Source organism: Aythya marila (genome assembly GCF_965140915.1).
Source record: "Aythya marila genome assembly, contig: HAP1_HAP1_SCAFFOLD_227, whole genome shotgun sequence".
NCBI classification, from domain to species: Eukaryota; Metazoa; Chordata; class Aves; order Anseriformes; family Anatidae; genus Aythya; species Aythya marila.
This window is the reverse complement of record NW_028136689.1, coordinates 137,608-265,000: the sequence shown is the minus strand read 5'-3', so window position 1 is coordinate 265,000 and position 127,393 is coordinate 137,608. Positions and strand designations below refer to the sequence as shown.

At 47.9% G+C, this 127,393-nt stretch overlaps 5 protein-coding genes across 5 annotated transcripts; 1 reads left to right on the top strand and 4 right to left on the bottom strand.

The window, feature by feature from the left end:
* Positions 1-17,507: 17,507 nt before the first annotated feature.
* Positions 17,508-19,545, bottom strand: LOC309891518 (uncharacterized protein; the record flags this gene model as incomplete). The annotated part of the gene is made up of 2 exons (XM_082785878.1): positions 17,508-18,132; positions 19,532-19,545. The coding sequence occupies 2 exons, from the start codon at positions 19,543-19,545 to the stop codon at positions 17,508-17,510; spliced, it is 639 nt and encodes a 212-aa protein (XP_082642004.1).
* A 30-nt stretch (positions 19,546-19,575) lies between these two features.
* On the bottom strand, positions 19,576-26,209 carry LOC309891517 (ubiquitin carboxyl-terminal hydrolase 42-like; the record flags this gene model as incomplete). The annotated part of the gene is made up of 12 exons (XM_082785877.1): positions 19,576-20,292; positions 20,500-20,641; positions 21,105-21,205; positions 21,400-21,540; positions 21,918-22,029; positions 22,948-23,030; positions 23,562-23,632; positions 23,789-23,856; positions 24,061-24,163; positions 24,323-24,433; positions 25,030-25,230; positions 25,981-26,209. The coding sequence occupies 12 exons, from the start codon at positions 26,207-26,209 to the stop codon at positions 19,576-19,578; spliced, it is 2,079 nt and encodes a 692-aa protein (XP_082642003.1).
* Positions 26,210-27,670: 1,461 nt separating this feature from the next.
* Positions 27,671-104,323, bottom strand: LOC309891516 (ATPase family AAA domain-containing protein 2-like; the record flags this gene model as incomplete). Its single annotated transcript, XM_082785876.1, has 10 exons — positions 27,671-27,682; positions 44,892-45,130; positions 46,422-46,512; positions 47,375-47,534; positions 47,883-47,971; positions 48,345-48,519; positions 49,474-49,589; positions 49,810-49,912; positions 50,142-50,264; positions 104,124-104,323. The coding sequence occupies 10 exons, from the start codon at positions 104,321-104,323 to the stop codon at positions 27,671-27,673; spliced, it is 1,308 nt and encodes a 435-aa protein (XP_082642002.1).
* A 1,576-nt stretch (positions 104,324-105,899) lies between these two features.
* LOC309891515 (olfactory receptor 14C36-like) lies at positions 105,900-106,583 on the bottom strand (the record flags this gene model as incomplete). The annotated part of the gene is made up of 1 exon (XM_082785875.1): positions 105,900-106,583. One exon carries the CDS (start codon positions 106,581-106,583, stop codon positions 105,900-105,902), a length of 684 nt encoding a protein of 227 aa, XP_082642001.1.
* A 10,261-nt stretch (positions 106,584-116,844) lies between these two features.
* On the top strand, positions 116,845-117,687 carry LOC309891514 (olfactory receptor 14A16-like; the record flags this gene model as incomplete). The annotated part of the gene is made up of 1 exon (XM_082785874.1): positions 116,845-117,687. A coding segment is annotated over one exon (843 nt), but the record flags the coding sequence as incomplete, so codon positions are not given.
* Positions 117,688-127,393: the final 9,706 nt, after the last annotated feature.

Below are 127,393 nucleotides of genomic sequence, written 5' to 3'. Positions count from 1 at the left end.
GGAGAGTACTAATGAACAGGAGCATGCTCAGCTCAGCCACCACGAAGGAGGCTGCCCGCTCCTCAGCACCTCTAAGCAGCAGCACCTTCAAGTCTCCTCCTGCAGCAGCAGCACATCAGTGTCTCTTGTCCCACCAGCAGGACAGTGGCGTCTCCCATTGCACCATACCGACCTCCACGCCTCGAGTGCCAGCACCAGTCCTCATTGCGAGCTGGACGCTCAGGGCACTTGCGGCCACCCACCTTTGTGAGCTCCAAGGCTGACAGTGACTCTCTGCTGAGCTGCCACGGCTCTCGGGCGTCCCGGTGACAGAGCTTTCGGCGCTAAGCTGACTGCCAGGAGAAAAGGCTGCCGTGAAATGGCTGCACCACAATGCCAGGAGCAAGGTCTGCTGGGCTGGGGGTTCGCAGGGGAGCTCGGCCTTGGGCCTGGCAACTGCGCCTGGAAGCCAGGGACGGCCTTGGTGTGCAGCTGGACACCTGGGCCTGAGAAAGCAAGGTCTCTTTCCAGACACTTGGCACCATCGTCACCCAGTGGCTGTCTGAGGGGGACGAGAGAAATGCACAGCATCTCTTGCTGCCCTGCAGTGCTGCTGTCCTACGCCCTTGGGGGTCTCCGGGATAGAAAAAGGGACGGATTTTGACCCAAAACCCAGCTCCTTTCTCTCGGAAGCATCACGTCCTCCTGTCTTTCTTGTATTTGGCTATGACTTTAGGAATCCCTGCAATCCCTGCAGCTGTGTCCCCTGCCAGCTTCTTGTGTGCCCCAAGCATCCTCGCTTGCAGGGCAGTAGAAGATGCAGAAAAGGCCTTGCCTTAGTGGAAGCACTGCCCTGCAGGAGCTCCAACATCCCTCTCAGCAGCACGCTGTAGCCCCCAAATGCCCCCGAAAGGGCACATTTCAGCTACTGGGAAGGAAATGAGCTCGCTCAAGGTGAGCTACCCGCTCAAGGCCCAGGTGTCTGTGAGGCGGTGTTGGCAAGGAGTCCTGTTGTGTGAGTCCGTTCTTTGTGGGTGCTCCGTCCCCACAAGGCTTGCTTTTCAAGGCCCAGGAGAGTCTTGTGGGCACTGGCCTGGGGTCCCAGGCTGAGCCAGCTGCTGGCTGGCAATCAGGGAGGCTCGCTCGGTGTCTTGGCTTGGGTTTGCGTGGCCAGGCTGTGGGAGCGGGGGGCTGCAGGGGTGTCCTCTGTGAGGAGAATGCAGCAGCTGCCCCATGGGAGCTCAGGGCCGCTGCCAGGAGGCTCCTTCCAGGAGGGACCCACCCGCTGCTGCCCAGAACGCAGAGCAAAAGGATGATGTTTGCGCCTGGGGGAGAGCTCTTCCTCTTGTTTGCCACTTCATCATCAAACCAAATGAAAACTAATTGTCTTTAACCTCTTTATTTCAGGCCTTCTTTCCTAGTGGTCATTCAAAACTGGGAAAAAAATAGTCTACCAAGTCGGGGTTTTTTTGATTTGATAACAAATCTGCAGACTTGTACTGCCTGGTACAAGCTAAGGTTCTTTACAACTTGGTCACAAGCAAGAATCCGTTTCTGTTTCAGTCTTACCAATGCATTTCTCAGCTAGTTCATCAGGCAACATATCCGGTGGCTGAGGGGTCCAGTCACGAGTGTGAATCTTGACAATTTCTTTTCTAGCCTGGAAGCAAAATCATTGCATTTTAGCTTGTCCCAAGTTTTCCTCAAAAATACCAACAAGAAACAAACAAACCAAAAGGCAAACAAACAAACAACAAAAAAACAAAACAGTCCTCCCTCAAAACCCCTCATCTACTAATACACTTTTCTTACTTGCTCAACTTTCAAGTATTTTACAGTTATTTAATATACACTCTGCATTGTCAACCAGGAAATTGAATAGTTCTTATTTGTTATACTGAACTTTTTCTAGGAACCTACAGTGAAAGAAAAGGCATTTATAGCTTCAATAACAAGTTTCCAAACTACGAGACCTAAGGACCCAGAGGAAAATACTGTAATGAAAAATTTATCCAGAAGCATTTCTTTGCTGTCCAAAAAACTTCTCTAAAACTTAGCAAGCTTTCATTGGGACAGTCTCATTACTTCATCACATTTGCTTTCCAGTCAGTAAATTCACAGAAAGCACTTCTGGCACAATGCTTCCAATTGCTACAATTACTATAAAGAAGAAAAGAATTATGACTCAAACTACTACCACCGAGCAGGGGCACAATCAAATGCAAACACGTCCCCTATTCATTCATAAGTGAAGGACTGAGACCAAAAACACAACTTCATGATGAAAACACCCAAGTGGACTAAATAATTAAGCAAACAGGTACAACTTTGGGAATGAAAGGTTTGATTATAGAACTAACTACTTGGTGGTATCATCCTGACCATATATATCCAGTACCAGATTTGTCCTCCATGGAACAACGCAGTGTCTCCACGTATCACTCTTTTGTTCAAGTTGTCATTTTTTTTTTTTCCTATAAAGTTGGACTTTGCCATGGTAGCACTAACGTTGAATTTAAGTTCTCACCTCTTTATCTGGCAAGCTGAAGAGGAAGTGTCTGCCAAAGCGTCCTGGTCTTCGTAAAGCAGGATCTATAGAATCCAGTCTGTTAGTAGCTCCGATTACCACGATCTCCCCTCTGTTATCTATGCCGTCCATAAGCGTCAGAAGAGTTGAAACAATGGAACAAATAGAAAAATATAAGTTTTACTTACTGGTTCAGTACATTTTGTTACATTCCACATGACTTTCTTGATGCCGGAATAACCTTCTTCCTAGTGGTCATTCAAAACTGGGAAAAAAATAGTCTACCAAGTCGGGGTTTTTTTGATTTGATAATAAATCTGCAGACTGTTAAGTCATCAAGCACTTCAAGACTGTTTGAAATAATCTCTACGTTAATATAAAAGGAGTACCGCACACTTCTGCTCAGGAAGAAAATCACGGAAAATGTCAACTTTGATTTTAGATGTTGAATTTGTTGCAGTGAGATCTTCCTCATCGCACGATTCTATTTGGATTTAAACCATATTATCTATGGAGAGACCAAGATTAGGACAAGAACAGCACAGAGTTCAGCATGAAGCCAATCAGGAGCTCAAGTTTGTATTCTTTGTATTCCACTTTATCCTTCTCTTGCTGGAAGGACCTGCTTTTTGAGTCTCCTTCTCTTCACTAGGAGCATGTTCCCTCTTGCTTTGGTAATGCTCTTTCTCAGTGGTTTTAGTCTTGTCCTTTGTATCTTGGCATCTCTCTGTAACAGCTGAGGAGGAAAGGTTTTTAGAGCTACATTCAGTGTCAGACTCGAGAGAGGAAGTATGCCGCAATTTCTCACCAGGCTCACAAGACTCTTTGCCGGACAAAACGGTTTCTTTTGAAATGAGGTCACGTTCTTTTGATCTTCTTGGTTTCTCCTTGTCTCCATGGTCATCACATTGGTACTATGCGAGGTATTCATCGTTCCCAGGAGATTTCGGAGGGTCCACGACACTGCACAAAATAAAATCACATTTCTCACTTCTGCTGAAGGACGTGAATATTAAGAGTAAAACCTTCCAACGTCAAACAAACAAACAAAAACCTCCGGACTACAGGAACCCTCGCAAAGATATGCCACTTAGAAACCTCTCCTGTGATTAGGACACCTTCTTCAGCTCCCAGAGAAAGTGCTTTTTCCCCTCTTGCTTCTGAAGCCATTGCACTAAAAAAGCAAACGCATCTGTCTCCCTCCACATGCTGCTCTGATTAAGAGGCAGAATATTCAAAGCCACTCTATTTGTTCTCCCCACATAGCCGAAAAAACACCAGTTGAAAGAGTTTTCTACCTCTCTCCACGAATTTACATTCACATATCCTATGACTGCAAAAATAGAAGGCGGGGCTCAGGAGGAACAGCCAGTGCTGGAAATGAAAAAAAGCAGCCTGTTTCTTCAGAGTCTTAAGCCTATGCTACTAGGAACAAAACAAAACAAAACAAAACAAAACAAGAGGAGAGGAGAACAACAGCGGGAAATTTACCTATTCTCCAGGTGTTCAATTGCAAAGCCTCCTCTGGAGGATCAACAGTTGTGAATTCAGTGTGCTTAGGAGAAATCAGATCTACATCTGAACCACAACTATTTCAGTAGTATCACGAACTTCTGTTACTCTGAAGAAGCAGTCAGCACCGTTTCTATGTTAGGAAAGAGCTGAACAGAGTCTGTTATTCACATCAAGTAGTCAGGCAGGTTTCTTTAGGAAGGCAGGGTTTCACTAGAACATGACTAGCCTGTAAGCCTCATGGCATCACCTTCCATCTTGACTGCTGAACCTCCTTGCTCCCTACTATCTTCTTTGCCAAGATACAGCTGTCCACATTTACTTTTCCTACTTGGCTGGACTGAATTTAAGAAGATCTTGCATCTAAGAAAGGGAACAAAAGCTGCTGCCCAGCAGCGTCTGGCTCAGGGAGGAGTGAGAAAGCTCTGTGCAGCCCCCAAGGTCCGTGCAGCAGGAGGCAGGAGGTGCTCCAGGCTCACAGCAGCAGTTCCCCTGCGGCCTGTGCAGGGAGAGGCCCCTGGTGGAGCAGGCTGTCCCCCTGCAGCCCATGGGTCCCCCGTGGAGCAGATCTCCACGCTGCAGCCCCCCTGCGGGTGGAGGAGCCCCCGGTGGAGCAGGTGGCTGTGGCCTGGAGGAGGCCGCGGCCTGTGGAGAGCCCCCGCAGGAGCAGGCCCCGGGCTGGACTGGAACAGGCTGTGCTGAGCCTGCTTTGCCCGTGACGCTCCTTGTGGAGTGATCTCCCTGTCCTTCTGGCAGCCCTTGAGCCCTTGCCAGCCTCTTTTCTCCCCTTGGCGTTGGAGGAGGGGCAGGGAGAGAGCGCTTGTGCTGGAGCTCAGCTGCCCAGCTGAGGAAAACCACCACGGCTCTGTCTTGCCGCTGCTGCAGCACGCTGGTAGCAGCCAGCACCGTCTGTTCTTCGAGCCTCAGCAAGCCCACAGCATCTTCCCAGAAGGGATCCCTTTCCTTCACGCCTCCAGAGGCTGAGGGCTTGTGCCCTGTTTTCAAGCGCTTTCTCAGTGCCCCCTTCCCCAGAGAAGGATCCCAGCTGCTTGGCTTCCCTGCCCTCTGCTGCCAGGCTCCCGCAGCTGCTATCCCAGCAGCGCAGCAGCCAGCTGACAATGTGCTCGCCTGGAGGACAGCTGCAATCTTGTCCCATGGCTCGCAGCTCGCCCAGGGATGGGGATCACCTGCTTCCTGCTGCTTTTCTATCTAATCTCCTTTCCAACAGCCTCCTGTGCCCTGGGATGGCCCTACCTTGGGGTAGGCCGCCTCGCCTTCCTATTGCTCCTTCCCCTTCTTGGGAGGACTTTCTGCCCTTCCGAAACGAGATGACTTCTGCATGCATTCCTTCCCCTTGTGTGTATTGGTGCCTGAGACAGCAGCGGGGTCGTTCCTGGAGCCAGCTGTAGGGCCTGTGCCAGGCTTGGAGGGGCTGGAGTGGCTGGATGTGAAGTACTATCAGTAAAGAATTTCTTCCTAACATATATCAGAAATCTAACTTTTCAGTGTAAAGCTATTACTCCATGTCCTGTCACTCCAGGCCCTGATAAAGACCTCCTCCCCAGCTTTCCTATAGGTTGCCTTTAAGTACAGGAAGGCTCTCAGCCTGGCACACAATAAAAACGATGGCAGATCCTTCACAATATTATTTGAATTTCACGTAAATAGAACAGACTATCAACTTACTTAGGAGAAGTAATACAATTTCAGAACTATTCAAAACCAAAGGCATTCCAAACTAAGTTTAAGTTCAGAGGAAATCCAAAGAAAAAACTAATTTTGAAACTAATAATCAGAGACAATAATCTTCTTCAAATGATAGATTTTTCTCCTGTACTGGGTAATATTGGTCTGTCTTTAATGCTCATCCAGACATGGCTTTGACACCGAGTATCTTGCTTTGCCTCTGCATTAAGTCTTCTTCTCATGTGAGGTAAATGTCCTGCTCTTATGGGATGGGCCTAGGAGACACACGCGCTGTGTCTCATGATGCTTGGATATCATCTTAATTCTGGGTGAAGATGAAAGGTCTCACTGCTTCCTGAACAGGGAAGTGGATGTCTGCAGTTAAGAACCCTCTGTCTAATCTAGAAACATGAAGGAAGGAGTTTGCTGGATTGCAAGTGACAGTGAAGAAAGCCACAGGTGACATATCAAACTGATTAAAATGTTATTTAGCTCAGGGCATGGCTAATGAAGTGGAACTGGAATAGTTTGATGACTGTAATTACACTCACTATCATTGTGACTTGTTTATAGGATGGTAATGCCTAAAGGTCCCACTGGAGCCTGAAACAAGGTTGTGCTGGGTGCTGCACGTGCGTATCTCAGTAGCGCTTTGATAGCTAGTGATACAAACAGACAAAACAGAGATTGAAAGGAGAAACGGGGGGACAGAGATAAGAAGATCTTCCTGCAGGTCATTTAGGGTATGAGCCAGGAGTTCAGTGCATCCAGCTCTCTAGTGCTCTGCTGGCCCAGTGAGATGAATGGAAAACATTGCAGCCTTGGAAAAATAGTGCTTCTTCTAATTCTTTGGCCAGTTTTGATGATTTAGGACTGCTCTATTTATTTATTTATTTATTTTACTTTCCCCATTTGTGCTGGAGAAGGTGAACTTTTTAAATACCTATTCTGAATTCAAATATCATTTTCATTGTTATGTTTCTGTTTTGTTGGCACTATTCATAATGACTTCTACCCTTCAGTGGAAGCAAAAGCTTATCATACCATAAAACTGATAAAACAAAACATAAAACAAAACCAGGCTTAGAATGAAATTTTTGAGGCTTACAAATCAAATGCAAACTTTGAAATCTAAGGAAATGAATAATTGAGTCTGACTAAGCATCTCTGGGACTGGAGTGCAGAGAAGGCAGAGTTAAAATTCAAAATTCAGATGGGAAAAAAGCAATGAGAGAAGGTACATTTCAGAGGTTAAAAACTGCAAAAATAAAGTACGAATGACCCAAAACCTCCTTCACATAGGAAATTAAACAATAATAGTAAATGATACTTAAGCCACAGAACCCAGGGGGAACAAAGAGAACAAATTAGGACAGTTGCATACTCGAGGCAAAAATAGATCAAAAGTTAATGATGTCTCAAATGCTGCAAATCTTATTTCCTGCATCTAACAGCAACAACAATGTGATATTAAGGGCAGTGACAGGATTCCCATTGCAAATGAGGGTAGGGCACTAGGCACAACATCATCTGAGGTGAAATAAAAATCTACAGTGATTCAAGTGAAAAATGACAAGCTGATATCTACCTAGCCTATTAACAGCATTGGCACACAGAACAACAAGTCAAGTAGGAAAAATACATCACAGTTGTGCCAATCAGGGATAGTCCCCAGAATGGGAGAGTAACAAATATACTTCTGTCCAGGAGAATGTAAAGAGTGATCCAGACAAGTGCAGGCCTGTTAGTTTGACATCAACGCTGGGCAAAGTTTTGTAGCAAGAAGAGATAAGACTAGGGAAGTAGCGGGTAATGTGGAATTTACAAGATAATTTATTAAAGCTAATTTGTTTCCAGAGAATTTAGTAGCTTGCCTTTGTAGGACCAGTGCTCCCCTACACAGGGGATGAACTACATCTATTTCACTTTCTGTGAGCTTCTGATACATTATCTATGGATTTGGGCTTTGGGGCTGCAAGTGAATCAAGGGAGTTTGCAATTGTTCACACTGTCCGAAGAGGGAATTACCGGCAAAGGAGAGGCTACCTGTAGTGATTCTCAAAGACAGTTCTGAAACTGCAGCTGCTAAGGAGGCAAAGACTCATGGAGAAATGTAGGCTGGAAGGGACCTCTGAAAACCCAACCTCCTATTCAGAGCAGAGATGACTTCAAATTTAGGTATGTTCATATGGACATGGTGGCCGAAGACTAAAAATTACATATGAGCTTTGAGATTTCCAGGTGACATAAAGTTGGGAAGTCCTACCGAGCCTGACAGAAGGATATCCCTTGTGATTGAAATGGTTCAGGTGAAGTGACATTTGATAATACAAAGTAGAGCCATGCTTAGAGATTCTCAACCAAGGGTGTTTTTTTTTGTTTTTCTTTTTTTTTTTTTTTTTTTTTGTCATGTTTGCTATATGGCAGTCAGGAGTTTAAAACAAACAATAAAACAACAAAACCCCATGTTCATGCACTGTTAACAGAAGAACTGAAAAAGTTAAGTGGTTATATGGTGTGTATGGCTATTCTTTTTTTTTTTTTCTCCAGTATAAATACACCTGACAGGGCAGCCCTGCCACACATTTAAGACATGAGGCAAAATTCTGCAACTTGTATTCACATTGAACTTAGGAGGAAGTGTTCAGAAGACAGAAGGAACAAGTTGCCTATTGTGTGGAAGGGAATTAAAGGACATCATTCTGCTCAGCCAGATGCCAGCTGAGAGAAAAATATGATGTCTCTGTGAAAATGCATTTCTTGAGTAAATATCAAGGAGAATTAGGAAATGTGTACGTTGGGAGATACATCTGAAATGATGATTGCAGTTGGCTTATGAGGAACTTTGGACAGGAAATTGGTAGAAACTTCCCATTTTAAGAATAAAGTGCACCATAGATATGAAGTCAGCATTCACCTAAAGAGTAGAGGCCAACTCAAAGCCCCCACAACAAAGCAGTGGACAAACCAGAACACTAACATGTTGTGGTCTAGAGTCACACAGATATACATAAGTTTACTATACCTAAACATCTGAGGGGTTCCTTTGAGAGGCGGAGGGCTTGTGCCCCATTTCCATTTCCACTCTCAGTGTCCCCTGCCTCAGAGAAGGATCCCAGCTGCTTGGCTTCCCTGGCCTCTGATGCCAGGCTACCAGAGCAGGTATCCCACCATTGCAGCAAACAGGTGACAATTTGAGTGCCACAGCAGTCCTCAATGCTAGCTGGACACTCAGGGCACTTGCGGCCACCCACCTTTCTGAGCTCCAAGGCTGACAGTGACTCTCTGCTGAGCTGCCACAGCTCTCAGGCGTCCCGGTGACAGAGCTTTCGGCGCTAAGCTGACTGCCAGGAGAAAAGGCTGCCATGAAATGGCTGCTCCACAATGCCAGGAGCAAGGTCTGCTGGGCTGGGGGTTCGCAGGGGAGCTCAGCCTTGGGCCTGGCAACTGCGCCTGGAAGCCAGGGATGGCCTTGGTGTGCAGCTGGACACCTGGGCCTGAGAAAGCAAGGTCTCTTTCCAGACACTTGGCACTATCGTCACCCAGTGGCTGTCTCAGGGGGATGAGAGAAATGCACAGAATCTCTTGCTTTCCTGAAAAAGGGATGCATTTTGACCCCAAAGCGAGCTCCTTTCTCTCGGAAGCATCACGTCCTCCTGTCTTTCTTGTATTTGGCTATGACTTTAGGAATCCCTGCAATCCCTGCAGCTGTGTCCCCTGCCAGCTTCTTGTGTGCCCCGAGCATCTTCGCTTGCAGGGCAGTAGAAGATGCAGAAAAGGCCTTGCCTTAGTGGAAGCACTGCCCTGCAGGAGCTCCAACATCCCTCTCAGCAGCACGCTGTAGCCCCCAAATGCCCCCGAAAGGGCACATTTCAGCTACTGGGAAGGAAATGAGCTCGCTCAAGGTGAGCTACCCGCTCAAGGCCCAGGTGTCTGTGAGGCAGTGTTGGCAAGGAGTCCTGTTGTGTGAGTCCGTTCTTTGTGGGTGCTCCGTCCCCACAAGGCTTGCTTTTCAAGGCCCAGGAGAGTCTTGTGGGCACTGGCCTGGGGTCCCAGGCTGAGCCAGCTGCTGGCTGGCAATCAGGGAGGCTCGCTCGGTGTCTTGGCTTCGGTTTGCGTGGCCAGGCTGTGGGAGCGGGGGGCTGCAGGGGTGTCCTCTGTGAGGAGAATGCAGCAGCTGCCCCATGGGAGCTCAGGGCCACTGCCAGGAGGCTCCTTCCAGGAGGGACCCACCTGCTGCTGCCAAGAACACAGAGCAAAAGGATGATGTTTGCGCCTGGGGGAGAGCCCGTCTAAGAAAGGGAACAAAAGCTGCTGCCCAGCAGCGTCTGGCTCAGGGAGGAGTGAGAAAGCTCTGTGCAGCCCCCAAGGTCCGTGCAGCAGGAGGCAGGAGGTGCTCCAGGCTCACAGCAGCAGTTCCCCTGCGGCCTGTGCAGGGAGAGGCCCCTGGTGGAGCAGGCTGTCCCCCTGCAGCCCATGGGTCCCCCGTGGAGCAGATCTCCACGCTGCAGCCCCCCTGCGGGTGGAGGAGCCCCCGGTGGAGCAGGTGGCTGTGGCCTGGAGGAGGCCGCGGCCTGTGGAGAGCCCCCGCAGGAGCAGGCCCCGGGCTGGACTGGAACAGGCTGTGCTGAGCCTGCTTTGCCCGTGACGCTCCTTGTGGAGTGATCTCCCTGTCCTTCTGGCAGCCCTTGAGCCCTTGCCAGCCTCTTTTCTCCCCTTGGCGTTGGAGGAGGGGCAGGGAGAGAGCGCTTGTGCTGGAGCTCAGCTGCCCAGCTGAGGAAAACCACCACGGCTCTGTCTTGCCGCTGCTGCAGCACGCTGGTAGCAGCCAGCACCGTCTGTTCTTTGAGCCTCAGCAAGCCCACAGCATCTTCCCAGAAGGGATCCCTTTCCTTCACGCCTGACAGGCGCCGCCTCCAGAGGCTGAGGGCTTGTGCCCCGTTTGCAAGCGCTTTCTCAGTGCCCCCTTCCCCAGAGAAGGATCCCAGCTGCTTGGCTTCCCTGCCCTCTGCTGCCAGGCTCCCGCAGCTGCTATCCCAGCAGCGCAGCAGCCAGCTGACAATGTGCTCGCCTGGAGGACAGCTGCAATCTTGTCCCATGGCTCGCAGCTCACCCAGGGATGGGGATCACCTGCTTCCTGCTGCTTTTCTATCTAATCTCCTTTCCAACAGCCTCCTGTGCCCTGGGATGGCCCTACCTTGGGGTAGGCTGCCTCGCCTTCCTCTTGCTCCTTCCTCTTCTTGGGAGGACTTTCTGCCCTTCCGAAACGAGATGACTTCTGCATGCATTCCTTCCCCTTGTGTGTATTGGTGCCTGAGACAGCAGCGGGGTCGTCCCCGGAGCCAGCTGTAGGGCCTGTGCCAGGCTTGGAGGTGCTGCAGGGAACATGCCAGGGGCTGGAGGGGCTGCAGGGAACATGCCAGGGGCTCGAGGGGCCGCAGGGTGTGTGACAAGGCTTCGAGGGGCCTCAGGTCCTGCCGCAGTGTTTGAAGTCGATGCAGGGAACATCAGAGTTGTTGGAGGGGCTGCAGGTAAAATGCCAGGGCTTGCAGCAGCTGCAGGCTGCGTCACAGCTTTGCATCAGGTCAAGACGCATTTTCCTAGAACCATACATTTCCTCCTGAAGGGGCTGAAGAGCATGGAATGGTCTTCAAAATGCACAGAGCAGACCCCAGCAAACGTAGAGCTGCTGCTAGCAAGTAGGTAACTTTATTGTTCCTGTTGTTAATTTTGTTTCACAACAACAGATGCAAATATGTATCTTGAATGAGGGCAAAGGTGACCTTGGATCTGAAGCACACAGGCGTTCGCTAGTGTCCCCCCATCCGGAGTGAATCCAGAATGACTCGGAAGGAAAAATAAAGTCCAAACCAGTGCGTTGTGACAAAGAGAGTTTAATAGGGTAGAAAAGGAATAAAAACCAACAAAATAATAAATAATGATACTTACAGTTTATAAGATATTAATATATAAAAATATTTAATACTATTAAATACTTATAATTTTATAATAATAAAACAATGCCATACCGTACAACACAGTCAATAAGGTGGATTTAATTAAATAAATAAGAAAACCAATAAATTAAATGAAAATTAAAAAAATTAAATTTAATACAAATAAAACCCATTTGTCCCATTCCAATGAATTGCTATCCCCATCATCACTTCCCATCCCACTGATCATTTGCTATCCCAAAGACCTCCCAGTTCTTATCCCCTCGGCATGCCAGTGCAAGAAGAGCTGCAGGCAGAGGCCTTGCTGAGTGACCACCTAAGGAGAGGAATTTAATCCAGAAGGCAGGAAAGAAGAGCAATGCCCCGAAAGAAGAAGCAAGTCTTGTCTCTCAGCCCTTTGGTGTCCCAAGCAGCAGTTGCCATGGCCAAGCTTTCCCAGCCCAGCTGCTGCCAGCATCTCCCCAGCTTGCCATTGCCACCTTCCTGGGTGAGGCGTGCGCGCATTTGCCATTGGCGCTGTTGCCATCCCTGTGAGTGGCAAGCCCATCCCCTAGCTCCAGCACGAGAGAGGGGAGAGGGCAAGCGAGAGGGGCAAGGGCTGAGGAGCGTGGCTGAAGCTGGAGCACGTGCTTCACGCGGCTGGCAGGCCCAGCGCTCTGGGCGCCGGCTCTATGGCAGCGTCCCCTGTTCATGCTGTGCTGCCTGGTGGTGCTGGCACCTCCTTTTCCTTGCTGCCAGCTGGGGGCCGGGGGGCAGCGGGCACAGCGCTGGAGCCTGGCACTGTCGGCGGGGCGCTGGGCATGCTGCTGGGGCTGCTGGAGGTGGGCTGCGGCTGCACACAGGCCAGCTGGCACGCTGGCCCCAGCGCCTTGGCCCTGGCCCCCAGCGGCTGCAAAGTCTCGCTGGGGGTCTTTGTCCCCGGCTGCTGGCGCTGCAGCGTCTTGGCCCCGCTGGCCTGGGGACAGAGCCTGTCCTGGGGCCGCACGGCACGGGGCTCCCCACTCGGAGTCTCCGGCAGCAGCCGCGCTCTGCGGGGAGGTGGCGCCGCTGCTCCTTGCCCCCCTGCAGCCCCCGGGCTTCGCGCTCTCTTGCTGGGTGCCGTGGTGCTGTTGATCGCCAGCTGCTGCCCGCTGCTGCCTGCTTCCCTGCTGCTGCCAGCCACCGTGCTGCTGCCAGCCGTCTTCCCCTGGCACGGTCTCTTGCGGCCTTGGCCAGCCTGGCCCAGCAGCGTCTTCCTCTCCTTGCCGGGGGGGTTCTCTGTCGTCGGCCTCCTGTGCTGGCAGCTCTGCGCTGTCCCGGGGGTGCTGCTGGGCGCAGGGCGCTTGGCCCCCCGCTTGGTGCCGGTGGACGCAGGGGCAGGCGGGGGGCTCTTGAGGGGACCCAGGGGGCGTTTGGGCAGGGGTCTCCTATGGTCAGTGCGGCCCTTGGGGTTGGGGCGTTTCTTGGGGGAACTCGGGGGGGATTTGGGCTGGGGTCTACTAAGGGCACTGGGGACCTTGGGGTTGGGGCGGGTCTTGAGGGAACGCTGGGGGGGTTGGGGCAGGGGTCTACTAAGGGCACTGAGGAGCTGGGTGTCAGGGAGGCTCCTGGGGGGACTCAGGGGTGGACTGGGTAGGGGGCTCCTAAGCGCACTGGGCAGGGGACTGGCTGCAGGGCTGAGCGGGGGGCTCACTGCTGGCACGACGGGGGACTGCAGCGACAGCCCACCCTCAAGCTTCTCGGGGCGCAGCCCAGGGGTTGAGGGGACCTCACCGAGGGCTCCTGTGGCTTCCAGTCCCTGCGTGCTCGGCTCCTCGATGTCCTCGCAGAGGTCGGGCAGCTGCGAGAGGAAGCGCCTGAGGGCAGGACTGCTGGGCAAATCGGGGAAGGCGTCCTGGGGCTCCACGGCATCGAGCCAGCTGAGCAGCTCCTCCATGCCGGGGATGGGGATGTCCAGGTCGGCCAGGAGCTCGTCCTGCATGTGCTGCAGCTGCTGGCTGTCCCCTGCCAGCTCTGGAAAGGCCTCGGCAAAGGCATCAGGGCCCAGCTCGGGCAGCTGCGGGGGCTCCTCAGGCACCTGCGGGGCTGTCGCCGCTGAGGACGAAGCAAGAAAATCCCCCAAGACGGGCGATGTCAGCTTTCCCATGGCCCCTGGGTGTGGGGCGCCCAGCGGCCGGCTGTGCCAGCCCCAAACTCACCGTCAGGCGTCGCCGTCTGGGTGCTGGCGGTCCTTGGAGCCTGGGCAGGCTTGGGGGCAGTGGGGCCGGGCAGCGGGGGCCCCGGTCCTCGCTGAGCCCCACGGCGTGCAAGCAGGGCTCCGGCAGCTGCCCCCGGCTGCTGCTCAGGGTGCGGGGCGTGGGGAGCGCCTGCCCCCGCAGCGGAGGCCCCGGGACGAGGGGTGGCGGGGGGTTGCGCTGGGCGGGGGCCTGCAACAGGCAGGTGCCTGCGGGGTGCAGGAGCTCCCCATGGAGCACGGCCCTGGGCCCCAGCCCCAGCGCATGGTGGGGTACCAGTGTCCCCGTCACCATGGGCTGTCCCCACTGATGGACGGGGGCACAGGGAGGAGCGGTGTGGGGGAGCTGCCCCCCGGCGGGGAGCTGCACCAGCTGCAGCTGGTGCCCCATGGTTTGGAGCTGCACCAGCTGCAGGTTTTGCCCCACAGCGGGGAGCTGCACCAGCTGCAGCTGGTGCCCCACGGCGGGGAGCTGCCCCACAGCAGGGAGCTGCCCCCCGGCGGGGAGCTGCCCAAGCTGCAGGTGGTGCCCCTGGGCTGGGAGGTGCCCCCCAGGTGGCAGCTGCACCCCGGCGGGGAGCTGCAGCACCTGCCCCTGGACCCCCGGCACCACGTGCCAGACGGTGGCCTGGGGCAGCACGGAGGGGAGGGTGGGTACCTGCGGGGGCTGCAAGGGCAGCGCCGTCGCTCCGGGGAGGGAGGGCAGCAGCCAGGCAGCCACCGTTGGCGGCACGGCTGGGACGACGAAGGGGGAGTTTTGCGTCTGCGCAAGCCGCGGAAGCCGTCTGGGGAAACCCTCTGTGGGAAAAAGGGCGCTGGGCTGAGCTCTGGGGCGCTGGGCTCGCCAGCAGGGCCGCAGCCCCGGGAGGAGCGGGAGCCGGCTGCTGGACTTGCCATGGTGGCTGGAGAGTGGGGCGGTTGCTTGGGGAACCCGGGCAACGGGGGTTCCGTCCCAGCGGCTCACCAGCCCCTCACCGACATCTGAACTGACTGGAGAAGGCAGCTTCCAAAGTCCTCCCATTAAACGGACTACATTTGAATTCTATGCTAAAATTGGTGAGCTGTACAGAATATTAGGACCAAGCTACCTGCTTTGATAGCAAACGGTTGACCTTAGGTAAGTTACAGTCATATGAAGGTTTGACTGGACGGCATCCTTGGTTTACTAGTGATCAAAGCTGACCAAATCCTAGCCACAGAACAGAAGCGTTCACTAACTTGCTAGAGAGAGCACTTAGGAATGCAGGAATTTAACTGCTTTAATGCTGCTCTTTCTCTCACGTATCTGCAATTTCCTTAAATCACAAATTGTCACTAGCTATCCTTGTTCATTTATTCAAGGGAACATGATTCCGGTTGAAAAGGCACTCTAACAAGTCCTCCGTTGCTCCTAGTCTGTCCCTAGCTTCTTTAAGAGGTTCAATACAGTAGAAAATTAAAAATAATAAACTAGCAAATAATTAACGTGTGGAAGTGGTCTTTTTTTCAGATTAGATTCCACCATTCAGAAAATCCTGCTTAAGAGACATTTTTTCTTTGCTTTGAAAGACTGACCTTCCCCAAAAGGAAACTAATTAGTATCTTCAGGCTTGACGAAATACTTGAATTCCTCAATTTAACAGAATTGCTTTGCACAGCCCTCCTATCCTGCTTACCTTGCAAGCAGTGTATCCAAGTGGGGTGGGTACTGCTGTATTTATCAACGAACATCTCTTTCACGTATATAGCCCAGGGATCCCCATGCCCCGCACTTGTGTAATGCATGCAAGACGTTGACTTTCTTCCTCTACTTTGGACTGGTTTAGAGAGAACGAGTTCGCCATCTGCTGGCCACAGAATTCACTGAAGCCCGAAGAGCAGTAGAGCAGAGGCATTTTCTTCTGTGCTCTTCCTGATTTTTCAGCTAGAAGAGATACTTCCAGTCTAGTACAATCAGGATTCTTTTGACATTAGTATCGTAAAAAGTCCATTTTTGCAACACTGGAATTTGAAAGACCTCCGTTCAGTCCCTAATTTTGTTCTTGATAAGGGGACAGATTGCATGAATGTTGGCAAGAATGTGTGAACAACCAGCCTCCCCTCCATGTCGTATTTTAAGATGACAACTTCTGGTGCTCCCTGTCTCAGAAAAGAAAAATGCTTGGAAACAATTGCACTCGCTCTTAAGCTTGAAGAAACTTGTCAGTGCCAGAATCTACTGACTCTGGCAATTTACTTCATCATCCAAACTGGGCAAAAGATATGAAAACCTCTTCCGAGATTTTACTTCTCCAAACATTACGTAAAAGGCATTCAGCTGTACAGCAAGAAGCTGAAATAGCTGAAGGTAGTATGTTATTCACGTGAATTGTTCAGGCAGGTTTTTTTTAGGAAGGCTGTGATTCATTAGAACATTACTAGCCTCTAAGCCTCATGGCATCACCTTCCATCTTGACTGCTAAACCTCCTTGCTCCCTACTATCTTCTTTGCCAAGATACAGCTGTCCACATTTACTTTTCCTACTTGGCTGGACTGAATTTAAGAAGGTATCTTGCAACTCTTCCTCTTGTTTGCCACTTCATCATCAAACCAAATGAAAACCATTTGCCTTTAATCTCTTTATTTCAGGCCTTCTTTCCTAGTGGCCATTCAAAACTGGGAAAAAAATAGTCTACCAAGTGGGGTTTTTTTTTGATTTGATAATAAATCTGCAGACTCTTAAGTCATCAAGCACTTCAAGACTGTTTGAAATAATCTCGAGATTAATATAAAAGGAATTCCTCACACACGCTGCGGCCCCTTACCTTTAGTATAGTCGTTGGATGCGATGGAGCAGTATTTCTTGCTTTCGCCTGCACTGGAAGTCTTCCCTTCCTTGTAAGGTTGTTTACTGCTCTCACTTCTGCATTATTCACATGAAGAGCCATCTGGAGGATGGGATTCTTCCTTCTTCTCCCGCGTTATCTTCTGGAAACGAGGATCTAAGTGTTCCAAGGAACCTTTCGCTTTCCTGGTGTTTCTCCTTTTTCTTCTTTTTCTTCTCCTTTTTCTTCTTTTTCTTACGCTTGCGATTGGCATTGTCAAAGCGGAGCGCACAGAAACACAAATCATGAAGTCTGAAAGAAACATGCAAGTTAAAAAGGGAAAAAAAGATGTGGCACTTGTTGCCTATATGAAACCTGATTTATTTTACCACAGGTGATGATTTGCAGCATGTCAGCTATTTTGTGGTGCTTTGTGCACACGCAACTTACTTTAGATGCAGCAAACTTAAGCCGTCAGATTGAAGGAACATAGGTCCTGGTTTGTACACAGATCATTAACAACGGCTAGCTCTGGAATACGTGCAAGCAGAAAAAATCTTTTAACCTAATCTGGAATGGTGTACGGATGTGATTCGAACTATGTGGTCCAAAGCTAGTGCTCTGACACAATTCAGCAAGAGCTTTCCTGTCTTCACTGATCAACCTAACAACATGATCCCCAGCCAGCTGGTGCTATCTAAATAACTTAGAAACCACCAGGAAAAAAAAAAAAAAAAAAAAAAAAAAAAAAAAGGAAGACATGAGAAGCACCCAGAAAAGAATTAGGATAAAAAATGCGGAGGATGCTGGAATCCTTGCTTACTTGGAATCCTTCTCTCCATCTTTATCCTTAGACTTCTGTTTCTTCCAGAACTTGTGATATTTTTGCATTTTTTTCACCACCTACAAGCTCCTTTTCTATCTTTCTGTCTTTCCTTTCTATTTCACTTTCACTACCTTCTGCACGGGTATATTTTCTTTTTCTGTTTCCTTCTGTTTCAGTTTTCTGGCGACAGTTCTCCAAATGAGCTGACACAGGTGGAAGCGCATGTCTTTCACGAGAATGTCTTCTGGAATGTTGCTGAGGTACCGAGCAACGATGCAAGTCTGCTCGGGGTGTGCTAAAGCGACGTACATCTTCCTCTCTCAAGAGGGAACCGTGAGGCCATCCGCTTTTGTAATGATAATGCTTATGTGACCTGCTGTAGTAAGTTGCAGTCAATCTGTCAAAGGCTGAATCGCCGTGAGAGAACTTTCTCTCTCTACTGTCTCCTGTCGCATGAGGTGAATAGTAATCCTTGTAATAGCCACATCTTTCCCATCTCCGTGCTTCATCTCGATAGTATCTTTCTCTGCTCCAACTTCTTTCCCCTTTGGATCGGTAGTACCTATTGCTACCTTGTTCTGATCTTCCTCCGCTGCCAGATCTGTACTTTGAATATTTGACTGCTCTTCTGCCATTCTCAGGGCTGTTTCTTTCACGAGGGAAAGATCTGTACCTGCTTCCCTCCCAGTACTCCTGCTTGTGACTCTTTTGCTCAACAAATTCCACGCTCTGAGAACACCTCCTCTTGCTGGAAGGACCTGCTTTTTGACTCTCCTTCTCTTCACTAGGAGCATGTTCCCTCTTGCTTCGGTAATGCTCTTTCTCAGTGGTTTTAGTCTTGTCCTTTGTATCTTGGCGTCTATCTGCAATAGCTAAGGAAGAAAGATTGTTAGAGCTACATTCAGTGTCAGACTTGAGAGAGGAAGTTTGCCGCAATTTCTCACCAGGCTCACAAGACTCTTTGCCGGACAAAACGGTTTCTTTTGAAATGAGGTCACGTTCTTTTGATCTTCTTGCTTTCTCCTTGTCTCCACGGTCATCACATTGGTACTGGGCGAGGTATTCATCATTCCTAGGAGATTTCGGAGGTTCCGCAACACTGCATAAAATAAAAACCCATTTCTCACTTCTGCTGAAGGATGTGAATATTAAGAGTAAAACCTTCACACGTCAAACAAACAAACAAAAACCTCCGGACTACAGGAACCCTTGCAAAGATATGCCATTTAGAAACCTCTCCTGTGATTAGGACACCTTCTTCAGCTCCCAGAGAAAGTGCTTTTTCCCCTCTTGCTTCTGAAGCCATTGCACTAAAAAAGCAAACGCATCTGTCTCCTTCCACCTGCTGCTCTGAGAAAAAAGGCATAGGGGCGAGCGGGGAACAGCCAGTGTTTCTCCAGACAGTGGAGAAAAATGGAAAAACATTCTATAAAGGAACACAAGTTCTCCTTGAGGCACCAACCTGCATCAGAGTGATATGCTCAGTGCTGTTCATTAGTTCTGTTCGTGACACTGGACACACAGTATGGAATTGTACTAATTTAAATCCTTCCATTAAATACTATTAGTAGACAGATAAAACTGTAACGAACTTCCATAAAGTCTTGTCTTAATCAGACTGTGCTCATTTTACCTCATTTCCTCTGACAAGCTGTTCAGCTGGCTGGCTCTGAAGGACTCCGTGATGACTTCTCGATTGACTGAAGGCATAGCTCCAGGCATCTGCAATTAAAACGCACAAGTCAGCAGACAAAAAAATACTATTTGTAGTAGTACTGAGGACTAGTCTTGTCAGAATGTCTCCATTAAATGGTAAGCAAGACCGCTGTGAGTTGTATGCATTATCTACACTTCAAAGATAACCCCAACTCACCCCCCAAAATCTACTTTAGGAAACTTAGGAATTTTTATCTCAGCTGAGCTTAAGTTGACAAGTTCTAATGTAAGCTCAGGTCTGCAAATTCTAAGGGGATAATACCACAAAGCCTTACGATCACATGTGTGCTGTGTTTTCTCAGTATTTCACCTGAATTAGGAACACAATAAACACTCCCGAATACATCGTAGGTGAGAAATTCTCGATGGAGCAAATCTATGTTTCAAGCGATCCATTTGTTTTAGAAAAGAACATCTCAGAAGGTTTAACAGGTTCAACTCGGCAAGTGGAATCATCAAGTTTCAGTCCGTTTTCTTTAGATTCAGTAACTAACCTAATAGCACCATTTAGTGAATCTGTTTTTGGCAGCTCATGCTGGGATCTTCCTTTGTCAGCATTCTGACAGGAAGAATTGGAATGCTGCAATGTACGGACTACCTTTCCAACCAAAATTCCATTAGAGGACATTGCATTGCATTTCAAATTCCTTTGAAATAAGCCCTTTGACTCCTCCTCAGATTTTCCTGAAGATTCTGCACCATAAGGGACTGTGTTATCAGAGCTGAGTTTAGGATTTTCATTCACTGTTGGCTCCACAAAAATTTCATCAGAAACTTTTTTGTTTGTTTGCATTTGCTTCATTTGCATTACCGAATTTGTAATTGTGGATGAAGGAACAGCCTGGTAGAGATCTTCATCCTCCACAGCACTGCTAAGAAAGTCAGGCTGTGACACAGTCTGACGAGCAGGCAATTTATTGTGAATACTGATGGTGATCTTCTGTTTTCCTGACGTATCAGTAATTGAAGGCCTGGTAATTGCCTGGTTTTGAACACAGGCCATTGGTGGTGCTGAAGATGGCCTTTTTAGGGTGACACCAGTGGTCTTTGCGTCCTCTTTTATGGATCCATTTCCATTTAAACGGCTTGAATTCTGTATTTAAAAAGAAGAAATTGCAAGATGGATTAACGCAAACACTGCATGTAACATTTTGAAACACAAAACTCTCCTACTGAGTGTTTCTACAAATGGTCTTAACACCTAAAAAGATGCTTAAAACCAAACAAAAAACCCCACACCAAACCCCAAACCCACTAGCAGTTTGGTGCCGTTATCTGCCCTCCCGCTTCCCTGAATTACCTTAATCATATGAGGAAGAAGTCGTGGTCCCAGAAATCCAGCCTGCTTACTATTAGCCCCCTGCTGACCAGGAGGGAATGAACAGGGATAAGATGGTGCTGGCAAGTAAAACGCACGTTCTCCAAGTGTCAAATCATAGCGCCTTCAGAAAAGAGCAGTGATCGTAGTTTAGTTTTTCTTTCAGCCTACTCTTGGATTAAATCCCATCCTATCATTTTAGAGGAACAGCTCATACGATATGGAAGCCTTCTCTACAGAAGGCTTCGCCAAGACTACAGACTGAAAAGTAGAGAACAGTCTTCCTACTAAGACTATCACTTGCAGAGCAATAATTCATTCTTACACCACAGATGACCTTCATTTCTCTCCTTCTCTAAAGTAGCCAGCTACAGATAACACATAGATAGCAATTTACACAAGTGCTGCAGTTTAAGGCCAAGCAACAAAAGATAATAAACGACACAGAGAATTTCAGGTTAGACAGAACTGAATTAGACAAATAATAATCTTCTCCCGGGATAGCAAGAAAAACACTTGCAAAACAGAAAAATATCAATAACAGGAAAGTAAATCTCTTCTGAACACAATTTAAGATTTGTTATTACCTGATATAAAAAAGTATGTAAGCTTGCTGACCAAGAACTCTTTTAATGTCAGTACGCACTACTTTAGCATCATTCATCTGATACCAAAGTCCATTACCAGCCTGCAAATAAAGACAACGATTTCTTTAGGTGAATTGCACGTTTTCCAATTGAAATCACGGATAGGAACAAAATACACACATGTCAAATAAAAATATAATGAAATCTTTTTCCCTAGAAACAGTAGCTGCTAGTCATGCTTTAATTGGTTTGCCAGCACAACCTTTACCCTGTTAGAAATGCTGTTGACTTCTACCTTTACATAGCATATATAGTGTCCTGAGTGACAGCTGACACTGTGATGTACCAGCACCGCGTATAAGGCATAGAGCAGTGGTTCTCCCATTGACTGCGACATGTAGGCTCTCAGGTCCAAATACTCCGGATATTTCACCTCCTAAAGAGACATCAAGAAGATAGAAAAATTATCCCAGAGTACTTCGTGGACTAGCCAGAGAAAAACACTTCCAAAAAACACAGACTAGAATTGATTTCTAGAATATATTTCTAGAATATATTTCTTGATGCACTACAAATAAGTCTTCCCATAAACAACGGTTAAGACTAGAAGTTGCAGAGAACTGTTTCCTGATGAATCAGCCTTCTCAGAGGAAAGCATATGCTTCTTGTCAAGCGGGAACTTTATTGATATTAAGAGAAAGAATAAGCCATAGTCGTTAGTCTACAATTATTGTCTGAAAATATTAACAACTTTCAGCTTTGGGGGATGTCCCATTACACAATGATATAGTTGCATTACAGTGGTAAATATACCTTGTTGATCTTTCCACCTGTGAAATCTGCAAATCTTTTCAGTGATATTGTGAGAACCTTGGAAGAACGGTGTATGGTAAATCTCTTGGACGCAGGAACCATCTTTTTACACCTTAAAAACAAGCAGAGATAAGTGTTTGAAGGCATCTTCTTTTTTCGCCCCCAAAACAAACTCCTTTTAATGTCTCACGCATGCCTATGCTATTTGAATGATATTTACTTGCATAATAGGTTGGTCTTTTTTCTTTTCATAAACCCATGCACTGCGTGTCAGGTTTGTTAATACACAGAAGAAGGTCAATTTTCCCAACAACTCAGAGCATAGCGGGAACAGGAATCTCTCACAAAAGGGTATGACCAGGTTGGATGGCAAGGTACCATTTCTTGGTCTACAAAAGTGGCTATTTGAACTCCAATCCTGGAAACATTCTTTCAGCTTTCAAGGGAAATACAAATACTGAAAGTGGAACGAGAAAGCCTTGGTCCCCAGGGCTAGAAATTGCAAATAATCTCCAACATAGGTTGACTATCAACATCAAAAATACAACAGAAGCACATGGTCATTCTACAGGAGGGAGACATTTAACAGTAGGAAGTCTTCATGTACTGAGCTTGTCTGGAAAGACACTGAACCCATCTGCCATCCTTTGAAACAAAATAGTTCAGTTTGACACATTGCCCGCTCCAAGGTAGGACCTACGGTGTAAGCAGTGAAAATTAGCCACTAGCCCAGAGAACAACGGAAACTGGGCAGTTTACATCAAGAAAAGTACTGTCGAGAGCTAATAAATAGAAAGAACAAAAGTAGCTCTTTTTGAATTCTGATGGCAAAATACAAGCCAGAGAATTGCAAACCCATAGGGAATGCCTATGAACAAGACTTCCCCCCTCCAAGGAAACAAAAATCCAAGTCTTTTATAAACTTCCACAAAACTTGTAAGTAGATCCAAAGTTTAGAGGTAGTCCAACAGAGTCATGCAACATAGAAAACTGACGTCTAGGATTAAGACCTAATTCGTCAAAATCTTACTCGCTACATTTATAGCAATTCTCTCCATCCAGCTCTTCAGGTTTCACAAAGAGTTCCAGAGCTCTGCTAACAGACGAAACCGCCTAGAGCAGCGAGAAAGAAGAGCGTAAAGTCACCGTAATTCAGAATTCCAGAGACATACTAGTAGTTTATAAGAGAATCTTACTAACATACTCAAGCGATCTACTAGGAGCACTGTCAAGAAGGAGGCAGAAAGAGCATGCTCAGCATTGACCTCACCTGGAAGGCATTTGACTTTGGAACAAATACTTTCCCAGTTGCCTAGACAGCATCTACAGTGTGCTTTGTCATCAATGCTGGGGACAAATTCATCAGTCTAACAATTAGATGTATATTGAGGTAGAACAACAAAGAAGTATGACAGCATTATAATTTTTGCAGAAAGAGAATTCTTTCCCCTTAAACCCAATGCAAACGTGGAGACTATTTACATGGGTTCCACAGAAGGACAAAGTCCAATCCACTTCCTTAGCACCACCAAGCTCTTATGTTTTAACATTATATGTGGTTTGGTTTTTTAAGTTAAACAAGTTTAATTTAGAAAGTTATGCATGTACTTAAACATCATGAATTATATTTAGAAAACATCTTACCTTTATATCCAAAGTGATATCAAGAAATGCCTCATACGTATCCGAAACTGCTTTGCAATTCAAGCACTTCACTGGAAACAAAATATAAATGCTTAACATTATGTGAAGGAGACTAACTGTCCAAATTCAAGTTGTTGACAGATACTACTTTAGACAAACTACAGACTGCTTTACTACCGACAAAAGACACAGATCAGTTCTAAGGACAGGAATATTTTTTCAAGTACCTCTCGATCTTAGAAATCCTCCAAATATTTGATGAATGATGGTGGTAGCTTGAGAAGATCTGTCCAATCTGGAAATAAATTATAATCAGACCTCAGAAGATTTAAGGCACAGAGTTAACTCTTCAAAGAGTTTGATGAAAACCAAGGATGATGTAGACTTGCGTTGCTGATAGTAAATAAGGCACTAAAAGGTGCTAGAGATCATTTCTGAGAGTAAATAAAGGACTAGAAGGTGCTAGAGAATGTATGAAAGTGAACTTGTTTATGCTTACTCGGTGCTTCCGTTCAAGCACGCTTCCTGCATAGCATCAACAGTATAGCGCAAGAACTCGTGTGCGTCTTCTTGACTGCCAAAACGGAAATGTTGTCCTATTCCTAAATAAGAAGATGATAGTATTGACCTCATTTAAAAATGAAATCATTCTTGTATTTCTAAAATCTCTCTTCATTGGAGTGTTAAAACCACTTAGACACATCAAATAATTATTTGAAGATTACAAGCTATCGAAAAGAAACACATCTGAAGCCACTTACGACTGAGATTACTGATAACATGTGTAGGCTCGATGGCATCAACAGTGCAACGCAGGGCCTGGTTAATGTGAGTCTCCATCGTGCACATCATGCAAAAATCTTGTTCACGACCTGAAGAGTGAAAGAGCAAAGCATCCCAGTCCAGCGAAATATCCATACCTACAAACATCTAAGTACAATTTAAACTATAGATACAATATCCACTCTCCTTGCTACATTCTATTCTCCCAAGATGCCAATGTCCCAACAGTCTTGTAACATTTCATTTCACACAACTTGACAGAAGAAAAATATCCACTAAGCCTGTATTCAAATGCATTTTGTGATGAGAAATCTAAAAGACTACTGCAAAGTCGCAGTTGTAAAGGCTGACAGGAATGTGAACTCCACAGGCTGCAAAATGTATTACTCTCTAAAATTACTACTAAATGTATTACTGTCCAATGCACTTCATTATTCCCATGAAGCAATAAATGATCCTTTAATAAACAAACAAACAAACAAACAAACAAATAACTAAATAAATAAATAAAACATGGTGCATTAATTGCACTCCATATGCTATTCGGAGCCCACTGCTAATACAGTGCTCAAAGCCAGCTGCTACAGGTAAAATCAGGCAAATAAGCTTATCTCACAGAATCACTGCTGTTCTTTCACCTTCAGAGCTATCCAACAGATTCAAAATACTGTTAGAAAGTACTCACATGACTGGCTGTGCTCAAGAGAAAGCATGTAATTGGCAAGTGGGGGTGTGTAGGTCAAACACTGTAGAGTAGCATTAAGAAAACATGTGTTGCCAAGATTGTACAGGCCAACTCCAACACTTTGTGTTTCTCGCCAATCCATACAAATCTTCTCAGGTGGAAAAAGAATGCTCTGTGGCGGAGCAATTCCATCATTAACGACTGCAAGAAAGTTAAATTTAAAAAGAGATCTTGTTTGTTTGTTTCTAAGAAAGGTATTTAAAAATATACTATTCTGCAGGAGCACCTAGAGGAGCTAGCTACAATCCAAACCAGAAAAACTTATTGCAGACAGCTTTAATACCACCAAATTCAAATTGGCTGGTCAACACAATGTTTTGGGGAAAAAAAAAAAAAAAAAAAAAAAAACAATTTTAGTCAACCATTTTAATTCTTCTAAGGCAAGGCTAACTGCCATTCTGTTTGTAGCACCTAATGCCAAGTTCCTCTCCATCTATAATCTTTAACCTGATTAACTCAACTACTGTTTTTTTCCTTATTATAACTTAAACCACAAACTTAGACTTGAAATTGTACGGTAAAAACGTAAAAACTAGGAACTAGGAATGACGGTACCCCTACAGATACCAGATTTTTTCCTGAGCAATGTTATCCTTCAAAAAACCTGTGAAAAATGGAAGCTGTGAATAGCAACAATCAAACACTTTTCTCTGCAAAACAGAAAAGACATGGAGGAATCTGTGCATTACAAAAAGCTCCCCGTATTTCTCTGTTGACTGTAAATATATCAAAATTAATTTCTGTAACATCAGTCACTTCAGTTGCCTTAGGGGATTCGCTTTTCAAGTCTTTCTTCACAGTAGTCCCCTTCTCTATCAGTGCAACAAGTAAGAACTGCATTTTCTACTTTTGCTTTGAAGACAATGGAGGCAGGATAGAACGCACACTTACTTAGATCTCTTGGGGCAAAAGCCTTAGATTTTTCAGATGATCTACAGTAAATAGCACCTCCACGTCCTTGGGCCACAGAGACTTGGCTTGAATCTTCTGCAGGCACTATCCGGCCCCAGTTGGCGGTGCGTGACATCAGTATTTTAGGACTTGGTTTCTTGGATTTGCCAGACCGCCTTGAAGAGGGCTTTTTAGGCTTTGAAGATTTGGGCTTCTTAGCTACGGTCATTGTTCACATCTGCAACAGAGACAGAAGTTCTGGCTGATGTAAGAATATCAAGAAGCATTCCAAGAAGAAAAGAGTAACAGAAGTCCTGTCACTTAATCTCAAAGAAACAGCCTTAAGAACTAAATCGCTGGTATGAATGATTTAAAAAGAATCCCCAAACTAAACACACAAAGTGAAAATTTCCATCTAAACTCTATCAGTATTACTTTTCGCTTCTGCAGAACTAGTGGCTGATGCCATTTCTTTCCCTTCCGTAGGATTTTAATCCATTACAACTCTGGAGTCTTTTTAATATAAAAATGTAGAAGACATTCTCTGAGGGGAATCAGTTATTTATTGATTTCCGGAGTTGCGCAATTATCTGTTAATTAGTACCTATGATCTAATAGATAATTGTTGCAATTATCTATTGCTGGCATTAGTAACGGAACACTATTACTTCACTGCCTGCGTTTTTCTGTTTCGTCTGCACAAAGGTACCCAGAACTCACTGCTACTTTTCTTCTGTCTTTCCAGGGCTCGCCCTCTACCTCACTGTCTACTGCACCAGTCATGAGGGGTTTGTTGTGATTCTATAATGAGCCTAGCTTTTAAATACACCTTTCATGGGCGTCACTTGGTGATAGCAAGTTAATCTGTGAGGGCTCCTCAGTCTACATCATGCGGTCGCTTTTTCCAGGTGAAAAAGCGGAGCTGTAAGTGGCAGTACACTAAAGCCCTGGCACGTTGAGATCCAAGAGGAGAGATGTTTGGCCCTCCTTTTCACTCCTGGGAACCATATACCTCAAAACCCACAGAGGATGGGCTATATCTCAGAGAAATCTTGGGAAAGGAGAGCATGAAGAGCATGTTTGCAAATTCATTTCTCCCTGGGCTTCTTCTGCTTCTCCAAGAAAGACGAGTTTGAATATAACTTTGGCAGCAGTACTTCTGGTGTTTTACTCCTACCACATTTAAAACTCCTACGACAAACTGAAAAGTTAGACTAAAAAGCAGCTCTTTCCGTTCTCCTTTCTAAAGTTGCACGCTTTCCTCATGCAAAACAACAGGGGAATGGAAGCTAGAAACGGAAATGCTGAATGTAAAACAAAACAAAACAAACCTCAGCCCTCCAGGACAAAAGCCAATAACTGCTACAAAGTCCTTTTTAAAATGCTGATTAGGTTTCAAGGTGATACCGCTTTAAATAAGCGTAGTTGTGTGTCCATAGGCAGAAGCTGAATAATGACAGGATGAACTTCTATACTTCATGTTTTGTTACTGTCTTACTGTAGCACACAGGGACTTGTTACCTTTAGGGAAACCACTAACCTCATGGAGGGTTTAAAACATAAGCTAGTTTGTTATACCAAAATGACGGAGAGAACAAAGCATAAAGTGCTTTCAGATTTCTAGCACGCCTTGATTGCTGTCCATTAAACTTCAGACACGTTAAACAAAACACAGTAAATAAGAAAACTCCTAGTCCCACAGCTGGCAAATTGTGCGCAGAGGTTATAATTAGAACTTTTTTGCCCTGACGTTTTACATTTAAAATTGATTTTAAATCCATTCTATACACACTTTCCATTCCTGAAAAAACAATACGCAAACCTGACAAATGCATTTACATGAGAAATGAAGTCGTCCTTGTCCGATTGGAAGACTAAGGTGACAGCTCCTGGGCTCAGGGATAAGCTCCGATCTTCACCAGTGACAGCTCCTTTTGTAGGATTGAAAGGGAAAATGTTTCAGCAACACATTGGAAACATACTTAAGGGACAAGAAACAAAATCAAGACTGCAGTGAGAAGGAGAACAGAAAAACAATATTGGGGGGAAAGGAAAGGAAAGGAAAGGAAAGGAAAGGAAAGGAAAGGAAAGGAAAGGAAAGGAAAGGAAAGGAAAGGAAAGGAAAGGAAAGGAAAGGAAAGGAAAGGAAAGGAAAGGAAAGGAAAGGAAAGGAAAGGAAAGGAAAAAAGAAAAAAAGGGAAGGGAAGGGAAGGGAAGGGAAGGGAAGGGAAGGGAAGGGAAGGGAAGGGAAGGGAAGGGAAGGGAAGGGAAGGGAAGGGAAGGGAAGGGAAGGGAAGGGAAGGGAAGGGAAGGGAAGGGAAGACCTTGATCTTTATACTGACCAATGAGATAAGCCTTACACATTTTTAAGTTTATTTTTGACAACTGATTGAGGTGTTACCAGGTATTAAGTACGATTCAAGAGCAAATATTAACACTAGAAAGAAGAAATCCGATCCACCACCACTGTTTCAAAATACATCCATTTCTCATTTGGAGATGACGTCTCTCTGGCAAGGTAGTAGAAAAACTGTAAATACCGATAGAGCTTCCTCTCCCGATGTTCCATATACATACCGATGCTGTTCCTACACCTACGCTCTGAGCATAAATTTATGTTGACATGAGTGACAAGAGAGGGTGTTACTCCTCTCTTTGTTTGCCTTGAGAGACACACCTCTTGTCCATTGAAAAGTAAATTCAAGATTCCAGATCACTTAAGACAGTTGCTATCCCCCCATTCAGAGTTCTGCAGCAGCACTCTTCAGATGTGTTTAGCAGTCTCTTTAGAAAATGTTATCACTTAGGACCTGCTTCTCAGTAGGTCCACGTTTGGCCTCCGCTTAGCAGAGAGTCAATCCCAGCTTAAGCTTTCGTACAAGAGCCCCTTCACGAAACGGAGTTGAACCCTGACATAACTGAGTTGAACCTTTAACCTTGAAGCTTCCTTAAAGAAGAAAGCAGCACCCAGGCCAGGAAATAGAAATTAATCGTCACTTTACCCTGAAACGCAGTGGGCTATTCTGTGCTGGCAGGATTGCTGCCGGGCTGGCCGACGAGGCGGCGGGCAGCTCCCCGGGGCCACAGGGCCTGGCACAGGGAGCCGCCGGGGGTCTCCAAGGTCCGGGAACAGCGGCAACAGCGGCAACAGCAGGGACAGAGGGGACAGCAGCGACAGCAGCAGCCACCTCAGCCGGGGCCGTCTCCACAACCGCCACAACGGCCTCGGAACGCCGCCGAACTCGGAGCTCCAGCGTGACGCCTTTTGAACCTGGCCGCGCTGCTCATGGCTAAAACCAGAGCGTTTCCTCCGGCGTGTGTTTACTGTCGGTGCCGGATCGGCCCTCACCCCGAGCTCTCCCTGCCGGGAGGGCTTTGGGGTTGGGGTTTCCCTCCCGCCGCCGCCGCGGGCAGGCCCCGCGCGCAAGGGGTCCGCGCTGGGGAGCAGCATCTCACCCACGGCGAGAGACAGAGGGCACGACATGAAAAAGCCCCGACACGAAAAAGCCACGACATGCGGCCGAGGCGGCGGGGAGACGGCTCTGAGGGAGCTGCCACTTCGCCCCGCCGTCCTCCCCTCCCGGGCCGCCCCGCCGAGCCCCGTGCGCCTCAGGTGCTGCGCTGAGGGGGTGGCTGGCTACTGAGACAGCTGCCCAGGGCACTGCTCATGGCACCGAGCCTGACGGAGGTCAACAAGTGTTGAACAATGCTCTCAGACATCGGGTCTCACTTTGGGGTGGTCCTGTGTGGAGCCACGAGTTGGACTTGGTGATTATTGGGAGTCCTTTCCACCTTGGGATGTTCTCTGATTCTAGGTCAGCAATCCAGTAGCTGATGAGAAGTGTGGAGTCATTCAAAGGGAAGAGAGAGCACAACACTTCTCGTTTGCAGAAGCGGCTATTTGGTAACCAAACCGATGATTCCTTTGCTTCTAGAGCAACTAACAGCAGGGATCCGCTTTACAATGGAGGGAAAAGAGTCGTTGGCATGTCATGTGAAGTAACCTTCAAATCCCAGAGGATGATTTTGTTGGAACTTTATTCAGCTGAAAACACGGAAGCCTTGCTTCTGCTTGTGTTAGTTACAGCTCCAGTTTACTTTGGTTGGGAGGGAAGGCATTCCAGGCTAATGTGCTGTACCTGTTCCTTCAGCTCATTGTCCATAAACGGAGGAGCAAACGAAATCAGTTTAATCTCCATTAAATGCAGCAGACAAAGCGGAGTAGAGGGCGATCTAGCACTTAATTTTTCCTGTAAGCAGGAAACCCAGAACTCAACAACACTTTTCAAATCTTGTCCTGCAGTAAATGACCAGCTGAGTGAAGCTTGCATTTAGAGGATGTGCTCCTCCAGTAGACGGAAATAGCTTTTCCTCTTCACAAGTGCAACTGAGTGGTGGACTGGCAGCTACGTGGTTAACTAGTTGTGCCAAAGGGGTTGTGTTGAATGCACAGAAAAATATGCAGGTCCCAACAGTAAAGGGTTGTCTGTAGGCATGACACTGAGTACAGATGTTGTCTGCAGGTTCGTGCAGAGTGCACCGCGCCAATAAGCACCCAGAGTCGGAATGCACACGAAGGTCTTTTAATTATATAATTACTTATAGAACTCTGCAGAGTCAGGTACTTGGCCATCTTTCGCAAAGCAAGCACACCTCTGACTCGAATCACCGTCATTTATACACAGGAAACTTGTGAAAACTCTCTCTTTGGCTCCTTTGGATTGGTTATTACAGCTCACCTAACTTATCTCCATTGAGCTTGTGCATTACAGAGGAATACTGGGGGGGAGGGGGAACAGGAGAGGGGGGACACACACCGAATCCCACATTAGCATAGATTAGCATTTTGACAGGTGTGATTTTTAATGTGCTAATGACCCTTAATGAGAAAAAGGTTACTATAGGTCAGTCTGGAGCTGGTGTTCTCCTTCCTGTTTTTTCCCTTTTAGCCCTTCTCTTCCTTGCTTCTGCTAGCTCAAGGCTACCTGTCTCTCTCCTTCTTTATTTTCTCAGCTAAAAGACTGCACAAGCTACACGCCTCCCTATTTGCTTCAACATTTCCTTGGTTTTGTTTTTGTTTTTTTCCCAGCTCTGGGACGACACAGGTGTGGTTTGATATTTGCCAGTATAGCTAAAACTCACGCCAGTCTGCTCACGCACAATAAGTAGTAAGATTTAAGGACTGGTTTCATCGGCTTCTTCCATACTAACATCCTTCTTATGTTTTAGATATGCTGGAGTTAAATCAACACTAAGTTACTACTTGTGGAGTAATCGCCTTAAGCGACTAGGCATCATAAGCACACCTCCATCCCAAAAGCTACCCGCCTCCAAGGTGCAACCACCCCTCACTGAGCACGCCCTCGGAATTTCTCAGAGCCTGTACCTTTAAACGCAAGTGAGATCATTTCTACCAAGCACAACCAGGATATGCATGACTAGAGTCACTCAAGCTCCACCTTAAAGATAGAAAATAATATCAATTGCTTTAAGAGAAAGGGGATGTTAGGGAAGATACTATCAGGAAGGATTCCTTCTGACATCACTCGACAGGCTGAGCCTCTCACTCCCCCACCCCCACTCCATTGGGACGCCGTGGGGTAAGATCTGAACGCTTGCTTATACCAGGCGTCTCTGTGGAATCTTAGAAATCTCTAGAGTTTTGATGCTTTTTAATGTCTTAATACCTAGGCTGTGTACCTGTGCATTTCATGCATGCTAGCTTGCTTTTGCAGACAGTGAATTTATCACTGACAATCCAAAGAACCTGTGTACCTGTCGCCGTAAGAAATTGCACTTAATTGCATTCTTCCTAGCTGTGAGAGTTCTCCTTGAATGCGACTAGAGCGAGGCCATACTGCGTTGTTGGTGAATCCGTGACCGTGATAGTTCAGCACCCTGAATCCGATGGGACCCATGACGGTCAATCGGCTACACCCCTTAACGCGACACTACTAGACGAAGAAGATGACAGGGCTTGCATGCACTGCATTAGGCTTTGCATGTGAAAACACCCCCAAATAATTTCACGTACATTTAACGTTTTTAAAGGGAAAAAAACAGGAAGGTGTAGTCTCTCTGTAAGCTACAGCCCTACATAGTTAAGGCATCAGCATTCATTCCTTTGCTTGATAGCAAAGTATGAACATACAGAAGAGTTAAATATTTTCTTTGCATTCTTAAAGGCGATTTTTCAGACTTGGGCTTCAGTTGTTGGAGTTGAAGAGATCAGTAGACATCCTTACTTTTACGTTAAGACCAAAATCTTTATCTAAGATTGTGTTATCGAACGCAACTAAACTCCCACCCCCACATGTTTTTTTTTGTAACTTCGCAATGATCTTGCTGCAGTCCCACTCTGATGGTCTTTCAGTAACATGCAAACTGCCGTGGCAGATTCTGTTACAGTGCTTTTCTATTGACAGTGTGCATAACACTCAAGGTAAAGCCCCTCATTTCGCAGTGGGGACATAAAGTGTTTCTTTGGACCCTGCTGCTTCTGTTAGTACTCACTTTTTCACAAACTTGTTGAACCTGAGCCGTGCCTACTGAGCCAACGAATGCTTTGATGACACAGTATTTTGTCAAAGCAGTTTTGCTTCTTGGAGCTACAGAAGCAGCTCTGGCTACGTGATAGGGAATTGTGCTGCATTGGCAAAACCAGACTTAGCTACAGACTTACAACACTTGCTAACTCGATCTATTTCAAATCTCATTTTAACTTTAAAGGACAATCAGTTTTGTGGCTCCTGTCTTACTAATTTGCCTTGTTTTGCATGGAAGGGCAGCCTGTGAATGTTTTGCTTTATTGCATGCTTCAAAAAAAGGCTGAGGAAGAGACTGGAGGAACCTTTTCTATTCTATGGACTTTCCCCCGACAGTGTGGAATTGCAGGCTACTTGGATGAATGTTCCAATGTGAGTAAGGGAGCAGACCTCAGCCAAAGGAGGTGGAATCCTTGCTTAACAGTATCAGTGTGGGGACATCTTTGCTTAACGGGAGCCATTTAAACTCTTCATAGAAACAAAATAAGCTGGACATCTTATGCTTGGAAAGCAGTATGGTTACACAGCTGCTAACATAATGACTTGAGTCTTCTGCTCTGCAACTTCAGGTTTTGTTTTCAAGAAGTGCATACATCAGTTTAAGCTTTGGACAAGGAGATTTGCAATGCAAATAGTGATAAACCAGAATCAGCGGCGCTGACGAGTGTAATGGTGAAATGCAGCAAATCAAGTATTCCTGGAGAAATGTGAGATTACAAAACTAGCAAGCCATGAAGCACTTTTGTTGTTGTTGTTGTTTTCTAAATCAATTCTTATATGCTGAAATAGCACCTTCAAGAAAATCTGTTTATCTAGCCAGGTAACGGTGTCTCCCTGTAAACAGGAAGGAAATGCCAGGAGCAGCCATACCTCTTTGCTGTCAAAATAAAGAGCAAGTTGAGGCCAACATCATGCCATAGTGCAAAGGCTTGCGAAGAAAGATCATTCTAAGAGGTCTGCAAGAAAAGATGACTTACTTTGTCATAAGTTTGTCAAATAGAATGGACGAGTTAGTAGTCGAGTACCGACTGTGTCCGACTCTACAGCTGCGGCGCAGCTCCAAGTCCCTGTTTTCTCCGTGGACTCGTCTCACAGTTTTTGCACCAGCTCTACTCCTCAAGGTTCTGGTGACTGAAACGCAGAAACAAAGGATTTTGAAACAGTGAAGATGGGATTCTCCTTATTTCACCGTTGCTCTTGTAAAATGGAAACAGACAGACAAAAAAGGCACCCTGAAGTGGATTGAGTTTTCTTTACATTTCAGATCAGAAGTTGGTGTCACAACCACTGCATTCCACTTCTTTATCGCTCTGCACGTTTAAACTGTCTACTTAAAACTAGGACCTGTAGGGAAATTTTTAAAGAGACTGAAAGCTAGCCAGACAAAAACAAACGTGCAACTTTTGTTCCATGCAGGAGGGAAATCTACTCCACTTATTTCTGTCTTGGAAAAGTGAGAACAATCAACACCTTTCTCTAAGGTGTTTTCACTCCATTCATGTCAAACTGTATCTAACAGTGCTCAAAACAAACACTAGGACATTGCAAGCCTCTTCCTAAGAGGTGTATGTTTGATTACTCTGTTTATGCATGCAGCACTTCCATTTCCTGCATTAGGATCTAACAGCTCAAGGAGGGAAGAATCGTTTCAAGAGAAACACCCAAACACCACATAACTCAAACTCGTGCTTTTTAGAAAAAAGCCTGCCCATTGTTTGCCATACAGCACCCTTTGGCACAGGTTGGTTGCTTGCACTGTCATTAAAAGAGCCAAGAGGACAAGGGGAAGGGAAGAGCTACACCACTGTGCCGCTAGGATCAAATGAAAGCCATGGAGTGACCAAGTGCCATCCTCTTCAGTAACCAGCGTAAATAGGTATCCCGGGGACTTACAGCCACTTACCTGTGCTATATTCTTTTTTTCGTTCCAATTTTGGCTTTCTCAACTGCCTACATTAAGAAAGAGGACAGGGCAGAGAAGGGAGAAAAGACTTGTTGTATTAGACCCATCAAGGATGGGAAATTTCACCATGTTTACAAGCCAGTGCTCCATGGTATACAAAGAGAAGCCTGTAGGCCTCACGCAGGATCCACATCCCAAGTCTGTTGCGTGCCATATACACGCGGTTCTGTATGTACCTACATTTCCTAGCTTGCTCATGTTGAATTCTCAAAATTATGAGCAATAGCACCCAAGTGGAAAAGATACATGTCCGGGTTTCAGTTAGGACAGCGTTAGTTCTCCTCCTAGTAGCGGGTAGGTTGCTATGTTTTGGCTTAGAATGTGTGAAAGGATGTTTAGAAGATTGCTGATACCACCCCGATGTTTCAATTGCTGCAGAGCAGTACTTACAACAAGCCAAGGACCTTTCGGTGTCTCACTGTCCTACTGGCGATCAGAATCGGCGCACAGCAACAGCTGCGAGGGGACAGACTCAGGATGGCCGACCCCAACTGGCCAAAGAATTCTATGCCTTATGGCAACACGCTGCACCATGGATAGGGCGGGGCAGCCGGGCTGCTAGGGGTTACGCTGGGCACTGGTCAGCGGGTAGTGAGCAACTGCATTGTACATCACTTGTTTTGTACACATTACTAGTAGCAGTACTATCATCATCATCATTATTATTATTTTCCTGTCTTAATAAACTGTCTTTATCTCAACTCGCGGGCTTCACTGTCCCGTTTCTCTCCCCCATCCCAGAGAGGGAGGTGGGAGGGTTGCAGAAGGGCTGTGTGGTGTTTAGCTGCCGGCCGGGTTAAACCACACCACCACCTCAAAGGGGTTGGGGAAAAAAACAGGTTTGTTTTAGAAAAGCGGAAGACTTTCACTGAGAAGAGGGATGCTAGTTTTAAGGTACTGGTACACCATCAGCATGCTCATAGGCCTCTGCTGATTTTAGCCGGAGGTTTATCAGGCCACAACTCACTGCACATGCTTTCTCTCTTGCTTTTCAATCTACAAATTGAACAGAGATTGAACATATAGAAATACAGTACCTTGAAAAGCATCTTCTCTTGACATTTCCCCTCAGTATCGCCATACTTTCTTCAAAGCTGGAGACTGAACACCGCAGGATGCTTTTGCTCATTGATCTTCAACGGTGTCCGTTGAAACATTCAATACTGGGAGAAGAATAATCCTAGGGAAAGAAGGAAACAAGAATATATTTATGTGAACCACGTAGATTCAGATAAAGAAATTCTGCCTCACGCAAGTTTAATTGACCCTCCTGACTTGGTAGTGGGGCAACTAATGGCAGGCAGACACTGAAACGCTGCTGTGCTCAAGAAAAACCGGGAGAGAAAAAAAAAAAAAAAAAAAAAAAGCTTTCAAAACTAAAGCTTCCCTTTCCCCACTGTTTTCTTGTGGATAACTTAAGCTTAATATCCTTGGCAAAAAGATATTGCAGCAAAACCTTTACCATAAACTTAGTGTTTCGTGAAAAACTACAACAACAAAACATTAAATTCAGTTGGAATTTTTTTCAATAAATTCAATTGGAATTTAAATTCAAAACTTTTAATTCAGTTGAATTTAAATAAAAAAAAAATAAACTAATTAATTTAAATTAAAAAAAAATAAATTCAATTGACTGTTCAGAGGAACAGTCAAGCTTGACATTCTACATCCTAGAATTAAAATCTAGTTTGAGTTTTTCTCCCATCTCCAGACCTTGCTAAAGATCCTTATTAGGAGCTCTGTCAAAAAAAGTGAAAGGCTTGTTATATCAAAGCTTCGAACCCTTCTTACTGCCCTTGACCTTCTTCACATTGCTGCTCCTACAAGGGTGAGCACTATCATTTTTAGTACGGGAGGGAAGCTGTCATATCCTTGAGTGGGGGGTCGTTCTGTTTACAAAATGAAGTTCCAGTAAGAGTACATCAAATGAACCAACTTTCTTTGAACTTTAATTCATCACTATATTGAATGAATGACCTCTGGATTTCTCTCTCTCATTTGGAAGTCAATTTGAAAACAAAATACCTCTGCCATAAAGAGCCAGGCATCAGAGACACCTGTTGCGCCTCAAGAACAGAGAAGGTATGAACGACAAGAGCAGCTGAATAAAATGCAACTTGCCATTAGAAATGGGTGTACTGGCATCTACAGGTGCCGCTGGCATCTCCTCATTTTCATTACTCTCTTCATCTGGTTTCTCGTCTTCAGTAGCAGGGTTCTGCTGTGGTGACTTGGAGTTGTCCCATGGAGCACACGCTGCAGAGGTGCGACCTTGCAAGAAAGAATAGATACCAAAGATCTTCGTCATGCATTTTCAGTTACAAATGCAGAGACAAGTCTTCAAATCCTTAGCGTTAAAGCACGTACCTCTTTTCTCACGAGATTCTTTAATTTGTTCACAAAGTCATCTAAACTCTGTATCCATTTCGTTCCTCACCATTGAGTATGCAGTGTCTTGCAAAACATAGGCGCTGTGACGATCTGAAATTTTACACACTTTAACTGAATGTTGTCTACCAACCAATGAAACTGTTTTGATCACAGAAGAAAATTGCTTTCTTCATAGGTTGGTTCCGAAAGGTTCTCTCAGTGAATATTTTCAGCATAACAACATCGAAGTTAATTAAAACAAAAGCACAAGTTCCTTGGGAACACTTATATCACAATTCCATGCCCAAGTAGCAAAATGATAAAATATTTACAATGTGGTAAGAGATGTTCTCTGTGGACGTCCAAAATCATCTAATCCATCCGAAGTCTATTGTCCGCACACAGCATTTATCCATCTATACGTTCGACAGATTTTTTAAACTAGGGCTAAAAAGCACATCCTCACCTGTAGATCTTTGATCCGGGTAGTACTCTAAGGCATTGTTACAGATTAGATCGATGTCCTTCAGCTAGTCTCCGGCAGCGAGGTACTGGCACGAGTCAATTTGAGTCAGAACTGTTGAAAGATCCATCGGCTCTTTAATCCTTGTGGCATAGTCAGGTACCTGCAGATCAAATACAAGCATTCAGAGGTTTTCTTAACCTTGCACACTGTCTACCAAAATTATTCTGAAAACTTTAAATAAACGACTTCCTAAAAACTCTGAACATTTGCGATGCATCAGAAGATGCTGAAATTAACCAGTTTGCTTCTCAAAAATGGAAGGGCTTTTTCATTTTTCATTAGAGCGGCCACGAGAGGACAACAAGAAGTAGGGAGGTCAGAAGCACGTGCATGGTAGAGAAGAAACACTGAGGGTGGGAGATTCATTTCACTTTGCTTCAGAAAATCACAACAGTGAAAGCTGAGCAAGCCATCCGGCATTCTCTTTGTTGTTGACATTGAGGAAAAGGTGCATGAATTGCACCTGTGAAGTACCTATTGCAGGCATCTACTTTAGAATGAGATAACTGGGCCCTGAGGTGCTCATTTCTTCCCTCAGACCAGAAGAGGAGCCTAATGACCAGTTCAGATGAGGACATATGTATCTGTCTAGATTTTTCACAGCTCAAGAACCTAGGAAAAAAGGGGAAGAAAAACCAGTGGAGGCCCACATGAAGACGACTTTGCTGATCCCCAGGTATATTCAAGTTACATCTGTCTTTGACATATACGCCCCTAGTTTAGGCTTATCTCATAAATTAAGGAGAAAAAGGCATCTAAGCAGCCAATTGGAGGAAAAAGAAAACACACTGCACTTATGGTTGATTCCTATTGAGGAGTTCCAGATGAAACAGAGAACAGGATCTCAAAACTTATTTTTACAAACTGCTGCTCCTATTCCTGTTCCCACAGGAACTGACAGTCCAAGAAAGGGCTTCAGACTTCACTCAAGTAGTCCTGTAAATATGTAGTGGGTTTACGTGGCAAGGTTTTGGTAGCAGGGAGCCATAGGGGTGGTTTCTGTGAGAAAGATCTAGAAGCTGCCCCATGTTTGGGAAGGGCCCCATTGTTTTCCAGATCCGAGCCAATAAGCGATGTTGTTTTGCGCCTCTGTGAGAGCATATTTAAGACAGGGAAAAAACGCTGCGCCACACAGCAGCCGGGAGAGTCAAGGGAGTGGGAGAACAGCCTTGCACCAAGGTCAGTGTAGAAGGAGGGGGAGAGGTGCTCCAGGCGCCGGAGCAGAAGTCCCCTGCGGCCTGTGGTGAGGACCATGGTGAAGCAGGATGTCCCCCTGCAGCCCATGGAGTACCACGGTGGAGCAGGGTTCCATGCTGCAGCCCGTGGAGGAGACCACGGTGGAGCAGGTGGCCCTGCACCGACGGAGGCTGCCGCCTGTGGAAGACCCCTGCCGGAGCAGATTCCGGGCCGGACCTGTAGCCCGTGGAGAGGAGCCCACGCAGGAGCAGGTGATCTGGCAGGAGCTGCTGCCCGTAGGGGAGCCAGGTTGGAGCAGTTTTCTCCTGAGGGATGGACCCCGTGGTACGGACCCATATCTGGAACAGTTCTGGAAGAGCTGCTGCCTGTGGGAAGCCCACGCCGGATCAGTTCATCAAGGACTGCATCCCGTGGGTGGGACCCCACAGCACAGGGGACGAGAGTGACCGAGAAGGAGCGGCAGAGAAGAAGTGCTGTAGACTGACCATAACCCCCATTCCCCGTTCCCCTGCGCCGCTCGGGGGGAGGAGGTGGAAGAGGGTGGATGGGGGGGGAAGGTGCTTTTGTTTTTTTTTTTCCTTTGTTTTCTCACTTCTCTCGCTTGTTAGTTGTAGGCAATAAATCTTACTATCTCCTTATGCCGAGTCTGTTTTGCCCGTTACAATAATTATTGCGTGATTTTCTCGTCCTTATCTCAATCCTTGAGCCCTTTTCACATATTTTCTCCCCATTCCTCTTTGAGGAGGGGGAGTGAGAGAGCGGCTGTGGTGGAGCTCGGCTGCCCACTCGAGCGGAACCACGACAAAATACTGTTTGTAATTATAAGGAAAGATCTCTGTGCTTTTCAGTGCTGTGACACGCCTACATATCAAAGCTTTTTCACGAGCAAACTGTGTTGGCATTTGGACTGGCTTTTTAGAATGAAACCAGGGCTTTCAGCGAATAATCCCATAAGACACATTTGAGAGTCAGCAGAAGTAAAAGCACTGCCTCTGCTTCTTGCAAAATCCTAACAGTGCAGCCCTAAAAATAAAGTTGAACCTTCCCCAAAACGCTGAGAAATACGAACACTGAGAAGTTACAGACACACACGGATCAGCACTACTTTACCTTCTGTGGGTCAACGGGCTTTGCAAATTCCCTGAAACGTCTGTCAGTGGCAAGTCTGCGAGTAACGTCCCTCAAGAAAATTCTAAGGTCACGCAAGGTATCCTTCTCTTCCTCCTCCAGCATCCCTACTTCTTCCTCTTGTGGCTTCTGAGGCTCAGCTGGTGGTGCTACAGGCACAACTTCCAATGTCCAATCAACTTCAATTCATCAGGAAAAATTAGCCAATTTACAGTACTCAAATACAAGCATACGACAAATTACTGACAGAAAATGACCACCAAAGCAAAGACCAACGAGCTAGTAACTTCGATAGGAAAGTTTCAGATGTACTTCTCATATCCTCCTCACCTCTTTTCTTTACAGGAGGCTTAGCCACTTCATTTAGAATTAGGTCCTCAAAAAAAGGCTGCTCTCTCTGCCCTACCAGGCAACTCAATATTGCACACTTCTCCAAATTCCGTATTAAATCATTTTTGCATCTAAAGCAGAAGGAGGAGAGACATTTCAGATTTAAGGCCACAAAAATTCATCTTCTATTCCAAAAAGAAGAGTACCTTTTCAAATTAAAAATAACCTGAAGAACACAAACTGAAAAAAGTTATCTTCCTGGCCTTAAAACGCTACATTTTCACAGGCTGGCACGGCAAATTCAAATATCACCTTTAAGAATCACCTGTAGAATTAAAGCTCGCTGAAGGGATTGTACGCTACACTGGTAAAGTAATGGCTTTCACCACATCCAACAGCGCCTCCTTTGTATTTACTTGCCTTGCTGCAGCCTTTACTTAGAACCTTTATGGCTATCGAGGGAAGAGACAGGCTTCAGCAGACAAGTGAGGGCTTTTTGCTGAGTTTTTATTTCTCTACCAAAAGGTGTCTGAAGTAGCTAGTACCTCTACGTCTTCCTCCATTTTCAAGTTCTAGTAATAAAAGGTAGGTGAGGAATTTCACTACTTATTTTAGAAGGAATTTACAGCCTGTACAAAAACTTCTGTGGGAACTCAAGCACTTTCAAAGCAGTTGATAATAAACACGTCTAGGTAAGACCCGTTCTCTTCCCCCAGTGACTGAGACCAAATCATCAAAATGACAACAGCGTGGTCCTGTTTTGGGCACCTTCCCTTAATATAAACTCTCAGAAGTCAATGAAGTTCTGCACGTACTTTTACTACAGTTTATTTAGGAATACAACTAGAATTCGATTCCAAAGTTACTTTAGCAGAAATTGGAACTCAGCTTTCCAGCTTGGAAAGCTTTGGCCTATATGAAGAAAGAAACTGATTTATTTATTTATTTTTAATCAAAGTGTTTCAATTCTCTACTAAATTGCATTATTAGCAGTTTACCCAACATAGCATGGAATGGCAGACAGTCAGAAGAAATCTCTTCAGTAAAAACATCCTCTTGTCATTTCAAGCACTGCATATTCTTGACTGAACCACTTTGTAGCCACCAGAATTATTGTATTAATTTATTATTTGCATGCGTGAGAAAGGGGTGAAAGTCACTTGCTTGACTCAGAAAAAACCTTAAGCAGATGCTTTCACAGTATTCTTTTTCTCTAAGCAAATTTTAAGTGATTTGTTAGGGTGCCTGAGTAATAACAGCATGCATTTAAGAAAGCACAGCATTTTGATGCTGAAAGCATTCATAAATTACAAGACACTGAAGAAATAGTAAGGAAAGTATTGACAAATACCTCTTCTGGGAGATCTGAGTGACGTACATCAGACGGAGCAAGCAGCAAAACTGGCAAAAATGCTGGAATGTTACGTAGTAGAGTTAGAAAAGTAAGTTTCAAGGCAGGTCCAGCGTTGTCCCATCAGAAATGGATATCTGGGACATAAATTGTGCTTGGTGCTGTCTTCTGAGCATTTCGGATCAGCTAGTGAAAAGGAAAGCTTGCGTAAGAAAACTAGAACACGTACAAGAACCTCTTAATACATAGCTACATAGCCATCTGACTGCCCCATGAAATGAAACTACGTGAACAGAGTGGCAAGCATCCTTTCACATAAGGAATTTCTCTGTGCACCCTTTCAGATTATCAGTATTCGGACAACTCTAGTCAGAAGATGGGAAGGATATATTCAGGCAGTGGCTAGACACCGTAGCTATATGGCCACAGCCACAATCATCGCATAACAAAGAAAGGAAATGTCCCTCTTAAGGGACACATCAGTATTCAGTCGTGTAACATGTCTGTCCTTACTTGTATGGCTCTCAAACGTTTCCACTAAAGGTAAAAATATTTTAAGGTAGTGATGCCAAACAAGAAAATGGATTTCCTGCCTAAAAGTAAAAACACCAAATCTGGTCATTTTTTCTAGTTAAAACCACATCACCGTGCAAATGAAGTGTTTTCTGAATGTTAATGCTTTTAGTGCACATACTGCAACAGCACAAGTTGTGTATGTCCGTGCGAAAACAAAATAAACAGAAGCCCCAAACCTCGGTTGCCTTACTAATATAATTTAGAAGAAGCCTACAAAAAGTAGCCGACATGCAGTCTGATACAGAGCCATCTACTGGGAGCACACAGTCCTAGGAGGCAATGAGAACTACTTTCTGGATCCCAGTGACATGAGCAGCATTTCTTTCCACAAAGAGATGTTTATTAGCAACACCGCCCAGCTTCCTGAGCTGCTAGCAACAGCCTCACTGTAAAACTGGGTATGGAAAATGTCGACATGTACAACATCCAGATTGTTTGTGGTGCTGTCTAAAAGAAAAGGGGATTTTCAGACAGAAGCAAACATCCCAGCACATTAAAACAAGGCCACCTCCATTACCAATGAATTTTGCTCACCTTACTTGCAACTCGATTGATCCTTTACATACAGTCAGTGAATCCGATGAGAAGAAAAAGAAAAAAAGGTACCTGTCCCCAGATTTCTTCTGGCGGTGCAACGTTTGTAAGCAGAACAGAAAGGTCCAGGGTGTGAACGGGAAACTTCTCCAAAGCGTGCAACACCACGGGTGCCACGTAAGAAACCTGGCCGTACCCTTCTTTTCCTACTATTAGCAGACAGGGCTGGCATGATGTTGGTTCCCAGAAAGCACTCCTAGAACAAGAGTTAAGAAAACAAGTTTATAAATGAGGTGCTGAATAGACACACAGATGTTCCAAGTAATTTTCCTATAGACTTTCTTTTCCCTCCCCAAATAATCCAAATGGCAGCGGTACATTAAATACATGTAAGATTTCCAGTTAAGTTATTCAGTCATTCCAATTGTTTCATCTTCTTCCCCTTGTTTCATCTTCTTCCCTTGTGTTTCCTATTCTTTACTAAACCAAGACTGCAAATTAATATCCCTGCAATCTTGCTTTACTACTAGGAAATAAATTGGTGAGGAGCATTTGTTTCCCCACTACAATCAGGCTGTACCTTTGCTGGCTTAAATCAAAGATGCTAGAGACTTAGCCTTGCTCTAAAGCACAGAAAATCTTCTGGACAGCACAGCAATAGAAACGGAGAAAAATAACTGATCCAGCTGTGACAACATGATCTAACTTTCCAACTGTGGGCTTGCATGACTTCCATACTAAAATATCACAAGATTAACACAACTTGGTGGCTTAACAAATAAAGACACCATTCAATTTTTTCTCAAGGTGTTTTAACAAGCCATTTCTCAGTTTTCTTTCTGCTACATAATTCACTACTGGTTTAACAATCCTGGAAAACAGAAGGGCAAAAGGTGGCAACACAAACCCATAAAGTTGGGGTATTTTTAGCTAAAAGGACAGACAGCACATTTATGTGGTCTTGAGTCTTTCAAAGAATGCCATGGATTAAGTCAACATGTTCTGGTAGTCTACGGATCACTTTGGCTTACGAAGAGAAGCCTGGGCTTTTCAATTTGGTCATTCAGAGCAACTTCATTACAACTTTAGTCCCTCCACCCTTTCTTCTTGTGAATACCAAGCACCCCTTCAACACACAAACTTGATGTTGCCCCTTCGTCTACCACCCCTCGCACTTTTAACAGCTGGAACTGTTTACAAAGACTCAGCAGACCTGAGAATTTAAACGTAACAGGGATCTATCTTTCTTTACCTGCTGAAACAGAGGCGTTTTTTCTCTGGTCCGTCAGGCATTCCATCTTTTAATTCATCTCCAGAAACCAAGCATGCATCGTCATCACTGTCAAACATATCATCTTGTAAAATAGGATTGAAATGCTCTGAAAGGCAAAAGAGGTTTGTTAACTTTCCTGAATAGCCTTTGTCTCTTTCTCTTCCATTAATACAGCTTCTAAATCAGTGCCAAAACCCTTTCTTCATTTGAGAGCACACACTGAAAGCTATTTCCTAGAGTTCATCCCACCACAGATCTAAGGAGATGGCACAAGGCCCTACAAAGCTGTACTAAATCCCACTGATGTGTACGTGTAAGGTACGCTACTCTTGGTGATTTTTTTCTCCCCCTTAGAATAAAGGAGATTACGAACAATTTTTGCAGTTGCTAAATAGATAAAAAAAAAAAAAAAAAAAACAACAAACAAGACCATTTCTTTCTGGAGGAGGTTCCCACAATGAAAGCACGTGGATAAAGGATGTGATGGCCACAGAATTCCATTCATCTAGTAAATATCAATGCTAATTGATCTCACGTGTATAGTACGATCCACAAACATTTAAATTAGGAGACTGGTTAAAAATGATGATAGCTAAAACAATATTTAGCTTAGACCAGTTATACTTGTATCCTGGTCCTGACATTCTTCAGAAAGGAATTAGAAACATTGACCTAGAAATGCTTCCCCTCCAAAGATCTGAGTTTTGATTTTTTAAAGAAAAATAGGTGCCTTATACTTCAAACCTCAAGTCAACCTCTACAAATGCTAATTATCTTAGCTGCCGTCAGAAGCAGGATGCTTCAGTAGAGAACGCATCGTCCTTTACTGTGTATTGAGTCATTCAGAGCTTCCATTTGGCATTTCAGTTTCGAATCCACAATAAAACCTATGCGTTATATTCCAGACTTGCCCAAAAGAAAGACATGCACATGCAAATAATAAAATTCTACCACCATTATGTCTGAAAGCTATAAGTTGATTGCACAAACCACAAGTTTTTGCTTTAGCAGAATTATAAAGAAGTGGATGCTGTGGTTATACCTTGCTGTCGGTCCTCCTTTAGTGCAAGCTGGGCATGCGGGAAGATCTTCTGCACAACTTGTAAAATATTCTCTACTGATCTTTGAAAAAGTGGCTTGAAAATGGGTGAGAGTGCTTGTACGGGTGAAGCCTCGATCCTGTTTGAAGCTGGAACAACCTTCTTCATAGCCATGAAAAAGTCCTTTGCTTTTATTTTAATAGAATTAACGTCTAGTAGCAACTTCTCCCTACTTGCATAAATCTGAGGATAGCATCGGCGTAGAGAGCACAGCGCAGCTTCAGTACAGAGGGATTTGATATCTGCACCACAGTCTCCTAACAAACAAAAATCAAATGTTACATCAGTCAAGGCCCAGGTTTACAACATGCAACATTTAAAGAATTTGTAATGCCAAAACCAAACAGCTTAACAGGGAATTCAAAGTGCTACCGCTTGTGAGGAATGTTTTAACATTTCGTGTCCATAAAGAACAATTCTGTTTGAATCCTGTCTGCCTCTGGGCCCTGCACTGGCAATTTAATTCTTGAACCACAGATGCAGTGTGTCCCAGTCTCCCCCTCATTCCAGTCAATTTATCAGGTCTTCAGAAAATACTCCTTAAATTTATGAACCTGTTTGCTTTTGTTATTCCGGACTTCTATTTCTAACAGTTACAGCCTTTTTTTTCCTGTCTTCTTCGAGATTAACTTAACACTGCTATAGATGTGACTGTCCCTGTGAATGGCTGGGGAAGAATGTTTTAATTACTCGTGAAGTGTCAATAAGAAAGCTATTTGTGTTTGATGTCTGGGAGTTTCATAAGAACTGATAACAACTAGTGACTGTTATGGGATATTATGCAGACCTTTGGTATCTGGCCAGGGGGCCAAGAGATTAAGAGGAAGAAAAAAGAAGCTGAAGGACGGCTGGGAGACAAGACCTGCAGAAAATGTTCTATAAACTTGGTACAGTGCCAAAGGAGTACAAACAGGAAGGACTTGGAGAAGAAGACTACGAGCCTTCAGCATGAAAGACCCCTAGAAACCCCCAGAGGAGACTGATGCGCATGCTCCAGTAGGAGGGACTGGACCCCGGAGGCTAATTATAATAATCTAATTTTTTTGGAAGTAGTAATGAATATGTATTAGTCTAGGAGCATAAAAATCAGCTGCTTGATGTAACTGGTGTGTGCCCTGGTGGAGCGGAGACTCTCAGTGCACCCAGCACTGTTTGCTTACCTCTATTCTTTTATATTCTTCTAATAAATCCTATTTTTTTATTTAATCCTAATTTGAATCCTGAGCCATTTATACCACTCTCTGCAGGGAAGTTTCATGTTGCTCACTGCCTGATATCCTGCGCTTATGCAGCTGAAGCAGACTCCTCATCAAAAACTATACTCTTGAGGAAGATGCCCCAGAACCATTTAATGTTCTCAGACAACAAGAGGAACGACAACAAAGAGTAAATAGATGAAAGCATCTCACACAGATTGCTATGAAGGTGTGCCAGCTGCCTCGTTGACTACTTGTGCAGCAAGGCACAAGAGCATGGGTACTGCCTGGTACAAGCTAGGTTCTTTACAACTTGGTCACAAGCAAGAATCCATTTTGATTTCAGTCTTACCAATGCATTTCTCAGCTAGTTCATCAAGCAACATGTCCGGTGGCTGAGGGGTCCAGTCACGAGTATGAATCTTGACAATTTCTTTTCTAGCCTGGAAGCAAAATCATTGCATTTTAGCTTGTCCCAAGTTTTCCTTAAAAATACCAACAAGAAACAAACAAACCAAAAGGCAAACAAACAAACAACAAAAAACAAAACAGTCCTCCCTCAAAACCCCTCATCTATTAATACGCTTTTCTTACTTGCTCAACTTTCAAGTATTTTACAGTTATTTAATATACACTCTGCATTTTCAACCAGGAAATTGAATATTTCTTATTTGTTACACTGCACTTTTTTCTAGGAACCTACAGTGAGAAAAGGCATTTATAGCTTCAATAACAAGTTTCCAAACTACGAGACCTAAGGACCCAGAGGAAAATACTGTAATGAAAACTTTATCCAGAAGCATTTCTTTGCTGTCCAAAAAACTTCTCTAAAACTTAGCAAGCTTTCATTGGGACAGTCTCATTACTTCATCACATTTGCTTTCCAGTCAGTAAATTCACAGAAAGCACTTCTGGCACAATGCTTCCAATTGCTACAATTACTATAAAGAAGAAAAGAATTATGACTCAAACTACTACCACCGAGCAGGGGCACAATCAAATGCAAACACGTCCCCTATTCATTCATAAGTGAAGGATTGAGACCAAAAACACAACTTCATGATGAAAACACCCAAGTGGACTAAATAATTAAGCAAACAGGTACAACTTGGGGAATGAAAGGTTTGATTATAGAACTAACTACTTGGTGGTATCATCCTGACCATATATATTCAGTACCAGATTTGCCCTCCATGGAACAGCGCAGTGTCTCCACATATCACTCTTTCGTTCAAGTTGTCAATTTTTTTTCCTATAAAGTTGGACTTTGCCATGGTAGCACTAACGTTGAATTTAAGTTCTCACCTCTTTATCTGGCAAGTTGAAGAGGAACTCTCTGTCAAAGCGTCCTGGTCTTCGTAAAGTAGGACCTATACAATCCAGTCTGTTGGCAGCTCCAATTACCACGATCTCTCTTCTGTTATCTACGCCGTCCAGAAGGGTCAGAAGAGTTGAAACAATGGAACAAATAGAAAAATATAAGTTTTACTTACTGGTTCAGTAAATTTTGTTACATTCCACATGACTTTCTTCCGTGAGTAGTCATAAAGGACAAGCTTTTTAAGGACAAGACTCATTTTAAGACATAAAAAATAGGTAAGTTAACACAGACCACATGCTGATATCAGGCTTAGTAAATTGGTTTCTACTATCGTTTAGAATCACCTGTTTTGGCATTGAGTTACAAGTTTTCAGGATAAATTAACATGTTCACAGTAAATTAAACAGGTCATCGTCCTTTTTTTTTTTTTTCTTTTTTTTTTTTTTTTCCCAAAGATCAAGCAGATTTTATGTAGGTGCAAAACTGTAATACCTATGAATGTGGTCTTGTTTACTGGAGCACACAGGAGCGAGACCATCTATCTCATCAAAGAAAATAATTGAAGGTCGCATCTGACAGGCCTAGCAGGAAAACACTGAGTAAAACAGCATTATTTAAAGGAAAAATGCACAAAAACATCATGGTTGGAATGTCATCTAAACTAGATTTTTCACTTTAGCCTCTGGGACCTCTACTGATAGAGCTACTGGAGTATCTGGCATGACTAACAGAAGACAGCAGTCTGTGTCAACCCACTGTATCCGGGTGACAGGAAGCAAATTGTTCCAGTAGTTCTTACAGCTGACATTCACAGCAGAAACACTGGCATTTCCATTTCAGGGGGAAAAAAAAAATAACAAAATACAAAAAAAGAGCAAGTGCTACTTAAAAACGTTGACCACAGAAAATAATGGTTTCAACTCTGACAGAATACACTGTGCATTTCAACCTTACCTGTTCAAATAACACACAAAGTTGGCGTTCTGATTCCCCCACGTATTTTCTCATGCAGTCCGAAGCATTTCTCAGAAAAAATGATATTTTCCTGTCACTTCGACTATATTCACTGGCAAGTGCACGAGCAACTAGTGTTTCCCCTGTTCCTGGGGGGCCATAAAATAGACAACCTCTGCAATAAAAAAGATCCAGATAGGAAAAAAAACATCATGATGAGTACCTCCTACAACCATCGTCTCTAGAACAAACTCGTCTTTCCTAACCAAAACACGTCATGTACAAGACAGCAGTAATAGCTGAAGTGTGGGTAGAGGCAGAACAGATAGAAGTTCCGCGTTTTTACAACGTTTCACAAGAAAATTCATTTTTTTCACCCAAAGAAATGAATAAGGAGGTAACTCAAACGTATAAAAACTTCAAAAGAGAGCATACTGTCCCAGAAGGACACTTCCAAAACTGCTGACAAACAGGGTGATTACAGCAAACCGGAGCCAAACGGGCAAACTTCAGCACAGAATCTGAGAATGGGCTGAATGGTGAATCACCAGTTCATTCTGCAGCAATAAACTGCATATTCTTGCTTTCACAATATGCAGAATCTGATAGTAAAGCATTTAATGCTCCTTTCAAAAGCATTAAGTTACTGGGTTTGGTCTCTCAGACCATCTATTGCTGATGGCAAGTGAGGAAGCCTAAAGCCGGAAGGAAAAGCGATGCCTTAGCACTCAGAGGAAAAAAAAAAAAAAAGAAAGCAAAAGTAGGCAGGAAAAACAACTGGGCTTCCAGGCAACATATTACAATTGACTTCCACACTAGATAATCCCTTCTTGCTTACAGACTAATCAAGCTGACTTGTACATAAAACTGAGAACAAAACCACTCCAACCCAACTAACCCAACTTTTTAAAAACACCAGATGGTAAAACTTACAAGTTTCAGACATTGCTTATATTTTTAACCTACAAATATTCTGGATTCTATCCATTTTTAAGAAACCACTTTTTGCTACTACTAAAACAAATGTTCACCGCTGCCAAAAATGTTGAAGCATGGAAGCATATTGATACCTTAATTGAACTTTCTCCTGAAAACAGCTGACTTACGATTTATCACTGTCATGAGTTACCTTGGGGGCTGAATATTGAACTGCTGAAAAACTTCTGGATACAGGACGGGAAAAATCACCATCTCTTTCAAAGCTGCGATGTGTTCCGAAAGACCACCCACGTTCTCAAATCCAATCTAAAGAGAAATTCAACACCACAGAGTTTGTATGTTAAAGAAAGCAGCAACCTAGATCAAGGTTTCATCAGAAATTATCTCAGCACAACGCAAACATTCTGGGCAATTTTTGAAGTTGCTTTAGAGAAAACCATCAACAAAGGTAGTTGTAGATGGCGCACTGAGATCTTTCATAATCACTGGAAACACTCGCTGACACGATGATTAGTTTACCACTTACCGCATTATCTATTTGCATTGCATCTCCCTGACTTCCTCCAGCTTTCTTTTGATCCCTCTGAACTCTCTTTAGGTCCCGTTTTTGACGTTTCACTCGAAAAGTCCTGATTTGAATTAAGGAGAAGTTATAGGGCTTCTTTTTCTTTAAGATGCAGCTCGAAGATTTTTGTTTTTCATAATAATGCCAAGCAAATGTAGAAGACATTAATTAATATATTAGAAGACCTAATTAATTGACATAAACTTACACAGTTACATTTAGATAAACTTAAACATGGCTAAATATTCATTTGAAGGAGATTCATCCCTCCCCTATTCTCTAACGACAGCAACCTTCTTGGAGATGTGCTCTCGCCGTCCTCACTGCTCTCACCACCCTCCTCCGTATCACACGTGCTAAGCAAGGGAGATGAGCAAGAGGGTGTAGAATCACTGATGTCATCTGCACGTCTCCGTCTGCAAGCAAGCATATAAACCAGAAAGTTAAAAAGAAAATAGAGCAGATACTAAGTAACACCAAAAATTAAGGGAATTCTATCTCAAAATTGCCTCTGAGATCTATTTTCCAGTCCACTGTACTCCTTAGGAATCTGATTTCAAAGGCCATGACACGATTTTCCTCGTGACAACTGTCTGCTTTCAAGAATGCTCAACAAAATATCTGGCAATCAACAGCATTCTCTACGCACTAACTGCTTACAGAATCCAAAAAGCCTTTATCATTACTAAGGCAATTTATGATTTCATTTAGATCTTTTATTGTTTAAGGTTAACTGCATATAGAAACATTAGTTGATTCCAAACAGAAACTAGAGTCAGTATTTGAGTGATAACTTTTTTTTTTTTTTAAATCTAACAAAACTTCCATAAAGCCTCTCCCTCTAAATCGAATAAAATTATTTTCGGTTTTAAGAAAATCCTTTGTATCCTTCAAGATTAAATAGTCTGACTAAGATTTTTAAGGGGGGATTCCGGCTTCAGTTCCAGAACCAAAGAATTTCAGTTACAGAAACTCAGACACTACCTCCATAATCATCTTATCAGCGACCCACAAATATTGGATTTAAAAAAGAAACCAACTTAAAAGTATCCACCTCCTCCCCTCCAAATAGTTCTTTCCTCTCTATCCTCAGACTACCAAAGTACTGATCATAAACTTACTCTGTAATTACCACTAAACTGAAAACCCTTTGAAGCATTATGCAGTAAAGAGACTGACAGCTCTACGGATAAGTAAGAGCTATCACTAGCCATACACCAACCTGGCACGTCTTCTATATTTTTGTGACCCAGCATTTTCAAGTGACTCTTTCTGTCTGACAGAACGCGGATGGCCCGAGTTAGTCCTCTCTCGATCTCTTTGTCTTACTGAAAGGAAAGAATTTAGAATAATGATACAGATACATTTAAGAGAGGAGGATATCAAAAGAAAAAGAAAATGCCACGTGTTTCACTCATCCCTAATTCCAGAAGAATTTTTAACTGTTTTTGCTTTTCATCAGTGCATGGTACAAGTGGAAAACTACGCCCTGTTTAAAGGTGAACTGAAAATCACAAGAGCAAGACCATTAAGTGTGATTAATTACTGTTATAGCAAGGATACATAGCACTAAGTACGCCAAACAGCAAAGAAAGACAATGTGCACAGGACACACGTGTCTGATAAAAACAGGGAAGTTCATGTGCAGAATGAAGGTACAGAACTGAAATAGAACTGTGTGCGCAAACACGTCTTTGCATTCAAAAATTCTATCTCACTTATGTGCAAGAAATAAGGTTTTAAGAGAAACTGTGCGTTCAACCTACTTTCCATAGGAGCTTGGTAGCGGTCAACAGGTTTACTCTGTCGAAGGTTGTAACGCCTTGGAACATCTTCACCACCATTTTCTTTGTTCTCACTTCCTCTTGATGTTTGTACTGTACCACAAAATGACACCGAATCATTAAGTACTTTTGCAAATTATATGAAATCCAAAATGCATTACACAGATGCCCGTCAGTTTTAGTATTAGCATTATTTTAATGACACAGTGGATCCTGCAAAACCTTAAGATGAATTTATGCAAGTCACGTTTCAGAAATCACAAATCCTAGCAGATGAGCATGCATCTGGACATTGTTCTGTGCTCTCTGAAACTGCTGATGGACTTGTCGTCAGCCTCAGTGTTTAACAACAGGCAAAATTCTGTCATATTGCTTAGCTAAGATGCAGATCTTCTGAAAACAGCTATTTCAGAAAGTCACTTCTTAGTTTGAGAAAGTATTTAATGGAAAGGGTTTTAATAATCTGCAGTGCTAAGACTAAGCATAGTAATCTAAGTCCAAGTCTAGCTCTGCCACAAATTCTGTGAGCAATAATGGGCCAGACACAGGCTTGAAGCTCACCAATGAGAAAATGCCAAATGCACATAAGCTTAGGCCATTAGCTTCTGTCAAGTAACCTGAAGTTGTTTCCTGAAAGATGGTAAAAAACGCAAGAACCAGAGTGCAATCATCTACTGGGTTCTGGTGAATATCCTCTCACGTTAACAGCAGGACACCGAGGAAGGAACGTACATACTCCGTTCACCTACCTGTTTGCCACAAGGACTTATCTTTTTTTCTTGGAAAGCACTGCCCTCTCTGGTTTTTATTTTTTAACCCCAAAGGTTGCATTGCTTTCTGGATGCGAGGTAGGTGCCATGGGGTATACAGACAGCACACGGAAAACTGAGCGATCAGGAAATGAGTTTGTGATCACTATCATCTCCAGTCCTTGGTGTTCCAACACTTCTATCACAAAAGCATGAATTTCTCTGCTTTATTGCTCCTCTAACCCTTTCCTTTGTTCCAGTAACTTCCTTTATAACAACACTGACACTTTCCTCACTCTTTTCTGGCGTATTTTTCATTATAAAAGTATAGTCTACCTCTTTCCTGATTTAAAATTGTAGTTTGCATTTTGATCATCAATTAATTGCCCCGGGCTCATTTCCCATTCAACGTGCTATTTAAAATTCCTCTCTACAAGTCTCTACTGCGCAGCTCCCTGAAACCCACACACTTTAACCAAGCTTCTCCCTCTAGACTGACGCCCGCCTTGTATTCAAGCTACTCTTAAGACTTTGAGCTAATGTTTTCCTAACTAAACCTCCAAAGGAGTCAACTCTGCTTCTCCCTTACTAGTCCATGGCCCAGCCATTCTTCCTCTGAAGAACTTCCCTCGGGTTCCCACCTGCCACTGTGCATCTCTCTGCTCCTCTGGGCCTCTGAAGGGAGGAGCAAAGTATTTTCTGGGGCTCAGCCTCCTCTCACTGTCTCTTTGAGCTCCTTTGCAGGTGTGCAGCTGAGCTCTATCACATAATCTAACTCATCAGCTATCTACTGCAACACCCTTTTCGGTCCTTAAGTACACTCTTGCCCTCTTCTGATCTGTTTAGAAAGCTCCTACGAGGATGATCTAATTTACTGCCTTAATCACAACTAACATTCTTCTTAAAAAGTGTAAGTTTTCCCATCACTTCCAAGTTCATATGGTCTTTCGTGGCTTAACCTCATTCCACAAGACCTTGTCCGGGGAGAGGAGAAAAAAAATAATAGAAAAAAACCCTAGGGGTCAGCCTTGTCGAGGGAAATTGACAATTCCCGTCTGTTACTATTGCAACAAGAAGAGACACGTTCAGAGGAAATATCATTAGCGGGAACAAGATGAGAAAATATTCAAAGAAGAATAGGGGTGTCAGGGGCTATATCTTCTGGGGACTTCAACATCAACAGAGCTGTTGATAAAACTATTAATTGGTCCCCATAAAGAGGAAGTCTTATTTTCAGTAGACACAGGGGCTGAAAAATCCACTATTCAAAAACTTCCAAAAGGAATAGAAGAAGGGAAGAGTTGCATGTCTGTAATAGGGGCAAAAGGAGAGCCCTTTAAGGTACCTGTTTTGAAAGATGTAGAAACAGAAATAGATAAAAAAATCTGTCTTAATGATTTACTTTTGCTCGCTGAAGCGGAGTACAATTTACTAGGAAGGGATTTGATTTTAAAATTAAACTTAAGCATTCAAAGCCAAGGGGATAAATTGCAGATTAAATTATACACTTTGACACAAAAAGACGAAGAATTCATTAACCCTTCAGTGTGCTATAAGGAAGGGGAAATTGGAAAAATAGAAATGGACCCCATAAATGTTCAAATAATGGATCCACATCGTCCAATTAGAATTAAACAATACCCTATACCAATGGAGGGTCGAAAAGGATTAAAACCCATAGACTTCTGGAAAAAGGAACTCTAGAACCGTGTATGTCACCTCATAATACACCCATCCTCCCTGTAAAGAAATCGGATGGGTCATACAGGACCTGCGAGCTGTAAATCAGCGAACAGTCACTAAATTCCTTGTGGTGGCAAAACCTTATACTTTACTAAGTCATATCTCTCCCAAACATACTTGGTATAGCGTAATAGATCTGAAAGATGCCTTTTGGGCCTGCCCTCTGGATGAAAAATCCAGATTATTTTGCTTTTGAGTGGGAGGACCCTGAAACGGGATGGAAACAACAATTAAGGTGGACCGTGCTACCACAGGGGTTTACAGAGTCACCAAATCTATTTGGACCAACTTTAGAAAAAGTTTTACAAGATTTTGCATTACCCAGGGAGGTAAAATTATTGCAGTATGTGGATGATCTATTAGTAGCAGGAGAAACTGAAGAGGGAACCCGAGAAGCTCCTATTAAATTGTTCAGTTTCCTGGGAGAAAAGGGATTCAAGGTGTCTCGATCAAAATTACAATTTGTGGAACAGGAAGTAAAATACTTAGGACATTGGTTAAGTAAGGGAAAAAAGAAGTTAGATCCTGACAGGGTATCTGGGATCCTATCCTTAAGACCCCCACAAACTAAAAAGGAAATCCAGCAAATACTGGGATTATTAGGATACTGTAGACCATGGCTTGAAAGCTACAGTGAAAAAGTTAAATTCTTATATGAGAAATTAAGAACCAACTTAAGTGGTCTGCAGAAGATAATCAACAATTTGAAGAAATAAAAGAGGCATTAATACAAGCACCTGTGTTGAGCCTTCTGGATCTGGAAAAACCTTTTTATCCCTTTGTGAACACATCAAACCAGGCGGCATATGGAGTTCGTACTCAAGACTGGGCAGGAATTAAGAAACCCATGGGGTATTGTTCTAAGTTACTTGGTCCAGTAAGTAGAGGGTGGCCTGCTTGTCTCCAAGCTTTGGTCGCTACGGCATTATTAATAGAGGAAGTTAGAAAGATCACTTGTAATGCTCCCTTAAAAGTGTATACTCCACACAACGTCAGAAGTGTCTTACAACAGAAAGCAGAGAAATGGTTAACAGACAGCCAGATCCTAAAGTATGAAGCTATACTAATTGACTCCCCTGACTTAGAACTAAGGGTAAGCTCTGCTCAGAGTCCAGCACAATTTTTGTTCGGAAAACCATCAGAGGAATTACAACATAACTGTTTAGAGGTAATTGAGACCCAGACTAAAGGAAGACCCGATTTAAGAGATACTGAATTAGAGAAGGGAGAAGCACTGTTCATAGATGGCTCCTCCTGAGTAGTGGAGGGAAAAAGAAAATCAGGATATGCAATAATTAATAAGCACCTGGAACCTGTGGAATCAGGACCCTTGAGTCTATCATGGTCAGCTCAGGCTCGTGAGCTGTATGTCCTATATAGGGCCGTGGAACTATTAAAGGGGAAAAGTGGAACTATATATACAGATTCTAAATATGCATATGGGGTGGTTCATACCTTCGGAAGAATTTGTGAAGAAAGAGGTTTCGTTAATACTCAAGGGAGGAATCTTATACATCAAGAATTAATAATAAAAAATTTAAGGGCATTAAGAGAACCAAAAGAAATAGCAGTGGTACATGTAAAAGGACACCAAAGAGGATTAGATTACCACACCAGAGGGAACAATCTAGCAGATAAAGAAGCTCAGGAAGCAGCCTTGAGAACTCAGGCTGCTAAAATTAATACAGTACAGGAGGAAGAAAGACGAGAGGGAGAAGAAAAAAAGTTTACTCCTGAAGAACAGACAAAACTGGAAAAAACAGGTGCTAGATTAGAACAAGGAAAATGGACATTGCCAGACGGGCGAGAGATATTACCACAAGCTTATGCAAGGCAAAGATTGGAATGTTTGCATACACAAACACATTGGGGTACAAAAGCATTAAGTAATCACTTACTTCAACAATTTGGTTGCATAGGGGTTTTTGAAATAGCAAAGCAAATCACACAAGGTTGTTTAACTTGTCAGAAGATAAATAAGAAAGTGTTTTGACAAGCAGCCGCGGGAGGAAGAAAAACAGCTTATAGGCCTTTTGAGAAAGTACAAGTTGATTTCACTGAATTGCCCAAGGTAGGGAGGATAACGTATTTATTGGTAACAGTAGATCATTTAATACAATGGGTAGAAGCTTATCCCGTAGCACCAGCTACGGCACAAATGGTGGCAAAAAATTTATTAGAACACCTGATACCTAGATATGGGATAATCCAGTACATTGATTCTGATCAGGGCACACACTTTACTTCTAAAATAATAAGATTATTGTGTCAATCATTAGGTATTCCATGGGAATATCATACTCCATGGCACCCACAAAGCTCAGGAAAAGTAGAGAGAATGAATCAAACAATGAAACAACAATTGGCTAAATTAATGATTGAGACACAAATGCCCTGGACAAAATGCTTACCATTGGCACTTCTAAACATAAGAACTAAACCACACAGTGAGACTGGATTATCACCATATGAAATGTTATATGGTATGCCTTATTCACAGGGAATGCCTCTGGGAAACAATGTAGTTGAGGATTGTAGTATCCAGAAATATGCAATTACTATTGGGAAAAGATTGCAAGAGCTAAGAGAAATTGGAAGAATGGCTCAGACACCACCTTTAGGGTTTGCTATTCATCAAATACAACCAGGGGACAAGGTCTTAATAAAAACTTGGAGGGAAGAATCATTGCACGCCCGGTGGAAGGGACCATACCTTGTTTTACTTACCACTGAAACAGCTGTGAGAACAGCAGAAAGGGGTTGGACCCATGCATCTAGAGTAAAAGGACCAATAAATACCCAAACTTGGAGGGTTGAGTCTGCTCCTGGGGAACTGAAATTAAAGCTAAAAAAGAACTAATGTGCTGGCAATAAGGCTCTGCATAAATTAAGAATGCCAGAAGAAGGGGACAAGCCTGAAGGGAAGAAAGGGAGAAGGCAAGACCGGGGCAGGACCCTCCACTGCGGTGTGTATAGTCTACCAAGGGAGGCAACCCCTACGGGTATTGACTGCCGAGTGGGAGGGCCTCAACCGGACTTCGCCCACACTAAAGCCAGGTTGTCCCAGGAAAAAGAAACAAACAAGTAAACAAAAATATATTTATATAATAAATACGATTATTATTATTATTTTTTAACCTATTGTAATTAGTTTTCCAGGAGCTGGATCACCCTCAAAGGCTGAACAGTAACCCAAGCTCAAATAGATCCTGGAAGTGGGCCCAACCCCTTGATTGGAGGCATTTCTCACACCCCCACGATAACCCCTGGATGACGCAGAAGGATGTTATACTTCCTGGTACTATTTTTACAGGGGCAATTAAGCCATGGGAATAACTTGTTCATTCTGGGGGAAGAAGTGGCCAAGGCTTTTAACCTTAGCAATTGCTGGGTTTGTGGGGGACCACAGGGAACTGAAAGTTGGCCCTGGGTAGCTGGCCCGGTTGAACCTAAGTGGTGGGTTAGTAATTTGAGTGAAGTTCATAATGGTACACAATTCTGGAAAGAGGAAGAAGGCCCATGGCAATTGCACTTGTCAGAGCAGGGTATATACTGTTTAACCAGAACAGGAACAGTAAAGGTGGGAAAAAGCTTTTGTAAATGGACTCTATCTCCCGGATATGATTGTACTGATCCTGAATGTGGACCTATAAACTGTACATCAAGTAAAGGAAAATGGAACGCTACACATGTCCAGCTGAAAAATGGGACTTGGCTGAAATGCTCATATAAGAAATTTTTTGGACCTGGATGCGAAGCCATGGCAAGAGCACAATCAAAGGGACAATTTGACGTTCAAATCCCGAGTTGTCAGCGTGATAACACCACTAGGGAGCAGCATGTGGTAAGAGTCTACTGCTGGAGGTGGCAAGATGAGAATGGGACACAAGTGTTCTTTAAACATTTCTGGTCAGCTCGTGGTATGACAAGTCGTGAAGGAGAACTTAGTTGTAATTGTGAGTGGGAATCTAGTGCGGGAGCTTGGAGGTGTATATATACAAGTACTAATGGGGCAAACATTGTAACAGGACCACTTGGTAACGAAAACCCTTTGTATTTTCACACCCCAAGGAATAAAAGAGAACGGGACCGTCCTTTTCCAAATGGGACGTGGGCTCTAAAGGGACATTATTGGGTGTGTGGCAAACAGGCCTACAAAAGGCTACCAAAGGACTGGTCAGGAATATGCTACGTGGGGTACATAAGACCCTTGTTCTTTTTATTGTCACAAATACAAGGAAATCATTTAGGAATAAAATTATATGATGATCTGAATAGAGAAAAACGATCTATTGATGCTTCCTTAGCCGGAGGTAGTGCTCAACAACGGGGAGAAAATGAATGGCCCCCTGAAAGAATCATACAGTATTATGGACCAGCTACCTGGAACCCAAATGAGATAATATCTGGAGCCCGAGAACCTATTTATAATTTGAATCGAATAATTAGGTTGCAAGCTGTCCTCGAAATAATAACCGATCAAACAGCGACGGCTTTGGATCTTTTAGCTGATCAGTCCACCCAGATGAGGAATGCTATCTTTCCACATAGAATGGTTTTAGACTATTTACTAGCAGAAGAGGGGGGGGTGTGGGGGAAACTAAATGATTCTAATTGTTGCTTACAAATTGACAATAATGGGAAAGTGGTTAAACAGATAACAAAAGAAATTAGAAATGAGCCCACGTCCCAGCACAAACTTGGAAGGGTATGGATAGGGATTTATTTTCATGGCTGCCTGGTGGACCATGGGTTAAAAGGATGTTATTTTTATTTTTATGTGGTGTAATGATGTTATTATTCATACCTTGTATGATACCTTGCTTTACATTATTGATACACCGGATAATAAATAGTACGTTTGTAATGACTTCATTAAAAAAGGAAGGGGATATGTCAGTTATGATGCTTAGGGCTGTGAATCAGCGAACCATAACCAAATTTCCAGTGGCAGCTAACCCATACACTTTATTAAACCACCTAACACCTCTGCATAAATGGTATAGTGTAATAGATTTGAAGGATGCTTTCTGGGGCTGCCCATTAAGTGAAGGGTCTTGGAATTACTTCGCCTTTGAATGGGAAGACCCCGAAACAGGAAGGCGACAACAGCTTAGATGGACTGTACTTCCTCAGGGATTTACTGAATCCCCACATTTATTTGGCCAAACCTCAGAAAAATTATTACAACTTTTTGAGGTAAAGGGGGAAGTGAAATTGTTGCAATATGTGGATGACCTATTAATAGCTGGGGAGACTGAAAAAGAGACACGGAGAACCACTATCAAATTACTTAATTTCTTAGGGAAAAAGGGTTGAAGGGCTCAAAATCTAAATTACAATTCGTGGAAAAAGAAGTAAGGTACTTAGGACATGGGCTTAGCCAAGGAAAGAAAAAATCGGATGCTGACAGGGTATCTGGGATTTTAGCCCTATCATCACCCAAAACGAAGAAGGAAGTGAGGCAACTGCTCGGGCTCTTGGGATATTGTAGACCCTGGATTGAAGGGTTTAGTGAAAAGGCAAAGTTTTTATATGAAAAATTGACTGGAGAAAAAATCAAGTGGAACGAGGAAGATGAGGAAAAGTTGAGGTTGATCAAGAAAACGTTAATAGAAGCTCCAGTGCTGAGCCTCCCAGATTTACAAATAAATAAAAGGGTCTTTGTAAATGTTTCTAACCAAACTGCATATGTTAGTTGCAATTTACAGCTAAGTCAAGAATGGGCAGGAATCAAGAAACCTGTGGGATATTGTTCCAAACTATTAGACCCTGTGAGGAGGGGGTGGCCAGTGTGCTTCCAGGCTATTGTGGCTACTGCCTTACTGATTGAGGAAGCTAGAAAAGTCACTTGTAGGGCACCTCTGAAGATATATACTCCACATAATGTTAGGGGAGTACTCCAGCAGAAGGCTGAAAAATGGTTAACTGATAGTAGGATGCTGAAGGATGAGGCCATCCTGATCGACTCCCCTGATTTAGAATGAAAAATAACTGCTGCACAGAGCCCTGCACCCCTGACCCCAACCCTAACCCGGATCTAACCCTAACCCCAACCCCTAACCCCAGTTTCCTAGAACTACATTTCCCGATATGCTCTGGGCACCAAACATGGCCTCCCGGATACCCAGTGCCGGAAAACTACGCCTACCAGCATTCCCCAGGCAGCTGGCCTGACCAATCACAGGCCGAGTGTTCGAGAAATACCTTTTACCAGCACTCACTGTAACCCAAGCACTTACCGGCCTTTCAAAAAAGCCACAAGCCCTAACACTAAAAATCCTTGAAACCCCTACAGGCATAACCCAAACTATTTACCACACTAAACCCCTGAAGTCCTATGCCTAAAAGCCCAAACCCAAACACTTAAGACGCTCAAAACCCAAACCCAAAACATTAGGATTCTCAAAGCCCTAAACAACAAAATTAGAACGCTTGAAGCCCTAACCCCAAAATTAAGACGCTCAAAACCCAAAGCCAACCCAAATCAGTAGGATGCTCAAAACCCTAACCCAAAAAATTAGGACACTCAAAACCCTAACCCTGGAGAACCTAACCTGAAAAAAAAAAAAAAAAATCTTAAAACCCTGAATAACTGACCAAAAATAAAACCCTAGGACCCTAACACTAAAAAGCCTATCAACACTACAACCCAAAAAACTCTAAAACCCTAACACGATAACCCTGAAACCCTTAAAACGCTAACTGTTAAAACTCCAACCCAGTTATACACCAGTTACCTCCCTTAAGGGATATAGAGGAGCTCTCTCAGATATGGCAGTCCTACTTCTCATGCATGCAGCCGGAGGTCGGTCTCATTCTGGTGCTGATGGTGGTGGAAGCAGGGGCAACGGTGGTACTGCTAGAGATACCACAGCCACCGGAGGTGGATTGTTAGGATATGGAGATGGTAGGTTATCCAACGGCTCCCGTTTATTATCTTTTTCTTTTTCCTGTTCTTCTTCTTCAAATTTCTTATCTGCTTTTAGTGTAAATATTGAGGCTGGAAAAGGACATGAAGTCCTCCTGATCCATAATCCTGCATAATCGCTTTCTTCCTGGCAAAAAGGTTCCTTCGAATTAACATGTGTATTTCAGGCGTGACAAATCCAGTCTTCAAAGGATCGAAAAACAGACCGAAAGACGTGATCTTAAAGGCTCCTTTGGCCGTTCTATCACACAATACTGGACTGTTTTTTATTTACTTTTTCCTTTTCTGGGGCCTCTATCATTCCAATTTCTAACCGTTATTCCTAATGGACTTTCTGGTGGTGTGTCTGGTAATTTGCTCCCTTTCTTCTGGTCCCTGGTCTTCGATTTTGTCTGACCCATCTAGGAATTTTACTGTGGCAATTCCCACAGCCCTTGGTTACATTAGTAAGAGTGTCTTACAGAGGGTTTAAGATCTATCACGCACCCACAAATCCTATAGGAATCGCTTCGGTCCTTCACCGGCCAAGTCCCTCGCGGGAGATTGGAACCGCGGTTAGAAGACCTCCACAATCGCTTTGGAACTAAATTCCATCTCAGTCACACTCTTACACAGGCAACCAAATCCCACCCAACAGAACAGTATATGCTTTAAACGCTTACGACTACGTTGTCTTCATTTGGATCTTCACACGCAGAATTACAGGCAAAATAGAGTACTGCAACCAGCAAGGGAGCTGAAGAAAAATCACAACCTTTGCTTACCTTTATTCAGGTTCAAGATGCCATTAGTCCCGACCCGACTCGAACAGCAGCCACCACATGGTGGGGCGCCTCTCCTAGATCAAGTAAGAATTCAGGAACCAAAGCCCTCCCGGACGATCCCCCAGTTGTCATACACGACTGGGTCCCAAATTCGATTGCAATTACAGTTTACAATTTACTAAACAAAGAGAGGTACGCGGGCAGTTACTCGCAAACAGATATATTGTGCCAGCTGCCCTTCAGTAGCCCAGTGTCAGACCGGATGTCTTTGCCAAAACAGCCCGGACAATGTATTAGTACACCGATGCACTACCACATTAATCACTAACTGCCAGGCAGGACAGCTCCAGACCAAACACATACACACAGGCACGCCACAAACACTACAAACAAAACACACAACACAATGCACAAGAAAAAGCGACCCCCAGAGGGAAGCCCTATGGCAACAGCAAGTCAGAACAGGTGCTCTGTAGCAGACCCAAGGAGAGACTCAAATATCATGACAGGAGACTGGAAGCAACTGCCAGAACTGGGATGATGGAGGCCTAAAAAGCCTGCCTTCAAGACAAGAGACCAGAAGGATGGGGAGTGAAAACCCCTGAAGAAGACACTTAGGAAATCAATTCCAAAGCAAGAGCTCCTGATGCGGCCCAGATGACTTCTTCAAGAGTGAGGATGGAAATAGATGTGATCTCAAACTGAATACAATGCACAAGACCTGAAACATATCTGCACTTCAAGCAGCGACTGCAAGACAAGTGCTCGCATCAGCCCTACGATGATGAAACAAGCATTTAGGAACTTCGGTGTGGCTACCAAGTTGCCCGTCTAATCTGTCCAATGGAAGAAGGAAATGCGGATATCAAGACCTGAGGAGCATGTAACATATGTTGATCATATCAAGAAACGTTTGATACAAAAAAGTATTACACACACAGAAGTGATTCCTTTAAACTCCCACTGCAAGATGAGAGGTGCTCAGCTCCCAATTGAACATCAGCATTATTCTGATGATGTCAAGTGTTCAGTACCCTCAGGATGGCTTCCCCAGGGCCTGCCAAACACCAAGAGCAACAGCACAGTACAGCACAGACAACACAGAACACAGATGACAAACTGGGACTGCCCTGCCTGGCATGTGTTCACACTGTACGTGACAGAACTCCCCACACATAATCTCTCTGCCTGACCTGATCGATCCTGAAAGGCCCCATCCAAAGCAATGACTTAGAAGCACAGACCCTCGCCCTATGGGTGCATTCACAACCCCAACTCAAACATAGCACTTGCCCCCCAACTTAGCTTGGGAACGCTGGGAGGCAGGTTCCATCTTCACCAAGGAACACAAACACTAGCCAGGACATTGCCTCAGGCACCAGGCTCTTCTTCACCTGCAGAAATAAAGTGCCATCAGGCACCAGCACACCAGCCAAATTTCTTCCAGTAGAACAACCTCCTCAGAAACAGTCGTAGTCAACTGACCTGCTCCGCTTCTGAAACCAGATAGATACCCTCTAGAAAACTCCCCACCTCCCTCTGCCAACCACTCCCCAACATACAATATTTGCCCCCGGACTTAATTCTCAGGGCTCAGAATCCACCATCAACGTGGACCACAAAGGCCAGCTAGGATGTTCCCAGTACCTTCTTCGTCCCTGCAAAAGAGGAGTCACCCAGAGGCGCACCAATAGACTACAACACCAAAAACAATACCTGTTTTCCACCTTTTCTCCACTCACCTTCCCGATCCAGGCTTAGCACTTCCATTCAGTGTGCCGAGCCAAAGTCATAGGGCTTAGACCAAGGAGAAAGAACAGACAAACGTGACGATCCACAAAACAGTCTTTCCCCACTCCTCTTCCTTCCTCCCCTACTGCAACAGCCAAGAAGCCCCAAAGCCACGTACCCCAACCCAGTACGACCGCTTCGCTCACCTAACATCTCAAGGAGATGCATCATGCTCCCTGCTCCTCTTGCGCCCTGAGCAGCTCCAGCATTTCAGGAACTGGAACTGCTGATGTCTGGCAGGTCTCAGAAATGTGGCAGGAGACGTACTCTGCTGTCGCAAGGCGCTTGCAAAGCCGGCCCGACAGGTGAAGCAGACTAACACAGTCCACCGAACAACTCGGGGACCCCACTGCTGTCCACTCACTCTCATGCTTCGTTCAAGTTTCCGTGCCTATGCCCTGGGCTACAAAAAATAGAGAGAGAAGGTCACATCCACGATGGACACACAAACAGTACAGCTCCTTGATAAGAACTCAAACACAGAGACCAGAGCTAGACAAATAAAAAAACCACCCTGAAGTCCACAAATGCCAGATGGCCATGAATGCATAGCAGCTCCAACAGGGCTAATCACAAACTTACACTTTGCAGATGAAGAAGGTGACCCTGCTCAGTCTCTAGGTAATACTGTACCAATGTGGTCAAGCCCCTTGTAGCATGTAATCAAGCTGGTTTTAGTCCTTTGTAGAGTTACACAAGTGGGTTGGTTCATCTAGAGATTAAAAAATAGCTCAAACACAGGAGCGTATGCCACCATCCCAAAAAACAGTGAGCCAGCAGCCTCTACTAAATATCCCTCTATTAAGTGAATTCCAAGCACTTAGAAATCCAGAAATCCATAGACTCCAGCCTGCCTAAAGAACCCTGCAACTGACTGAAGGAATCACCTGGGAAAGGGGAGGGGCAAAGCACAAGAAAGTAGAAAGAGGAGGAGCAGCAGCTGTGGTTTATTTACTTATTTATAAGGCTTAGCTCAACAGCATGCAGACTGCAGACAAGACAACTGGGGTGTTTCTAGAAGCAACAATCCCCATGCTTTTGCTACGGCTTTTAATATTAAAAGGACAATACCACCAAGCAAGTAACTGAAGCTTTTCCAGCTGGAATTAGCTCAAACTTTTATTTACATTTAAAGAAAACTCTAGGAGCAGAACAGATTATACACCAACAAAATCAATTCCATTCCATTCACAGGAAAAATCACTTACTTCAGTAGGCTATCTGAAAACCAAAGGCTATGCTGATGGGTCAAAACACGCTACAGGACACTGGGGCCAGGCCCTCCGCTGCATCAGCTTAAAACCCATCCCTACACTCACCAAGGTGCAACCCCAACCCAAACACAGATGCAGCATTTCAGCCTCAACAGTTTTGCAAACTGCTGGAAAGCAGGCTTCATCCTCAGCGAGGCGTGCTCAGGCTACACAGGACAGGGCTTCGGGCACCTCTTTGCCTACCAAAGACGACCGACATCAGGAACTGCCACACCAGACAACCTTTTTCCTACACAACACCTTTCTCAGGAACCACGCAGCATTCCAGTGACCTGCTTTCCTCCTACTCTAAAGGCTATCTCAGCCCACCTTGTCTGTGGCACCTCATAAACAGGAGAGAAAGCAATCGCAGGAGCAAAAGCCACAGCGCCCTCGGGACAGTTACTCTCATCCCCTCCTGTACCTCTGCCGCTTGCCTGCCCCACATGGCACATGCTTCCATCTGTTCTCTTTACCCACTTATAGCACCTCTAAAAGAGAAAGTGGAATTTTACTCGATTGGATGTAAGAAAATAACTGCAGTGACAACCGCACCCCAAAAATAACAGCTACCTCTGCTCATCACACCACTCACTCCAGAGGCACCTCGGGTCATGACGTCCTGGACTACATACTGAGTTTCAGCCTGAACAAAGGAAAACACAGTCACAAGATAATCATTCAGCTGCCAGCATTAGCACCCATCCCTCAACAACACAAAGGAACCCCATTTACAATATTATCATTTCAAAACAGCAGCCCCCTTGCCTCAGCACCTGGAAAGGGGATCAAGCCAGTCACTGAGTTGCCTACCAAGTGCTGGACAGTTCCAGAAGGAGCTCTTTCCTGTGACAGGTTCCTCCAAAGCTTTACACTCTACTGGGGACAGGAAAGAAATAAAAATAAGAATTTCAAAACCCCGTATCTGTAAGCTTTCAAGATTCGACAGACCTCCTCAAGCACACCGTTCAAGCGCTATGCGAGCAGCTGCTCGCAAGCAGCTCTACTCTCCTCCCCCCCAAATCTGCCAAACACCACAGAGATGACTGTGCCAGCTGCCCTTCAGTACATGCCCAGAGGCAGACCGGATGTCTTTGCCAAAACAGCCCGGACAATGTATTAGTACACCCATGGACATTAGCTACCATCACTAACTGCCAGGCAGGACAGCTCCAGACCAAACACATACACACAGGCACACCACAAACACTACAAACAAAACACACAACACAATGCACAAGAAAAAGCAACCCCCAGAGGGAAGCCCTATGGCAACAGCAAGTCAGAACAGGTGCTCTGTAGCAGACCCAAGGAGAGACTCAAATATCATGACAGGAGACTGGAAGCAACTGCCAGAACTGGGATGATGGAGGCCTAAAAAGCCTGCCTTCAAGACAAGAGACCAGAAGGATGGGGAGTGAAAACCCCTGAAGAAGACACTTAGGAAATCAATTCCAAAGCAAGAGCTCCTGATGCGGCCCAGATGACTTCTTCAAGAGTGAGGATGGAAATAGATGTGATCTCAAACAGAATACAATGCACAAGACCTGAAACATATCTGCACTTCAAGCAGCAACTGCAAGACAAGAAGTGCTTGGATCAGAGTCATGATGACAAAACAAGCATTGAGGCCCTTCAGCACCGCTATCAAGTTGCATGTCTAGTCAGTCCAGTGTAAAAAGCTAGGAGGATATCAAGACCCAAGAAGCACAGAACAGACATTGCAGAAGCAACACTACAGGACAGACGAACAGAAGGAAACTGTCTTGCCTGGCACACGCACTCAAGCTACAAAATAATCCCGCTGCTTCTATTAGCCTGGTGACCCAGCCACAAGCAGCCTGAACGTGACCCAGCCTGAACTACCCTCACAGTGGCACCAAGTCTATTCAGCCAGCTGGCTCCACGCTGCTCTGACTCCCAGCTCCCATTAGCCACCCCAGATATGCAAATACCAGGTGCCCCCCAACTTAGCTCTCAGGTTGCTGGATGGTAAAGTTCCTCCACCTCAAGAAATGCACAAGCACCGATTGTCATCTTAGTCAAGTGCCAGGCTCATCATCAGCTGCAAAAACAGACTACCAGCATTCACTAGCACTCCAGCCATGATGCCCACCTTCTCCACAATGCTGACTACTTCTGATGTTACATATGATTGTGCTCATGTGTTCCTCTCCAAATCCAAACTCCAACAGTGCAGCCAGTATCATCCACACCACCTGGGAAAACAAAGGGATTAAATGATCGCTGCGTTCACAAGAAGTCACCCAATGGTGTTTTTTTGTTGTTGTTTGTGTGTGTTTTTCTTTTTTTTTTTTTCTTGAAATCTGCTTTAGCTCAACAGCATGCAGACTGCAGACAAGAGAACTGGGGTGTTTCTAGAAGGAACAATCCCCATGCTTTTGGTGCAGCTTTGAATATTAAAAGGACAATACCGCCCCCAGCAAGTAAATGGAACTTGCTTAACTGGAAATAGCTCAAACATTTTTTTACGTAGAAAGAAACATCTAGGTGCAGAACAGATTATACGCCAAAGCAATCAAACACCAAACAATCTTTCCTTCACTTCGGATAAGGGATGACCAGGCCGACAACACTCACCTTCCCTCAGAGCTTCGTAACATGAAGATTTCCCTTCCCTGTCCACGACTGCACAAAGCACCTGCAAAGACAAGAGAAAAGCACACTCTGAGGCACCTCATAGCCACAGTGTACCTGCTGCAATACCTCTCTCTTCCCAGCTCTGTTACTTCAGCTGCTCACCAGCTCTAACTGAGATTCTTCGCTCACAGCGCCACTGCAAACTCTGCCCAGGCCACACAACACACCAAAAAGACATGCACACACACATGCCAAAAAGACATGCACACACAGCAGCCCTGGCAGGGGTAATCACAGACTTACCCTTTGCGGATGAAAAAGGTGACTCTGATACAACTGTGCTCAGTCTCTTGGTAATGCTGCATCTACACTGTCAAGCCATATGTAGCATGTAATCAAGCAGGGGTAACTCTCCAGAGGACTAAAACAAGTGGTTTTATACCTCTAGAGATTAAAATATAGCTCAAAAACAGGAGCATATGCCACCATCCCAAAAAAAAAGTGAGCCAGCAGCCTCTACTAAATATCCCTCTATTTCAAGCACTTAGAAATCTAGAATTCCAAGCACTTAGAAATCCAGAAATCCATAGACTCCAGCCTGCCTAAAGAACCCTGCAACTGACTGAAGGAAAAACAAAGCACTGACCCCAAAGAGCAGCCCAGGCAGAGGGAGCTCTCTGATGCCATGCCTGGGGCTCATATACCTTCTGGCCCCGCCCAGCACCCAAACCAAACCAGCTGGGAAAGGGGAGGGGCAAAGCACAACAAAGTAGGAAGAGAGCAAGAAAAGCAGCTGTTGTTTTTTATTTCTTTTTTAAAATCAACTTTATCTCAAAAGCATGCAGAGAGCAGACAAGATATCTCTGGTGATTCTAGAAGCACGAATCCCCTTTTGCTTTTTCTGCAGGTTTTAATAAGGGATTTACAATATCACCAAGCTAGTAACTGAAACTTTCTCAACTAGAATTAGTTTAAACAGGCTCATCCCCATCAGTAAACGCAGAGAACCAGCATTCACTAGCATGCCAGCCCTAATACGCACCTACTCCACAACGCTGACTACTACTGATGGAACAAACAGTTGTGCAATACCTCTCTGTTCCCAGCTCCTTTACCTCACCTGCTCAACAGCTCCACCTGAGAAACGTGCCCGGGCGGCGCCGCGCCGCAACGTGCCCGGGCGGCGCCGCGCCGCAACGTGCCCGGGCGGCGCCGCGCCGCAACGTGCCCGGGCGGCGCCGCGCCGCAACGTGCCCGGGCGGCGCCGCGCCGCAACGTGCCCGGGCGGCGCCGCGCCGCAACGTGCCCGGGCGGCGCCGCGCCGCAACGTGCCCGGGCGGCGCCGCGCCGCAACGTGCCCGGGCGGCGCCGCGCCGCAACGTGCCCGGGCGGCGCCGCGCCGCAACGTGCCCGGGCGGCGCCGCGCCGCAACGTGCCCGGGCGGCGCCGCGCCGCAACGTGCCCGGGCGGCGCCGCGCCGCAACGTGCCCGGGCGGCGCCGCGCCGCAACGTGCCCGGGCGGCGCCGCGCCGCAACGTGCCCGGGCGGCGCCGCGCCGCAACGTGCCCGGGCGGCGCCGCGCCGCAACGTGCCCGGGCGGCGCCGCGCCGCAACGTGCCCGGGCGGCGCCGCGCCGCAACGTGCCCGGGCGGCGCCGCGCCGCAACGTGCCCGGGCGGCGCCGCGCCGCAACGTGCCCGGGCGGCGCCGCGCCGCAACGTGCCCGGGCGGCGCCGCGCCGCAACGTGCCCGGGCGGCGCCGCGCCGCAACGTGCCCGGGCGGCGCCGCGCCGCAACGTGCCCGGGCGGCGCCGCGCCGCAACGTGCCCGGGCGGCGCCGCGCCGCAACGTGCCCGGGCGGCGCCGCGCCGCAACGTGCCCGGGCGGCGCCGCGCCGCAACGTGCCCGGGCGGCGCCGCGCCGCAACGTGCCCGGGCGGCGCCGCGCCGCAACGTGCCCGGGCGGCGCCGCGCCGCAACGTGCCCGGGCGGCGCCGCGCCGCAACGTGCCCGGGCGGCGCCGCGCCGCAACGTGCCCGGGCGGCGCCGCGCCGCAACGTGCCCGGGCGGCGCCGCGCCGCAACGTGCCCGGGCGGCGCCGCGCCGCAACGTGCCCGGGCGGCGCCGCGCCGCAACGTGCCCGGGCGGCGCCGCGCCGCAACGTGCCCGGGCGGCGCCGCGCCGCAACGTGCCCGGGCGGCGCCGCGCCGCAACGTGCCCGGGCGGCGCCGCGCCGCAACGTGCCCGGGCGGCGCCGCGCCGCAACGTGCCCGGGCGGCGCCGCGCCGCAACGTGCCCGGGCGGCGCCGCGCCGCAACGTGCCCGGGCGGCGCCGCGCCGCAACGTGCCCGGGCGGCGCCGCGCCGCAACGTGCCCGGGCGGCGCCGCGCCGCAACGTGCCCGGGCGGCGCCGCGCCGCAACGTGCCCGGGCGGCGCCGCGCCGCAACGTGCCCGGGCGGCGCCGCGCCGCAACGTGCCCGGGCGGCGCCGCGCCGCAACGTGCCCGGGCGGCGCCGCGCCGCAACGTGCCCGGGCGGCGCCGCGCCGCAACGTGCCCGGGCGGCGCCGCGCCGCAACGTGCCCGGGCGGCGCCGCGCCGCAACGTGCCCGGGCGGCGCCGCGCCGCAACGTGCCCGGGCGGCGCCGCGCCGCAACGTGCCCGGGCGGCGCCGCGCCGCAACGTGCCCGGGCGGCGCCGCGCCGCAACGTGCCCGGGCGGCGCCGCGCCGCAACGTGCCCGGGCGGCGCCGCGCCGCAACGTGCCCGGGCGGCGCCGCGCCGCAACGTGCCCGGGCGGCGCCGCGCCGCAACGTGCCCGGGCGGCGCCGCGCCGCAACGTGCCCGGGCGGCGCCGCGCCGCAACGTGCCCGGGCGGCGCCGCGCCGCAACGTGCCCGGGCGGCGCCGCGCCGCAACGTGCCCGGGCGGCGCCGCGCCGCAACGTGCCCGGGCGGCGCCGCGCCGCAACGTGCCCGGGCGGCGCCGCGCCGCAACGTGCCCGGGCGGCGCCGCGCCGCAACGTGCCCGGGCGGCGCCGCGCCGCAACGTGCCCGGGCGGCGCCGCGCCGCAACGTGCCCGGGCGGCGCCGCGCCGCAACGTGCCCGGGCGGCGCCGCGCCGCAACGTGCCCGGGCGGCGCCGCGCCGCAACGTGCCCGGGCGGCGCCGCGCCGCAACGTGCCCGGGCGGCGCCGCGCCGCAACGTGCCCGGGCGGCGCCGCGCCGCAACGTGCCCGGGCGGCGCCGCGCCGCAACGTGCCCGGGCGGCGCCGCGCCGCAACGTGCCCGGGCGGCGCCGCGCCGCAACGTGCCCGGGCGGCGCCGCGCCGCAACGTGCCCGGGCGGCGCCGCGCCGCAACGTGCCCGGGCGGCGCCGCGCCGCAACGTGCCCGGGCGGCGCCGCGCCGCAACGTGCCCGGGCGGCGCCGCGCCGCAACGTGCCCGGGCGGCGCCGCGCCGCAACGTGCCCGGGCGGCGCCGCGCCGCAACGTGCCCGGGCGGCGCCGCGCCGCAACGTGCCCGGGCGGCGCCGCGCCGCAACGTGCCCGGGCGGCGCCGCGCCGCAACGTGCCCGGGCGGCGCCGCGCCGCAACGTGCCCGGGCGGCGCCGCGCCGCAACGTCGAATATGTGAATTCCAAGCACTTAAAGCCTAGAAGGCTACAAGATCTAAAGACTCAACCCACAAGTAAACCCACAAGCAAAAGATCCAAAAATATAACAAACTGTCCCTAAACCTGAAACAGACTACCCTTTACATGCCCACTGCTGCCTTTTTCATATACATGCTCACACAGGGAGCCTCCATGACACATTTCTCCTAAACCATGCTCCATCACTTTTCCACCAACGTTGTGGCTTTGGTAAGATTTGACATATAGGCAAAGACTCACAGAAAGCCCCGTAATTCTGCCAAAATCATAAGGGACCCAGAACCACAAAGCAAACACACAAAGTAACATCACCATACTATCTGTAACACTGCTATAACAATTACTCACCTGAGGAAGAGCTGCATGCAATAGAAGCACCTACTACTAGGTTGCTTTACTGTGACAGATCCTGCCAGTTGCCACCCAAAAAAGACATGCGTACCCATTTCTACTTGAAAATGCATCAGTCCATAGACTCTGACCCACCTAAAGAACCCTGCAACTGACTGAAGGAAAAACAAAGCACTTACCCCAAAGAGCAGCCCAGGCAGAAGGAGCTCTCTGATGGCATACCTGCAACTCAGTTACCATTAGGTCCCACCTGGAACCTGAAGCCAATCACCTGGGAAAATACAAAAAAAAAAAAAAAAAACAGAAAGAGGGGGAGTAGTAGCTGTGGTTTCTTATTTATATGACTTAGCACAACAGAATGCAGACTGCAGACAAGAGAACTGGGGTGTTTCTAGAAGCAGACTAACACAGTCCACCAAAAAACTCAGAGTCCCCACTGACATCCACTCACCATCATGCCTCATTCACGTTTCCGTGCCTATGCCCTGAGCTACAAGAAACAAAGAGAGAAGGTCATATCCACAATGTACATGCAAACAGTATAGCTCCTTACAGAAAACTCAAACACAGAGACCAGAGGTAGAAGAAAAAATAAATAAACAAACACCCTAAAGTCAACAAATGCCAAAAGGCCATGAATGCACAGCAGCTCCAACAGAGGTAGCCACAGAATTACCCTTTGCAGATGAAAAAGGTGATCCTGCTCAGTCTCTTGGTAATACTGCACCTACGTGGTTGAGCCTCTTGTACCATGCAATCAAGCTGGTTTTAGTCCTCTGGAGAGTTACACATGTGGGTGTATACATCTAGAGATTAACATATAGATCAAAAACAGAAGAGTATCCCCCCACCCCAAAAAACAGTGAGCCAGCAGCCTCTACTTAATATTCCTGTATTAAGTGAATTCCAAGCACTTAAAATCCAGAAATCCATAGACTCCAGCCTGCCTAAACAACCCTGCAACTGACTGAAGGAAAAACAAAGCACTTACTGCAAGGAGCAGCCCAGGCAGAATGAGCTCTCTAATGCCATGCCTGGGGCTCATATACCTTTTGGCCCCGCCCAGCACCCAAACCCAATCAAGTGGTAAAGGGGAGGGGCAAAGCACAAGAAAGTAGGAAGAGAGCAGGCACAGCAGCAGCTGTGATGTTTTTTTGTTTGTTTGTTTTTTGTTTCTTTTTTTTAAATCTGCCATCAGGGAGTGTGAGCGAGAGATAGACTTCTGGAGTAACTCCCTGCAGGGCCTCAAGGGGAGGTACCGAGGTGAGACTCCTCAAATGGGGGTGGACCCCCTGCCCTGTAGCCGTCGGGCAGAGGGAGGGGATCTGGGAGCTGAGGAGGAATGGAAACAGGTCCCTGCTCGACATCGCAGGTGACGCCCTCCCCTTCCAGCCCCGCATTCCCAGGTGCCCTTATACAACAGGTTTGAGGCCCTGGAGCTCGACAGACCAGTTGCTGAGGAAGAGGTAGCAAGTGCTCCCAGGAGGATGCCTAGGGTGAGGAGGTCAACTCCACGCCTCAGGACTGCCTCCACCAAGAAAGACAGAAGGGTTATTGTTGTTGGAGACTCGATTCTTAGGGGAACAGAGGGCCCTATTTGTTGGCCTGACCCTACTCGTAGGGAAGTCTGCTGCCTCCCTGGGGTCAGGGTCAGGGACGTTGCCAGGAAGCTTCCCAACCTGGTACACCCCTCTGACTATTACCCTCTTTTGATAGTCCAGGCGGGCAGTGACAACATCGAAGAGAGAAGCCTCAAGGCTATCAAAAGAGACTTTAGGGGACTGGGTCGGTTAGTGGATGGAGCGGGAGTGCAGGTGGTGTTTTCATCCATCCCTGCGGTGGCAGGGAGGGGTACAGAGAGGACACGGAAAGCCCACCTGTTAAACACGTGGCTCCGGGGCTGGTGCCAACGCAGAAATCTTGGGTTTTTTGATCATGGGGCACTTTACTCAGCACCTGGCCTGATGGCCGCAGACGGGTCCCTATCTTTTAGGGGAAAAAGGATCCTGGGCCAGGAGCTGGCAGGGCTCGTTGAGAGGGCTTTAAACTAGGTAGGAAGGGGGATGGGGCTGAAGCTAAGATTGTTGGGGCTGTGCCAGGGGGAACAATGGCAAGGCCGGAGGATAAGGCAATGGCCCAGCTGAAGTGCATCTACATCAATGCACGCAGCATGGGTAACAAACAGGAGGAGCTGGAAGCCATCATGCAGCAGGCAGGCTACGACTTGGTTGCCATCACGGAGACGTGGTGGGACCAGTCTCATGACTGGAGTGCTGCAATGCCTGGCTATAAGCTCTTTGGAAGGGACAGGCAGCACAGAAGGGGTGGTGGTGTGGCTCTCTATATTAGAGAGTCTTTTGAGGTTGTAGAACTCGAGGCTGGGAATGACAAGGTCGAGTCCCTTTGGGTTAGGATCGGCAGGGACAACAAGGCTAGTGTCCTGGTCGGGGTCTGTTATAGACCGCCGAACCAGGATGAGGAGACGGATGAGGAATTCTACAGGCAGCTGACAGAAGTTGCGAAATCGTCAGCTCTTGTACTCATGGGGGACTTCAACTTCCCTGACATGTCCTGGAAGCACAACACAGCCCTGAGAAAGCAGTCTAGGAGGTTTCTGGAGAGCGTGGAAGATAGCTTCCTGACGCAGCTGGTTAGTGAACCTACCAGGGGTGGTGCCCCGCTAGACCTTCTCTTCACAAACAGAGAAGGACTGGTGGAGGATGTGATTGTCGGGAGCTGTCTTGGGCAGAGTGACCACGCAATGGTGGAGTTCACTATTCTAGGCGAGGCCAGGAAGGGGACCAGTAAAACCGCTGTATTGGACTTTCGGAGGGCTGACTTTGAGCTGCTCAGGACACTAGTTGGTGGAGTCCCTTGGGAGGCGGTTCTGAAGGGCAGAGGAGTCCAGGAAGGCTGGGCGATCTTCAAGAGGGAAATCTTAATGGCGCAAAACGGTCTGTCCCCACGTGCCCAAAGACGAGCTGGCGGGGAAGAAGACCAGCCTGGCTGAACAGAGAATTGTGGCTTGAGCTTAGGAGAAAAAAGAGGGTTTATAATCTTTGGAAAAGTGGGCAGGCCACTAGGGAGGACTATAAGGATGTTGCGAGGCTGTGCAGGGACAAAATTAGGAAGGCCAAAGCTCATCTGGAGCTCAATCTGGCTACTGCTGTTAAAGATAACAAAAAATGTTTCTATAAATACATCAACACAAAAAGGAGGACTAAGGAGAATCTCTATCCTTTACTGGATGCGGGGGGAAACCTAGTTACAAGAGATGAGGAAAAGGCGGAGGTGCTCAATGCCTTCTTCGCCTCAGTCTTTAGCAGCAATACCGGTTGTTCTCTGGATACTCAGTACCCTGAGCTGGTGGAAGGGGGTGGGGAGCAGGATGTGGCCCTCACTATCCATGAAGAACTGGTTGGTGACCTGCTACGGCACTTGGATGTGCACAAGTCGATGGAACCGGATGGGATCCAGCCAAGGGTACTGAGAGAACTGGCAGAGGAGCTGGGTAAGCCACTATCCATCATTTATCAGCAGTCCTGGCGATCGGGGGAGGTCCCAGTGGACTGGCGGCTAGCAAACGTGACGCCCATCTACAAGAAGGGCCGGAGGGCAGACCCGGGAAACTACAGGCCTGTCAGTTTGACCTCAGTGCCAGGGAAGCTCATGGAACAGATCCTCCTGAGAGTCATCATGCAGCACTTGTAAAGCAAGCAGGCGATCAGGCCTAGTCAGCATGGGTTTATGAAAGGCAGGTCCTGCTTGACGAACCTGATCTCCTTCTATGACAAAGTGACGCGCTGGGTGGATGAGGGAAAGGCTGTGGATGTGGTCTACCTTGACTTCAGCAAGGCTTTTGACACCGTCTCCCACAGCATTCTCCTCAAGAAACTGGCTGCTCTTGGCTTGGACTGGCGCACGCTTCGTTGGGTTAGAAACTGGCTGGATAGCTGGGCCCAAAGAGTCGTGGTGAATGGAGCCAAGTCCAGTTGGAGGCCAGTCACTAGTGGCGTCCCCCAGGGCTCGGTGCTGGGGCCGGTCCTCTTTAATATCCTCATCGATGATCTGGACAAGGGCAATGAGTGCACCCTCAGTAAGTTTGCAGATGACACCAAGTTAGGTGCGTGTGTCGATCTGCTCGAGGGTAGGAAAGCTCTGCAGGAGGATCTGGATAGGCTGCACCGATGGGCTGAGGTCAACTGCATGAAGTTCAACAAGGCCAAGTGCCGGGTCCTGCACCTGGGGTGCAATAACGCCAAGCAGAGCTACAGGCTGGGAGAGGAATGGTTGGAGAGCTGCCAGGCAGAGAAGGACCTGGGAGTGATGGTGGATAGTCAGCTGAATATGAGCCAGCAGTGTGCTCAGGTGGCCAAGAAGGCCAACGGCATCCTGGCTTGTATCAGAAACAGTGTGACCAGCAGGGCTAGGGAGGTGATCGTCCCCCTGTACTCGGCTCTGGTGAGGCCGCACCTCGAGTACTGTGTTCAGTTTTGGGCCCCTCGCTACAAGAAGGACATCGAGGTGCTTGAGCGGGTGCAGAGAAGGGCACGAAGCTGGTGAGGGGCCTGGAGAACAAGTCCTGTGAGGAGTGGCTGAGGGAGCTGGGCTTGTTCAGCCTGGAGAAGAGGAGGCTCAGGGGCGACCTTATCGCTCTCTATAGGTACCTCAAGGGAGGCTGTAGTGAGGTGGGGGTTGGTCTGTTCTCCCACGTGCCTGGTGACAGGACGAGGGGGAATGGGCTTAAGTTGAGCCAGGGGAGTTTTAGGTTAGATGTTAGGAAGAACTTCTTTACCGAAAGGGTTGTGAGGCATTGGAACAGGCTGCCCAAGGAAGTGGTGGAGTCACCATCCCTGGAAGTCTTCAAAAGATGTTTAGATGTAGAGCTTAGGGATATGGTTTAGTGGGGACTGTTAGTGTTAGATCAGAGGTTGGACTCGATGATCTTGAGTTCTCTTCCAACCTAGAAATTCTGTGATTCTGTGATTCTGTGATATCCTGGTTTGGAGAGAAGCAAGGGCTATGGAAGGCTGAAAGTCTGAACAGAACCAAAGTCTTTGTGTACATGGCTATGGCTGTTGCCTCTGTCACTGAGGCCTATGAGGAGATGGCTTATTGCTAAAGCACCAGGGCCTCATTGTCTCCTTGTCCCCACCCATGAACCTGGAAGGGGTCGTACCATTCTCCTGCACTTGACAATGCACATCCTCATCTCCTAGTGCCCCAGGAAGAGCCCTGAGCAGTGTGTGAAGGGAAGAGATCTCCCTTCACAGAGGCTGGAGGTCAAGGCCTGGCCCTGGTGCTTGGTGAAACACATCCACTTTGTCTACACCTCAGTGTCACCTTCACATTGCCTTTGTCTCCTTGTCCTCACTGCCTCCAGTGTTCTGCTCTAACAAGCTCCAAGAGAGGCTGTGTCAGTGCTGGCCCTCAGGGGGACACTGCAGGAAACTTGCCTCTGACTTGGACTTCTGGAGAGATGTCTTCAATTGTCTCTGAGTGCCTGAGGTTTGTGGGCTCATCACCAAAGCTACCAGAGGGGTGATTCCAATGCCTTGGGCTGGGCCTGTGCTGCTGAGCTGGGCCGGGCTCCTGGGACAGAGAGAGCTCGTGGCAAGAGGGCCCTGGTGCAGAGAGACAGCTCTGCCCAGGAGCAGCTCCTCTGCACAGCGCAGCAGGACTGGGGGCTCTGACCGCAGCTGGCACCCAGGCAGAAAGGGATTCCAGGCAGCCTGGAGGGAGAGCTCAGTGCAGGAGAAACCTTCACAGCTCTGCCCACAGTAAGTATCTGGCTGCAGGACAGTGCAGGGGAGGTTCCTGGAAAAGGCTTCTGGATGCGGGATGTCTATGCCTGGCCAGGAGCTGCCAGGATGTCTCATGTGGCTTGTGCGGTGTGGAGGAGAAGGTGCTTCAGGGCAGCTGCAGGGGTGCCCAGGGCTGTGGTGCAGAGCAGGGTCCCTGCTGTGCCCCAAGGGCTGTGTGCCAGGGCATGGCCTCTGCTGCCTGCCAGACACAGCATTCAGCCTGCCTGACGAGCTGCCCAGGGGCTTGAGCAGAGGAAGGGCAGGGCAGGTGCTGCCTGCAAAGAGAAGGCTCTTTCTGCACTCTCTGCCTGCGCTTTCATAGTCTGATTGTGGGGTAGGCTGTGTTAAGAGAATGGTTGGGTTTGCACAGGTAATGGAGCTTCCTATTGCATTGGAATGAGACATAAACAGGTTAGTGACAAACCTGAGAGTGTCCCTTCCCTTCTCTCTCCTTACAGACTGCTCCAGGGCGTTTTTAGAACCGTTCTTTAGGACCTACTGAGAGGGGGATGTCCCCAGAGCTGTCCCCATCCCCGGGAGGTGTCTGCAGGACAGAGCTGGGCACGCAGAGGATGGGATGGGGTCTGTGAGCATGGACAGGAGGAGACATGGGGACAGACAAAGAGATGTTGACAGGACAGCTGCAGGCAGCAGGGACATTGGCAGGCAGTGAGAGGGAGCTGCTCCCTCCCTGCCATTCCCTGCAGTGCAGGCACCTTCCTTGCAGCAGCCCCTGGTCTCATCTCTTCCCCAGAAACTCCTTCACAGTTTCTGTCATGCCATATATAACCTATGGGCTGAAAATATGGGGTGTCTGAACCCTAAATCTCTGTGTAAGTAGACACATTTGCTGCAGGCCCCTTCCACCTTCCTCCATGGAAGAAGGCACAGAATCACAGAATCATAGAATATCCCGAGTTGGAAGGGACCCACAAGGATCATCGAGTCTAGCTCCTGGCTCCCCAGAGGTCCTACCCCCAAATTCCTACCATATGACAAGGAGCATATTCCAAATGCTTCTTCCACGCCAGAGCTCTTGTCCCTCTCCTGGCTGTGCCAGCCAGATGGCACAGGTCTGTGAGGACAGCCTCTACCTTACCAACACCGCAGCTTCTGCACTGGGTTGGGTCTGCCCTACCTGCCCATGCCTGCTGCTCCCCCTTCCCCAGCATGGCAGCTGGTGGTGTCTGATTCTGACAAGGAGTGCTGTGAACGGCGGGTGAAGCAGGAGGAGATGCTCCCTGCCAGACATGCACGATCCACCTGCTGATTTTGTCTCCTGAGTATTGAACAGGGAAGACGCACACAGAGTCACACAGCCAAACGCCCCTCACTCAACAGAGGGAGCCACTTCCCAGGAACCTTCCTTCTTGGAACCTCGAATGCAGCAGAGCAGGCTCACTGGGAGCTGATGGAGAGAGGAAGCTGCAGTGTACAGGACACTCAGGAAGCACACAGCAGGGCTCCAGATAGGGAGACACAAAGGTCCTCTTAGAAACAGGAAATGTAAGGTTTTAACTGGGAATTAACTGAATTTTTCTCACAGACTTTACTCCTAACACTCCTTATTGATTGATTGATTGATTGATTGATTGATTGATTTATTTATTTATTTATTTTTCTCATTTGGCAGTGTCCATGTCCAGAACCAGCAAATGCCCAACATCAGCTCTGTGAGTGAGTTCCTCCTGCTGGCATTCGCAGACATGTGGGAGCTGCAGCTCCTGCACTTCGCGCTCTCCCTGGGCATCTACCAGGCTGCCCTCCTGGGCAACGGACTCATCCTCACTGCCATAGCCTGCGACCACCGCCTGCACACCCCCATGTACTTCTTCCTCCTCAACCTCGCCCTCCTCGACCTGGGCTGCATCTCCACCACTCTGCCCAAAGCCATGGCCAATTCTCTGTGGGACACCAGGGCCATCTCCTATCAAGGGTGTGCTGCCCAGGTCTTTCTATTAGTCTTCCTGATTACAGCAGAATTTTATGTTCTCACCACCATGGCCTATGACCGCTATGTTGCCATCAGCAAGCCCCTGCACTATGGGAGCCTCTTGGGCAGCAGAGCTTGTGCCCAGATGGCAGCAGCTGTCTGGGGCAGTGGCTTTCTCCATGGTGTCCTGCACACAGCCAGTACATTTTCCCTGCCCCTTTGCCAAGGCAATGCTTTGGACCAGTTCTTCTGTGAAGTCCCCCACATCCTCAAGCTCTCCTGCTCAGATGCCTACCTCAGGGAAGTTGGGTTTATTGCATTTAGCTTTTGTTTAGGTGCTGGCTGTTTTGTTTTCATTGTGTTGTCCTATGCGCAGATCTTCAGGGCCGTGCTTAGGATCCCTGCTGAGCAGAGCCTGCACAAAGCCTTTTCCACATGCCTCCCTCACCTTGTGGTAGTCTCCCTGTTTGTCAGCATTATTGTGTTTGCCGGTGTGAAGCCCCCCGCCACCTCCTCCCTATACCTGGACTTTGTGGTGGTAGTTCTGTACTCAGTGGTACCTCCAGCAGTGAACCCCCTCATCTACAGCATGAGGAACCAGGAGCTCAAACATGCACTGAAGAAGCTGTTTCAGTTTTCTTCCAGGAGCAATTAGCTGCTGCTCTGCTGCTGCAATAGGAAAAACTCACCAAAAAAAACACGGTGGGAGACACAGCCTTTCAGTGCCATGTTCCAGGTCCACCAATGCAGCCCCCAAACTGTGAGAAACAAAGTAAAAATGTTATGTACAGAAGGAGAGCAGATGGATCTCAGGATACAGGACTGCAGGCACCTGTGGGCAGTATGGACACTGACCTGCGGTCTCAAGCCTCCCTGAGTGGCAATAGAAGAAAGAGACCAGTGCCTGTCCTGTGCCACCTCCCTGCCAGCCCTGCCCTTCCACAGGTGGAGTATTTTTCTCTTACTTGGGCACCAGCAGAGCTTTGCCTCCTTGTCCTCCACAGGGAGATGAGCCACAGGCCTGGCTGTGTGCGAGGAGGCAGCAGACCTGAGCAGAAAAAAAGACAGTTTCTTGTCACTCCAGCATCTGAAGCGTCCAGCCCCTGTGGTTGATTCTGTTCTCTGCAGCAAAGGGATGTCACCAAGCCCCAGGTCCGTGGTTGCTCCTGCAGCTCTGAGGACCTCTCCAAGGGCATCACAGTATCAACGGTCAGGACCTAGGAGGGTCAGCTCGCCCATGGATCACAGCAGTAGGTTGGTAGGATTCCATAGTACACAAGGACACGGACACCTCGTTGCTCTGTTTTCATGAATGTCTGTATTACAAATTGCTACAAACCCTTGTGGTGGTTTTACCGTGCTGGGCTGCTAAACACCACAACCGCTCTCTCACTCTCCCTCTTTAGATGAGGAGGGGGAGAAGTAAAGCAAAGAACAACTCACGGGTTGAGATAAGGATAATTTAATTAAAGGGAAATAATAATTAAAGAAGGATTATTATGAACTAAACAATTTAACTAAAGGGAAATAAAAAGGGAAAGGAAAAGGGAGGAAGACAAACAAATAAAACAGATGAAGCCTATGTGGAAGTGCAGAGGAAAGAAATTACTCTCTACTTCCCACAAATGAGTGGTGCTTGACCACGTCCTTGAAGCAGGGCCACAACGCATGTAGCCGGTGTTCAGGAGGAGGACTGACATTTTCAGAATGAGAGCCCACCCCTCCCCTCTTCTTCCTGTTTCCACCTTTTATTGCTGAGTGTGACATCACATGGTATGGAATATCCCTTTGGTTGGTTGAGGTCGGCTGCCCTAGTGATGTTTCTCTTCTCACTTTTTGCCCATCCCCTAGGAGGGTTAGAGAGAGGCCTGATGCTGTGCCAGCACTGCTCAGCAGTAGACAGAACACTGGTGTGATAACACTGCTGTTCCAGCTACAAGTGCAGAGCACAGCACTGTATGGGCTGCTGCAGGGAAAGTTAACATTCCAGCCAGACCCAGTACAACCCTTCCCTGTAAAGCAACTACATATTGCAAGAAACTACTAAGTTACCACTAGGAAAGCAAATATGGGTTTGTGATGCTTTCCCTAAATATGCACCAATAAATATTATTTGAGGTGTTACTGGTACGACGCTCATGAATCCACTTGGTGGAGGGAACAAGGCATGGCACCTTCCCCTTCTTTCTTTCGGGCTGGTCATGATAGCTCTTGAGTGATGTGAACATCATTGGGTAACCCTAATGATATTCCTCCAGACTGCGTTTCTGGCTTTTTCCAAGGGCAAACAACTAAACAAAAGAGTACCATAGTTCTGTTGGCATAACTGCCATGAATATAGAGAACATCAAATAGTTGTCTACCTTGCCTGGTCTCACACGGGACCCTCCTGTTGTGGGGTTGCTGAGAGCTGAAGAGCAGGTGCTGATGGCTGCCACAATGGTGCACCGGCAGCGATAGCGCACTGACCCCCAAGTCCTCCAAGCTCAAAAAATATGTATTCCTGTGAGCAAAATGTCAAAGAGGGCAGGAGACCTGCTTGAATGATCAAGGAGATCCTGGAGTGACTTAAATGGAAGAAGGAAGTATACATAATGTGGAAAAAAGGGACAAGCCACTTGGGAAGAATATAGGGCCATTGTCTGAGAAAAGGTCTTTTTCAAATACATCAATAGCAGAAGGAAGAGGAAGGAAAATGTGGGCCAACTGCTTAACGAGGTGGGTGACCTGGTGACAAAGGATACAGAGAAGGCAGAATTACTGAATGCTTTCTTTGCTTCAGTCTTCACTGCTAAGAGCAGCCCTCCAGAATCTCTGACCTTCAGGACAAGGGAGGAAATCTGGAGAAATGAGGACTTTCCCTTGGTTGAAGAGGATCAGGTCAGAGATCTCTTAGGCAAACCTGACAGCCACAGATCCATGGACCCCGATGGGATACATCCATGAGTTCTGAGGGAGCTGGCAGATGTTACTGCTGGCCAATCATTTTTGAAAGGTCATGGAGAACAGGAGAGCTGCCTGAAGACTGGAAGAAAGCTCATGTCATACCGGTCTTCAGCAAGGGCAAGAAGGAGGACCCAGGCAACTACAGGCTGGTCAGCCTCACCTCCATCCCTGGAAAGGCAATGGAACAGCTCATCCTGGAGGTCATCTCCAGCATGTGGAAGAGAAGAAGGTGATCAGGAGTAGTCAGCATAGGTTCACCAAGGGAAACCATGCTTCACCAACTTGACAGGCTTCTATGATGGAATGACTAGCTGAGTGGGTGAGGGGAGAGCAGCAGATGTTGTCTACTTTGACTTCAGCAAGGCTTTCAGTCTCCCATAACATCCTCATAGGCTAGCTCAGGAAGTGTGAGATGGAGGAGTGGTCGGTGAGGTGGGATGTGAGCTGGCTGGATGGCAGAGTTCAGAGGGTCGTGCTTAGTGGAACAGAGTCTAGTTGAAGGCCTGTAGCCAGCAGTGTCTCCCAGGGACCTACACTGAGTCCAGTCCTGTTCAAGTTATTTGTCAGTGGCCTGGATGATGGAATAGAGTGCACCCTTGTCCTGGTTTCAGTTAGGACAGAGTTCATTTTCCTCCTAGTAGGTGGAATCACAGAATCACAGAATTTCTAGGTTGGAAGAGACCTCAAGATCATCGAGTCCAACCTCTGATCTAACCCTAGCAGTCCCCACTAAACCATATCCCTAAGCTCTACATCTAAACGTCTTTTGAAGGCTTCCAGGGATGGTGACTCCACCACTTCCTTGGGCAGCCTGTTCCAATGCCTCACAACCCTTTCGGTAAAGAAGTTCTTCCTAACATCTAACCTAAAACTCCCCTGGCTCAACTTAAGCCCATTCCCCCTCGTCCTGTCACCAGGCACGTGGGAGAACAGACCAACCCCCACCTCACTACAGCCTCCCTTGAGGTACCTATAGAGAGCGATAAGGTCGCCCCTGAGCCTCCTCTTCTCCAGGCTGAACAAGCCCAGCTCCCTCAGCCACTCCTCGTAGGACTTGTTCTCCAGGCCCCTCACCAGCTTCGTGCCCTTCTCTGCACCCGCTCAAGCACCTCGATGTCCTTCTTGTAGCGAGGGGCCCAAAACTGAACACAGTACTCGAGGTGCGGCCTCACCAGAGCCGAGTACAGGGGGACGATCACCTCCCTAGCCCTGCTGGTCACACTGTTTCTGATACAAGCCAGGATGCCGTTGGCCTTCTTGGCCACCTGAGCACACTGCTGGCTCATATTCAGCCGACTATCCACCATCACTCCCAGGTCCTTCTCTGCCTGGCAGCTCTCCAACCATTCCTCTCCCAGCCTGTAGCTCTGCTTGGGGTTATTGCGCCCCAGGTGCAGGAAGGGTGCTATGTTTTGGATTAGGATGAGAAGAGTGCTGAGAAGAGTGCTCAGCAAGTGTAAAGATATGCTGTTTCATGTCAAAGTGCTCTGTTTTGAGTCAAAGCTCTCCTCAGGCTCTCCTCAAAGCTCAACTCAAGCCCTCCAGCTCAGATCCCTACCTCAGGGAAGTTGGGGTACTTGCGTTCAGTGTCTTTTTAGCATTTGGATGTTTTGTTTTCATTGTGCTCTGTCCTATGTGCAGGTTGTCAGGGCTGTGCTGAGGATGCCCTCTGAGCAGGGCCAGCACAAAGCCTTTCCCACATGCCTCCCTCACCTGGCCGTGGTCTCCCTGCATAGCATCACTGCCACGGTTGCCTACCTGAAGCCTCCCTCCACCACCTCCCTATCCCTGGGCCTGGCGGTTTCACTTCTATACTCGGTGTTGCCTCCAGCAGCGAAACCCTCACCTACAGCACGAGGAACAAGGAGCTAAAGGAGGCACTGAGGATGTTATTCTAATCTACAGTATTTCCCCATCAATGAGGTGCCTGCACATCTTCCTCACATAAACCTGGACAAGGCAGAAACACCTTTGTTCATGTATTTCAAAATTGCTTTTCATTCTTTGCAATACTAGTCCAATAAAAATATTTTTCTCCATCTCATTTCTTCAACCTTTTGTTGTTGTTGTCTTTCTTGTTTTTTAACCCAAAGACCTCATTTACAGGTGCTGGTAAGCTTTGTAATTAACCAAATAAAATAACCAGCAGGTAATCATTTTCTGTGAGTCTTGTTTCTCATAATTTCTCTTCAGGTACAGCAGAGGTTGTAGAATGAAGAAACCAGCTGCAATGTGGGGGAAAAGCAGAGATGTGGCTGAGGGACTCGATGTTTTTTTCTGTAGTACTCTGTACCAAAAAGTTCTCCTAGGCCTCTTTATTCAGTAAAAGAGATAAAGGATGAGAAGAGCATGTACCAAAAGGAACACCATGAAAAGTCATGAAGACAAGGGCCATTTTCTGCCCCTGCAGGGGACTAATGCTGGGCAAGGCCCAGCTTGGGAAGCAGCACTGTCAGACGTTCTTGGAGGGCAGTGAGCTGGGCAGGAGGCAGCCATGTGCCCTGGGAGCACAGGAAGGAAGGCTGAGGGGCACCTCACTGCAGCCTGTCAGGAGCTGCAAGGCGCTCATAGAGCGTCCAGGGCCAGGATCTGCCCCATGGCCATGAGCCCTGCCTGCCCTCCTCCTGCCATACTTCGTGCGGTGGCTGCAGCAGAGGGGACCCCCAGCCAGCCCCTGCATGGGGCTCTGCCACCCACCTCGCCCCGGCCCTCTCCAGCGCCCTCCTTGCTGCTCTCTGATGCACGCCAGCACCTCCCCGTGTGTGCCAGCCAGCACATCTGCTGAGGGCCAGTGCGGCTGCTGCTGGGGCAGGGAGCTCAGCATGGCCCTTGAAGCCCCCTGCCCTGGACCTGCCTCTCCCCTTGGCTTCGGCCCGGCCTTGTCTCTGCTGGCAGGAACGCTCTTGGCATGCACTTCCTGGCCTCCCCTCGCCTGCGCACAGCTGCTGCCCACTCATGCTGCTGGCACAAACGTGTCCTCACCAGCAGCACCACCCCTTGGGATGCTTCTCCTGGTGTTTTCTGGCACATCACACCCACAAATGTCTCAGGCTCTACACAGTGTACCCTAATGCCATCAAGACTTAAAGAGGTAGAACCCACCTATATTTCTGGAGTGACAAGGGGATCCCAGCAGTTAACTGTCTGGAGGCTGAAGGGAGTCTAACTGGGAAGGAATGGCAAAAACACCCCATTGGGACTGGCCTGTGCATTCTCAGCATAGACTGTTTCAGGAGAGGGAACTTCAAAGTTCCAAGAGGGCACTACCGCTGGGGCTTTGGCATACCTGCCTTTAAGATGGAGGATCTTAAACAGTTGTCTACCTTGCTTGGCCTTCCACAGAATCCTTCTGTTGTGGGTTTGCTGAGGGTTGAAGAACAGCAGGTGCCAATGGCTACCATGGTGGCGCACCTGAGGTAGCACCATGCTAACCGGGACTCCCTGATTGCCATCCATGAGCTGGTTCATTGACTGGAGAGCCAAGGTGTAGTTGTAGAACTTGGTAGTGTGGTTTAGTGATGGACTTGTCAGTACTAAGGTAAAGATGCATGACCTGGTTTACACATCCTTGAGCAGTATAAGGCAAAATGCAATTCTTTTTGCCTTCTGCATCTATAGCACAGGAAGCATGACTTTGCCCTACTCTATTGACTGGGCAGGTCTTTTCACATTACTCAGTTTATGTTTCTGTGACTGGAAGGGGACAATTTCCCAAAAGAGGCCTAGCTTGTGGGTACAACTACAGCCACTTGAAGAAATATTTTCTTTACTTTTCTTCCAGAGTTTTCCACAGAAGACCCATGAGAGACCATGGATGTCCAGGTGTTTACTAATATTCAAGCAGAATTTCTCAGATTCCAATGGTTATTTCAATTTTATTTTATTTTATTTTATTTTATTTTATTTTATTTTATTTTATTTTATTTTATTTTATTTTATTTTATTTTATTTTATTTTATTTTATTTTATTATTTATTTTGTTCCCAAAGTACAACTGACTTTTCTTAGAAAGGGTTTCATGTGCTGGGCTGAGCTGCAGTTACAGGGACAAAGACCACTGCTGGCAGTGGAGGTGTAAGACCTCCAGACTCTGCTTTTTCTCCTGATAGAGGTCTCCAAAGAAGTCACCCTGGATGAACAGCAATAGGAGAACAATGCTCAAAACTGAAATGCAGCAAAATTCAGACTTTGAAACAAGAAGTTTTTATTAGGTGCTTTTTGAAATCTTCTTCTTTAACTACATCATGCAAGCTCTGCAATTAGCTGAACAAATCCTGAAGTCTTTAAGAAAACTGTGGTAGAGATGTTGGGAGTTTCTCCATTTTAATGAGGTCCATGGTGTATTTTGGTGCTCAGTCTCTGAAGCTCAGGTACTGAGAGGAGAGTGATGTAACCGCTTGAGCATGTCAAGTCAGGAGGCACAAAAGTTGAAGTGACTTGGAGTATTAATGGGCCCCACTGAGGGCTGTTACTAATGAAGCCTCCCCAGGGCCTTGCTAGGACAGATAATTGGAGGCCATGATTACAGACAGACAAAGCGCTATGCTGAGAAATGTCTTGGCTTCTTTTAGTGAAGCAGAAGATTCAAGGCCTGCCACCAGCTGCTGGAGGGGAGATCTTGTACCCCGTGTCTGGCTCAGGGCTCTTCCTGGCGATCTGTGGGATGTTCTGGGCAGCGTGATGCCATGAGAAGAACACTAGAATGACACCTTCCAGCCTCTGCAAGGATTGCAAGGAAGGAAGGAGGCCCCACTGTAATGACTACATCTCATCACCTCATAAGCTCTAGACAAGGGGAAAAAAATTCAGGGCTGTTGGGGCTTTCCATTCTTGCCAGCACCCTCTGCCTTCTCCTCTGCAAGCTTTCCAATGCTGTCCCACACTTTGCCCTATTTTCTTGAAGTCTGCAGAAACCCATCTCTGTTTACCACCTTGCTCTCATCCCAGCATTTCTTCCTCGTCGAGGCCAGTGCCAACCTTCCATATTGCATTCTGTGGCAGCTTATTCTCTCCTCTTCTTTGCTAATATCAAAGGAAGCTCCATCAGGGTGGAAACCACTCCTGAAGAGGCATCCCAACCCATCAGGCTCCTTGCGGCCTGGCAGCCAACCAGACAGAAGTCACCTCAGCAGCATCTTCCATGCCATGGGCCTACTGCTGGCCTTGCAGCTTCGTGGCTACACACAGCCAAGCCTTGTGCCTCCTGCTGTGCAGTCATGGACTCAAGCAGAAGGGACAGGACAACCCATATGGGGGCCTTCTTTCTGTCTGGATCCTCCTGGGTTTGTAGGCAGAGGGGATCCCACAGTCAGCATGCCAACCAGGTGCCTTCTGCTGGCCTAGCAGGGCCACTGGCACATGTCCACACAAAAGTACAGATCCGAGGGAGAAGGTAAGGGTGACCTGTCAGCTTCAGACAGAAGTGACCTCACAGTCCCTTTCCGTGACACGTTCCTGCTGCTGCCCTATCAAGTGCAGAGGCAGAAGGGACCTCACAGTCCCTGCCACAGTCACATTCCTCCTGCTGGGGCAGGAGATCCTGAGGTAGAGCTGACCTCTCTCTACTCTCCTAGGGACTAGATTTGACCTTTCTGGGTTAGAGATTAAGCAAAGTTTTAGATGGAGCGTTTTGTGTTCTGCTTGTGGTGTCAGGTCTCTGGTTAGGGTATGGGCACACATTATGCTTAAGGGTTTTGTTTACATCTGTCAAGAAGTCTAGGATGAAATAGAGCAATTTAATGTTAGTGTTAGGGGCAGTGATTCAGGTGAGCAAGAGAGTAAATGTAAGGGAAAGGGGCTATGGGCTGAGTTTTTCTTCAGGTGATACTTTGATTTCTGCATTACAATAGTGGAGTCCTGTCAGGGTGTTTGTGTAATGTTTAGGTTTAGGGATTATTGTTACTGTTGAAAATAGTTTATAGGCCCTACAAGACTGTTTGAAGTCAGTGTTACAGCAGCCTCAACATGACATGAACCCTCTTACCTCTGCAAAGGTAAGCTTCTGAGCTCCTCCTCTTTTCTCTTCCCTCCCCCAAATCTCACATATGTCCTGGCCAGGTTACTCCTGACCTCCCCATATCAGTCATCTAACTGGGATCAGCTTTCTGATGGCTTTCATTATATCAAAGTACCTGTCTCACCTCTGCTGGCTACTCTATTCCGTAGTATTAGACTGCTCTATTCTCTACACTCTGTTGGCCATTCTAGTCTGTTACTATGAAAGCCTCGCATGGGAACTGTTACAGCAGATAACTAGAGGCCCTGATTACAGACAGTCAAAGACACTGTGCTGAGAAAAGTCTCGGTTTGTTTTGCCGAAGCAGAAGGCCAAGGCCTGACCCCAGCCACTGGGAGGGGAGATCCTGCACCCCCAGCACCTCCATGTCTCACTCAGGGCTCTTCCTGGAGTCTGTGGGGTAGGGGACAATGCCGATAATATCATGTGAAGGACAGTATTATGACACCATCCAGCGTTTCCACATGGTTGAAAGGAGAATACATTGTCCGAATGCCATGAGTATGTGAAATATGTTCATCTGACTCGTGTCAATATGGAACAATGCTAGGGCTGCATGGTATGATGAATGTGACTTTCTGTCTTACATACCCTTGGATAACCACATGTCTAAGTGAAACAGAGTCTAGAAGTTTGTGTCAATAGAGGGTTTGAAGGGTAAATCGTGAGACTCGGGTCTAGGGGATAAGAGAACAAAGGAGTTTCCAAAAACTGCTGACTTTTCCATGGGACAAGTCTCTGATATCTGGGATAAGAGAACAAAGGGGTTTCAAAATAACTGCTAACTATTGCATGTGGCGCTGCACGGGTCTCTGATATCCAGCTAAGATATGACCAAATAAGAAGAAGGGGGGAAGATGAAGAACAATCGAAGGACAAAGCCTGGAAGGAAGACTATGAGCCTTCAGTACGAGCGACCCCTCAGAGGAACCACTGGAGACCGATAAGCATGCGCACATGGGGTGGTTTGGATCCTGGGAAACTAATTATAATAACCCTGCCTTTTCCAAAAAGTGGTGTAGAATATGTATTAGCCTAGGAGCATAAAAACCAGCCACCTGATGTAATAGGTGTGTGTCTTGGTGGATCAGAGACTCCCGGCACACCCAGTGCTGTTTCCTTGCCTCTATTCCTTTAATAAATTGTAAACTTTAATTGCAATCCTATTTGGGACTCAGTCATTTATTGCAAGTATAACATGTCTCCTCATAAGCCATGGCCAAGGGGACAAAGGTGTCAGTGCTGCTACAGCCTTCCATTCTTGTCAAAGCCCTCTGCCTTCTCCTCTGCAGACTTTCCTATGCCGTCCCACACCTCTCTGAAGGCTGCAGACAGGCACTTCTCTTCCCCACCTTGCTCTCACTCCTGTATTGCCATGATTTCCGTGACGCCTCTCCACTCCTGCCAGCTGTTCCTTCAAACACAAGGGTGTGGGCTGATCCAAACTCCCTCTGGGTGACCTCTGGACCCACAGCACCAGTTCCAGTGCCTCACCTCCAAATCAAGAATTTCATCTGACTACCCACTCTAAATCTACCCTCTTTAAGTTTAAAGCCATTCCCCTTGTCCTATCAGTGCACACCCTGAGTAAAAGTCTCTCCCCAGCTTTTCTGTTGGCCCACTTTAAGTACTGGATGGATGCTATAAGGTCTCCTCAGAGCCTTCTCCAGGCTGAACAACCCCAACTCCCTCAGCCTGTTTTAATAGGAGAGGTGCTCCAGCCCCTTGATCATCCTTGTAGTCCTTGTCTGGACTGACTCTAATAGCTTCAAGTCATTCTTGTACTGGGAGCCCCAGAGCTGAACGCAGTACTCCAGGTGGTGTCTCATGAGAGCAGGTGGGAGTCTCATGAGATTCCCGCAAGCAACCTCTCAAGCCTGTCCAGTTCCTTACCACCAAGAAGGAACATGACGATCTATAGCCAGGTCTTCTTCCTGTAAGGGTCCTACTGGGTATGTAGGCAGAGGGGATCTCACAGTCGGCATGGCAATCGAGTGTCTGCTTGTACTGGGTCTGACAGGGATGGAGTTAACTTGCCCTGCAGCAGCCCACATAGTATTGTGCTCTGTGCAAGGTGAAGTTGCTCAAGGAGTCCTCCTAGCTTGGCATTAGCCACAATTGAGCTGAAAATGTACTCCGTGTCATCATAAAGGGAGATAAAAAAGAGGGTCAATGTTGTTGATCCAAGTGCCCATCACTGAGGGGTGCTGCTGGTATCTGGGTGGCAGGAGGACTTTGTACCACTAGTGTCCAGCCACCCTCCCCCTCACATCATCATCCCTTTCTTCAGTCCAAATATCACCAGTCTGGCTAAAGGGAGACTCCAGAAGACCATGGCAAAGGCCTTGATAAAGTCCAGGTTCACCACATTGCCTTCTTTCCCCTTCCCTACTGCTTCAGCAATTTCTTTATTTTTTATGCCACATACCTGAAGATGGCTGTGGCAGGACTTTCCCCATCATGTCAGCAGGAGCAGAGGTGACAGTTGCAATTCTCCTCGCCCTTTTATTTAATTATTTATTTACTGTCATTCCATAAGATGCTTTTGATGCCTGCCTTTTCCAAGTCCCCAGAAATCTCTGAGCCAAACCTCTGACAGAAAGCCCAGTCCAGAAAGTCATGGTAGTGTGACATGGAGGAGAGGAGCATGTGCATTGAATCTGTGCAAGAGGCATGACAGAAATCTCACAGGGACAACAGGGGTTGTTTCTGGAGTCACACAGGGCAGCGTCAGGGCTCTGTGAGGTGCCTATGTCTGAGCTGGCCTCCCATGCTCCTCATACACATGGGGCTGTTGGGAGACACAGGTCCCTGCCTTGCACATCCACATGCAGTGCACTGCAGTGCCTGCAGTGTCCCTTTGGCTCCTGCAGCCACTGCCAGAGGCTGGGAGGCACCTCAGCCCTGCGGTGCCTCACCCTGCTCTGCCCTCCTCCGAGATACCCCAAGGCATGAGGAATGGGCACAGAGACGTTCAAGGAAGCACATCCCAGAGCTGCCTTCAGGTGGCTTCCCAGGGGACGTTACTTGGTTTTGTGACACTATCTGTCCAGCTGGCCTTCATGAGACTTCTAGGAATAGCTGATGGCCTTTGTGCTCCTTCGTGTTCATCTCTCCACACACATATGATGTGCCTGCTGGAACCAGCATTGGGTTTCTCTTTCCATGTCTTCCATGCACATACATCAGGCCCTGCTCTTCTGGGAAATCCTATCCCCCGAAGAGCAAGTGAACAATGAGCAATGGCCTACTCAGTCATTGCTGAACCCCCTGCCCGTACACACCACAGCTCTGAGCTTGTGATGGCACTCTCCAGAGTATGAAAAATGACCAAAAGATAACCTTGTTCCTGCAATGCTTTATGAGTCATATGCAGAAGACAATGGGCTTCTTTTTTTTTTTTTTTTTTAAAAAAGATTATCAGGTCTTATCAGGTCATCAGTTTCCTCAAGGCATCCTTGAGTTCCTGGTTCCTCATGCTGTAGATGATGAGGTTCACTGCTGGAGACACCACTGAGTACAGAACTGTCACCACAAGGTCAAGGGATGGGAAAGAGATGGAGGGGGACTTCAGGTGGGCAAACAGGACAGTGCTGACAAAGAGGGAGACCACGGCCAGGTGAGGGAGGCATGTGGAAAAGGCTTTGTGCCTGCCCTGCTCAGAGGGCATCTTCAGCACTGCCCTGAAAATCTGCACATAGGATAACACAATGAAAACAAAAGAACTGAAGAGTAAAGAAAAACTGAAAACAAGTAGCTCAAATTCTCTTATGTAGGCATTTGAGCAGGAAAGCTTGAGGATCTGGGGGATTTCACAGAAGAACTGGTCCACAGCATTGCCGTGGCAGAGGGGCAGGGAAAATGTACTGGCTGTGTGCAGGTCACCATGGAGAAAGCCACTGCCACAGGCAGCTGCTACCATGGTGGCACAAGCTCTGCTGCCCAGGAGGCTCCCGTAATGCAGGGGCTTGCAGATGGCAACGTAGCGGTCGTAGGCCATGATGGTGAGAATATAAAACTCTGCTGTAATCAAGATGACAAATATAAAGACCTGTGCAGCACAGCCTTGATAGGAGATGGTCCTGGTGTCTCAGAGAGAATTGGCCATGGCTTTGGGCAGAGTGGTGGAGATGCAGCCCAGGTCAAGGAGGGCGAGGTTGAGGAGGAAGAAGTACATGGGGGTGTGCAGGCGGTGGTCGCAGGCTATGGCAGTGAGGATGAGTCCGTTGCCCAGGAGGGCAGCCTGGTAGATGCCCAGGAAGAGCGCGAAGTGCAGGAGCTGCAGCTCCCACATGTCTGCAAATGCCAGCAGAAGGAACTCACTCACAGAGCTGATGTTGGGCATTGTCTGACATTGAACACAGTTTTCTGTTAAGGAGGAGTATGTAGAGCAAAATCAGAAAACCTCTCTGAGGAAAACCTATTTCAAGTCTAAAAGCACCCTCCAGCTTGAGCCTCTCTCTCTGCAGGAAAACCTTTCTGCAGCTCTCTTGCTTGAGCTGTGGCTGGGGCTGACTGAGAGTGGCACTGGGAGCAGGGGCTGGTTTGGGCTGCAGAGGAGTCCTTCCTGCTGTGCAGCAAAGGAAAGCAGGAACGTGGGGGAAACTCAAGTGCAATCCACTTATCAGATCAATGAGCTTTGCAGTGTTGTTACAAGCAACTCTTCTGAAAACACTGTAGAGCAAGGTGTAAATTCTTTGCTTTATTTTCTAGTAGTTAGCCCTATAATTCTTAGGACGATGATCACACTTCCGTGTTTTTCCAAGATGAAAGTGGAGACAGCTGAGAGCAGAGAAGCCCCAGTCGAAGTGAGGCTGCACAGAATCCTCACCTCATTTCTGGTATACCTGATCAGAATCTCAGCTCTTCCCTCCTAGCCGGGGGTGCCGAGGCCTCACTCCAGCTGCCCACAGACAGCCATCCAGCAGCATGGAGAGCGCCTTAGCATGGAGGTGTCTTCTCTTTCAGGATCCTGGATAACACAAGTATGCCATGAGAGAGGTAAGACCTGACGGAGAGGAACATGCAGCCCAGGAGAACACCCCACAGAGAGAGTTGGATATTCACAAGCTGGGGTGTCCCAGTATCCCACTGCAGTGTCTGGAGGAGGTTTGGCCACCCTGCTTGTGAAAGACCAGGGGCAGCTGGGATATGGCAATCCAAGTGGTTTCTGCCAGACTTCCTCATGTTGCTGTGCAACCCAGCAGCAGTCTCAAAGCCTACTGCATTGCTCACTGCCCTCCCATAAGCAAGTCCCAGGAGGAGAGCCTTCCAGGACCTGCAGCTGCATGGCCCTGCAGCCAGACACTTACCTCGTCAAGGGCTGTGCAGATTTCTCCTGCAGGCAGCTCTCAGCATCCTCCCACTGCCAACTGCCTCCAAGCCCTCTCTCCTTCTCTCCTCTCCTTGTGCCAGCTGCGGTCAGAGCTCCCAGCCCTGCTGCACTGTGCGGAGGAGCTGCTCCTGGGCAGAGCTGTCTCTCTGCACCAGGGTCCTCTTGTCACGAGCTCTCTGTCCCAGGAGCCCGGCCCAGCTCAGCACCAGAGACCCAGCCCAAAGCATTGTAATGACTCCTCTGGTAGCTTTGGTGATGAGCCCATGAACCTCAGGCACTGAGAGACAATTGAAGACATCTCTCCAGAAGTCCAAATTAGATGCAAGTTTCCTGGAGTTTCCCCCTGAGGCGAGCACTGACACAGCCTCCCTTGGAGCTCGTTAGAGCAGAATATTGGAGGCAGTGAGGACAAGTAGACAAAGGCAATGTGAAGGTGACACTGAGGTGTAGACAAAGTGGATGTGTTTCACCAAGCACAAGGGTAGGCCTTGATGCCCACCCTCTGGGAAGGGAGATATTTTCCTTTCATACCTTGCTCAGGGCTCCCCCTGCGGCAGTAGGAGATGAGAATTTCTTTCTCTTCAAGTCCAGTCTCAACATCCTGAAGTCAATTTTGTAGCATTATTTCTTTGTCATGCCATTTTTCCCTACAGAGGAAAGCTAAAACATCTCCAAATACACCCTTCAGGCAGTCTCAGGCTACTTTTGCTCTACTTGGATGCTCCATGCCACTGGGCCAGAGAAACCCAAGTCTCTCAGACACTCTATACACAGCAGGTGCTTTAGGCCCTGAACCCCACCTTGGCACAACCTCTCTGGGCACAGTCCTGCATCTCTCGTAAATGAGGAGCTACTCACTGGGACAGCCTTGTGCAGGTGGGGTAACACCATATTGGAGCTGAGTCTGATAACTCGTATTTTCTTGATGGACATGCTCCTCATAAGGCAGCTCTGTAGGATGCTGGCCTGGCTCCTGGTGAGCAGGCACCACTGTTCATATGGCATCCCTCATGGTGCTCCCCTCCTCCTCCTGGGCGCTGCTCACTCAGCAGGGTCCCCGTCTGCCCTGATATGTGGGGTTCCTCTTCCTCTTCTGTAGGACTAGGCTCTTCTCCTTGTAAATGTCAAGAGGTTTTTGTATGTAAGATCCTGCAGTTTCTCAAGGTTCCCCTGGACAAATGCCCCACTCTGTGAACTGTTAATGTCTGCAGGGAGATGTCTCATCCTAACTGTGCTGTCTCTCACAAGATAAAAGCATCAGCAGCTGCAGAGATTTTGGGCAGTAGAGGAGTAACCAGTTGAATGGAGCTCCAGCACAGTGTCATAGAAGGCTAGAGGATGGAAGGCTGCCAGATTCCACCTTTCTGTTCTTCTCATGTATGCTGTTATTTCTCGGAAGCTGAGTCCTAAATGTTGTTAGGCTGTGCAAAGAAAAAATTTAGAAGGGCCAAAGCCCAACTGGAGCTCAATACATCTATTACTTTTAAAGACAATAAAAATGTTTTTTGTTTGTTTGTTTGTTTTTTAAATATAAATACATAAGGAAAAAAAAAAAAGAGAGAGAGAGAGAGAATTAAGGGGAATCTTCATCCTATATTGGATGTGAGAAAACAGAATAAGAAGAGATGAGGAAAAGACTGAGGTACTTAGTGCAATCTTTACCTCAATATTTAGCAGCAAGACCAGTTGTTCCCCTTGTACTCAACCCCCTGAGCTGGTAGATAAAGATATTGAATAGAATGAAGCCCTCATAATCCACAAGGAAATGGTTAGAGAACTGCTATTCTGCTTCGATGTACTCAAGTCTATTTGGGCTCCACACATTGGTACTGAGGGAGCTGGCTGAAGTGCTCACCAAACCTCTTTCCATCACTTGCCAACAGTCCTAGCTATCAGGGGAGGTCCCAGTTGACTGGTGACTAGCAAATGTGACAGCCATGTAAAAGAAAGGCCAGAAGGAAGATCTGGAGAACTACAGGCCTGTCAGTCTGACCTCTGAGCTGGGGAAGCTCATGGAGCAGATTGTCTTGAGTACCATCACACAACACTTTCAGGACAATCAGGTGTTGAAGCCCAGTCAGCATGGGTTTATCAAAGCCAGGTCCTGCTTGACAAATCTGATCTCAATCTATGGGAAGGTGATGCGTGTAGTGGGTTTATGTGTCAAGGTTTTGGTAGCAGGGAGCCATAGGGGTGGTTTCTGTGAGAAGGATCTAGAAGCTGCCCCATGTTTGGGAAGGGCCCCACTGCTGACCAGAGCTGAGCCAATAAGCGATGTTGTTTTGCGCCTCTGTGAGAGCATATTTAAGACAGGGAAAAAAAAGCTGCGGTACACAGCAGCCGGGAGAGTGAAGGGAGTGAGAAAACAGCCTTGCATGTGCCAAGGTCAGTGCAGAAGGAGGGGGAGAAGTGCTCCAGGCTCCGGAGCAGAAGTCCCCTGCGGCCTGTGGTGAGGACCATGGTGAAGCAGGATGTCCCCCTGCAGCCCATGGAGTACCACGGTGGAGCAGGGTTCCATGGTGCATTCCGTGGAGGAGACCATGGTGGAGCAGGTGGCCCTGCACCGATGGAAGCTGCCGCCTGTGGAAGATCCCTGCCCGAACAGGTCCCAGGCTGGACCTGTATCCTGTGGAGAGGAGACCACACAGGAGCAGGTGACCTGGCAGGAGCTGCTGCCCGTGGGGGAGCCAGGTTGGAGCAGTTTTCTCCTGAGGGATGGACCCCGTGGTACGGACCCATATCTGGAACAGTTCTGGAAGAGCTGCTGCCTGTGGGAAGCCCATGCCGGATCAGTTCATCAAGGACTGCATCCCGTGGGTGGGACCCCACAGCAAAGGGGACGAGAGTGACCGAGAAGGAGCGGCAGAGAAGAAATGCTGTAGACTGACCATAACCCCCATTCCCCCGTTCCCCTGCGCCGCTCGGGGGGAGGAGGTGGAAGAGGGTGGATGGGGGGAGAAGGTGCTTTTGGTTTCTTTCCTTTGTTTCTCACTTCTCTAGCTTGTTAATAATGAGCAATAAATCTTACTATCTTCTTATGCCGAGTCTGTTTTGCCCGTTACAATAATTATTGCGTGATTTTCTCGTCCTTATCTCAACCCTTGGGCCCCTTTTCACATATTTTCTCCCCATTCCTCTTTGAGGAGGGGGAGTGAGAGAGCGGCTGTGGTGGAGCTCAGCTGCCCACTCGAGCAGAACTACGACAAAGCCTCTTTGGTATGGAGGATGACGGCTGAAATATAAATATGGAGAGGCCTGGCAGATTGATTACATCGCACTCCCTCAAACTCGCAATGGCAAGCGCCACGTACTTACAATGGTAGAAGCAACCACCGGATGGCTGGAAACATATCCTGTGCCTCATGCCACCGCCCAGAACACTATCCTGGGCCTTGAAAAGCAAGTCCTATGGCGACATGGTACCCCAGAAAGAATAGAGCCAGACAATGGAACTCATTTCCGAAACAACCTTATAGACACTTGGGCCAAAGAGCATGGTATTGAGTGGGTGTATCACATCCCCTATCATGCACCAGCCTCCGGGAAAGTTGAACGATACAATGGACTGTTAAAGACTACATTGAAAGCAATGGGCGTTGGGACATTCAAAAATTGGGATACGCATTTGGCAAAGTTAGTCAATACTAGGGGATCTGCCAACCGAGCTGGACCTGCCCAATCAAACCTGTTACGTACTGTAGATGGGGATAAAGTCCCTGTAGTGCATGTAAAAAATATGCTGGGTAAAACAGTCTGGGCTACTCCTGCCTCAGGAAAAGGCAAACCTATCCATGGAATTGCTTTTGCTCAGGGACCTGGATACACTTGGTGGGTGATGCAAAAGAACGGAGAGGTCCGGTGTGTACCTCAAGGAGATTTAATACTGGGTGAGAATAGCCCATGAACTGAATTGTACCATGTTAATTACTATATAATACTGTATGTTATCACTACCATGACTACTATAGGTGACTAATTAGAATGTATGGAAAAGAGTGTAACCTGAGCATGACGTAAATGGTATGGAATAAGGGGTGGATAGATGTCCTGGTTTCAGTTAGAACAGAGTTAATTTTCTTCCTAGTAGCTGGTGGAATGCTCTGTTTTGGCTTAGGATGAGAAGAGTGCTGATAACACCCCGATGTTTTAATTGTTGCAGAGCAGTGCTTCTACCAAGCCAAGGACATCTCAGCCTTTTGCTCTGTCCTGCCAACAGGCAGGCTGGGGGTGCAGTAAGAGCTGGGAAGGGACAGACCCAGGACAGGTGACCCAAACTAGCCAAAGGGGTATTCCATACCATCTGACGTCATGCTAAACAATATATAGGGGTGGCTAGCCGGGGGGAGGGGGCCGGACTGCTCGGGGTTAGGCTGGGCATCGGTCAGCGGGTGGTGAGCAATTGCATTGTGCATCACTTGTTTGTACATATTATTAGTAGTAGTATTATTATCACCTTTGTATTATTATTATTATTATTATTATTATTTTATTTTATTTTATTTTATTATTGTTATTATTATTTTCCTGTCTTATTAAACTGTCTTTATCTCAACTCACGGGCTTCACTTTCCATTTCTCCCCCCTGTCCCAGAGAGGGAGGGGGGAGGGTGAGCGAACGGCTGCGTGGTGTTTAGCTGCCGGCCAGGTTAAACCATGACACTGGGGAAGGGCAGGGCGAGGGGGACCTCCTCTGGCTGTGTCTCTGAGGGGGTTGTGGAGGATGCATAGCCAGGATCTTCAGCTGGGTTCAGGGTAGGAGGATAAAAGACAACAGCTGTGAAGGTGAAAGAGGAGAGCTTCAGGCTAAAAAGAAGGCAAAAAGCCTTCCCACCATGAGCTCAGCTAGGCGTCACCCAGAGGCTGTGCAGTCTCCGTCTTTGCTGGTTTTGCAAAATGCAACAGGATCAAGCCCTGAACAGCCTGTTCTGACCGTGCTTATGACAGCTTGGGCTGCAGGCCTCCTGAGGACCCTGCCAACATGCCTTATGGTCCTTTGACCTCAGGCCCAGTTTCTGGTGGTGCCAGAGGAGATGCTGTGTGGCCTGAATCCTCCTGTGCTGTAGGGGACCATCTAAAGCCAGGCAGGTGAACATCTCCTCTTCTCCCTTGGCTGTAACTGTAGCCTGGGAGACACTGCCTCAGCCATCTCTGCGTTACACCTCCAGCTCCTGTCTTCCAGCTCTAAGCACCTGAAAGTCCATTGCCTGGATGTGCTCTGAGGTGTGGGAAGAGATCTAGGCTTTTCTGGGGTGTTAATTCTCTCCCTCTGCACGCTGCTCCTCTCAGAGACGGTCTCATTTTTCACTTTCTTTCCTACCTGGAGGGAAATGCATACTCTGTCCTGGCCATAAAGCTGAGCATGTTTACTACTTTTGCCACACTTCCACATCTCCTGGATCTGTCACCTGGAAAAGTGAATATTGCGTGCATGTTCGTGGCCCTGCTTTCTTCCATCTGTGCAGCAAGGTCCACATCTCAGTGTTATGTACTTTTTTGCAAAGACTGTGAATGGTCATGGATATGATAAGATTCTTCGGGGGGGGGGGGCGGGGGGGGGGGGCTTGGGCACAGGGCTTTATACAAGATTACAAGATGCAGAATGATCTTAATGGTGTTGGCCTAACAATACTAGAAATGCTTTGAAAATGTCAATAAAAGTAAAAAAGAAAACAAAACTAAACAGAAATAAAGTCAAACTTCTAAAACATTGATAATTTATGGATGCACATTTACAGCTTTTACAAACTTTGGTGATTCTGCTTTCCTTTTTTTTCATAGTTAAAAATGGCCAATATTGATGTTTTGACACACTGCCCAGCCTCCACCTGCAGCTCCTGAGGGCCTCTGGTCTCCCACAGCTCCTCTTGACAGCTGCCAGCCTCAGGCAAACACCTCCAGTACAGAGGGGCCCCTGAACCTAGCAAGGTCTGCCTGGAAAGGTGAACAAATTATTCCAACATAGGAAAGAAAATATAAATAAATAAATATATAAATAAAAGAGCACGTGTTCATCACTTCAAACACTCTGCCTAGAACAGTCCTTGTATGGCCATCCCTTGGGGAAGGTGAACCTCATTAGCTGCAGCTTGCACTGGGCACACAGCTGAGGAGAGTGTTTTACTGTTTACTGAACTGCACCACACTTAACTTTGGTTGGTTTTCAATGGGGAGCAGTCCTTCTGTGCCTGCGTGCAGGCAGTTCTGTGGGGAAAAGGGATGGGAGTTGGTGCAAAGGAGCTGTAACATGCAGCTGCAGCCCTGACTGGAGAAGTCTGATGGGAGGAGAAGTGCTGCAAGTCCCAGGTGGCTCCTGAGAGAAATGGTGGGGCTGGGAAGGTGAGGAGCAAGGTTGCCCACAGAGTGCTTGGCCTCAAGGGACTGCCTTTCCAAGCTGACCAGACCTCCTTAGGAGACCCTCTGGATCAATAGCAAAGGGAGAGGGCAGGGAATTGAAATACATCAATAAAGAATCCAGCTTGAAGGGAAAACTCCCTTATTATCAACTGCTCATTGAAATGTGCCTCATTCACTAGCTTTCTGAAATCTCCCCAATTAGACGTAAAAGCTCTGAAGCCTTGAAGGAACTGCTGGGCAGAAAGAGGACACAGGAGGGCTCTCTGCATTGTGCCGAGCCCCAGGGTGTATTTGGCGCTGAGTCCATGCACCTCTGATGCTGAGAGGAGATAGCGCAGGCTGTTCAAGAGGTTAAGGCCAGGAGAAATGCTGAAGGTTCTGGGAGTGTTAATTGGTCCCACTGGGGGCCATTACCACCACAGCTCCCCCATGGACTTGTTAGCAAAGGAAAGGGGAGGCAGTGATGATAGGCAGGCAAAGGCAAAGTAAAGGTGGCCCTGATGGCAAGGAAACCTTGATGTGTTTTATCAAAGCAAGCACCAAGGCCTGACACCCGGCTCTGGTAAGAGAGCTTCTGTCCCTCACGCTGCTCTTCAAGGGGCAGTGGGATCTGGGGTGTGTGATGGCAACTAAAGGACAACAGTACAACTCCAGTGCACAGGGCTGCAAGGAGGCCACATGGTTCCAGTGCCAGGAGCACCATGTGTCATCTCACAGGCTCCAGTGGCAGAGACAACAGCCAGAGCCACGGGGACAAAGACTTCTGCTGTGTCAGGGCCTTCCAGCCCTGTCAGTGCCCTTGGACATCTCCCCACAGGTTGTCCTATCCTGTCCCATGCCTGAACCATTTTCCCTGCAGCCTGGAGACATCCAACCTGCTTCCCCACCACAGCATCTCCCTACCCATGCTAGGGACTCCTTGTGCTCATTGCCTCTGACTTGAAACACAAGCCATGGGCTGAAGCAGACTCCCTCTGAGTCACCACAGCACTGCCCTTGGAGTGGCATTTCTTCCTCCTCATCACCACTCTGGACCTCCAAAACAGCCACTTCTTGGTGGATTTCCTTTCTCATGCTCTTTACCCTTACCCAAAATGTGCCATCATCTCTGAAAGCAGATTTCTGTCTCTCAGGAGCTCCTACAAGGGTGCCCTGAGCCTGTGCTTCACCAGGTCTAGGAAGCGCAGGGCTCTCAGCCTCCACACACATGACCCCTAGCCCTGTCTTGGCACACCTCCTCTGAACCCTTTCCTTTCCTCCCTAGTCCTTCAGAAAAGGAGCCTCACACTGGGAAGGCCTCTTCCAGTTATGGCCACACCAGTGTGGAGTCATGGAAGATGAGAAGTCCCTTGCCTGGGTGGACACACTCCTCCTAGATCATCCCAATGTGGATGTGACCATATCCGTATATAGCACTGCCGGCTCATATGGCATCCCTGGTTGTGCCCAAGCTCTCTCCTCCTGGTTGCTCTTCCTGAAGTCCGGTCTAAGCCTGCTGTGATGTATGGAGCTGTGCTGCCCCTAATGCAGAGCAGAGCATCACAAGATGGGAAAGAGAGGCTCTCTTCTCCTTGGAAAACAGAATGAGATTTATCCACCAAATCCCAGCGTTTCACAAGGTCGTCTGCAAGGAACACTTACTGTCAATGGACAAGTCTCAGGTTAGGAACCATGTAAAGAAACTGGGAACTGTGAGCATGGTAGCCCCAAGCCCTGCCTGCCCTCCTCCTGCCACGCTCCATCAGGCGGCTGCAGCAGAGGGGACCCACAGCCAGCCCCTGGCTGGGCTCTGCCAGCCACCTCTCCAGTGCCATCCCTGCTGCCTTGGGGTGCTCTGTGAGGTGCTGGGTGACCTCACAAGGCCTGCTGGCCAGCACATCTTCTGCAGGGCAACCAGCAATGCAGCAGGGACCTCACCACAGCCCTTCCATTCCCCTCTCCTCCCCTCATTCTCGGCCTTGTCTCTGCTGGCAGGAACAGCCTTGGGAGGGGCTTCCTGGCCTCCCATTGATACTGAGCTGAAAGGAGAAATAGTCTCTTCCTTGACAGAACAATGGCTTCAAATTTGAAAAGCTTCATTAGGAGATAGGTGAAACCTTTACTAGGTTTTGTTAGAAAGAAGGAAGTTCAGAAACATTCACCCCTGATGTTACTTTAGTCACTAATTAGTCAGCTTTATCTGTAAGAGCCTACAGACTTGTATCTCAGAATGAGGGCAAAGTGACCCAGGCCTAGAGCATGTGTCAGAAGATTAGGTGAGAAACTCATGCTATGCATATATCCTTGGATGTGTAACCACCTAAGCTTTGTATGCATGCCTGAGATGAAAGAATAAGAGAAGAAAGATTTCGATGGCTTGAGCATGGACAAGAACTGGATTCAACTAATGAACATAGTGAGGAAGACTACCGATGACCACCAGAGACCCCGAAAGACAGGGGAAACAAATGTGCATGTGTCAGCAACACTTACTGATTTTAATGAGTTACAGGAAGTAGTATGAATATGTTTTGGGGAAATGTGATTAACATGTATGTTTTGCTTGTATATAATCCCTATAGCTCAAACAGTTCTGTAAGCACTGGAGTGATCCCCTGTGTGTCCAGGACCTCAATAAAAGAACGCCTGCTTTCTAAAACTCCAAACTGAGTCTTAGAGAGTTACTTTGACTGGCTTTTATAGTATCACCCTCGCCTCCTGCCAGCTGCTGCCCTCTGAGGATCCTGCTGTGAAATATGTTCATCTGATTCGTGTCAGTATGGAACAATGCTAGGGCCGCATGGTATGATGAATGTGACCTTCTGTCTTACATACCCTTGTATAACCACAAGTCTAAGAAAACCAGAGTGGTTAATGTATATAGTTCTTGTATCTTGCAAAGGAATGTTTTAGCAATTTGTGTCAATAGAGAGCTTGAAGGGAAATGTATTTGTAGGCTTTTCCTTGGAGTCTCTGATATCTGGGGGGTTCAGAATAACTGCTAACTGTTATGACTTTTGCATGGGACACTATGCAAGTCTCTGATATCTGGCCAGGAGATTAAGGAGCAGGGGAGAGCTGAAGAACAACTAAAAGACAAAGCTTGCAGGGGACACTGCACAAGTCTCTGACATACAGCCAAGTTGGACAAAGGAGAAGGACAAGAGGGACGAAGACTATGAGCCTTCAGCACGAGAGAACCACAGAGACCCTCAGAGGGACCACCAGATACGCATGCTCCAGTAGGAGGGTTTGGATTCCAGAAACTAATTATAATAACCCTGTGGGTTTTTTTTGAAGTAGTAATGAATTTGTATCAGCCTAGGAGCATAAAAATCATCCGCTTGATGTAACTGGTGTGCGTCTTGGTGGAGCAGAGACTCCCGGCGCACCCAGTGCTGCTTGCTTACCTGTATTCATTTAATAAATGGTAAACTTTGATTATAGTCCTATTTTGAAGACTGAGCCATTTATTACACTGGTACAAACGTGGCCCCGCACCAACAGCACTGTTTGTGCTGCCTTTGCTGCCTTGCCTTGTCCTCTCCCTCGACTCCTTGTCTTTTCCAGGCCACACATTCCACACCCAAATGCATCCCTTTGCTGTGGCCACCCTCTCCCCTGCCCAGCGGGATGGCAGAACCAGGGCAGGACATGGTAGAGTTAGGCTGTGTAGCACCCATGCAGAGCACTTGTGGCAAAGTGGGAGCTGAGATTGGGTGGTGCAGAGGAGGCCCCATGCAGGAAAGATGAGGTTAAACACCAGCTTTGCAGTGTGTGTGTGTGGGGGGGGCTGGTGTCCATCGTGGTTTGGCATGGGAGGCTTCTGGCCATGAAGGGGCAAGGGATGGGTTGACACAACTTCTCTGGGCAACCTGTTCCATTGACCACCACCCCCAAAGGAAAGAATGTCTTCCTTATACCTAATTTTAAAGCACCCTCTTTTAGGCCCCCTTTAGGTACTGGAAGGCTGCTATAGAGAACCAGCTTTCTCAGCCAGTCTTCACTGAAAAGTTGCCCCAGACTCTCTATCTTGTTTTTGGCCTCTTCTAGACTTTTTCTAATAATTCTAATACTTCCATGTCCTTCTAGAGTTTGGGGTCCCAGAACTGAATGCAGTACTGAAAAGCAGAGCTGAGGGAGAGAATCAACTCTGTCAACCTTTGGGCCAAACTTGATTGATGCCACCCAGAATGCAGTTGGCTTTCTGGGCTGCAAACTCACATTGCCAGCACAGGTTGAGCTTCTCATCCACCAGTACCCCAGGTCCTTCTCCTCAGAGCTGCTCTCTACTCATTCTCCACCCTGCCCCAATCCAGCTGCAGGACCTTGCACTTGGCCTTTGTGAACCTCATGAGGTTCCCACAGGAAAATCTCTCAATCCGGTCCGGGTCCATCTGCATATCATCCTTTCCCTCCAGTGTATTGACTGCACCACCCAGATTGGTGTCATCAGCATACTCACTGAGACTGCACTCAATCACACTGTCCATGTCACTGACAACAGTGCTGGCCCCAGTACTGACTCCTGAGGAACACCACTCTTTACTGACCTCCACTTGGACATTGAGCTGTAGACTCCAGCTCCTTGAGGGTGACCATCCAGACAATTCCTCACCCACCAGGTGATCCATCCATCACACCCATGTCTCTTCAATTGAGAGACAAGGCTATTGTGTGGGACAGAGTCAAATGATTTGCACAAGTCAAAGTTCACGATGTGAGGTGCTCTTCCCCTCTCCACCAATGCTGTAAACCCATCGTAGAAGGCCACCAGGTTTGTCAGGTACAATCTGCCCTGTGTGAAGCCATGTTGGCTGTCACCAACAGCCACCAGTTTGCTGTCACCACCAGTCCAAAAGGCAGAGTAGAATGACATGTCAGAGAGAAGCATTTGCAATGAACCTGTGCAAGGAGGGTGACAAAAATCTCATGGGAACACTGGGGGTAATTACTGGAGTTCTACACAGAGAAATGTCAAGGCTCTGTGAGTTGCCCATATCTGATCTGGCCTCGTGCACTGCTCATCCACACTGGGCTGTTCAGAGACACCAGTCCCTGCCTTACACATACACAGTGCACTGCAGCACTTGAAGGGTCCCTCTGGCTCCTGCAGCCACTGCCAGAGGCTGGGAGGCACCTCAGCCCTGTGGTGGGTGCATTACCTTGCTCTGTCCTCCTCTGAGATGCCCCACAGCATGAGAAATGGGCACAGGGACCTTGAGGGTTCAAGGAAACACATTGCAGAGCTGCATTCAGGTCTTGCACTTTGGACTAGACGGTCTCTGAAGGTGCCTTCCCCCTGGACAGATGCCCCATGGTTGTTACTCTCAGGAAGAAAGGACCTGAAGACACTCTGCCCCACTGGCCTTCATGACACCCCTAGGGATAGCTGATGGCCTTTGTGCTCGCTCTTGTTCCTCTCTCCATGTGCATACAATGTGCCTGCAGGTAGCAGCAGCTGCAAAGGGTTTCTGTTCCTGTGTCTCTCCTGCACCTGGACAGGCCCTGCTCTTCTCCCAGCACATCCTATATCCCAGGGAGCCTTTGGGACTCTTGTTGAGCATGTTCTGATGTGACGGCAACTCTGAAAGATGATGTGAGCCTTCAGGCATGGCCCTTTTAGGAGGGAAATTCTGTTCTGGAGGCCAGCTGTGTCACTCATGTGCCAACTGCCTGTCCCTGCCTGCAGTCCCAGCACAGCCTCACAGCAGCACTGGCACCAAGCTACAGGAGCATCCAGGCCTTAAACCGCCAACAGGGCTCAGCAGGAGAGGGTGTCAGTGGCAGGAGAGCAGCTCTGCATGGACCCAGTGCTGGTGCTCCCAGGCTGGACTGCCACGACTCTTTTCCCCTCCACCGCTGCACACTGTCCCTGAAGCCACAGAAAATGTCTCAGAGGAAGGATATAAGACAAAAAGTCACTTTAATTGGTTTAAATACTCAAGCAAAATGAAGAATTATATTTCTTTGTGGAAAATATTTGATAAAATAAAATTGAGAAAAAGCAGAACACCAATAAAAACACAAGAACATAATACCCACTGGCTTCACCTATCATGATTTGCATTACGAGTGATTTAGAGAAGAAGGCAGGCAATATATTGCTGAAGAAAAACACCCAGTCATCACTTTCCACATGGCAACCTTGATCTCCTTGTTCCTCATGCTGTAGATGAAGGGGTTCACTACTGGAGGCACAACCAAGTACAGAAATGCCAGAACAACATCCAGGGAAGGGAAGGAAATTGATGGGGGCTTCAGGTGGGCAAAGATAACTGTGCTGAGAAAGAGGAAGACCACAGCCAGGTGAGGGAGGCATGTGGAAAAGGCTTTTTGCCGGCCCTGCTCAGAGGGCATCCTCAGCACAGCCCTGAAGATCTGCACATAGGACAGCACAATGAAAACAAAACAACCCCCAAATAGAAAAGCAGTAACTGTAGTAAGTTGAACTTCCCTTATGTACAAGTCTGTGCAAGAGAGCTTGAGGATCTGGGGGATTTCACAGAAGAACTGGCTGAGAGAATTGCCTTGGCAGAGGGGCAAGGAAAATACGTTGGCAATGTGCAGCACAGCTTGGAGAAAGCCACTGCCCCAGGCAGCTGCTGCCATCTGGGCACAAGCTCTGCTGCCCAGGAGGCTCCCGTAGTGCAGGGGCTTGCAGATGGCAATGTAGTGGTCGTAGGCCATGACAGTGAGAAGAGAAAGTTCTGCTAAATTCAAAATGTTATAAGAAAGAGCTGTGCAACACATCCTGAATAGGGTATGGCCTTGGTGTCCCAGAGCAAATTGGCCATGGCTTTGGGCAGAGTAGTGGAGATGCAGCCCAGGTCGTTGAGGGCAAGGTTGAGGAGGAAGAAATACATGGGGGTGTGCAGGCGGTGGTCGCAGGCTACGGCAGTGAGGATGAGTCCGTTGCCCAGGAGGGCAGCCAGGTAGATGCCCAGGAAGAGCCCAAAGTGTAGGAGCTGCAGCTCCCGCGTTTCTGTGAATGCCAGCAGGAGGAACTCAGTGATGGAGCTGTTGTTACACATTTATTGCCCCTGAGCAAGGTAGTTTGTCCAAAAGAAGAAGTGACATTGTAAAATTTAAGGACTTCTCTGACCAAAATACTTTGTATGTCTCATAGAACAGTCACACACAACACATTCTTTCCCATTCCTTTCACAGGAAGAGCTTTCTGCAGCTGCTTGGCTTACTTCTGCTTGGTGTTCTGAGGGTGCCAAAAGAAGCAGGGGGCTGTGCTGTGGGCTCTGCAGCAGTCAGTCCTAGTCTACAGCAACAGGTAAAAGGGAACCCTAAGTGATCTGGGAAGTCCACTGGGCAAGGTCATCTCCCTGTCTGCAGGAATGGAGAAGGTCAAATAACTCCTCAAGAAACAGCAAAGGTGGCATTGGTACAGTCTGTGTGCGGAGGTGTGTGAGGTGCCTCAGAGCAGCAGCAATGCTCGAGGAGCCTTAGTCCCTACTACAGATGCTCCTACTCCATTACCATCCTTCTGCCTCAGCACATGGGCAGGAAAATGAAGCAGATTCTAAAAAGTGCACTGCCTTCAGGTAGCTCTTGCCGGGCAGTTCTGCAGTGCAGTGCCCTAGGGAGGTGTGGGGCTGTGAGCAGCCTGCCCCAGGCAGCAGACTCTGGGCAGCAGCAGGACCCTGCCCTGCCCTGCGGTACCAGGGGGGCTCCTTCCACCCTCAGCTTCTCCCCGCAGCCCCTGGGCAGCTCCCCAGGCAGGCTGATTGTGGAGACTGGCAGGTAGCAGAGGCCCTGCCGCGGCACACAGCCTCTGGGGCACAGCAGGGACCCTGCTCTGCACCACAGCCCTGGGCACCCCTGCCTGCATCCCCGGCTTCACAGCCTGCAGCCGGCCTCAAGAGAAGGGAGCCCTCGGGCCCTGCATGCTGACCCTGCAGCATACAAGCCCTGCATGCCCTTCAGCTCCAACACCAAGCATCCTCCTGACAGCTCCCATCAGCTGAGGGCTGGGCCAGCTCCAGGAGAGCCTGGCAGGGTGTGCAGTGGCATTGCCCTGCACCCAGAGACTTACCATGGGGAGGTGGCTGGGAAGCTTTCTCCCTCTGCCAGCTCTCCCCTGCCTTCCTATTCCAGGCTGTCCTGAACCTCTCTCCCCCTTCTCTCCTCTCCCCATGCCAGCTGCACGCAGTGCCCCCAGCAATGCTGTGCCTGGCAGAGGAGCTTTATCTGGGTGGCTGAAGCAGCTTCTCAAGTAGTCCAAGTCTGATGCAAACTCCAAAGCCTCTCACAGTGCTAACGGTCCCACTGAGGGACATTACTGTCAAGGCCTCCCCATGGACTTCTTAGAGCAGAAAAAGGCAGGCAGTGAAGACGGGGAGACCAAGGCCCAGGAAAGGCCCTGATGCTGAGGAAACCTTGATGTGTCCCATGAAGTCCAACAGTCGGGCCCTGACCCCAACCTCTGGGAAGGGAGATGCTGTCCCTCCAGTGGGGTTTAGGGCTCTTCCTGGGTCAGTGCACAGTGGGTAAGTGCCAAGTACAAGGCTACAGGAGGACATCTCCCAGGCTCCTGGAGGGGGATGAGAAGGCATTGAGGCCCTACTGCTGTAAGGATGAGGTGTCTCCTCATAGGCATCACTGACGGAGACAAGGGCCAGAGCCCAGCAGACAAAGCTGTTGGCTCTGTCGGGGGTTTCATCTTGCAAAAGATACTTGACAATAACCACCACACGCTGTCCTATTGTCCTGGTTTCAGTTAGAACAGAATTAATTTTCTTCCTAGTAGCTGGTGGAATGCTCTGTTTTGGCTTAGGATGAGAAGAGTGTTGATAACACCCCGATGTTTTAATTGTTGCAGAGCAGTGCTTCTACCAAGCCAAGGATATCTCAGCCTTTTGCTCTGTCCTGCCAACAGGCAGGCTGGGGGTGCAGTAAGAGCTGGGAGGGGACAGACCCAGGACAGGTGACCCAAACTAGCCAAAGGGGTATTCCATACCATCTGACGTCATGCTAAACAATATATAGGGGTGGTTAGCCAGGGAAGGGGGCCGGACTGCTCGGGGTTAGGCTGGGCATCGGTCAGCGGGTGGTGAGCAATTGCATTGTGCATCACTTGTTTGTACATATTATTATTATTTTCCTATTATCACCATTGTATTATTATTATTATTATTGTTATTATTATTTTGTTATTATTATTTTCCTGTCTTATTAAACTGTCTTTATCTCAACTCACGGGCTTCGCTTTCCATTTCTCTCCCCCGTCCCAGAGAGGGAGGGGGGAGGGTGAGCAAACGGCTGTGTGGTATTTAGCTGCCAGCCGGGTTAAACCACGACACCTATGCTGTCACGTCTGCACCTGTTTCCCTGCAGGACTTAGATACCCACCTTGCTTCCCCACCTTGCTCTCACCTTGCTCTGAGCACCTTCCTGACTTGACTGATTTCTCTCAATCTGCCCTCATTAATCCATGAAACACAAAGCCAGGGGCTGATCCGGACATCCCTAGAGAGGGAGGGAGAAGGATGAGTGAACCTCTACAACAATTTAGTAGAGGTAAGAGGCTTCAGCTAATATTGATGCTGCTTTAACACAGAATTAAAACATTGATGTAAGGCCGTTAGCCAATTTTAAAGAGTAACCAGTTTTAAAGAAAACCCACATTTGAAGAGTTTTAAAGAGTAATCCCTAAACCTAAATGCTACTCCAACACCCTGACAAGAATCCCTATTCTAATGCTTGAACTCAAAGTATTCCATGAAGCAAAACTCAGCCCATAGTCCTTTGCCCTTGCCTTTACTCTTGTCCTCACCCTAATCCCTGCCTTCAATACTAGCATTAACATGTTCCATTAAACCTAGACTTCTAGGCAGATGTAAAACAAAAAACTGTTCCACAAAGCTTGCCCATAACCTAACCACAGACCTGACACCCTAAGCAGAACAGCCCATGTGCTAAATTTCTAATCCAGAAAAGTGAACCCTTGTCTCTAAGGGACTAGAGAGGTCAGCTCTGCCTCAGGATCTCCAGCCCCAGCAGGTGGAATGTGACTGTGGCAGGGACTGTGAGGTCACTTCTGCCTCTGCAGTGGATAGGGCAGCAGCAGGAACGTGTCACAGAAAGGGACTGTGAGGTCACTTCTGTCTGAAGCTGACAGGTCAGCCTTGCCTTCTCCCTGGGATCTGTACTTTCCAGCTGACATCTGCCAGTGGCCCTGCTAGGCCAGCAGAAGGCACCTGGTTGGCATGCTGACTATGGGATCCCCTCTTCCTCCATACCCAGGAGGACCCAGACAGAAAGAAGGCCCCAAGATGGGTCATCTTGTCCCTTCTGCTTGAGTCCATGACTGGAGAGCAGGAGGCACAAAGCTTGGCTGTGTGTAGCCAAGAAGCTGCAAGAGCAGCAGCCAGCCCATGGCTCAGGAGATGCTGGTGAGGTGACTTCTGTCTTGTTGATTGCTGCACCCATGGGCTGAGGCCAACTGCGTGAAGTTCAACAAGGCCAAGTGCTGGGTCCTGCACTTGGGGCACAACAACCCCATGCAATGCTGTGGGAAGGGCAGCTGGACAGCTGCCCAGGGGAAAAGGACCTGGGGATATTGGTGGATAGTCGGCTGAATATGAGCCATCAGTGTGCTAAGTTGGCCAAGAAGGCCTGCCTTGTACCAAGGATACTGTGGTCAACAGACGTAGGGAAGTGATTGTCCTTCTGTATTTGGCCGTGGTGAGGCCACACCTCAAGGATTGCATTCAGCTCTGGGGCTCCATGTGTAAGAAGGACACGGATCTATTAGATCTGTGCCCCATCCCTTAATGCATTCAAGGCCAGTTTGGATGGGGCTTTCATCAACCTGATCTAGTGGAAGGTTTCCCTGCCCATGGGAGGTGAGTTGGAATTATGTGATCTGTAAGGTCTTTTCCTACATGAACTATTCTGTGATTCTGTAAATATGAAACACAGCACCATACCAGCTACTAGGAAGAAAAATTAACTCTATCTCAGACAAAACTAAGATAATGTCCAGCACTTATTCCATACAATCTATGTCATGCTCAGCTCTGTCACTTTCTGATTAATCACCACCACCTTTCCTGTCTTTTGATACACACACAAAAATGTCATGACCTTAGTTGATTGGTGTCAATAATAATAGTAATAATAATAATTCCTTTTGCGTTCTATTAAATTGCCTTTATCTCAACCCATGAACTTTTACTTTTTTTTTTTTTTTTTTTTTTTTTTTCCTCTGAGTTCTCTCCTCCAACCCATTGGGTGAATAGTTTTGTAGTGCTGAGCTGCCTGCAGGGTCAACCCACAGCAAGTCTTCTTGGTGCCTAGCGTGGAGCACAAAGGTTGAGATGACAGATCTGACCAGAGCATTTTAAAAATAAATTATTATAAGCATTAGATCAGTTTAACAGTTGCTGATCACAATATTGATCTTTCTGATCTGGGGTCTGTTGTGCTTCTTTTCAGAACTGTGTTGTATAGCACATTAGTAACTTCCATGTCATGCTGTTTGTCAGTTCTGGGGGCTGGTTTAAGGTTACTGTTTTTCTGTATTGGATAACATTGACTTCTGATAGGATCAAATTATTGCCCCCTCAATACCTCAGGAACCATCTCTTCATCTCTTGGAAACTATTAAGAATTACAGTCTTTGTCTTTTCTCCTCAGGGAGTAAATCTATGCAGGGTGGTGGGGGATGCTTTTCCCCACTTCTTCACTCTCCCTTTCTCCTTCACCTCATGCTTCTCTTCCAGGCTAATTACAATAGCTCTTCAAAGCTTTGAATATCCTTGGGATGGTCAAACCAGCATGTTCCTATTTTTAGGTCTCCTGAATACCATTCAGTTTTTGTTTAAGTTTAAACAATTACTTAAACATGCCATCCAGAGATCTGTCCAGAGGCAGGAAAGTTAGGAGTGGCAGGGAGAGTTCGAGGATCTGGGCAGACGTCTAGTGTAGTGGGCATGTCCAGTGCTTTGGAATTTCACCTCTGAGCAAGTGCAGAATCCTAAAAAAACTTGTGAAATGCTTAGAAATTTGTGTCATCATCCCAGCAATTTCAAAGAGACACAAATCACTGCAATATGCTGGTGGTTAAGGTATGCTTATGAAGCTACAGTCCACGCCTCTCAAACCACTATGACTTTTCCTGCGGGCACACTCCAGCCCCTTTGACAGGCCCAGAGCCTGTCCAAAGCCACTCCAAACCCTGCTACAGGCCCTACAGGGCTTAATGGTTAAACACATCCCTATAATAGGCCCTATAACCACTCCCAAACCTGCAATAGGCCTTGCAGCCACTCCAACTCATCCAAAAGGCCCCGCAGCCAGAACAACTCCTGTGATGGTCCCTACAGCCACTCCAGCCCCTGCAATGGGCCACATCACTGGGCCAGAGAACCAACCTAAGCCAGTATCGGTTGCCTCTACCTGCAAGAGAAAACAGTGGGTGTGAAAAACTCAGTTTTTCTTTAGAAAGGAAGGAAACTCCTACCCAGACAAGAAAGGAGGAAAAAGAAGATGAGGCAGGTTTCTCCAAAGTTGGGCCATCTTGGAAGCAGGAGGTCAAAGCAGAAGAAATCATATAAGCATCAGAAACCAAATGGTCCCTGTCCCAGGGTAAGCTACGAGGTATGGGAAAAGATTTCAGCAATCATCTTGGTGAGCACATTGTCATCTGGCTGCTCCAGTGGGGGGAGAACAGGGCCAATAGCCTGGAATTGGAGAGCAGGGAAGCCAAGCAGCCAGAATCTCCCTCTAGGGAAGGGCTGATGGACAAAGCCATTGGAAAAGGGCACAAGGAACTTACTCCCATCATGCTTGAAGGAAAGGTCTCCCTTGAAAGATCTTGTACGTCAACCAGGAAAGTGGACCACCATGCAGAGGGGTATCCATTCCTGAGGAAACTAGACATGCTGAAGGCGATTTGTAGAAACCTAGATAACAGCTATCCAAAGATCCAGATGAAGTCAAGTGCACATGACCCATGTGGCAGGAGTTTGTACAGAACACACCATCATCATATGCCAACCCATTGGCAGTGATGACCAGGAAAGACCAAGAGGAACCCATGGTGGATGAATTGGCTAGCCAACTATGGCATTACAAAGAAAGTCTCTCTTCTTCCCTATGGGCCTGTGTCTCATCCAGAAAGAAACTTTCCCAAGAGGTCCAACAGCTCCAAGAGAATATGGTTTCCTCCCCACCTGCACGAACCAATAGCTCAGCTATCAGATGTAAGCATCCCTCTGCTCAAGAAAGGTAACATAGTGGGTACATACCAGTTTCTATCCTGTGCTTTTGACTGTGTGACCATGGAGAGGCCATGAGAAAATGTGATGCAAAAATTGACCTCCACCTTACAGGCACGGATACATGAAGCACAAGGAAAAACATTGTCAAAAAGTGGTTCTTCTGAGACACTTGCTGCTCCAATTTCTAGTGGTCAACCCTCCAAACAGAGTAAAGAATACTATGAGCAGGACTCGAGGGGCACAGCTTTCACCCTGGGGGAGGGAGAGGACAATCAGGTATATTGGACTTTGAGGATTATTGGCCTGGCACATCAAACCCAAGACTTAACTGTATTGGAGGCTGAAGTGAGTCTAATGGGGGAGTGGAAAATGCAACGCACTGGGACTGGCCTGGAGGCTCTGTGTAACCTTGGTGTAGACTACTTCAGGAGCAGGTACTTCAAAGGTCCACAAGGGTATTGGTGGGCTTATGGCATAGCTGTCTTGGAGACAGAGGACAGGAAACAGTTGTCTACCTTGCCCACTCTTTCACAGGACCCTTCTGCAGTGGAGGTGCTGATGGCCAATGAGCAGCAGGTGCCAATCGCTACCACAACAGTGCACCTGAGGCAATATTGCACTAACAGAGACTCCCTGAGTCCCATCTATGAGCTGGAGAGCCACGGAGTGATCAGCAATACTCTCTCACTCTTTAATAGTCCCATATGGACAGTGCAAAATTCTAATGGTGAGTGGAAGAGAACGGTGCACTTGAAGTCCCACCACCACTGAGTGATGCTGTGCCAGGCATGCTAGAACTTCATTCAGTACGAACTGGAGTCAAAGGCAGCAAAGTGCTATGCCACAATTAATATTGCTAATGCATTTTTCTCCATCCCTTTGGTGGCAGTATGAAGGCCACACTTAGCTTTCACATGGAGGGGTGTCCTGCCCACCTGGAATCAACTGCCCCAGGGCTACTTTTGCCATGGGCTGATCCAGACTGCCCTGGAACACAGGGAAGCTCCTGAACACTTCCAACATACTGATGCCCCATCACATGGGGCAACACAGCAGAAGTATTTGAGAAAGGGAAGCAAATGTTCCATATTCCTTCTGAAAACCTCTATTGCCCTATAACAAAGTAAGGTCAAGGGACCTGCACACGAGAGCCTAATGCAGGCTGTCCAGGTTCTGTGGGACCCCTGCTTGGGGAAAGGTTGGGCATCGGTCAGTGTGTGATGAGCAATTGCACTGTTCATCACTTGCTTTATACATATAACAATAATAAAAATAAAGTTTATTATTATTTATTATTAGTATTGTTACTGTTATTCCTATCTCTTCATTTTCTGTCCTTTTACATTATCTTTATTTCAACCCATTGTCTTTTTAGGGGTGGGTGTGAGCTAACAGCTGTGTGGTGCTGAGGTGCCTGACAGGTTAAAGCACAACATGTTTGACAACCACAGTCTAAAAGCACAAATCACCCTTGTAAAAGTCATCCTTCCTGTGTTCAGAGAAGGGCAGTCGGTGATGAATTCTGTCTGCCTCAAACACCACACCCCAGCAAAGACCCTGCTGCCTTCAGGTGCTGTCAGCCCTGAGGCCTTGGGGACACCTCGAGGGAGCCCAACGGCACAGAGCAAGCAAGCAAAGCGGGTGCTGTGCTGCTGAGCTGGGCCGGGCTCCTGGGCCCAAGGGGAGCTCCTAGCAAGCGGGCAGCGCATCAGAGAGACAGCTCTGCCCAGGAGCAGCTCCTCTGCACAGCGCAGAAGGGCTGGGGGCTCTGACAGCAGCTGGCACGGGGAGAGGAGAGAAGGAAAGAGGGCTTGTGAGGAGCTCAACAACAGAGGGCAGCGTGTAGTAGGACACATCTGCAGGCTCTTGACACTGTGAGTCTCTGGCAGCAGAGCAATGCAGGTGGGGTTGCCAGAGGGGTCTTCTACAGCTGGCACATTCGATGGCTGATAGTATCTGTCGGGATGGGTCTCTCTGTTTCTGAAGTGTTTTAGAGAATGGCATTATGAGGAAGCATTTCAAGAGGAAGATTGACTCTTGGTTTATCTGAAGGGTAAGGCTTTTTCTTCAGTCTGTGTTTTGAGATTCCTGCCATGGAGGGGAGGCAGATTTCATAGTAATGGATTATTGGGGTTGTACAGCAGACTGAGGCTCCTGGAGCATTGCATTGAAAAATCAAAGTGCCAGTTATTAATTTTGTGAAGTCCCTTCCCACACCTCATCCCACAGACTGCACTAACATCATCATTGTGGTCCTCTCAGGTTTTATCCTAGCTGACCTTAGGAGCTGCAAACCCTCTGTGATACCCAGTGCCCTGTCTTTGAGAGGTGTCTGCAGGCCAAAGCAGAGCACACAGCATTTGCAATGAGCAGGAGCTGCCTCCTCTGCAGGCAGAGCTGCAGCACAGGAGGGTCTGCTGAGTGTCCGTCTGTCCCTCCCTGGCCTTGCCTCCCCTGGCAGCAGCACGCTGGTGTTCCTCCTGGCTTCTCCACCTGGCCGTGCTACTGCTGTTCTTGTTTCCAGGCATTAAAAGGAGCTTGGAGACAGGTCAAGGGAGGTGACCCTCCCCGTCTACTCTGCCTTGGTCAGGCCTCACCTGGAGTGCTGTGTCCAGTTCTGGTCTGCCCGGTGCAAGAAAGACAGGGATCTCCTGGAAAGAGTCCAACGGAAGGCCACAAAGATGATACGGGGCCTGGAGCATCTTCACTATGAGGAAAGGCTGAAACCTGGGTCTGTTCAGCCTTGAGAAGAGAAGACTGAGAGGGGATCTTATCAATGTTTACAAATATCTTAGTGTGGGAGACAGAGGGATTTGGCCAACCTTTTTTCAGTGGTTTGTGGGGACAGAACATGGAGCAAATAGCCAAAACATGGAGCACAGGAAGTTCCGCACCAACATGCGAAAGAACTTCTTCATGGTGAGGGTGATGGAGCTCTGCAACAGGCTGCCCAGGGAGGTTGTGGAGTCTCCTTCTCTGGAGATATTCAAGGCCTGTCTGGATGCCTACCTGGGCAGCCTGCTCTAAGGAACCTGCTTTGGCAGGGGGGTTGGACCAGATGATCTCTTGAGGTCCCTTCCAACCCCTGCAATTCTGTGATTCTGGCTGGGGATGGGGTTTCACATGCACATGAAGTGAACCCTTGGTGTGCTTGGGGAATGGCAAATACAGGGACAGGGTGAGGTGTCTGGAGATGTGCACTCTGAGTCTGGATTCAGCAGTGTCCTGCTTCTTTTCAGGTGAACATGTGAGCATAATTATCCTACAGCTCATACACATGCCAGCAGAAGAGACCAGCCTCTATAGACAGATCGGCTGTCCCCTCTGAAAGTACAACCTGAACTAAAGGGACAGTACCTTTGCCTCTGAAGATTCACAGGATTTCACTTGGAATGCAACAGAAGTGCCCAGGATTTATGCCTTATAGACAGTCCTCAGGTGTGGTGGGGCAGCTAGAACATAATATAGAAAATATAAATCCACCTATGTTCTTCATCTCTTGCTGTAGGTCAGGACTGACTCCTGCATTGTCCAGAGCAGAGTTGCCTGCTCCCATGGAGGCCCTAAGGCAGCATCACTAATATGGCATGAAAAAGACCCGCCAAAGGTCTACGAATATTTGCAGAGGGAGGCTTAAAAGAGAAATGGAAATTATTCCTCTCACATAACTCTGTGGTAAATAGTCTTCCTCTGTCTTGAGCAGGACTCCGTGGCAGAACCTGTAAATGTCCAACAGCAGCTCTGTGAGTGAGTTCCTCCTGCTGCCATTCGCAGACATGCGGGAGCAGAAGCTCCTGCACTTCGCGCTTTTCCTGGGCATCTACCTGGCTGCCCTCCTGGGCAACGGACTCATCCTCACCGCTGTAGCCTGCGACCACCGCCTCCACACCCCCATGTACTTCTTCCTCCTCAACCTCGTCCGCCTCGACCTGGGCTGCATCTCTACCACTCTGCCCAAAGCCGTGGCCAATTCCCTCTGGGACACCAGGGCCATCTCCTATCAAGGCTGTGTTGCACAAGTCCCTTTCATAGTCTTCTTTTTTGATGCAGAGTATTCCCTTCTCACTGTCATGGCCTACGACCGCTACGTTGCCATCTGCAAGCCCCTGCATTATGGGAGCCTCCTGGGCAGCAGAGCTTGTGCCCAGATGGCAGCAGCTGCCTGGGGCAGTGGCTTTCTCAATGCTGTCCTGCACATGGCCAACACATTTTCCCTGCCCCTCTGCCACGGCAATGCTGTGGACCAGTTCTTCTGTGAAACCCCCCAGATCCTCAAGCTCTCCTGCTCAGATGCCTACCTCAGGGAAGTTGGGGCACTTGTCTTTAGTGTTTCTTTAGTTTTTGGTTGTTTTGTTTACATTGTGGTGTCCTATGTACAGATTTTCAGGGCAGTTCTGAGGATGCCCTCTGAGCATGGCCAGCACAAAGCCTTTTCCATGTGCCTCCCTCACCTGGCTGTGGTCTCCCTGTTTCTTAGCACTGGTTTGTTTGCCTACCTGAAGCCTCCCTCCATTTCTTCCCCATCCCTGGATCTGGTGGTGGCTGTTCTATACTCAGTGTTGCCTCCAGCAGTGAACCCCCTCATTTACAGCATGAGGAACAAGGAGATCAAGCATGCAGTAAGGAAACTATTTGAATACATCTTTCTTCAGCAGAAATAATGTGCATATAATACTAACAGGACACACAGGATTTCTGAAAAAAAGACTCCATGCAAATTCTAGAAAGTAATTTTCTTTATTATTATTTCCTCTAACTTGTGGCTTTGATTTAATGTTATTCTAAGTCTCTTAATTTTTATTTTATTATTATTATTATTATTATTATTATTATTATTATTATTATTATTATTATTATTATTAAGTCAATAATTTCAAATACCTTTACAATCAATATTCATGTTTAAATAAAGACAATAAAGAAACTGGGAGAAATTCATTGGTCTCAACTGCAATCTCTTCCCATCACCAGTGCCTCCAGCTGTGAACCTCCTCATCTACAGCATGAGGAACCTGGAACTAAGGGATGCAGTGAGGACGCCATTTCAATACATGTTCTTCAGCTTCTTCACCTATAACAATTATCCTATAATCAGAAACACCTATTTTTCTCAGATTTTTTTTTCTTAGTTTACATTTGTCTGTGTTATTATTTTCACTAACTATTGTTTCTGATATAAATAATATTATTCTTAGCCTTCTACTTGTTAAAGATTTACCTATAGAAGCAGGCTTCCTGTGTAGATAAAGACAATAAAGAATCCAGCAGAAATTCATTGGTCTCAGCTGCCATGTCTTCCCATCTCCTCTGGAGCTGGGGGAGCAAACCCCAGCACGCAGGAGGGGCTCAGGGACAAGAGCCCAGCTGACACATGAACGAGCAGCCCTGGTGGCCCTCGGGGCTGCCCCTCACTGCCCGCTGGGTTCTGCCTCTCTGCTGCCTTCGGGTCGGGGCTGCTGCTTCCCTGGAGCCATGGCCAGCAGCAGGATGTGGCCTTTTCACTGCTGTTTTCTTTTGGCTTCCACATTGGTCTCTTGTGTTTCTTGTATTTGGGTTAGACTTTATATCTCATGTAATTTGATGCCAGTCCTGTTGTCTCTGCATTGGCATCCGTGTCCCAGCAGGCAGCAGCAGGCACTGTGCAGTCCTCTGTCACAGCTGGCCTCCCTGCTAGCACCAAACAAAAACCAAACAGTAACAAAAGGGGCTGTTCAGGGCAAACCAAGAAGCCTGGATGCCTCTTCCAATGCTACTGTCTGGAATAGAGAGAAGGGGTTCCTCCTTGCTCTTCTGTTTTCTGGGCCTCTTCATGGAGTAAAGAACACAGGCTGAAAATCCCAGGGTGATCTGTGAGGGATCAAGGACTGCACCAAGAGCTCTCTTTATGGTGGCACTTGCCAAAGTAGACAACTGGATTCATCTGCATGGGACTACACCCCCTGTAGCGGGGCTGATGGCCGATGCAGGCCTGGAGAGGAATCTGGAGCTGCCAGGAGAAGTCAGAAGATCTGCAGGAACAAGGTGTTCAGTGGGCAGTGATTAGAACCTCATAAAATGAGTGATCATCCAAAAAAGGTTTTGGTAAAGGAAAAGGCGAATTTGAGGAGACAATGGGCTAAAGCAGGGCTCTGCAATGCCAGAAGTGGTGGTGAAGAGTCATCAGGCAAAGGCCCATAAGACTGCAGAGTAACTGAGGATAAGCATTTTGAAGTGCTGTGGGCAAGGTCTGGTGCAGCACTTGCCTGCCCTTTGTGCCCTTAGAGACACCCGATTGTCCTGCCCAGCACTGTCCTATGCTGCTGAGCCATCAGGGCAGATGGAGAGGGGCTCAGCAGCAGAGATCCCCATGGAGTTGGGTCTGCTGCCCCCCCAAGCAGCATTCCCGGGGGTCCCAGGGCACCACAGTCCCTGGCTCTGCACAGCAGCACTGCCAGCTCTACCTCAGGATCTCCTGTCACAGCAGGAGGAATGTGACTGTGGCAGGGACTGTGAGGTCACTTCTGCCTCTGCAGTGGATAGGGCAGCAGCAGGAACGTGTCATGGAAAGGGACTGTGAGGTCACTTCTGTCTGAAGCTGACAGGTCAGCCTTGCCTTCTCCCTGGGATCTGTACTTTTGGGCTGACATCTGCCAGTGGCCCTGGAAGGCAAACAGAAGGCACCTGGTTGGCATGCTGACTGGGGGATCCCCTCTTCCTCCATACCCAGAAGGACCCAGACAGAAAGAAGGCCCCAAGATGGGTTGTCCTGTCCCTTCTGCTTGAGTCCATGACTGGAGAGCAGGAGGCACAAAGCTTGGCTGTGTGTAGCCAAGAAACTGCAAGGCCAGCAGCAGGCCCATGGCTTGGAAGATGCTGCTGAGGTGACATGTGCCTGGTTGGCTGCCAGGCTGCAAGGAGCCTGATGGGTTGGGATGCCTTTTAGGAATGGTTCCATCCTGACGGAGCTTCCATTAGTAGTAGGAAAGAGCAGGAGAGAAAGACTTCCAGGGAGTGTACCTTGGAAGTTATGCATTGGCCATGAGGAAGAAGAAATGTCCCTCAAAGGGCTGAGCCATGGTGTCAGAGGTGACCCTCTGATCAGACCATGGCTTTGTGTTTCAGGGAACAGCTGGTGAGGGTTGACGATACATGGGTGAAATCAAGGGATGAGAGCAAGGTGGTGAACTGAGAAGGGGGTTCTGCAGACTCCAGGAAATAGGGCAAAGTGTGGGACAGCATAGGACAGCCTGCAGAGGAGAAGGCAGAAGGTGTTGGCGCGTTTCTCCATTAAAATGAAGAAACTCCTAACATCTCTTCCATAGTTTTCTTCTAACCTTCACGCCTTGTGCAGCTAATTGCAGAACTTGCATGGTGTATTTAAAAAGGAAGATTTCCAAAAGCACCTAATACAATTTTTTTCTGTTTTTAAAGGCTGAATTTTGCTGCATTTCAGTTTTGAGCATCATTCTTCTATTGCTCTTCATCCAGGGTGACTTCTTTGGAGACCTCTATCAGGAGGAAAAGCAAAGTCTGGAGGTCTGACACCTCCACTGCCAGCAGTGGTCTTTGTCCCTGTAACTGTAGCCCAGCCCAGCACATGAAACCCTTTCTAAGAAAAGTCAGGTGTTCTTTGGGAACAAAATAAATAATAAAATATATTAAAATAAATAAAAATAAAATAAAATAAAATAAAATAAAATAAAATAAAATAAAATAAAATAATTGAAATAACCATTGGAATCTGAGAAATTCTGCTTGAATATTAGTAAACACCTGGACATCCATGGTCTCTCATGGGTCTTCTGTGGAAAACTCTGGAAGAAAAGTAAAGAAAATATTTCTTCAAGTGGCTGTAGTTGTACCCACGAGCTAGGCCTCTTTTGGGAAATTGTCCCCTTCCAGTCACAGAAACATAAACTGAGTAATGTGAAAAGACCTGCCCAGTCAATAGAGTAGGGCAAAGTCATGCTTCCTGTGCTATAGATGCAAAAGGCAAAAAGAATTGCATTTTGCCTTACACTGCTCAAGGATGTGTAACCCAGGTCATGCAACTTTGCCTCAGTACTGACAAGTCCATCACTAAACCATGCTACTAAGTTCTACAACTACACCTTGGCTCTCCAGTCAATGAACCAGCTCATGGATGGCAATCAGGGAGTCCCGGTTAGCATGGTAAGGAGGAGCTGGAGGTTAGCATGACAGGAGGAGCTGGAAGCCATCGTGCGGCAGGCAGGCTACGACTTGGTTGCCATCACGGAGACGTGGTGGGACCAGTCTCATGACTGGAGTGCTGCAATGACTGGCTATAAGCTCTTCAGAAGGGACAGGCAGCACAGAAGGGGTGGTGGTGTGGCTCTCTATATTAGAGAGTCTTTCGATGTTGTAGAACTCGAGGCTGGGAACTACAAGGTCGAGTCCCTTTGGGTTAGGATCAGCAGGGACAACAAGGCTAGCATCCTGGTCGGGGTCTGTTATAGATCGCCAAACCAGGATGAGGAGACGGATGAGGAGTTCTACAGGCAGCTGACAGAAGTTGCAAAATCTTCAGCTCTTGTTCTCATGGGGGACTTCAACTTCCCTGACATATCCTGAAAGCACAACACAGCCCAGAGAAAGCAATCTAGGAGGTTTCTGGAGAGCGTGGAAGATAGCTTCCTGACGCAGCTGGTTAGTGAACCTACCAGGGGTGGTGCCCCGCTAGACCTTCTCTTCACAAACAGAGAAGGACTGGTGGAGGATGTGATTGTCGGGAGCTGTCTTGGGCAGAGTGACCACGAAATGGTGGAGTTCTCTATTCTTGGCAAGGCCAGGAAGGGGACCAGTAAAACCACTGTATTGGACTTCCGGAGGGCTGACTTTGTGCTGCTGAGGACACTGGTTGGTGGAGTCCCTTGGGAGGCGGTTCTGAAGGGCAGAGGAGTCCAGGAAGGCTGGGCGCTCTTCAAGAGGGAAATCTTAATGGCGCAGGAACGGTCTGTCCCCACGTGCCCAAAGACGAGCTGGCGGGGAAGAAGACCAGCCTGGCTGAACAGAGAATTGTGGCTTGAGCTTAGGAGAAAAAAGAGGGTTTATAATCTTTGGAAAAGTGGGCAGGCCACTAGGGAGGACTATAAGGATGTTGCGAGGCTGTGCAGGGACAAAATTAGAAAGGCCAAAGCTCATCTGGAGCTCAATCTGGCTACTGCCGTTAAAGATAACAAAAAATGTTTTTATAAATACATCAACACAAAAAGGAGGACTAAGGAGAATCTCCATCCTTTACTGGATGCGGGGGAAAACTTAGTGACAAGAGATAAGGAAAAGGCGGAGGTGCTCAATGCCTTCTTCGCCTCAGTCTTTAGCGGCAATACCGGTTGTTCTCTGGATACCCAGTACCCTGATCTGGTGGAAGGGGATGGGGAGCAGGATGTGGCCCTCACTATCCATGAAGAACTGGTTGGTGACCTGCTACGGCACTTGGATGTGCACAAGTCGATGGAACCGGATGGGATCCAGCCAAGGGTACTGAAAGAACTGGCAGAGGAGCTGGCCAAGCCACTTACCATCATTTATCAATAGTCCTGGCTATCAGGGGAGGTCCCAGTTGACTGGCGGCTAGCAAACGTGACGCCCATCTACAAGAAGGGCCGGAGGACAGACCCGGGAAACTACAGGCCTGTCAGTTTGACCTCAGTGCCAGGAAAGCTCATGGGGAAGATTCTCTTGAGAGTCATCACGCAGCACTTGCATGGCAAGCAGGCGATCAGGCCCAGTCAGCATGGGTTTATGAAAGGCAGGTCCTGCTTGACGAACCTGATCTCCTTCTATGACAAAGTGATGCGCTGGGTGGACGAGGGCAAGGCTGTGGATGTGGTCTACCTTGACTTCAGCAAGGCTTTTGACACCATTTCCCACAGCACTCTCCTCAAGAAACTGGCTGCTCTTGGCTTGGACTGGCACACACTTCGTTGGGTTAGAAACTGGCTGGATAGCCAGGCCCAAAGAGTCGTGGTAAATGGAGTCAAGTCCAGTTGGAGGCCAGTCACTAGTGGCGTCCCCCAGGGCTCGGTGCTGGGGCCGGTGCTCTTTAATATCTTCATCAATGATCTGGATGAGGGCATTGAGTGCACCCTCAGTAAGTTTGCAGATGACACCAAGCTAGGTGCGTGTGTCGATCTGCTCAAGGGTAGGAAGGCTCTGCAGGAGGATCTGGATAGGCTGCACCGATGGGCTGAGGTCAACTGCATGAAGTTCAACAAGGCCAGGTGCTGGGTCCTCCACCTGGGAAACAATAACCCCAAGCAGAGCTACAGGCTGGGAGAGGAGTGGTTGGAGAGCTGCCTGGCGGAGAAGGACCTGGGAGTGATGGTTGATAGTCGGCTGAATATGAGCCAGAGGTGTGCTCAGGTGGCCAAGAAGGCCAACGGCATCCTGGCTTGTATCAGGAACAGTGTGACCAGCAGGGCTAGGGAGGTGATCGTCCCCCTGTACTCGGCTCTGGTGAGGCCGCACCTCGAGTACTGTGTTCAGTTTTGGGCCCCTCACTACAAGAAGGATGTTGAGGTGCTTGGGAGAGTCCAGAGAAGGGTGACGAAGCTGGTGAGGGGCCTGGAGAACAAGTCCTATGAGGAGCGGCTGAGGGAGCTGGGCTTGTTCAGCCTGGAGAAAAGGAGGCTCAGGGATGACCTTATTGCTCTCTACAGATACCTTAAAGGAGGCTGTAGAGAGGTGGGGATTGGTCTGTTCTCCCACGTGCCTGGTGACAGGATGAGGGGGAATGGGCTTAAGTTGCGCCAGGGGAGTTTTAGGTTGGATCTTAGGAAGAACTTCTTTACCGAAAGGGTTGTGAGGCATTGGAACAGGCTGCCCAAGGAAGTGGTGGAGTCACCATCCCTGGAGGTCTTTAAAAGACGTTTAGATGTAGAGCTTAGGGTTATGGTTTAGTGGGGACTGTTAGTGTTAGGTCAGAGGTTGGACTCGATGATCTTGAGGTCTCTTCCAACCTAGAAATTCTGTGATTCTGTGATTCTGTGATATGATGCTGTCTCAGGTGTGCCGCCATGGTAGCCATTGACACCTGCTGTTCTTCAACCCTCAGCAAACCCACAACTGAAGGATTCTGTGGAAGGCCAAGCAAGGTAGACAACTGTTTACTGTCCCCAGTCTCCAAGGCAGTGATGCCAAAGCCCCACCAGTGGTGCCCTCTGGAACTTTGAAGTACCCTCTTGTAATAAATGACTAAGTCCCAAATAGAATTACAATCAAAGTTTACAAATTTTTAAGCAAATAGAGGTAAGCAAACAGCACTGGGTGCGCCAGGAGTCTCTGCTCCACCAAGATGCACACCAGTTACATCAAGCAGCTGGTTTTTATGCTCCTAGGCTAATACATATTCATTACTACTTCTAGTAAAGGCAGGGTTACTATAATTAGTTCCCAGAATCCGAACCCTCCCACTGGCACATGAGTATCAGTCTCCATTGGTCCCTCTGGGGGGTCTCTCATGCTGAAGGCTCATAGTCTTCCTCCCAGGCTTTTTTCTTTTCCTTCCCCTTTGTCCATCTTGGCCGGATGTCAGAGACTTGTGCAGAGTCCCATGCAAGCTTTCTCTTTCAGTTGTCCTTCAGCTTTCCCCTTCTCCTTAATCTCTTGGCCAGATACAGAGACTAGTGTAGTGTCCCATACAATAGTCAAAATAGTTAGCAGTTATTCTGAACCCCCCCCCCCCAGATATCAGAAACTCAAGGTTTACCCTTCAAGCCCTCTATTGACACGAATTGCTGAAACATTCCTTACACTCTCCTGAAGCAGTCTATTCCGAGGATGAGCATAGCCTCCAGGCCAGTCCCAATGGGGTGTTTTTGCCATTCCTCCCCAGTTAGACTCACTTCAGCCTCCAAGACAGTTAACTCTTGGGATCCCCCTGTCACTCCAGAAATATAGGTGGGTTCTACCTCTTTAAGTCTTGATGGCGTTAGGGTACACTGTGCACCGGTGTCCAGTAGAGCCTGATACATTTGTGGGTTTGATGTGCCAGGCCATTAAATGTACACAGTCCAGTAAACCCAATTGTCCCTTTCCTCCCTGCATCCCCCTGGCTGGAAGCAAGACCCCTCTAGTCCTGCTCATAGTATTCATTACTGTGTCTGGTAGACGGCCCACTGGAAACATGTCCCACTATGGCACTGTCACCCCATGTGGCAGGGGAGAAGGCGATGACAGCCAAGGGGCACATCTGGGTGTGGAAGGTGGGGCCCAGCAGAGACAAGGAGTCAAGACAGTGGTGTGGGCAACACCAGGAGAAGCAGCCCAAGGGGTGGTGCTGCTGGTGAGGACAAATTTGTGCCAGCAGCCTGAGTGGGCAGCAACTGTGCGCTGGTGAGGGGAGGCCAGGAAGCGCATGCCAAGAGCGCTCCTGCCAGCAGAGACAAGGCCGGGGCCGGGGCTGAGGCCAAGGGGAGAGGCAGGCCCAGGGCAGGGGGCTGCAAGGGCCATGCTGAGCTCCCTGCCCCAGAAGCAACCGCACTGGCCCTCAGCAGATATGCTGGCTGGCACGCATGGGGAGGTGCTGGCGTGCATCAGAGAGCAGCAAGGAGGGCGCTGGAGAGGGCCGGGGCAAGGCGGGCAGCAGATCCCCATGCAGGGGCTGGCTGGCCCTGGATGCTCCATGAGTGCGTTGCAGGTCCTGGCAGGCTGCGGTGAGGGGGCAAATGCCCTGGGCCCCCTTTCTGCTTTGACCAGGCCAGCAAGGGCCCAGAGCAGCTTCCTCTCCCCTGCCCCTCCAGCTCTGGGCTCCCTTCATGCAGTCCTGGCTCTGCAGCACCAAGCCCTGCTGGGAGCCCTCCCCTGCATGCTGCCACCACTCCCTGACGCTGCTGTTGCCCTTTGCCGGCCAATGCCCAGCCCAGCCCAGCAGCCCAGGCTGGGCTGGCCCTAGGGCAGTGCCCACTGCAGGCTGCTGCAGGGCTCTGGGCATGGCCACCACAGCCCCAGCCCCTCGCAAGGCACCTCAGCTGCTGGGACAAAAGCGGCTCTGGGCCTCCCCAGCAGTCCCCAGGCTGGGGCCAGCCATGGCTCAGGCGATGGAGGTCCATGAAGCTGCAGGAGCCCTGGTCTCTTGCCTGGGAGATCCCTAGCACAGAGTATCTGTGTCCCACAGGGCCAGCACAAGAGGCCTGGCCCAGGCACAGAGCAGCTCCAGATTCCAGTCCGTGAAGCTCTAGATTGCCCCACTGAGTAGTGATGGGCAGCCCCAATAGCCAGCTGAGCTATTCCTAAAAGTGACAGCAGTGCTTTTGGCCTTGAGCCCCTTCTCCATTGGGAGAATGAGATGGGATCTGAGAGCTGTGAATATCTAATGGCTTCTTTATTGTCTTTATCTACACTGGAAGATTGGTTCTTGAAGTACCGTAGATGACTAGGTCAAAATAAAAATCAATATGTAGGAGGATAAGAAGAAATTCCCTTAAATTAAAATAATACTATCACACGTTAAAAAATAAAAATTAAAAAATTAAAAAAAAATCAGAAAATATTTTGTGAGATATTCGCTCAGTATTTTTAGGCTGGTGAGCATATTAATGATGCTTAAGAAGTATGTATGAAAGTAATTTCCTGAGAGCATTTTTCAGTTCCTGGTTCCTCATGCTGTAGATTATAGGATTCACTGCTGGAGGCATCACTACGTACAAAAATGCCACCGCCAGGTCTAGGGATGGGGAAGAGACGGAAGGAGGCTTCAGGTAGGCAAACAAACCAGTGCTGACAGTCATAGAGACAACAGCCAGGTGAGGGAGGCACGTGGAAAAGGCTTTGTGCTGGCCATGCTCAGAGGGCATCCTCATCACCGCTCTAAAGATCAGCATATAGGACACCACAATGTAAACAAAACAACCAAAAACTAAAGAAACACTAAAGACAAGTGCCCCAACTTCCCTGAGGTAGGCATCTGAGCAGGAGAGCTTGAGGATCTGGGGGGTTTCACAGAAGAACTGGTCCACAGCATTGCCTTGGCAGAGGGGCAGGGAAAATGTGTTGGCCATGTGCAGGACAGCGTTGAGAAAGCCACTGCCCCAGGCAGCTGCTGCCATCTGGGCACAAGCTCTGCTGCCCAGGAGGCTCCCATAATGCAGGGGCTTGCAGATGGCAACGTAGCGGTCGTAGGCCATGACAGTGAGAAGGGAATACTCTGCATCAAAACAGAAGACTATGAAAAGGACTTGTGCAGCACAGCCTTGATAGGAGATGGCCCTGGTGTCCCAGAGGGAATTGGCCACGGCTTTGGGGACAGTGGTGGAGATGCAGCCCAGGTCGAGGCGGACGAGGTTGAGGAGGAAGAAGTACATGGGGGTGTGGAGGCGGTGGTCG